This window comes from Rhineura floridana, chromosome 3, assembly GCF_030035675.1.
Source record: "Rhineura floridana isolate rRhiFlo1 chromosome 3, rRhiFlo1.hap2, whole genome shotgun sequence".
Taxonomy (NCBI): domain Eukaryota; kingdom Metazoa; phylum Chordata; class Lepidosauria; order Squamata; family Rhineuridae; genus Rhineura; species Rhineura floridana.
In genome coordinates this window covers 55,301,909-55,423,804 of record NC_084482.1, presented here as the reverse complement: position 1 = coordinate 55,423,804, position 121,896 = coordinate 55,301,909, and the positions used below count along the sequence as shown (strand labels likewise).

Sequence of the window (121,896 nt, the reverse complement as noted above, 5' to 3'; positions counted from 1 at the left end):
AATCAGCTTTCCTGAAGTCCAGCATGCGCGTATGGCTACTCTCAGCTTTTGCTTCTGTTAAAATCAAGAATTCAAGTACGGTGTGGTCACTTTCCCCCAGAGTTCCCGTAACTGCCACTTCATCCACTAAATCATCTCTATTGGTTAGAATCAAGTCAAGGATAGCTGATCCTCTGGTTGCTTCCTCCACTTTCTGTAGGAGAAAGTTATCTCCAACACAAGTCAGAAATTTCTTGGAAGGGCCGTGTTTGGCAGAATTTGTCTCCCAACAGATATCAGGGTAATTGAAGCCCCCTATTACTACTACATCATGCCTCCTCGAAACATTGGAAATTTGCTTTTCAAAAGTTACATTCTCATCTTCTCCTTGATTGGGTGGTCGGTAATAGACTCCAAGCACCACATTCCTTTTATTACTTGCCTCATTAATTTTAATCCAGATACTCTTGGTGGAGGTACCAAGCTCATCTTCCTGTATTTCTGTGCAGGGATATATATTTTTAACATATAGCGTGACTCCACCTCCCTTTTTATTCCTTCTGTTCTTTTTGAACAAATTATATCCTTCAATTGCTGTATTCCAGTCATGGGAGTCATCCCACCAAGTTTCAGTTATACCTATCAAGTCGTAATTGCCCTCCTGTATTAAGAGTTCAAGTTCGTCCTGCTTGTTTTCCATGCTCTGTGCATTAGTATACAGACATAGAAGACCATGTGATTTATGGCTTGGCTTCCTTACTACATTTTTCTGAGGACTGTTACTGGGCCCTATTAGAGCCGGTCTCTCTGGTCCCGTTACTGTGCACCAGCCTTCACCAGTCGTTGCCACCAAGTTTACATCTCCCTCCCCCTTAGGATTCAGTTTAAAGCCCTTCTGATTAACTTCTCCATGCTGTGGCCAAACACATTCTTCCAGTCCTTGTAAGATGCAACCCATCACTTGCCAGCAGTCCATCTTCCAGGAAGCATAGCCCGTGGTCCCAGAATCCAAATCTCTCACGTTGGCACCACCTTCATAGCTATTCATCCACACGGAGTATTTTTCTTTCCCTTTCTACTCCTCTTCTAAGTACTGGAAGGATGGATGAAAAAACTATCTGGGCCCCAAAGTCCTTGAGTTTCCTTCTTGGAGCTTCAAAGTCTGATGTGATTTCTTCATAGCTCTGTTGGGCAGTATCATTTGTTCCCACATGGATGAAGAGAAAGGGATACATGTCAGTGGGCTTGTTGAGTGATGGCAACCCTTCCGTCACATCTCTAATCCGTCCTCCTGGTAGACGGCATACCTGGTGAGTCTATGGATCTTCTTGGCATAATTGGGTTTTGATCCCATGCAGTAGGGAGTCTCCCACTACTAGTACTCTTCTCTTCTTGTTGTTGGGTGTAGTTTCATTGTCCCTGCTTGAATGAGCTTCAGCTTCTTGCTCGTCGCATGGGCTCTCCTGTAATTCTTCCACCACAGGCTGTCCTCCAGTCTCATCCTCGAGTGGTTGAAAGTGGTTCCATAGTTCCACTGGTAAAGGGTGTCTTCTAGCTCTTCTGCTCCTAACTGTCACCCTTTCCCATGGAGTTTCCTCCACTTAATTGTTCCTCTCCAAAGCAGTCTCCTCTTCTGCTACCACATGCTGTTGCTCTTCCACCTCCACTTTTCTTTGCTGCTGTTGTTCCAGCGTTCTGTCTAAGAACTCTTCATCTTCTCTTATAGTCCTCAGTGTGGCCACCTGCCATTCCAGGCCTCCCACTTTTTCTTCCAACAGTGCCATGAGCCACTTGTTGCACGTGTACACCATGTTGTTCTCAGGCAAGAAAACAAACATGGCACACACCTTGCAGGTCACAACCACTGGAGTATCCTTCCCATTCATACCCTCTTCTACCTTTTGTTTCTTTCTGACTACTTGTTTTGAAATGGCCTGTGCTTTGTCCTGTCCTACTTCAGGGTAAACTTGAGAGTCCCACTGGTATGCGGTGCGCTGTACAAGGAGAATTGGTAATTAGGGACCTCCCCCTTAACCTCCACTGTAGAACTCCTGCTCTCCCTGTTCACTCGCTCTGTTCGCTCGCTCTCTGAAAGCTGGCTTGCTTATATGTCCTCACCTGTAGACCAACTGAGACAGATGCCTCTGCTCTGCTCTGTTAGGAGTCAGGAAGCAGAATGATCAGATAGCAGAGGTGGCCAGGGGGGCTTTAGCTCAGTTTTGGCTCTTGCGCCCACTGTGGCTCTATCATGGATGCTCAGATCTGACCACCCTCACTCATGCCCTAGTCACCTCATGTTTGGGTTACTGTAAGACACTCTATGCGGGGCTGCCTTTGAAGACTGCTCGAATGCTTCAGCTGGTTCAAATGCAGCTGCCAGGATGTTAACTAGAAAGAGCTGCTTTGAGCACATTACACCTGCATGAATACTTGCAACAGAGCCTCTGTTGTGGCTCCTAGACTATGGAATGCCCTCCCGTGTGAAATAAGACCATCCCCCTCTTTTCCCATTTTTAGATGGCTGTTGAAGATCCATCTTTTTATGCAAGCATTTGGTTAAATGTATACCCTTTATGCCATTATACTGATGTTTTTAAGGATTTGAAGGATTTGTTTATGTATGTATTTTATGTATGTTTTTGTATTTTTGAATGTCTGTATGGTTTTATTTATGCTGAGTATTTTAATGCTGTGTATTTTTAAATCTATGTCATCTGCCTTGGGACCTGCATTCTGGGTGAGAGGCGGATAACAAAAACAAATGTATTATTATTAATTAGGGCAGCTGAGCCCAGTTCTGGTGGACATTTTAGCAGGGAGTGTCTCTGGGATTACCTTTTTGTGGCTTGCTGATCTTCCTGTGCCAAAGTAAGGATGGTAATGAAAGGGCCTGATACATTTCAGAACTGATATGACAAGGGGGGTGGTGTTTTTGGGAGTCCTGAGTAGGTACAGAAGGTCAGAAAGCAGTAAAAAGTACGGGAGATTGTCTATTGAAATCTCCTTTCTCACTAGGATATTTTCATTGATTAGCTTCAGTAAAAGCTACTCAAATGACAGTCCTTCTGACACTTTACCAGCTCTTCCCTGGATTATTGTTTTCTTAGGCACATGAAGGCACTACAGAAATGTTTGCGGGTCTATTTTTGTTGGTTGGAGTCTGAGACACCCCCCCCATAGTTCAATTAAAAAATTAAAAATGTAGAAGTGAGAATATGCCAAAGCAAATGCAAACTATCACATGTATGGCACATGTAGAGAGGCAGTGAGGCTTGATTTATATGTGATGTGGGCCACTTTCCCGTATAAACATCCTGTGTTGCCTCCATCACATTTTAATGCACTTACCATGCACATCAGCCCATATGCATGTAATGTTAGCATCACAGCGGTATGCTTCTCCCCAAGTCAGTGACAGCTGGCATGCCAATACTGCATTTGTTTGGGCCAATGGTAAAGGCATTGGGAAGTGTGATGGGAGGCACACAGATGGTGCATGCAGTAAGTGCATTGAATATCTGTGATAGATGCTGCATGGTATGCTCTTTAACTGTGGTACATATCATATATAAATTTTGTAAGTAGCACTGTCCTCTCTGTCTTCTCTATGTACGAAAGAAGAGAGAGTGGATTTCACATTCAAAGATTTTGCCCTTGCACTGGTCTGTAATTCAGCTAACTGCCACTCCTATGCTGATTACTCATTCCTTCAGCGCTGCAAAAAACTATCTGCTCCAGGCCCATTTAGTGCAAACATTTGTTAGGAACTGGTCTCAAGGAATGGAAGGGTTCTCGGGTATCATATATGCATTTACAATATTTGATAGAAAGAAATGCAGCTGCTACGCTGGGCTCCTCTGGGAGAATGTCAGGATATAAATTCAGTAAATAATAATAAACTGGTGCAGGTAATTTGGAGTATGGCACTCTTTTGTATCAAATTCACTAGCTGCTGGTTCATTTCCAGGCACAATTTTCTGGTTATCTCTTTAAAAGCCCTAAAAGTCACTTCGCTCAGCATCTAAGGCCCTCCTCCGGATACCAACCCATCGAGAAGCCAGGAGGACAGTTACTCAATCTAGGGCCTTTTCTGTAGTGGCCCCCGAACTGTGGAACAGCCTCCCCGAAGAAGTACGCCTGGCGCCTACGCTTCTATCTTTTCGGCGCCAGGTTAAAACCTGGCTGTGCTCCCAGGCATTTTAAGCATTTATGTTATAATTTTATATATTTTTTTCTTTTCTTTTGTTGCTGCTTGTGTTCATTGTTTGTTGGCTGATTTTATTGTGATATCTTGTATTTTAACCGTTTTGTACACCGCCCAGAGAGCCACTTGCTATGGGCGGTCTATAAATGAAACAAATAAAATAATAAATAAATAAATAAAAATAACAGGTTTGAGATCGGGATATTTTAAGGACCTCTTTTTTATGATTCTCCCCATCCACTGCAGTCAGCAGGGAAGGCCCTTCTGTATGTCCCACCATCACCATTTGAGGCATAGGGGAAAGGGCCTTCTCTATGGCAGTCATAATGTGAGGCTCCCTGCCCCCAAACCTTTGTCTCACCCCTTCCTTGAAAGGCATTTGAAAGATCTTTTTGTTTAGGTAGGCTTCTACTTAGTTTTCTTTATCTCCCTCTGGCATTTTCAGGTGGGACAGAAACCTTGGAATTAACAAACAAACAAATGGGTCATGGCTCTGCAGACAAGTCATCAGTGCTGAGAGTTGATCAGCATTTTCATCCCTTCTTCAGGGCAAGAAGAAAAAGTGTGACTATTGCTGTCTCCATTGTTGCTTTTGGACAAAGTTGTGAGAAATGGGATTTTCTGGGTGTTTCCCCTTAATTGCACCAAAGCTCATCCCATTCACACCCCTTCTTTCTTTCTGCCAAGGAATTCATGTTGACTTCTCAGTTCTCCATCAGACTTCTATTGTTTCGGCTCAGGGATTCTAAATTTCTGATTTTTCATGTTCATCGTCCATCTTATTTAAAAAATAAATATGCATCATCCTTTGCAGAGCAATGCTCACTGCTGGATTTTTACATGCATCTATTCCAGTTTTAGTTTTGTTTATGGTGCAAAAAGGTACTGCCTAATCATAATAAAGCCTTCCTGTGCTCTGGGAGTATTTTTTGTGAGACTTTATAGCATGGCCCCAACACTCTGCAATAGGGATCCTACTACCCCACTTAAAGGTGCAAACTTGGAGTCTTCCCACCATCTAAACTAAGCAGTGATATATCAGAGAAGTTCAAAACAATTTAAAAGTTTTATTAAGTTACTACAACAAACAGACAAAAGAAAAAGCAACACATACAAAGCTATTGGCCTCTTAGCTTGCAAGCATGGGAGATCTCTAATTGCCTCAAGTCTAGGGCTGAGGGTCTGGTTTCTCCTGCTGCTTCTCTTCTGTGCTTACTCTCTAGATATTAGACTATAGCTTTTAAAAATATATTTTTGTTAAATTTCCAAAAAAGGACTACTGCAGGTTATATTAACTTGTACATGCTTTTCTCAAGTAAACAACTGAACATAAAATATAAATGTATGCAGTGTGGTTCTTTGAAAATGTAAAGTTATAAAATATATTCATTGGAGAACATTATTCATATTGTAAGCCTCTTGCTGACATAAACATCCTTCTCATATGTACATAACCTCTCCACATAGTCTCATGCATACATGGAGGACGAATGGTCCCTTCTTTCTTGTTAACAAAATTGATGAAAGGAGACCATATTTTCTCAAACTTATCATTTTGTGTTAGACCACAACCCACCTTTCTATACTGAGTCAAGTGTTCTGATAAGGCGATCTCCCACACTCTTTCTAACCAGCCCGAGTGTGAGGGACCCGTAGGATCCCTCCAATGCCTCCCTATTGCGGGCTGCAGTAAACAGTAATCAGTGATTTACCTTAGGATTCAGATTGCTTCCCAGTGATATCAGCGCCAAGGACAGGTCTTTAACCACATTCTGAAGTGTCATTTGGGATACTTCAGTGAAGATACATGTCCAAAACTTGGACACCACCCCACAATTCCACCATAAATGCATTAATGTTCCTTTTTCACTGCAACCCTTCCAACGTAATGGTGACACTTGACCTGTAATGTGAGAGACTCTGGGGTCCCGTGCCATCTTAATAAGGTTTTGATTACTGCCTCTTGTATATGAGCAGATGTAGTTTTCAAGAGGGGAGATGGCCACAGATTATTCCATTTGGTTTCTTCTATTCAGATATTTAAGTCATCTTCCCAAGCCTGATGAAAGGTATCAGCGTTTCCCATTTTATCATCATCTAGTATCTTATATATAAAAGAGGCTGATCCTTTCAATACAATGTTTGAGGGTGCAGTGGTGCTTGAATAAAGTGAGGGAGCGAGGAAATGCCCCACCCCTTAATAGCTTTTTTGTAAAGTCATGACCTATAGAATGCTAAACTTGGGGTGTTTCTCTAAATTTCTTTCCTCTCATTGGTGGTGACTTCTCAACCATTTTCTTGCCCTAGTGTCCCAGATGAGAACATATTACTTAATCTCACTGTCCCAACACAGTACATGTGCATTTCCATTTTGCTCCGCAGTTCTGTCTTTAATCTAGACATTTGTCAGGCTGTGCTTATATCTTAAAGTAAGCATATTACTGATGAAATCTGTAACTTAAGCTACTTAAACCCTTGGTTCAATTTTAGCTCAAGTGTTCCCCAAAGATTCTCTGTGTGCTAAACGTGACACTTCCACTTAATTCTGTATGCTTTCTGTACACTTTCGTTGTTGGAACTATGTAACACGAGCTACATAGTCTCATAATTCTATGTCCCCATAATTCTGACTCCCCTTGATTTTCTCTATAATTAATCATAAAACGATTTATTAGCTAGATATGTAAATATGTGCCTATTATTCTAGTGCTACACTCTGACCACTCTTTCCATTCTATGGACTCATCTCTGAGTCACGGCTTCAATTCATTCTGAATTCTGATGTTGAAGAACCAAGTGCCTAATTTCTTAGATTGCTGGCATGGAACAAGATTTATTGGAAGCAATATATATAAGGCTGAAGTTGATTCCCAGTTCCTTATTCTCAGTTCTTGAGAATAAGTAACTGGAAATAATTTGCACAAAGCTGCATGAGGGGTATGAATTAAGAATTCAGGTTTTTGTGCCTTTGTACCCCAAAATAAAATCTGGCCTTCTTCAAATCTTCTCTGTGACCAAGAGATTCTCCCCTTCAAGATACACAAGAATCCTCTGTGGTTAAAAGGGTTGTCTGTTGTGCAAAGGGGCTTTAACATTATTGGAGGGGGGATAGCTAATAGCAGAAGATGCTGTAAAGATGAGAGTATGGTAGTTCAGGAAGGGACTGGAAGAAGCAGTGGATTTGGGAGAGTGTTTAAGTGCCAGCAGCAGTTTGAGAGAATGAGATAGGGATGCTGTTCCAAGAAAAAGCAGAAAGGGGGTAAAATAAACCAGTTCAGGCTAGGGAAAATTAGATGGGGAATATGGGGAAAGAATTAAAGAGCTTTGGAAAGCAAGAAGAAATTAGCACAAAAACTTAAGATGATTAAAGGACAGGAGCTAGCAGAACAAGATGGGTAAGGGACTGTTATGATGCATTGTTACTGGAATTTAAAATCTCAGACAGGAAATCACAACACCTGGAGATAGCACATGATGCTATTGGCTCTCAGCATGGAATAGAAACTGACCATAGAGCACATGCTAACAGAGGAACATAGGAAGCTACCTATTAAGTCAGACTAAGGGGTCCAACTAGCTCAGTATTGTCTACTACTGACTGGCAGCAGCAGCTCTCCAGCATTTCATGCAGGGGACATTCCCAGCCCTGGCTGATGATGGGGACTGAACCTGCATGCAAAGATACGCTCAGCTACACAGCTCTTCTCCATTAAGGAAGGCACCATGGCTAAACCACAGAGCCATATGAGAAGATGTGTTCAATGGTTTCAGTTCTGCAAAATTATCATAACTGAGGTCTAAAGCATGGTGCATCAGTTAAACCAGTTAAAACTTATTGAACCTAAGTTCATCAACAGGATATTATTATTGGATTGTATTCAACTAACTTGTTGCACTAGTGGAAGGCAGTGCAAAGATTTCCACTAGAGCAAAGGGACCTCTCCCCCTCTTCTCCTCCTGCACCTTCCCCAAATCTGCTCCAGAGCATCGGTAGAACAGCACATGGTGGGGGAAGGAGAAGGGAGATTGTTCTATCGGGCAAGCAGAAATGCTTATGCTGATGGAACTATCTCCTGTCTTTAGTGCTATGCTGAATACAACCCATTATGATGAAATGTATTACCCACCCTTAACCAGCAGGTCCCAGGGCAGGTTACAACTGTTTAAAAATCGGTATTAAAAACAGTGTAAACAAATTAGTCATAGGAATAGGGTGGGTCCTGAAAACACATTTCAGGTGTTAAAGGCCAAGGTAAAGAGGTCTTCAGTGTCTTCAGCCTTCGCCAAAATATAATTCGCCATATAGTGAAGGTAACAGACACACCTCCGTGGGGAGGGAATTCCACAACTTAGGGGCTGCCACAGAAAATGCCTTTTCCAGGGCCACCACCCCCCCCAACTCCTGAGGGCAGTGGAACTTACCAAGAGGTAGATCTTAAAACCAGAGAGGGTCTGTAAGGAAGGGGGGCAGTCGCTCAGACAATTGGGGCCAGGCAGAGCAATCCTACTGCTGCGGAGCTGGCAGAAGGGGTCCTGGCAGCCACGTGCAGGAGCTGGCTAGGAAGCGCTGGCTCCGGCAAGCAGGCCTCCCGGGGAATAAGTGCTCCTTGTAGGTCACAATGGGGCGTTTTAAAAATGATTTTACTCTGCTAGCCTTTTGATTGGTGGAGTTTGAAGGGGGATCGAGACCCAGGGGAGGGGTCTGGATGCAAGGAGGATCTCGTGCAAGTCCCCCTCCCGTAGCTCTGCCCCCACACCTCCGGAATGCCCTGTTTTCAGACCTTCCGCCAGGCCTCTGTCCACTGGGCTGGCCATCCCCGGCAGACCCCTGGCAGCGCTGGAAGACTCTTGGCAGAGCCCCATTGCCACTGCAGTGGAGTGCTTCTGCCGGCAGAGCCCGGTGGTGCCTGGAGCCTCCCGGCATCACTGGCGATCTGTGGCATCCAACTCACTCCACTTGGCGGAAAGATTAGTTGGATTGCACCATAAGCCAACCTTTCCCAACCAGTGTGCCTCGAGATGTTGTTGGACCACAATTCCCATCTTTCTTGACCATTGGCAATGCTGGCTGAGGCTGATAGGAGTTGTGGTCCAACAACATCTCGAGGCACACTGGTTGGGAAAGGCTGCCCTAAGTAATTTAGGGCTTTACGCACTAGTGTGAGCACCTTTCAAATTCTAGGGAATGCAGTTTATTTCTACTTAGAAATGTGCCATCAGAGAGGCAGGGAAATGTGCCTAACTGAGTTTAGCATCCTGTCATTGCTTATGCCACACTGAACACACTTTTGCCCAGGGGCCCCTTTTATTTTGAAGGAATAGCAGTTGCATGGGGCATGGTCCAATTCTTGATCATGGCAACATGCAGGTTTCCTCCAAACAAGTTCCAGATCAGAGCTCCTGCAGCTGTTTTTCCTTCAAAATTTATTCATTTATTTATTTTAAAATATTTCTATCCCGCCCTTCTACCCTTTAATAGGGCACTCAGGGCGGCTTACAAAAATAAAATCAAACACGTACATAATAAAATTGTAAACAGTAAAATCACAAAGACATTAAAATAAATTAAAATACAATTAAAATACATAAAGTACAATATATATATACAGTAGGGCCCCGCTTTACGGCGCTTCGCTTTACGGCGCTTCACTAATGCGGCAGTCTCAATTAGATGCAATTAGACTAAAGCCCCACTCATATGGCGCTTGTTCCGCTTTTACGGCATCGCGCGCCATTCTATTCAATGAGTTCTGCTTTTCAGCGGTTTTTGCTTTTCAGAGGGGGTCCGGAACATAACCCGCCGTATGAGTGGGGCCCTACTGTACACACACACACACACACACACACACACACACACACACACACACACACACACACACAGAGGGAGTGGTACTAAACGGACTACAAAGGTAAAATTTAACATAGAAGGCATAAAATAAGTGTCAGGCTCTATCTTCAGTCCCTCCCAAAGGCTCTCCCGAACAAGATCATTTTCAGAAGTCTCTGGAAAACCAACAGGGAGGGAACAGAGTGGACTTCTTGGAGTAAGATATTCCAAAGCTTGGGGGTCACTAAGAACCCCTCCACCCTCAGATCATCTTCTTCCTGCCCTGAACAGAACACAACATCAAGTATGTGTCCTGCCACATGTGTTGGTCCACATGATATTAGAGACAGCCCCATGGTTGTCATGGCAGCCATGAAGTCCTGAGCTGGACCTGTGAGTCTAACTCGGCATGTATGTTGAAGTCACTCAGAACCATCAACCTGGGGAACTGCAACACCAACACCGAGACTACCAGCTCAGGGAGGGAGACTGTTGGGCAGCAGGGTGGACAGTACACCAACAGAATCCCCACTCTGTCTCCCTGAACCAACGCCAGGCACACACACTCAAAGCTGGAGGTGTTAGGGACAGGGTACCTGACAGGGGAGATAAGATTCCCTGCAGACAATTGCAACCCCACCTCCTCACCCCCTGGATCTAGGCTGCTGGAGTGCCACAAAACCTGGTGGGCAGAGCTGGGAAAGTTCTACTCCACTCTGATCATTTAGCCAGGTTTCGGTAATGCAAGCAAGGTCAGTGCATTCGTCCAGGATTAAGTCCTGAATTAAAGTGGTTTTATTAGTCACTGACCTTGCATTCAGCAGCAGGACAGTAAGATCCAGGGAGTTCCCAGCATAGCTACCAGTGTCCCAAGGGTTGGAAGGGGGGCTAGAAGGGATGCAACCACGAAGATGTCTTACATCCCCTGTAACGGCCAGTCTGCCTCCCACCACTATTATGTCCCCTGCCCAGTATTACCCCAATGGCATGCCCCCCGACTACTCCTACCCTGGCACATGTTAAAAGAAGCCTGACACTGGGGGGAGGGAAGCCTTGGCTAGAGGTGGCTCTTATGAAGGGGAGCTCTCTTCCCCATCCTCTGGCAGTTGTCTTCTCCCTTGTTAGCCCCAACTGGCTTCAGCTGGCACCCAGGCCTTGCAGGGGGTAGCAGTTGACACCTGAGGAAGCCTGCAGATGGGGTTTTGCAGGAGGCCACAGCAAATAAGTGGCCAGCTTAAGCACACTTTTAAAAAAGAGTGTTTAATACAAAATAAATGGGGTGTTGTGTTTTCACTAATGATCTGGCAATAAAGGATCATTTCCCCCCAGAAACTAAGATCTATCAGATAATCAAGATCTATAAACTCATGTGCAGAGTATCTGCAAACCTCCTGAAGCGCCTTGTGATTCTGATTTGCACAGAATGCCTGTACTGGCCACCACAGCAGAGATTATATTATATTGACCTAGATAGAATGCAGGAGAAATATTCATTATCTGAAATCAAGGAATCCAGCAAGATGCTCATCACTTCCTAGGGTTTTCCAGCTGTTGACTATGATAGGATTAAGGCAGAGGTCAGGAACCTTTTTCAGCCCAAGTGATATTCCCTTCTGGGGGCCATATGTCAGTGATGGACAGGTCCTGAGGCAAAAGTGGCCAGAGCAATGAAGATAAATTTTACCTGTGCTGAGTAGGCTAATTTCTACACACACATCTCTCTGTGCCCCCATCCAGGCAAGCAGGTGGCATTATCAGAGTTGAAGGGCCCATTCCAGCCACTCAAGGAGGTTGCAATGAAGGATGTAGCCTGGGCAATGGGACGGCGACTGGGAAGAGACCAGAGGCCAGAGAGGTCTGGCGGGCAGCTTTTGGCCTCTGGGCCTGACAGTCTCCAGTTTTGCATTAAAGGTCGCATCTTAGTTTCAAGTGAATGTAAAACTGAAACAGTGCATTACAGTCAGCGCAGAAGAAATAGAATATGAAGCTGCTTCAAAGTCCACATTCACATCATACATTTATTCCAATACTATTCCACTTTAAATGATCATCATTTCTCCCAAAGAATCATGGTAAGTAGTTTGTGAAGGGGGGCTAAGAAATGTTAGGAAGCTCCTACAGTATTCTCTTCAGAGAGCTACAATTCCCTGAGCAGTTTAAGGATCAATCCCTCTTCCCAGGGAACTCTGAAAAGTTTAGTTCTATGAGAGAAACAGGGTTCTCCTAACAACTCTCAGCACCCATCACAAACTACACTTACCAGGATTCTTTGGGAGAAGCCATGATTATTTAAAGTGGAATAGTAGTGGAATAAATGTACAGCGTGAATGCGGCCAGAGACCCCGCATAAGACAAGAAGCCCCGTCTGTCCGTGCACAACAAAGGCAACCCCCCGGACGTCTCTTGTCTGGAGTCTGATCTGGTCCGATCTCCTCCCTGGGGGCGGAGTGGAGGGGCGGGGCTTGTGGACCTGCAAACACAAGTTTGGGCGAGGCGGGCACTGCAAGTTCCGGATCGGGAGAGTGGCAGAAAACGGTGTCAGCGCCATGGAAAGCGGTGGAGGTGCCTACGGAGCGGCCAAGGCAGGTGGCACGTTTGACCCGTGGCGCTTCTTGCAACAGCCGCAGGTCATTGTGCGCATTCTGAGTGCGGTGAGTGGCGGGGCGCGACTGGGACAGAGTGAAGAAGCATGAAAAGTAGGCTTTAACTTCCCGGAGTCCGTCCCTCTCCTTTTCTCCCCCCGCCCCCGTCGTGAAATAAGTGTGCCCACGCACCCTGCGCTTGCTTCTGAAGAGGATGGACTGGCTCGGGTGCTGCTAGTTAGTTCAGGTGTGGCTGGAGTAGCTGAGGTGGGACCATTTGATTGGAGGGGTGTCTGGTTACGCTTAGGCTCCTGGGCCGTGTCTATCACCACCTAGGAGGGGAAGTAGTTGAGGCGGAGCGGAGCAATGCAATGTCATGCCACGCCGTTGGAAATGGAGACACCTGCTGGAGGCAATTCAAACCACCACCGCCCCGCGTCCCTCCCTGCCTGGGTGGCGATGACTTGATCAGGGCCCAGCCTGGGCGGCTGCTTGGGAAAAGTCTCTGCTTGTTGTTCCACTTCTGAAAAATACACGCGGCGAAGTCCTCTGGAAAGCATCCTGATGAGGCTGACCTCTCTACTCTCGCCCCCTGAGGCTGCAGACTCGGGGTTCCGGCACGCGTCTCCTGTGCTGCGTCTCGCCTTTCTCACTTCGCCCAAACTTGCCCTGGCCCGGGTGAGCCAAGCATGTGAAAGCCGGAGCCACTTCTGATTCTCCCTGATTCGATTTCTGTGACGGAGGGATTTGCTCCCTTGCACTTGCTCAGGATTGGGCAATTCTGCTGCATAAAGTCCACCGCTTTGCATTAAGGGTTGTTTGAGGAGAAAGCAGCCTGGTCATATGGTTGTCAGCTGATGGGCCTTAAGCGAAGAGGGGATAGAGGCGGCTGGTTTCCTTGCCTTTTTACCAGCTTGATGATCTGCATGTGAGGATGATCAAGGCTTCACGCTTAGGTTTGTTGTGCCATCTGGGAGCTCTCTTCTGTATAGGGGCCATTTGTAGCTCTAGCCTAGGGAAACTTCTCAAATCTATGGGAACTTTGCGTGATAGTGAAGAAAATGGAAACTGCTTAGGAAGCAGGCAGTAACCCAGTTTTCCGGTTGCACAGCTGGTTCATCCAGGATGCAGACTGAGGGAAAGCTACTCTTCAAGGCCTGTGGTTTTCAGCTGGTATTCCAGGGGCATCTTCCAGAGGTGCTGTGAAAATCTGTAAATAATGACACTCATTATTTATCAAGGACAATCTATAAAGTATTACCAGCCTTTTTTTTTTTACTGGGAGGGAGCAGGGACGGAGGGCGAGCTGGAGATATTTGGGAAATCATGAGATGTTAATAGGTATTCCTCAAGCAAAAATGGTTGGAGGGCACTGCTCTAGTCACAGTAGGTTACACATCTATTCATTTCTCTCGCACACACACATGTGTGCCATGTTCTGCTTGCTGCATTTGAAAGCCATGCACTTGAGGGATGAACTTCAAGTGTGTTTGGTTATTGATCTGTGGCAAGGGCTGTCATTTTGTGTTCCAGCAGTTTTAAAATTAAATCTGGCGAGAAACTGTTAAAAAAAATAAAAATTCTTGGGCGTATGGAGGAGAAATTTGTATAGGGAATGGCCAGTTAGGCAGAGGAGGAATTAGACTGAAGTAGCGGGTGGCTGAGAGCAGCTTGTTTCCAGCGAGAAGAAAAGTACAGCTTTAAAATTAAATGGGGAGGTGAAGAGATCTGTCTGAACCTTGAAGTGGCTTTGTCTGAGAGGCCCTGCTTGAAAAGTCAAGGAGGAAGGCTCTGCAGCCATTTGGGTCGTTCTCTTTTTGGGATGGGCATATTTACAGTGCCATGTTCAACTAACATGTCAAGTCAGTACAAGAATTTCCTCTTGTGCCATGGGGCTTCTCCCCTGTGTGTGCCCCACATCCTCTCCTAATATAATCTGGAGGGTTGAGGGAGCCCTTAGAACAGATTTAGGGGCCAGGAGGGGGGAAGTTCCATTGCACAAGCAGAAAACCTTGCACTGACAGGACTGTGAGTTAGTGCCACATTAGATACAGCCCATGGAGTCTCAAATAGAACTCCCCATCCTACTCGGCCCAGTATCTAGCAACCAGCTATAATTACTGCTTCTCTCTTCCATTGTGTGAGGCCAAATCTATTCAGGCCTCTGTTGATTGTTCTGAATGAGTGCCATGCAGCTATCAGCTGTGCACAAAGAAGCAAGGTTGAGATCTTGCAGGAGTAATGTTTTATGCAGATATTGGGTTGTAGGATTTGGTGTTCCCAGAGCATGGTAAGAAAGCACATGATGCCACTACCTTGCACAAGGTAAGCAGGTCTGAGTCTGATAAGTAGATGGATAAGTGAACATCTGGAAACCACATGTACACTGCCTTAGGTTCCATGATGGAAGAAAAGTAGTATGTAAATGTAAATAAATAAATTCATGGTTGATTTGTGCCTTAACTGAATCCTCTAATTACTCTGGAAGGTGCTAGCCTTGTATGTCTTCTCATTTGTTTGGCAGATATTTGCACTCATAGTATTCTCCTGTATCATTGGTGAGGGCTACACCAACAAGCATACGTCAGACGACCTCTACTGCATCTTTAACCACAGTGAGGGTGCCTGTCATTATGGCATCAGCATTGGTGTGATTGCCTTTCTAGCCTGTGTATTCTTCTTGACAGCTGATATCTACTTCCCACAGATCAGCAATGCCACTGACCGCAAGTACCTCGTTATGGCTGATCTGGGCTTCTCAGGTATTTGTTACTGGGTGGCATGACCTGAAGCAAATTCCTGGGGAGAAGGGCAAGGCTCCATTCATGTTATTTGGCTCTTCTCCCCACCCCCTTTCAAGAGTTGGACAATGCCGTCTCTTGTTTTGCTCTCAGTGTGATGTGAGTTTGGAACAGCTCAGCTCTCCTGGCATGTTGCCTGCTAAGGCTTGCTTTGTGTCAGTGAAAGTGCCTTCCAGGGGAGATGGCCTGTATTCCCCAAAACACTGGGACACTACATTCCTGGTAAAGAGTGGTGCTGGGCAAGGAGGAGAGGCAACAGTACTGGGGTCTTTTGTTCCCTGACATAAACATAGTGTGCCTTAATACCTTGAACAAAATGTCAGCAGTTGCTTTAAGGAGGCTGCTAGATCATGATAAGTTGATTTTGAGAAATAGGGAAGAATGGCCTCCCATTTCAAGCCTGGGCCCAGATTAACTACTAGGCAAAACTTGATCCACATATAACCCTGTGACTGTTGCAGTGTGCTTATTCTGCTCAGTCTTCAGGCTGTCGGTATTTTTTGAGAAAGGTTCAAGTGTATAGCTAGCACCAACCCCACTTTTTTTTTAAAAAAATGACTTTTGCAGTTTGGAAAGTGATGGGGGAGCGCATGTGGGATGAACAAATGACTAAGACGAAGATGTGAAAACACCCCACAAGCAAATCAGGATAATGCTCATTATATTACTGCCCCCCAACACATCGTAAATGAATGCTCAATAAAGATTGGACATAGTCTAACCACCTTTTAAGCTTTTGTGGAAGCAAATCAGGATGGATGCTCAATAAACAAGGTGTCTGGAGGAGCCCTAAGAAGTTTCTAACTGCTGCTTGTGCTCTGGCAAATACTTTCCCTCACTACATGATAAAATAACAGTCATCGTCTCAACTAGTAGAAGGAGCAGGAGGGGACTCTCTACTGCAGCCTCCCCAGCCCGCTGTCCTCCAGATATTTTGGACTATTTCTGGCCATGGGCCATGCTAGATGGGGTTAGTGAGAGATGCTCCAACGTATCTGGAGGGCATTAGGTTGGGAAAAACTGCTCTGCTGTAGCATCAGCTGAGGGGTGCCTGTGCTGAATGCCTCCCTGTGCTTCTGTTCAATTTGGAAAGATTGGCAGACTAGCACTTGGGCCAAAAGAATAGAAACCCAATGTCATATCCAATACTGCACAAGCAGATTTCCACTGTTTCCTCTCCTTCCTCGGCATGCCCCCAAAATCTGTTCCCAAAGGTCTCCCAACTCTGGAGCTGATTTTTGAGGGTGCACAGGGAGCTGGGGGAGGAGAGACGTTCTACTGCATGCACATAAATCTGTTGTGCTAGTGGAGCTGCAGCATTGGATACAGCCCCTAGGATAGGGTTTAACATAGGCCTTCATATCCTATTAAGCCATCCAGTCTCTTCCTGTTGCTAAATATCCCTTTTCTCTGTGCAGCTCTCTGGACCTTTCTGTGGTTTATCGGGTTCTGTGTGTTGACAAACCAATGGGCATCAATGGTGTCTGAAGATGTAACTACTGGAGCCGATTCTGCTCGTGCTTCAATTGCCTTCAGCTTCTTTTCCATTTTCTCATGGGTGAGTGTGGGTTTCTCTCTCTCTCTCTGAAGTAAACCCAAGGCTGACCAGTCAGCTTAGAGGCTGGGTAGTCTACAGACTGTGAGACCTGAATTGAGGACTGGGTATGGAACTGATGGCTAGTATTACCAAGTCTGTTAGTGAGCTCAAAACAGGAAGTCAACAATTCAGATCTCACCTCTGGCATTGCAGTATCTCACAAGGTAGCCATAGCACTTCCTTGGCCCTTCATCTGAAATACAGGATTAATAATAACCTTCCTTACAGAGTTGTAAAAAATGATTGTTGTATTTGACCCCTTAGGAAGCAGTGACACTGTACATCCATAAGGGACAATAGCGTGATTTGCTAGGTACTTCACCAAGGTGGTACCTCTGCAGGAACTTGCTGCCTCTGCAAAGCAACTCTTTGTGGAGGGACCCTGTTCCTTGTTGGCTGGAGCTAATAACTTGTTTCTCTTCACAGGGGCTCCTGATCACCTTTGCACTTCAGCGCTACCGCATGGGTGTGCAAGATTTTGACCACAGTTATGTTGACCCAGCTCCGGGTCCTGCATCCCCGTACTCCAGTTACCCCAATGTCAGTCATGAGAGCTACCAGCAGCCACCTTTCACTCGCACTGTAGATGACTCTGAGGGCTACCAACCTCCACCTGTGTACTGACTGTTACTAGCACTGTTTAAAGTAGCTCACAGAGATAGCCACATAAGTGCAATTGATTCACTGCTTGGTAGGGGAAAGGCATTTACTGTGAAGAGTAAGAATGCCACAGCTTACTGCATGTGTGTGCACGCGTGTTGGGTTCTGGGGTATTCTTGCTGTTCTGTACCTTTTCTGAAAGCTGCTTCTTGCAGAAAATGCTTTGTTCCATTCAAGGGTGTGAGAGGCTTTCTTTCTGGCCTGTGTGAATTGTAAGGCATAATAGTTGCTGAATCCATGCAGAGGAATTCTTTGTTAGGAGGTGAATAATGTTTCAGCTATCACTGGCTCTAACAGGAGCCAGAGTTTTGCCCAGCAGTGAGGCAAATGTTACTTTGCTTTCTACTATGGGACCCTTGCTGCTGGAGGTCAAGTACTTTTTGCCAGGTGCCATGGTATCCTTTACTCATTTTTGCTGTGCTCCAGGCCCTGAATGGGGCTTAGTTCCCATGGCTCCTATGGTGCTGCCTTTCTAGATTGGGTAACGCAGGTGCAGTGCCTTCTTTATTGCTTTTCAGCTGCTGCTGGATGGACCTGATGCCAAAGCCTAGGCCTAAAGACCATCTCCTTTCTTTGAAAATGTGTATATAATGTGTTAAACTTGCTTATTGTGTTACTGAGAGAAGATGGGTTTTCCTGTGTGCCTTTTCTGTTTCTCTCCCCCAATTCAATCCTGGTTCTAAATGGGAGGAACTTCGATCCTATTCACATAAGATATACCAATAGTGGTCTGCAAGTACTGATGCTGGCAAAAAAAAAGTATTGCCAAGGGCATGGTACCACTCCCTAATCCTCTGTTGGGTGGGAAACCCACTTGCACAAAGCTTACATTGCCAACCTTTCTTGGGCAGGTAACAAGCCTTTCAGGGAAAGCTGTATCTTCATAGGTTGCTGTTTTTCACCTATACCTGTTGTGAGGAAAAAACAGGATACAAGACCACATGGGGAAGCTGTGTGAGGATCTCAAAGTGTTTTAAATCTATATCATGGCAGAAATAAACCTCATCACTCCCACCACTTAGAATGTGTGATAGTTATTATACGCTGTCCCCATGACTTCAGGTGGAGATGTCTCTGTATGAGCCAAGTTCTTTGATAAGGAAGTATCCGGGGCAGAACATGATGTCTGGCTCTAGGGAAGCAGTGGCATAAACTCTTGGCAGCTATAGAAATATCGCAATATAAACCTTTTTATCTCAGCTACTATTTTTAGGCTAGACTTCCTACCTCCTGCTGTTTTGGGTTTTGGCCAGCCAAGCACTCAAGTCAGCTAATTCTGTATCTCCTATTGCAACTCTTAACATGAAGAGTATCTGTGCTATTGGAAAAAGAGGTATTGGCAGTTTCAGTAGCTACTCTACAACAACTTAAGAGCTTCCAAGCAAAAGCAAGTAATCAACACTTCTGATTGAGTGGATTGAGAGCTAGATGTGGCTCCTGCAGTCTGAAAATGTGTAGCCTTTAAAGAAAAATAGTTCTGAACCCTCCCAAAATGATGTAAAAAACTCAGGATAAGGCTAACCAAGACATTCACTATTTTCCAGAATAAATTAGGAAAGTAAAGGCTTGACATAAATGCAAAATTTTACAGCCAAAGCAGCATAGTACTTAAGAAGTGCTTATGGTCTACATCTAGACACATATTAAATCAGTCAAACCCTTCTACAGAAAAGCAGAGGCCCCATAATTTCTTCAGTCCTAGTAATAGTTTTACTAGAAAGCCTCACAGAACAGGCAAAACTATACTATATACCCAAGATGTTACTGGATATTGAATCAGTGCAATACACATAGAATCAAGTGAAATATTATCTTGTTCAGGCGGTCTAGTCTACCTTGTTAGAGTTGAACATCATGTTCCATTGTCAAGTAACATTCTATGCTGAGGAAGGGGGGAAAGATTAAGAAAAAGACTATAAACTGGGTTCAACAAGGACACCAGTGTTTGCTGAAACACTAGGAAAACACTTTATGGTACATATGTTTTAGTTCCACTAGGAAACAGGTTCTACTAATGAATTTAGTGGGCCCCAGAAGAAACTGATTCTACATGATGTTAGGAACTCTTCCTCATAGAGAGGAAGTTAGATAAGAGGTTAGCTGGCAGCTTTTTAGCACAGAACACCTAAAGCTATAGCCTTTTGCAACATGCCCCAGCCGCCTTCTCCCCTTTAAAAGCAGTTCATTCTAGTGCCTTCACTAGTATTGTCCTCTGAGTTGCACAACTTATAACAGTATAACAGCTGGAATAAAGGACAGGACCATTATTTCCAACCAAGAAAAGGGTTCTTCCTTTTCAGTGTGATGGGCTCCAATGCATGATTTGACGAGCAGCCAAAGCCTTTCGGGAAGCAGTAATATCCAGCTGTTTATTTCCTCCTGGTAGGTTCTCCTTGTTGTCAGTTGCTGGCTGCTGTTGTCGTTTTTTGAAGTAGCAGACGCGGCAGACCGAATGGTACTTGTCTGCTCCTCCTATCACTTCCACCTGGACAAGAGGGAAGAAGCTTTCATTACTTTGCAGGTTTTAAAACTAACACTTTCCTGCTGTCCTCCTAGGGCATGTAACACCTCTACTTCACAGGAACCCTTCTAAGGAGAACAAGTACACACTGTAGCCTTACCTCTTTCTCTGCTCCGAGCCTTTTTGTATAGGAGGCTTCACGATAACATTCCATGCAGACAGCATTTAGCTTCACCACACTCTCTGCCAGAGGGACCAGCTGCAAGATGTTCCCAAAGGCCTACAATGAAACAGCCAGATGCAGCACAGGGTTGAAACACACACACACCAACCCACCAGAAGAGGCAATGAAGAATTTAGAGAGACTTACCTTTCTCTGGAAGGTCCCATCAAGAGCTGCCACTATGACAGTCTTCCCTGCATTGGCCATTGCCTCACAGAACTCTACAGTATCTGGAAACTAGATGGAAAGAGGGGGGGAAAACCTTGATGTTCCTCCACAGTACACAAGTCAGTCCTTTTATTGGGAGGAGGCGATGATGCTCTTAGAAGCATTTGCATGGTACTTTTACAGTGAAAGCCTATACCAGGGTAACCAATTCGGTACCCTCCTGATATTGTCTGGTTAGGGATGATAGGAGCTGTAGTCCAAGAACATCTGGAGGGCACTAGATTGGCTGACTCTGGCCTACACATATCTACTCAGAAGTAAGCCTAATTGCATTCAATGGGTCTAACTCCCAGGTAAGTTGTATAGGATTGCACCTTAACCCACTTATGCTTATGGCCAAGGGGTCCAACAGGTCTCATGTTCTCATACTGAAGAATCTAGTGTCTTCCTTGCTGGAAACCTGCAAGCTGCTTCCCCACCTGTTACTGCTAGAAAGGTCTCACCTATGGGGGAAAGGACAATAGGTCAGTGACAGAGCACATGCTTTGCCTGCAGAAGGCTCCAATATCTCTAATTTTTAAAAAAGTGATGAGAAAGTTCTCTCAGCCAGAGATTGGCTGCCAAACAGAGTAGACAATACTATGCTAAATAGACACATAGCTGATGCAGCTCCCTATATTTCTAACCAAGGACAACAGTTGCACAATACATTCAGGACCCTCAACCTACATGCAACCTGTCATTACTCTGGAAGAAACCTCATTATTTGTTACTGGTCTGTAAGGGAACCGACTGATAAAGGCCACTTTCTAGACACAAGTCTCAAGGGGTATCTTTTCATATATTGTAGTCCGAAATGCTCCTCCTCAGATGAATGGTTGTAAAACTGGATGGTCTAAAACAGCCAGTACTCAGGTGAGGTGGGTTAGGGTATTGAGCAGATTAGACTTGGATCAGTCACTCTCTGCAGAAGATCCAAACCTTCCTCAGTTGCTATTTCTGGCAGCAGATAAGGGTGACAGAAGAGCATCGTTTTGTAGGAAATGTATAACACAAATGTTCACACATTTGCTAGTCCATGACCAAAATAAAATTACTAATGTTTACAAGAATTCCTTCAACTGCAGCGTTACCAGCTTGGAAGTTCAAAGTCTATTCAGTTACCAGAGGATCAGAAGCCATGGGGAAGGATCAACAATTTTTGGCTGGGCTTTGTAGGCAAGACAAAAATAGTAACTACCTGCCCCTGCTGGTTTGGCTAAAATGCCTTTCTTGTAGAACACCGAGGTGCAGAGTTTGTCCAGCTGACTGCCACTTGGCTGAGAGTCGCTAGGCTCAATAGCTAAGTCGTGGCCAAGGAAGCCACTGTCTCCCTTCACATCTGGCCAATGCTCAGCTGGAAAGTGTCAGGTGACAAGACTGAACAGTGGAGACAAGGAAATCACCTGCAACTTTTTTCTGCTCTGGAGTACGACATGGGGGTAGTCTGGAAGCCACCTTTGTCCTAATGCCGGATCTGGAGAAAGGACTGCAAAAGTGCCATGTAGCTGTCAGATAGATCCCCACCCATCTCTGCAGTTCCAAGGCTGGAGCTCATCACACTTGCCAGATGGTAGTCAGCAGGTGGAGTGGTGGCTGTATTTAGTCTCTAGGTACATGGTAAGCCTGCCATTACCATCACCTGAATTTCCAAGTAGAAGACAGAGGAGTGGGTTGACCATAGGACAGGGCTTCTCTTGTGCTCTAAGACTACAGACAGTTAACACACAGTAAGCTTTGAAATGGAAATGTTTCTTGCTGATCCATTTCCACCTACTCTCTCTAGATCTGAGATGCATGTGTTTTTTTGTTAGAATCCCCAAGCTCTAATAATGGGATTTACATATACAAAGCAAAAGTGCATCCTCAGGATCTCTATATAGCTAAAGCACAGCTAATTTGTATAATACCTTCCAAAATATGCACTTGTTCTTAGGATGACATGCAATGCCACATCAGGCCAAGCTCCTCTTACACCAGCATTCTTGGCACAACTACCAGCAACCACAGTGTGGTCCACACTAGTAACTGGCCAGTGGATTGTTTACTTTCTCCTCACCCCTGCTCTATACCCCATTATTAAGGTTAAGACTTGCCTCTTTGCTATGGCGTTTTAATATGTAACTCGTTTTAGTTTTAAATTTTGTTGTAATTGTTTTTGATTTCTTGTTTTATATATGTTTATGCTGTATTTATTATGAGATCTGAGATGTTTTGTATTTTTATATTCTGTTGTTCACCGCCCAGAGAGCTAATGCTACTCGGGCGGTATATAAATCTAATAAAATAAATAATAAATAAATTATGTTAATGCCTCTTTTAACCTTTTAACTGTCCAACTGAATGCTTTAACTAATATCCCTAGCACTGTCAAGAAAATAACTTCCAGGGAACCCATTTGCAGCCGCCTGTGTGTTACAGATATGCAGGCTAAGAATAGTTTATAGCAGGAATATTCTAAGAATGAGACCAGGTAACTATGTCATGTTTAACAATTATCTCCCCATGGTGAACACCAAGGGTAGATTAGGGAAAATACAGGAACTTACAAACTGGCCTTCATCAATGCCAATCACAGCAGAGCCGAGGGCCTCTTGATGCACATCCTTGAGACAACAAGCTGACAATGCCTCCATGGTGTTCCTATGTAGAAAGAGAAATGTTTATGATAGCAGGCTTGCTTTGGTTATAAACCTACTCTATGTGGCAGAGAGTTCTGTTTCCAGTTTCAGTGGCACTTGGAGAGCATTCTCAAATCTAGATTACAGCAATGTGAGAGTACCCTTTAAGAAAGGGAAAGTAGTTGCTTGAATCACAAAAGGCCATGCATTAGCAGAGCATTACAGTACCAACAGCTTCAAACAAAAGTTTGAGAAAAATGGTTTGCCTTCTTGGAATTTTCCAAGTGTATACACTGTATAGATCAGCCATGGCATTTTAGTAATTCACCTGTCATGTGTGGAGACTCCATTGACGCAGTAGCGTGTGTCCTTGGCATAGTTGATCAGCAGACATTTGTACTGTGCAATTTGGAACCGACGGACCCGGCGCATAAGTTCAGTACTGCAAAACAAAAATGGAGATATTGAGTGGCAAGCAACATCCAGGAAAGTCTAAATTACTTCTAGCCAGAAATAAACAATTTCTTGTAGTAGAATGGCACATGTGGCTCTACTGTGAATCAAAGCTGCGGCTGCTACATGAAAGATACTGCACAAACACAAGGTTGATTGCTTTGGTCACAAAGCCTCAACATTAATGACAACACTTACAATGTAGAAAACACCCCCCCCAAGCAAAGCTCTGGCAGAGACTTGTGTTTTAAGACACTGACTTTTATTCTAATAACAGAAGTCGGCACTAAAATTTTGGAGGTAAAACAGAACTAAAGAAATAGCAATTATCTCCGTTTCATTCACAAAATCCATTCCCTGCCCTACAGAGCCTTAATTGGCTAGGGCACAACAAGGATTCTTTTGATTATCTGCCCAGTGGCATAACCTGTTCTGATCAGACAACCATTTGCTCTGGTAAGATAACCAACCTTTTTGGGAAAGCAGGCCACAAATCCAAATCATGAAACACCACTACTTTTGAGCTCATTGCAGGGTATGCAGTTCATTACCTCATGCCTTGATACATTTTCACCTCTAGCCTACTGACTAAGGAAGAAGGCAGTACTACAATGGTGGTGAAGAAGGTATAACTTCAGCCCACTGTGCCACTAGTAGGATCTGTTACAGATCAGCTGCCCTGGAGAAAAGAATTTTGGTGTGCCAGGCCCAATATCCAAATTACTAGTGCAAATTATAACATTATTTTCAGATCTTCAGTGTAGATACCTTTTCCCAGAGAACATGGGTCCAAAGATGACCTATAAATGGGGAAGGAAAAAAGAGTTAAGTAGCACCCCTATCAGATATACATGTCGCAAGCTTACTGGCCACAGTTGAAAACGGGATGCTGAACTATACATAGCCAGGATTTATACCAGGAGTAAGGAACTTGTGCTTTAGATGCTATCAGTCTACAATTCCCACCATCTTCAATTTATACATTTCATCTCATCTGTGTGGGGTACACAAACCCTCCCACACTTCTCCTCACTAACGTTCAGAGTTACCACCAATATTGGAGGCAGTATGAGTGTAAGTAAAGAAATGAATCACAAAAAGGGAGAGTGCTATTGTACTCACGTCCTGGTTTGGGCTTCCCATCTACAGCTGCTTGGCCACTGTGAGAAGGAACGCTAGGCTAGATGGGCCTCGGGGTCTGATTCAATAGCGCTCTTCTTAAGTCTCAAACAATCTTTCCTACCCCTAGTTCCCCAGTCCAGGTTGTCACACCATCCAGTTCTCTTATTCTTCCTTCCCAGCACCTCACACAGCCAAAGGCCCTGGAAAGATCACCGAAATGGCCAGACAATCCCTGCTTCCCGCCCCAGCCTCAGAATGATCAGCGAGCCTATTATAATACCTTTCACTCAAAATCATTGAAAGGCTGTCACATAACCCCCCCCCCTTTACATGCCTGTATCTGGCCGCGGGCCTTGATGGGCGACCCTGGTTGCACTCCCGGCATCATCAGACAGTTCATGGCTCCGATTCTTATCACTTGCTGAAGTACTCTTACCTAGACTAGTCTTTTCACTCTTCGCGCCCCGCTCTTGAATTTTATATACCCAGAGCAAACCATTGTCCAATAGGAACGGATCGCGCCGGTCAACACACAATCAAAAGAAACCTCCCTGCTCCTTAGCCAATCAAAGACAAGGCGGGAAATTTTTCTTGAAAGAATTTGGCAACTCCCGTAGAGGCTTTTAACCTGTCTCCCGGCATGCTCTGCGATGCGAGTTTTTTCTCCCTTCAATCGGAGGGGCGGATACACGTACACTGATTCGGTCTTTGTCTCCCGTTTTCTTTCCCCTCCACTTTAATCTTTACTGCTAGCGAACTGGAAAGCACCACCCAAAATTAATATCCAACTTTGCTAATACAAAGACTGTCATGTTTCTCTTTACCTAATAGGGGGACCCGTATGTTTTTGCTAAAGGCTGGAAACAGATCTGGGTAACTTCCGCACTTTGTCTCCGAAAATGGGGTCAGCCCTTGCTTCTTTGTACCAGAATCCTAGCTGTAATTTGTAACCTGTAACACCTATGAGACACTAATCCAATCAATTGCCAGAAGGCGTTTCAGTCTGGGTTGCAGCAAAAACAAGTCTTGTTACACCTTAAAAGACTAACAATCTGGTATGATATAAACCTTTAGCTTTAAGGTACCACAAGACTTTTTGTTCTTTTTGACCCAATGTAGTCTGCAATCTCTATTTTGAAACTGAATCTAAATGCAGATATCACGCCTACAGCATCAATCTAATTTTTGTTCTTTTTATCCTCACTCTATCCCTTGCGTTGGATAATATTCAGCCTGTCGAAGAGTTCTGGGGAGCTCGAAAGCTTGCTCATTATTTTGTAACGTTGGTTGGTCCCGATAAAGGAAGGTCCTACCCAAATCACGGTTTTTGGAATTGTATGTTAGCAGTTATATTTGCAGCTTAAATAATCAGGAACTGTACATAGTACGCACCTACATTTTGTACATATTATGTACACTGTGACTGGCCTACTGCCGGCCCAGTCTGGAACTTCGCCGCACGAGCAGCACAGCTTGGACACCGCAACGGGCGATTGCTGACCTCCCCCGTGGCGGCTGCACGATTCCTCAATTTGGCAAAACGAGTAGGTGGGGTCGGACAGGTGGGCTTGCCAAACCCTTCGGATAAAATGTGCTTCCCTTCCTGGCAAGCGGGAGGAGCAAGAAGCCCAGTCTCGTCTTTTCCTGGCGATCAGCTAGCAGGAGAGAGTGCTTCGTTGTAGAGGGTACAGCCGTGTGAGGCAGAGTGTTTTTATTTCCCCAAATACGTTTTGCAGAGCTGTGTTGGGTCGCTCCCATCTCTGCGAAGTGGGGACCCGAAATTCTGGGCCTAGTAAATGTTCCCAGTTCTCTGCCTGGCTGTACCTGCTGGTAGAACGTTAGAGTGAAAAGAGTTCCTAAGCTATTCTGGTGCTATCTGTTAGAAGCAATAAAGTGTATCGACTAGATTCCTTGGTCCTATTATGGAAAATTTTCCTGGGAGGTCTTTGGACTGGTATTTGAAACATCTTTTGGCTGATACCAACAAGTTGACCACAGAGCTAACAGCTAAGTTCCTTTTTTCAGTTCAAAGAATACTTAAGATGGTCCTCTCTTTCAAACTGTAATGTTCCATTTTAAAGTTATATTTATATTTTATTGTATATTTTAAATGTTTTATAGACAGTTTTCTTTTATCTGATTATTTGTCTTATTGGGTCTGTGACTGTACAATAAACTGAATTGAAATAAAGTGTATCGGGGTGTGATGTGGTTACTAGACATGCTACTGCCCCCATGTAGCATTGCAGTCAGCTGCCTGTCTTTGGGTTAGGATGGGTAAAATGAATGTACATACTGAAAAGATTGGCTATAGACATATATAGGCGAGAGCGGGAAATTGCACGATCTTTGAATTTTGGGTTTCAATTTAGTACCTTCTATCTCTTTACTGAAGAGGATTTTGACACAGGATATAGTGCTAGGAGGAGCAGAGGCACAGAAGAGTTGGCTGCTATAACCTATTCCTATAAGCTTACTGAGTATTATCTATTTATTTTTGTGATTCTGTTAGAATTCCACAAGTCATACAATTCTATGAATAATCAATCGGGTACAGAGGATGGTTATTAGGGGGAAGGGCTTTTGGCTGGCCTCCCCAACCCCCCAGTGGTGAAATGTTCTCCCTAGAGCTGCTTGCCTGATATGCCACCCTGGGTTCCTACTGGGAGAAAGGGCAGGATATAAATCTAATAAATACACAAATATCCACACCACTGTCTTTTTGGCATCAGCCAATTTTAAAAAAAATTCTCCCTGGCCTTTCTCATCATTTTAATATATATTTTAACATCAGTGGAATTTTTAAGCTGCTTATATAGTTAAGCTTTACAAATATTAAATTCCTATTAAATTCTATGTGACTGATGGTTGTTGGGTGGCTTTTAGCTTTGTGGTTTTTAGCTCCTTCTCTGTATGAAATGATTTACCTATGCTTATTATTAAATTTATATCCCACCCTTCCTTCCAGAATGGGAAATATATGGATCAGCACATTCCTTATTAAAATAAAGGAGTATATTAGTCTAGAATCTGTCCCCAATCCCCATCTCTTTCTGCTTGTTACTCATACTTTTCCAGTCGCCCACCAAGGAACCTCAGACTTTATCTTCATAGGTAATACTGTGTGCTATGTCTACTGTTATTGTTCAGTCTATAAAATCACATTCACATATCCTTCGTTAAATAAATAGAATATTGACTTTTAAGGATTTTTCTTAAAATAGAGGGGAATATATTTCATTTTCAGTATCTAAAAATTATCTGTATCAACTTAAAACGGTTACTGTGTACACTTCAGGAAAGTAGCAAAAGTGATCATTGTGTTCTTGATCTTTGCCAGATCTTGTATAGACTGTACCTGTACTGTACTTAAAAGGGTTAGGATGGAAAATTTTTTTTTCTGAATTCAGTACATACTTCCTAGTTGTTGATTATTCAGCAGCTGCCACAGCTCAATTGTCAGTATGTAGTACTAATTTTCTTTCCCACTTTTTTCTTTTCAGATGTGATTAAACAGCTGTCTTGGATCATAAAATGAGAAAACAGCACATAACAGAGATTTATAATTTGAAAGCTATTACAATTACTGATGTGTTTGTTTATAGGGGAGAAAACTGGAGAGTTTCACAGTGAGACGGCATATTTCATGGTAAATTTGCATCTTAAGTACAACAGCACAACATTCTTAATGTTATCAAATATAGCCTTCTAGCCTGTTTGGAATCCAGCTATCAACAGACCCTTTTGCTCAGTAGCAAGAATAATTGCTTCCTCCCATTCAGTTTTTTTTGGGGGGGGGGGGCTCCTTCCTACATGGATTCATTCTCAACTGAGATTTTTTCATGGTGATCTAGCACATTTCACAGCTTAAAAATCTTGAAAACATTGCAGAAAAAGGGACATCTTTAGCTATAATGAGCTGATTTAAACTGTGACTGGAACACATCAGCTGAGTTGGAAAGTGTCAAATGAGGGACATTAGCTGAATTTTGGAGACAGGAGGAAGATGGGCTGCAAAGCAGTGGAGAAGTGGATAACCCAGGATAGGAGTTTTATGTCTTAATGCAGACTTCAGATTCATAGAATTAATGCCATATCAAACTGCCTTACCTCAGCTACATGTGGGGAAATTAATCAGGAGCTTTATCCCTCTAAATATCTGGATTTAGTAGGTCAGGGAAAGTGGAATCTGTGGTCCTCCAGATGTTGCGAGCCTACAACTCCCATAACCTTCATCATTGCCATGGTACTCGGGCTGATGGGAGTTGTAATTCAACAACATCACCACTGTAATAGGTAGATAAACACTAACACTTAATTCATTCATGAGTGCCTGTCCTTTAAGAACATAAGAAGAGCCTGCTGGATCAGGCCAGTGGCCCATCTAGTCCTGCATCCTGTTCTCACAGTGGCCAACCAGGTGCCTCGGGGAAGCCCACAAGCAGGACCCAAGTGCAAGAACACTCTCCCCTCCTGAGGCTTCCAGCAACTGGTTTTCAGAAGCATACTGCCTCTGACTAGGGTGGCAGAGCACAGCCAACACAGCTAGTAGCCATTGATAGCCCTGTCCTCCATGAATTTGTCTAATCTTCTTTTAAAGCCATCCGAGCTGGTGGCCATTACTGCGTCTTGTGGGAGCAAATTCCATAGTTTAACTATGCGATGAGTAAAGAAGTACTTCCTTTTGTCTGTCCTGAATCTTCCAACATTCAGCTTCTTTGAATGTCCACGAGTTCTAGTATTGTGAGAGAGGGAGAAGAACTTTTCTCTATCCACTTTCTCAATGCCATGCATAATTTTATACACTTCTATCATGTCTCCTCTGACCCATCTTTTCTCTAAACTAAAAAGCCCCAAATGCTGCAACCTTTCCTCGTAAGGGAGTCGCTCCATCCCCTTGATCATTCTGGTTGCCCTCTTCTGAACCTTTTCCAACTCTAGAATATCCTTTTTGAGATGAGGCGACCAGAACTGTACACAGTATTCCAAATGCGGCCGCACCATAGATTTATACAACGGCATTATGATATCGGCTGTTTTATTTTCAATACCTTTCCTAATTATTGCTAGCATGGAATTTGCCTTTTTCACAGCTGCCGCACACTGGGTCGACATTTTCATTGTGCTGTCCACTACAACCCCAAGGTCTCTCTCCTGGTCGGTCACTGCCAGTTCAGACCCCATGAGCGTATATGTGAAATTAAGATTTTTTGCTCCAGTATGCATAATTTTACACTTGTTTATATTGAATTGAATACTGCAACATCCATAATACAAGAGAAAGGTATCAGTAAGCTTGGTGGAAAACCCAAAGTCTGCAGAAGTATATATATATAAAAAATAGGGGGTGGGAAAATAAAAGGGGAGCGGGACCCAAAACTAATCCAAAGAGGCCTGAACATGCTTGGTGGGTATGGAATGCTGACTGTTGGGAGAGGGAACACAGGAAGCGGTGGGGGGGGTAGGGGCAGGATGGAATGGATTATCTTGGAGGAGAGAATTACTGGCTGACTAGCTGGTACCCTGAAGGAGGGACACTCCACATCACAACATTTTGTTGCAGGTTGCCCTTGCTGTACCTAATGTTCAGTAGATGCCAGCATGATGCAACAGTGCAATGGAGGTGCCCTCCTGACACTGGTGTTGCTGCAGCTTACCTGGGCAGCACTGGAGTGGGATGGAGCAAGGTGGCAGAGAGGTTTGGGCTGCCTGTACACACCAGTGGAACCATTCTGGAAGTCCCAGTCATGTGTCTGCACAGCCCTGACCTCACCACCACCCTGTCCCAGCCCCATGCAGCCAAGATGCGGTGATGCTGGTGTTGAGAGGGCAGTGTCACTGCTCTGTCCATCACACTGCAGCTACTGCTAATGTCCATCTACTATATTAGAAGGAACAAAGCTCACTAAAGTCAAGAGAGGCCACGTTATACAAATATTAGAATAGGTAATGTTTGTGGGAGCCCATTCCTACATTTGCTACTTCAGAAGGAAGTCCCACAGAATTCAGGATGTAAGAAGGCCTCACTTTCCATTTTGACCCATGTTTGTCACATGCAGTGCTATTTCTGTTCTCCTGCAGCTCGGCTTCCAACAAAGCCTATGTTGCTCATCTCGCTGACTGCGGTGGTGGAGTTTTACATAATTAATTACATAATTCCACACCATTCATTTCAATTCAAAGGCCATTCACTTCAGTGCCTAAGAAATGTAATGCAAATAGGGAAAAAGTCACTAATTACATATCATTTGTGGACTGAAATGACAGCAGCAGTGAATTCCAATCATATTTGCTGGAACGATTTCCATTCTGAACATGGGATAAATAGCAAATATCAGAAATTTTCACTCACATTTTTGTTGGAATTCACTGACATCCCTATATGGAATTCAACAGGAAATTCCAAGTAAATAAACACAGGATCATAATGTTAGGCAAGGAAACTCGCTGTGAGAAAGCCACTTCCTCAAACACTCACACTGAACTTTTTTAATTTGAATGTGTGGAGAAGGGAGAAATGGCCTAGTTGTTTCACATCTCCCTGCCATCAGATCTAAAAAGAGGTAATGAGGAAGCACAGAAACCTATTTTGGAGCCATTCATGAGATCTGTCCCTCTTAAGTGGGTTATGTTTGTTTACACATCATAACAGAGAATTCTTTGATCTTATATACATAGGCAGTCCTTATACAGATGTGAATATAGTATCTTTGAACTGAGAGTTTCCATCAACGATTAAAAAAAAAAGCACCTGGTAATTGCTATGATAGGTAAATCTTTTTCTGAGGGAAAGCAAAATAAAAAAATAATTTATTTCAAAAAGGATTTTTTGAGGTGGGAGCAGGGAATTACCTGGCTGCAAAAATAGCTTCCCCTAAATTTGTGCACAGATTTCAGCTTGTGTCCTGTAACTGGCCCATATCAGTTACCTTAGGAAGTCTGTTCTGAAGTCAATAAGGCTGCCATCCGGTGCAGATCTGTTTATTTGCAGAGAGCACAGGTCTCTTTCTCAAAGATTGCTGTCTTTTCCCTCCCCCCCCCCCCCCCCCCGGTCATAGAGCAGCCACTGGCCAAAGAGGAACATCTGATCTGTTGCATACTTTGTTCCCAGAAGCTGAGTTTAGTCACATGGGTGGGTCAGCTAACTCAAATTGCTTTGCAGCAGGGCAGACTTAGATGTAAGAAGATATAACACAGGCTACATCTGAGCCACTGACATGGGCAAGTGGCAGGAAATGACAAAGGAGGTAAAGGAGAATTTGTCAGGGGGAAATTGTGTGCAAGAGAGATTTTTAAAGGTCTTGTTTTGTGTGTGTGTGGTGGTTACAGATGGAAATATGATTTGAGTCTTTGTCTAGGAAAACAACAGAGCTTTTTCCAGAAGATTAACCGTGTTACTCTGATTCTTCAAAAATATGGTGTCTTTTTTAAAGCAGGGATAACAAACCTGTGGCCCTCCAGATGTGGGTGGACTACAACTACAACTCTCATCATCCTGGCTGGGGCTGATAGGAGTTGGAGAGCTGCTTGTTAGTCACCCCTGTCTAAAAGACTAACAATATACTTCTTGCATAGACAAGAGCCTGGTATATCAGATATATGAAACTGATAATGGGAGGTATATACACACAGGAAAGGGGTGTGTGTGTGTGTGTATAAAACTATTGGGCAATGTTTAAAAGATAAACATGGATATCTTGAAAACAGAGATATGCTTAAACCAAACAGATGAAGTTGTCAGAATAATGGGCTCAGGTTACAGGAAGCCAGATTTTGGCTTAGCATCAGGAAAAACCTCCTAACTCTTAGAGCAGTACGACGATGGAACCAATGACCTAGGGAGGTGGTGTGCTCTTCAACACTGGAGGCATTCAAGAGGTAGCTAGACAGCCACCTGTTGAGTATGGTTTAAGTTGGATTCCTGCATTGAGCAGGGGGTTGGACTGGATGGTCTTTCAGGCTCTTCCAACTTTACTATTCTATGATTCTAAGATGTAGTGTAAAGTCTATATATTTGAATAGTTTCAAGCATGCCCAATCTTTGCAGGTTAGTGTCCTAATGCACAACAGCACTGAGGACCCCACCCCAGGGTCCTAGTCATGCAAGGTGGAATGTATTCATTCAGTAAGCCTCCTCCCCCAATATGCTGCCTTCCTGACAAGGATCCCCATGCCAGGCTGTGCCTGTAATTAAGTTAGAAAAAAACTAGATAAATAATTGCATGCTACTTATCTAGAAAATATCTAATTTGGCCCTGAATCTGCCAGTGTTTCCACTCTGATCTCAGTCTTGACCCTGCTCTCCTTATTCTGGGCAAAATGGTGCCACTGTGGCTGTGCTAACTGCTTTGTTTCCTCTCTCTGCAGGACCTGGAGACTCAGTACTCCCCTAGCAGGTGGTCTCTGCGGCTGGATGAGGATGCTGTGATTGAGGCTCATGTAAAGGCATTGAGTGAAGGTAAAGGGCCCATGGGCACTCCATGACCTGGCAATAAGTGGGATAGGAGCGGGCAGAAGGTAGATCACCGGCAGGCCACTGGCCAACTTCCACTAGACCTCTAGTGTATGCTGATTGCTGGCATTCTTGCACAGAGCACTTGTCAGTGGGTCAATCCATCAAGACAGTAGTTATATTATTGTATTCTTATGCAAGACTGCACACCAAGGGTCACTTAACATGGATCAGTTATGATTTTAAATGTTAAGCAACCCTGAGGATGTGCTCTTGCCATGGAGGTTCTAACAGAGCACACAAGACCCAGTAAACAATACAGTGATTACTAGAAGCCAACATTTGTCAAGAACAAATCCTGCCAGACTAATCTTATTTATTTATTAAATTTATTCCTCGCCCTTTCTCCAAGAAGAAGCCCATTTTATTCTCATGTTTTGATCAGGTAACCTCCCTGATAGACTGTAGGGATGCTGTGAACATAATATATCTTGTTTGGTTTAAATGAATTAGGAACAGTTTGTAGTCCTATTTCTTAGCAAAGTATATACGCAACAGCGGAATTGAGAATAAGCAGTCCCACTTTCCTCTCTCATACACACTAGTTAAACTGAAATAAACAACAAGAGACAGTCTTCTTATGTAAAAAGTATAAAGAATGTTTACTCACGATCTTTCATATGTTCAGGAAACATAGGCTCTAGCTTGGATAGAAAAATAGAAGTCTTAATCCATGGTAATCGCCATCTTGGAAGAGAAGCATGTGTATGCTTCTCACCCCCTCAAGCTTAATGGAGAATATACAAAAAGGATCAATATCCCTTTAACAAAGAAAGAGGAAGAGAAGGTAAATAACCCCACCCTTTAGGAAGTTACATCATGGTATACAAGCATAGAGATGTCCTCCAATTCTAGTTAGAGGGGACATCTCCCTATCAAAGGGGGCAGCATGCAAGCTTGCTTTAAACCCAACCTATCTCAACTTCAGCAAAGCTTTTGACAAAGTGTCCCATGATATTCTGATTAGCAAGCTAGCTAAATGTGGGCTGGATGGAACAATTATCAGGTGGATCCACAGTTGGCTACAGAATCGTACTCAAAGAGTGCTTATCAATGGTTCCTTCCGAAAGTGGGAGGAGGTAACAAAGCAGGGTACTGCAGGACTCAGTCCTGGGCCCAGTGTTCTTCAACATTTTTATTAATGATTTAGATGAGGAGGTGCAGGGAATGCTTACAGATTTCCAAATAGGGTTGCCAGACTTGGGGCCTGAGATTGATCCTGTATCTTTAGGAGAAGAGAAAGTCAGCAAAGTACAGCTGTTCTTGCAACTCTGTAACAGGAAAAACCACAAAATGAAATTCTCCCTTCCCCCTGCACAACTTTTAAAGATACAGAAGACCTTTTGGAGGCTGGGCCTGGCAACCAAGAGGTCTTCTGTATCTTTAAAAGTTTTGCAGGGGGAAGGGAGAATTCCACCTTGTGGCTTTTCCCATTACAGTGTTGCAAGAACACCTGAACTTGGCTGACTTTCTCTTCTCCTAAAGATACAGGATCAGTCTCAGGCCCTGAATCTGGCAACCCTATTTCCAAATCATACGAAATTGGGAGGGATAGCTAATACCCTAGAGGACAGAAACAACATTCAAAGTGATCTTGATAGGCTGGAGCATTGGGCTGAAAAGCAACAGAATGAAATTTCACAGGGATAAGTGCAAAGTTCTCCACCTAGGAAGAAGAAACCAAATGCACAGTTATAAAATGGGAGATACTTAGCTCAGCAATACTACATGCGAGAAGGATCTTGGAACTGTTGTCGATCGCATGCTGAATATGAGCCAACAGGGTGATGTGACTGCAAAAAAGGCAAATGCTATTTTAGGTTACATTAAGAGAAGTATAGTTTCCAAATCATGTAGTACTAGTTCCCCTGTATTTGTTACTGGTTAGACCTCATCTTAAGTACTGCATTCAGTTCTGGACACAGCACTTTAAGAAGGATACAGACAATAGGTTCAGAAGGGAACAACAAGAATGATCAGGGGACTAGAAACAAAGCCCTATGAGGAGAGACTGAATGAACTGGGCATGTTTAGCCTTAAGAAGAGAAGACTGAGAGCAGATATGAAAGGCTGTCACACAGAGGAGGGCCAGGATCTCTTCTCAATCATCCCAGAGTGCAGGACATGGAAGAATAGGCTCAAGTTACAGGAAGCCAGATTTCGATTGAACATCAGGAAAAATATCCTAACTATTAGAGCAGTATGACAATGGAACGTATTACTGGGTTTGCTTTAACTTGTTTATAGGCCCCTTCCAACTCTATTATTCTATGATTCTAGAACTGAAGTCAGTCCAGCGTAGGAGCTGAAGAGACAATGTAAAAAACAATCTCCTTCAAAACTTGTGAGGAGCCTTTCTCTCCTTGGAACTGTATAGCAAGGACGAAGCCTCCCTCAATTTTCCAACAGGTTAGCAAGACGACATTCAGTTGTGAATGTGGAGAGGCACTGGTATCTGAAACCCCCTTAGGAGTGTTGGAGGGCAGCTCAGCTATGACCAGGTAAGCTGCTGACTCCCATCTCGCCATGCCTTCCTTTGCTCTGCAGGTACCCGCCATGCCCAGGCTGCCACCCAGACACTTCTGAATGTGCCCTATGGGATGGGTGAGGGAGAGAAACTTGATGTGTATCTTCCTAAAGAGCACTTTGAAAGTAAGAGTACACGGGAAGGAGTGGGGTGGGGAGATGGGAAACAATGAGGTGCATAAGTGCTGGTTGTGGCTAAGAGCCAACATGAGGAAGAGAAGTAAGAAAAGGAGGGGTGGTGTGTACTGTTAATGTGAGTTTGTGATAAGTGATGGTCTTTGCTGCCTGGTTATGCACTGTGTCCCTTTTCAGCCTTTCCCCTGGTCCTCTATATTCATGGTGGCTACTGGCAATTCATGAGGTGAGTTGTGCTGGAGGTTACTGAGTCCTTTAACCAGTGCTTTACTATAAGGCCCAAATGGGATGGCGTCCCAGCTAGCAGAACCACCTGGGACTCCTGTTCTCCCTGGCTTAGGGGCTGGGATAGTAGTAGTGATGGAAGGCGCTCTGTGATTGGCTGTAATCACCTCTCTTTTTCTTTCTCTTTTCTCCTCTAGCAAAGATGTTTCAGGCTTTGCTGCATGGCCCCTAACGACCCGTGGCATTGCCTTGGCTGCTGTTGGCTACGATGTGGCTCCCAAAGGTATGCGTTGGTGTTGAAAGCAGCTGTCGCCATTTGTTCTGCTCTCCCTAACATCTCATGCCTAACTTAGGTACTGTGTTTTTTGCCCAGGCCAGCTGGAGGTGATGGTCAGACAGGTGCGACATAGCGTGGCCTTTGCAGTTCAGCAGTACACAGGGATCAGGTAGGAAGTGCATATATGCTGAGAGATGCTGTAGGGTGCATGCACAGAGCAGCTTTGAGACAGAGAGTCCCAGGGACTGATCGTACCCTGCTCAAGTCCTACTGGTAGATATCTTTTGAGTTTTGACTCCTCTGGCAAATCCTTCTCTCTCCACCACAGTCAGAGCCTCTCACATGCTCATTTCAGCTACATCTCATTTGCCTTTAGTGGTATTTATCTACTTGGACACTCAGCAGGGGCCCACCTGGCAGCCATGGTGCTCTCTACAGATTGGACAGAATTTGGCATTGTGCCAAACATCAAAGGTACTGTCTGGAAGGCACTTATCCCATTTGTGAAACTCTTTGTATTCCGGTATTGCCTGCTTCCCTTGTCTGACCTCATGACTCACTGGAATGTTACACCAAACTGGAGCCTCAGTAAGATTTTGAATCTTTTTCCTTCCCAGGAGCCTTTTTGGTGAGTGGCATCTATGACTTGGAACCCATCACACACATCTATGTCAATGATGTATTGCGCATGACCCGGTGAGAGACACGTCTTAGAAATGGAATGTCCAACTTCATAGAGGGCAGAAAAACTGCAGCAGGTCTATTGGAAGCCCCTTGCCCACCAACATGCTTACTTCCATGGCGTACTATTGTTAACAGCCTGTAGCAGATTAGTGGGCAGATCTGCAGCATTTGTATCACTCTGCACAATGGCCTGTCAGCAGCCAGCTTGGATCGGTTCATGAATGGTCATCTGGAGTGCCAAACAGTTTAAGGAGCCTTTTGTTTGAATATCTTTAGCTTATAACTTGATGGCATACAAGTTGAACAAAGATATGGATGACAGGACAGAAGACCTGTGGCTTTCCTAGAGATGCACACAACCTCATACATAGATACTATTGTAGTCTGATCATAAATGCATAAAAGCGCCGAGCTTTGTATAGTTTGTTGTATTTCTGCAGCTTTGTTGAGATAAACATCAAACTGTTTATCACCAGTTCATACAACCCTTCAGTGCTTATCTCTTTCCACCATACCATGTGGTCCGTCTGTCTGTCCGTCCGTCCATCCATCCGCACTAGGGATAAGGGAGCCTGTGACCCTCTAGATGTTGTTGGACTACAACTCCTATCATCCTTGACCATGGCCATGCTGGCTGGTTGATGGGAGCTTGACTGCAACAATATTTGGAGGGCCAGAGATTCCCTCTCTCCCCCCCATGCATGCACGTGCACACACACACACACACACACACACACACGTTGCCTCCTCTGCACTGTACATTAAATAGACTACACAAATACTGTACCCTACCTGCCCTTCATATATACCCACATAACACCTTGCGTTTCTCCACACACCACACACACCTCCACACAAATCCACACACCTTGCTTTTTTCACGTACCTGAGGGGCAAATGCTTTCAAAATTGGACTATGCATAGAATGGCTATCTTCTTACCTTATCAGCAGGCTTGCCACACTCTGCCTCTTTTTCATGCTGCATTGTCTCAGCCATGTGTCTTTCCTCAGGGAGGTGGCCTTACAGAATAGCCCTTTGCAGTGTGTGCCGAAGTTGGAGGGCAAGAGAACTTGCCAAGTACTTGTCGCTGTGGCACAACATGATTCACCTGAGTTCCACAGACAGTCCCAGGAATATTTTGAGGTGTGTTGGTTATTATTAGCCACCTTGTGTTTCTCTTGAATATTAGGCAAGATAAAAGTTTTTAACCGTGGAATCAAACAATGTGCATTTATGCTCGTGCCCGTGTATCTAAAGAGCCACATATCTGCATGTATGGTTGGAAGGTGAAAACTCTGCCCAAGACATTTACTTCCTTGTTTCATACTTTCATCTTCCATTGATCTTAGAGAATCAACGAGGCTGCTACCACCCTTCCTCTAAAACGTAGGCCCTGCCACCTTTAAGAGAGATGTATCTTTTAAGGCAAAGGAACCTGCAACTTCTATGGTGAGGATTGTTTTGTCAAAATTCCTGTTACTTGCCCACAGGCTCTACGTGCAGCTGGCTGGAGTGCCTCTTTGCTGGACATTGGAGACACAGATCACTTTGATGTAATTGAGAAGCTCTCCCAGGAGGACTATCTCCTCACACAGGTATAAGGGTAAATGAGCTACCATATAATGATGGTATGTGTTTGTGCATTAGCATGTGCTAGTAGCAATACATTAGGGAGGGCATGAAACCCTGCATCTCCAGACTGCCACGGCTCAGTGAGCAATTTGTGTGTCACTGCCGATTGTAGTGGATGCAAGCATGACTTCTGCATATATCTTTGTAACAAAGTTATTAAATGTACAGTATAAGCTCTATTGTTACTGTGAAATGCCCAAGCCTAGCGTCAAGTCAGAAATGGAATGGGCAATAAGGCCTCCTCCACACAAAACACCCAGTGACATAGGAGCCACTTCCTGGTAGTGAGACCTCACATCATTATGGAGCTTGATGTGAAAATATCCAACAGTGGGAGAGAGTGACCATGTGGGTCTTTCCCATCCAAATGTTACCTTTCCTCCTAGAGGGGTGCTGATCAGATGAGGAAAATCCATGTATTTAGACATACCTATGTGGATGGAATATTCACACACTTGCCTCAACAGTGTAGAATATACATGTGTCTCTGAAGTGCAAAGGAGTAATTTGGAATTTGAGAATTGCGTGGGATGTAATATACAATTAATAAGCCGATGCTCAGGCCCACTTTACAGACTCTCAGTGGCAGGAGGTAGCAGCTTTGCTGTGGAAGTAATCTGTTCTGCAAGGGAAATATATTTAAAAGATGTGCTTGCTTCTTGATTTTCCAGGTGATTTTGCAAATGATTTCAAGAGGTTGATATGTTGGAAAGGGATGAAGCCCTGCGCCTGAAGTCCCCATCTACAGCCATGAGCATGGCCAGCGCTGATCATGCATGCCCCCTCTTGCACTGTCCCTCTGCTGTGCTCTTTTATTTCACTCTGGGATTGGACTTCCTGCCACTCCCCTTTGCAACTGCAGTTTTATCCAGTGAAGAGCTATGTTTAGAAGAGGCAAGCCTGTCCAAGTGGAACTCTGAAACATATTCTTGCTGATTGCTTTGGAGGGAATTGCTTCTTGATGAGAACCCAGTTCCTTTCCCATGAACTGTCTGACATAGAGAAAGAGCCTGTCCGCTCTTGCAATAAACTGCTTCCCTCACAACTTGCTGAGGACATTAAAATAACATCAGTGCATACATTACATCTGCATTATGGTTGTAAATCACCTTTCTCTAGGAGGTGGTTTAGAAATGAACCTGTGAACACAGGCAAGACAATTGCTGCATAAATCACCACTTTTTCTTTATTCCACTTAAGTGTCTGAGCTGAAGGTGGGCTTCCTTCGCTAAGAGCAGTAGTTAAACATATATTCAGTGTTCTGAGTACATATGAGCTGCCTTATACAGTTAGGCTACTAGTCTATGTAGGCTAGTAGTGCTCTATGTATGTGCTATGGAGGCACACCTCTGTGCCACCGTAGCTTCTTGAATGAGGGACCTTGAACATGGGAAACTGCAAATTTAGAGCAGAACCAGACTAGAGCAGGTAAGATTAGATATGTAAATGGGACAAGACCATGACCTCAACTAAATCTCCTTTATATTGATAAATGTATGGCAACCAAGGGGTTCTATAACACATGTCACTGGCCCTAGGCAGGGCCCCCAGACTCTGAGCTTTCATTTTTTTAAAAGGTTAGCTCTCCTAGAAAGTTATGAAGCAAAATGTGCAGGTACCCTTCTAAGCAATTTCTGTGAAATGAACTAGCCTGGTTGCTTCTGTCTGTCAGTGTTTTTCATCAAAGAGTGAAGTCAGAGCTGTGATTAATAAGTGAATTGTTTGGACACTAGGCAATAGGAATCCCTGTGGTCCTAAAGAGCTGCTGTTTTACCCTCCTTTAGTGTACTTTTCTTGCTTCTGTCTTATTTTCTAGCAGTCCTTTGAATCTCTGTATCTTGCCCTTTTTACCTAGCAACTAGGATGCATCTTTCCTGTGGTGGAATTGTCTGAGACCAAGTACTCCCTAGAAGTTATTTTCTGCAAATATTACTGCACAATAAATGTGGGTGGATGTTAATCCTCAAACCCCAGATGGCAAATACAACATGTGAAAACTGCAAAAAGGCTTAGGCGTGGCTCCTACTGTGCAGGAGATGTCCAGGCACTCATGAATTCACTGAATAGTTAACTAACAGCACAGTGGTGTACATGTCCCCTTCAGAAATATGTATTTGTGTTGAATGGGGCTTACTTCCACGTAAGTGTATACTAAATGGCATTCTAGGCTTTGGTTTAGGATTGGCAAAGGAGAAAATAGGATTCTTGTGCTTTTGACAGGTGTATCTCCACAATCAGGACATAGCTAACTTCCCATGGCAAGCATGGGGTTGGTGGGGGGTGGGAGACAGAAGCAGCAATGACACTACCCACTGATTTTTTGCAATGCCTCCCATGGCAGCCATTTTGTGACTGGCCCCCCCCATAACTCCCAAAATTTGAAATGTGCACCGTGGTCCTTGTCCTAAGTCTGGGAATCATAGCAACAATTGCTACAGTAACAATGCTGGAACAGTCAGTTATTATGCTCTTCCTTTGTAGTGGGCCAAGGTCTGAGTACATCTCATGCCTTTGAATAAGTCGGGTCAGTTGTCAGGGTTGTTATGCCAGGAATTGGGGAATGTTATGGTCACATGTATATTTTATTATTTCCTTTGCTCCTTTTTTATTCAGGTGTTGAGGGCTACACAGAAACATAGCATGATAACTAAATTAAAATGACTTTATTTCTGCCAGAGCATGGTACTGGATTCCAGGCACTAAACCAAGTCTGAGCTAATTAAGTATTTATTCCAGATTCTTAGGGTTGTATCCAATGGTGGCTTTGCATTAACAAAAGTGCATATACAAGGCAAGGCACCCTGTTTTCACCAGTCCTCCTTACTAATTGCAGCTGTCTATGCCTTATCCCATACTATTCCAGAGGAGCCACGGGGCTGCACTGGATAGGACAGACTGGCAAATATACGTTGCCCTTCTTGTAAAAGCATTTCCCATAGTGCAAAGGCACCATTGGATACAACTCTTAGCTTTTTTTTTTTTAACATATACCTATATTGGTTATTCTTCAGATTGCCCCTATTTAGCAATGCATAATAGTAGAGCTGGCTGTTTTATTTAACTGAAAGTGGGCAGGCTTTTTCCACTCACCGTGTAGGGTTCACATACGTCAATATGCCTTATTTCAAAACACTTCTGCAAACAAAGTTTTGTGTGAGAAGATAGATGCAAGTTAAGGCTGATTTTCACAATTCTGATACATTTCTGAAGCTCCAGTCCTATACACACTTGCCTAGCAATAAGTCTCATTAAACTTAATGGGGCATTCTTATGAGTGCATGTGCATAGGTTTGCACTGTTAGGCTGCACAATTCTATGCATACTTATTTGAGAGCGCTTCACATCACTTTATTAAAAACCCTAGTTGTCTGGAATGCCTTAAAATGTACATACCTGTTTTAAAAGGCTGATCTTTATTCCAATACATTAAAATATGCAATTAGGCATGTATTTAAAATATTTATATCCACCAGCCAGTGTGGTGTAGTGGTTAAGGTGATGGACTATGACCTAGGACACCAGGGTTCGAATCCCCACACAGCCATGAAGCTCCCTGGGTGACCTTGGGCCAGTCACTGCCCCTCAGCCTCAGAGTGAGGCAATGGTAAACCACCTCTGAATACTGCTTACCATGAAAACCCTACTCATAGGGTTGTCGTAAGTCGGGATCGACTTGAAGGCAGTCCATTTTCCATTTTTTTTCTTATAACAGTTAAAGGTGGTTCATAAGGAAAAATTATAAAATAAAAAAAACACAATTACCAAACAGAGCAGCGAACCAAGAACTAATAACAGTTAAGAGATCAGCTAAGCCCAGTGTCAGTACCCAAATATTTATTTATTTAAAATACTTCTATCCCGCCCTTCTACCCTATAATAGGGCACTCAGGGCGGCTTACAAAAATAAAATCAAATACGTACATAATAAAATTGTAAACAGTAAAATCACAAAAACATTACAATAATTTAAAATACATAAAATACAATTAAAATACATAAAATACAATATATATATATATACACACACACACATGCACATATATACATATGTAATCCATGGGGCTTTTATGTAATCAATGCAATACCTATGTATGTACTTCTGTTATGCATAAGTGCCTCTAAGCAGTTAGGATTTGCAAGTAAATGCTTAATAGGTTGTTGTGCTCATGAAGAAAGCACCTGCAAGGGGCTACGCTCATTAGAGATTGGGTCAAGTAACGGTCATTAGGAAGACACAACCTACACTTAGCTGTGTTATCTAGGAGGTTGATGGGGAGTTAAGAAGACCGTTTGATGCATCTTCAAGGACAGTAGCATTAGCCCTGGTCCAGCTAGCTGTAATGAGCAGGATGCGCCAAGGATGGGCTGCACATGCTGATTAACAGTAGGGCACGTGCCGGGGAGAGAGTGGCATAGAGAGGTCAAGATGGCCTGTTTACATCAGAACAGTGTACCTGCACGTAGGCAGGGCAATCCATCAATTGCCCGGACACCTAGCACAGTGCCTTCACACAGATCAAGAATAATCCATCAGATGCCTTGACACTCCACATCAAGGGGTTCTGATACTACAAAGAGAGTAAGATGATAGCATGAACTCCAGTAATCATAGATAGCTTTGATGCCTAGTGGTGATATAGTCTGATTAATGATGTACCCTGTCAAGATGCAATGATTTGATGTAAGATAGTGGCTAATGATGTATTCCGTCACCGCTTTGCCTTGCCAAGATTTTCTCTATAAAAGGTGCCTGTGCCGTGAGCTCAGGGTTCAGACCTCAACGCCTCTCTGTGAGGGACCTTGAGTCTGTTCCACTGGGTAGGCATGCCTGATATGTACCCAATAAAGCTTTCTCCTTTGTGAGTAAACAGTGAGTCTGCCTCATTGTTCTCCTTGATACCGACCCTAAAATATTTGGAAGCCCACGGCCGGGGCAATACAACATATATATAGGGATTGGTACTAAAGGGACTACAAAGATAAAACTTAACGTAGAAGACATAAAATCAGTGTCAGGCTCTACCTTCAGTCCCAAAGGCCCTCCAGAACAAGATTGTTTTCAGAAGTCTCCAGAAAACCAACAGGGAGGGAGCACAGCAAACTTTTTGGGGTAGGGTATTCCAAGAGCTTGTGGGCCACAGCCGAAAATGCTGTCTCCCACGTGCCTGTCAATCTAACATCTTTCACTCCAGGCACACAGAGGAGACCAGAGGTAGATGATCTTAAATCCTGGACAGGTACATATGGGCGTAAGCGGTCCCTGTGGCATTTATACTGTGGTGTTTGTTGGGGCATACATACCCCAGCAGTTTCCATTGGGTGGTTGCTTTGTCTGCCCTCCCCCACTTTCAATGTCCACTGTCATTTAGACTTCCTAGCAGTGATGCTTCTGCAGCTGCCAGTCTCCCCTGTAGAGCATATTCTCTTATGGCTTTTCTTACAATAAAAATACCTTTTTAAAAATTTTAATAATGCAAAAATATAAAGTGCAAGAACATCCGATATGGCATACCCTTATGGATTTACTTCATGTTGGCAGTGGCCCATTACAATGCTATCTCTAGGTAAGCCTGCAAGCCCAGTGTAAAGCAAGCAAGTAGAGAGGCTAGCAGCCACAGCACTGCTGCTGCTGCTGGGGGCCCAACCAGCAGTAGGTACTGAGGAGGCCTGGTCACCGGTGTGGCAGCCCACTGAAGACAGTCTCTCTATGGCCTCCCAAAAACTGAATCCAGTCTTCACAGGAGCAGTAAAAACATAAAAACCTCATAACCACCTCTCCTGGCAGGAGTAACTTAAACCAGATTGTAAAATCAGGCTTTCTAAACAAAAGATTTTAACACAGTTGTGAAAAGGCCCATGGGGGAGGGGGGGCAGAGTAAAGGGAGTTCTAAAGTCTGGGAGTAGCAATATGAAAGGCCCTTATCTCCTGTGTTTCCATCAAATGGTAATTAAGAATTGAGAGGAGGGTCTCTGTGGATGATCTTGATGAGTGGGCAGGCTCATATGGGAAGAAGTGGTTCTTCATATATCCTGGCCCTGAAACATATAATACTATTGAATGCACCCCAATCTCTGAGTCGTGAGAAATTCTAGAAGTCTCAGAACTTGCCCCCGGGGTTCAGTTTCCTTGGAATGAAGGTCATCAGACACTGTGGTGTCTTTGGAATATATGCTTTTATTTACAGAAGTATACAGCCTGAACTTAGGACGAAAGGGTTCACAGCATTTTCTAACAGATCTTGCTTCCCCATTAGGTTTCTAAGGGAGTCTCCAAAGCTTTGGACTTAGCACAGAGGGCGGCGAGACCTCTCCATCTCTTCCCAGCTCCATATCAGACTAAAACACAAAAGCTCCATTTTGGCCCCAGCATGAAGTGGCCTCCAGACAGATGAGGGCAAAAGGCGAGGCCTACCCTCTCCTGGAAGAGCATCACCAGCCAGTTGTTCTCATGGCAACACATCTGTTCTTGACCAAGCTTTTAGATATCTAAACAGGGTACAGGCCCAACTAGGGCTTTTGTAAACTAGATAGAAAAATGGCACCCACAGGATGAGTCAGACAACCTGAAGCCATAGGCAAATCCATTCAGGAAGGCTATGCCTCCAGGTAAATCTTTAAAGTAAGTCATCCTGGATTGATTACTTATCCAGTCTTCAATTTACCAGAACCTTCCAGGTTTTTTACAATCCCCTTCCATTCCCTCATTTTTAAAAATCCAATCCCCTTTCATTTTTATTTTTTTTGCCGAATCCCCTTACATTCTCTCGTTTTGACCCCTTCTCATTGGTCATTTTTCAATTTCCCTCCCTCCCCGACACATTTTTGGATTCCCTACAAATCAAGCCTCTCTCTCTCTCTCCCCGTATCCCCTGTTCTTCTTCACATTGCTTTCAAGGAACGTCGCTGGACTTTACACCCTAGGCTTAGCAAAGGGTCTCTGCCTGACATCTTGCTCTTTTAATGAAGATCTGAAATCACTGCAGATATAGAACTCCTGAGCTCGATGCCTGGGTGTCTCCAGTGCCTTCATTCCCTCCACACACACACAGCTTCAGGAGTGCTTTAGCCAATGTTAAGGTGTTGGACTACGACCTGGGAGACCAGGGTTCAAATCACCACACAGCCATGAAGCTCCCTGGGTGACCTTGGGCCAGTCACTGCCTCTCAGCCTCAGAGGAAGGCAATGGTAAACCCCCTCTAAATACCGCTTACCATGAAAACCCTATTCGTAGGGTCGCCCATAAGTCGGAATCGACTTTAAGGCAATCCAACCAACCAAGGAGAGATAACTTTACACCTATCTCTAGTTTCTCATTGCTATTTCCTCTTTTAGTGTAGGAACTCTTGTTCCTTTAAGTCTGGAAGTGTGATTGTATTAAAATATTTGTGTGTGCCCAAGACTGTAAATGTAGGATGCTGTGCTTTATTGTTAACCTTATCTTTATCTTTTTATAATCTCCTTTTTCGGTACTTTTGTGTGGGTACACCTTTTCTGAGAGCCAGTGTTGCGTAATGGTTAGAGTGTTAGACTATGACCTGGGAGACCAGGGTTCAAATCCCCACACAGCCATGAAGCTCACTGGGTGACCTTGGGCCAGTCACTGGGTTTCTATGATGAAAAGAAAGGTGGGGTATAAATGTAATAAATAAATAAATAATAATAATAAAAATACTGTTGGTGCAGTCTGTTTTAGGGATCACAAGGGTGGTGGGTCCACACAAGTGTCCCCAATACACATCTATCAGACCCCATGTGTTAACAGCTTCAGTTCTGACAATGAGCAGTTATCAATCATGAACTTTACAGCCTGATTCCATGCTTGTATTTTTACAGATTGCAGCCATATATTGCAATTCAGAGCACATTTACCAGACAGCAAGTCCCACTGAACACAGATTTTGAGTAAACATGCACAGAAGAACAGTCTGTACATCTCTTAAAACCCGTGTCCCAATCCCTTAAATGTTCTAGCGAAGTACACCTTTGTCTCTTCTCTTTCTCTGGAAAAACATGTAATCTGAATGGAAAATGAACTATGGTTTTGCAATCTGCCAGCTGAATAGTATTTCCTATTGTTTACAAAATGCCTTTCTTTGCAACTTCTATTTATGAACAAAACAAATTGACGTTACTTACACAGTAAATGCCTGATTCTCTGAGGTCGTCTTAGACCTACCAGCAACCCAGCCACCTTTTTCTTTTAATCCTCACCCCCTGGTTCTGTTCAAACAGCCACTGAGCAAATTGTCACGGGGTGGTGGTGGAATGTAAAACATTATTATTATTATTATTATTATTATTAAACAGATGCTCTTGGAGGTCACTGATTCATAGGGTCGCCATAAGTCGTAAACAACTTGAAGGCACATAACTACTACTACTACCACCCACTCTTCACCAGCAGGTCATAGAATCATAGAATAGAATCATAGAGTTGGAAGGGGCCCTGCAGGCCATCAAGTCCAACCCCCTGCTCACAGCAGGTCCCAGGACGACTCACAACTATATAAAATACATTTTTAAAACCAGTTAAAAACAAATCACATTCACAACCAGAGAGTCCTAAAATATATCTCTCAAATGTCAAAAGCCAGGTGAAGAGGTGCATCTTCAGCATACCACAAAAACTACAGTGAATGTGCCAGACGCATCTCTGCAGGGAGAGAATTCCACAGCTAAGGGGTTGCCACAGACAGCGCTCTCCAATTATTTCAAAGCACTACAAAGAAAAACAGACCATAATAGGGTTGCCAGGTTCATGGCCTGAGACTGATCTTTAGGAGAAGAGAAAGTCAGCCAGGTGCAGGTGTTCTTGCAACTCTGTGATGTGAAAAACCACAAAGTGGAATTCTCCCTCCCCCCTGCACAACTTTTAAGGCAGCACTGGCTGACTTTCTCTTCTCCTAAAGATACAGGATCAGTCTCAGGCTATGAAACTGGCAAAACCATAAACCTTTCTGTGCCAGTTTACTCAAAAGTAAGCCCCACAGTATTCAGTGGGGTCCACTGTCTAATATTAAATTAAGAATGTAGTCTGTTTTACTAAAACGTTTTTCCCACACTATCTACTTCCGCCACTCTCCCCTCGCACATAGGAAGTGGGGTTTCTAATCAGAGCTGAAAGAGGAATTCTTGTTTTTGTTACTGCCTCTAACTTTCCGAAGTACAGCCGTGTTAGTCCGTTGCAGCAAAACAACAAGGACTTTAAAGGGACATTTTAAAAAACGTACTGTGACATAAGCTTTTATATATATATAACACATTGGCACCACATGGCCTGAACCCGGAGGACAGTACCACCACTACTTAGCTTCTGCAAATTAAGCCCCTCTGGGCATTCCATCCTAAACACTCGACGTAACTGCCTTCAAAGGCAAAAACTACAACTCCCAGTATGCTCAGCGCATAGCTGCAGATTTCCCATCATACATTGCTCGGTAGAAGTTTGGCTTTTTTAATTTCCCCGCGGTGGTTTGAATACTGCACGCCATTATATCTGAGAAAACTAAGACTACAGACACAGAGATGGCTGTTACTTCTGTGAATCCGCAGATGCTAGAGGGATTTGAGCAGTTTCTGAAAGAGTACCGCCTCTCCACTTTCTCCCAGTGGCCCTTCGTCTCCGATTGCTTATGTACTCCAGATCGGGTAAGGGATCTTTTCCTCCCAGCCAGTCTTTAGTATTCTTCCTCCTCCTCCTAGGTGTGGGGGAGCCTTCGCCCTATACGGCCATAAAGCGCAGTCCTAGGTATGTTTATTTAAAAGTAAATCCCATTTTGTTCTTTGTGGCATACTCCTAAGTAAGGGGGGTTATTTTAGGAGCTAATTCTGCCAATAAACATGCTGTGGGAGCCATGATCCCTCCCCATCCTTTTTTTTTTTTGGTCAAGGATCCGTTCAGTGACGTGCATGACTTCATATTGTGGAGTATTTGTACGGAGTGAATCTCATGGGCTCCTTTGGGAGGAAGGGCAGGATATAAATTTAGTAAATAATAATAATTGTCACAGGCCACATCTGTAGACTCCACTGATTATCTTTTATCCTTTTGGAGCATATCAGCCATATACATGTGTCCTTTATATAGGATTTTGTTGTAAATAATTTGAGGGATGCAGCTACATATGTGGATAAAAGTCATAAAAGCAGTGCCACAACCCAGGGTCAAAATGATGTCAGAAACTTGGAGTAGGAGATCTGCATGTTTTGGTGTGGCATATTCCAAGCTATTGGGACTTGAAGCTGGTTGACTGGCTTCATAGGGTCACATTAGTTTCTGAACATGTTGTTTTGTTTGTGTATGCCTTACATTGTGTATGCATTGTCCTTTATGAATAAAATCTCAGGGTGATAGCCATGCAATAAGACCATAAAACAAATAATTTGAATATTGCTCAAATCACATGAAACCAATACAAAAATTAGCAGCAGTATCAAAAATGGTTGTATTCACTTGCAGCCCTCCCCCAAATGCTTGTGTGAACAGTGTGGTTTAAACTGTCTCTGATAACCATCGGGGGTGGTGGTGGTGGTGGTGGCTATATCCCTGCCCTATAGGGGTAAGGGAGGGAGTTCTATAAATGGGGCCACCACAAAGATAGCCCTATCATAAGTTACCACATCACGAGCCATACTTGCCAAAGGGACCACAAGATTGACCTCCAGATTGCAGGAGTTGGCCTGGAAGATATGAGGACAAGCACTTTATCAAGTACTTGGGCTGTGAGTCATTTTGGGCTTTATATGTTAAAGCCAACACCATGAGTTGGGTCTGTTAGCAAATAGATGGAGCAGGTTTTTTTTCCATATTGGTGTTGTGTGATCTTTTCTTGCTGCACAACTCTCAGTCCATGAGTTTGTATTCTGCACACCATGTGCAGCTTCTGCACCTTCCTCAAGGGTAGACTCATGCAGAGCATATTGCAGTACTCTTATCAGGAGGGTATTAGAACATTACTCAAACGGTAAACAACCAAAACTCCATCAGGTTTGATTGGAATGCTAGGTTTCACAACATATTGAAAAAGAATCTTATATCAGATTACAAAAAGAAAACAAATTCACCGCAATATGGAAACAATGTCTCTGTTTCTACATAGACTAAAGTAAAAATGAACGTGGTTTCTCTAAATGTATTCTGCAGGAATCTGCACTGATCATATATGTTAAGTAGAAAAGTTAGAGAGGAGGGAGTCTCTTCTTTTTTCTGTCTCTACTTACCTTTTCCTTTTTCTTCTTTCTTCCTTCTGGTTCTGCCCTGGTTGTTTCCTCTGGTTAGCTTTTTGGTTGGAAGCTTATGTATGTAGCATTAAAGGGATAGGGCAAGGCAAAGGGTGGATCAGAAGTGGTGTGTGTTTGGGGATGAGGTGGGCATGGTAACACTGAAGCTGTTGTTTACTGCATTTTTGTACAATAGGAACATCGGGAGCTGCCTTATACTACATCAGATTGTTGGTCCATCCAGCTCAGTATTGTCTACACTGATGGGCAGCAGCTCTCCAGGGCTTTCGGGCAGGAGACACTCCCAGCCCTACCTGGAAATGGCGGGGATTGAACTTGGGACCTTCTGTGTGCAAGGCAAATGCTCTACTGCTGAGCAGCAATCCTTCCCTGAAAGCTGGAAGGTTCCAAAATGTACGAGGATGGGTGGGATGGGGAATGCTAATAACAACAGCAAAAAAACTGTGTCACCCTGAAATAACCAGGGAAACAGCTTTTGTGGATTTTTGTGAGAAGATAAATCTAGGCATCCTTTTGTCCTGCCCAGAGGCAAAGGTGATGACTTTTCCCCTTTTTATTAAAGTTATAGTTGCATCCAAAGCAGTGCACTTCATATACCTATTTACTCTGAGTCATTACTTTCCCTAACTATCTAGCTAAGCAGTCTCTACAGCGTTTGGGAAGAGTTGACTCAGCACTTGTGCCTTGAGAGACACCTGCTTAAGTAGGGAAGGTTTTTATGCATAAGTGGTGGCTCCACCTGAGTTCTACCCTTTGAAAGTCTCTCTTCTCGTGCCTCCTCGCACAGGGTGAAGGGTGAGTCTCAGACGGCCCATCTGACAGCAGGGCTTCACTAGGAGACAGTGCGGTCTCTGGAAGCGGGATGCTGATTGGCTGGGAAGCGTTTGAAGTGTCTACCAGGGATTCCTGCACAGGAGGAGATGGCACGATTGGAGAGTCGCTTCCCAACTGCCCGGGCTTTGGACTCGCAGGTGGGGCAGGAGCTGCCTCGGTGGAAGTGCCAGGCATGGGAGTCTGAGGGCTTAGAGAACCCTCCCTGCTTGTCTGCCTTCCTCCATCTCCCCAAGGAGCCTCGTCCTTATCTGACTTTCCTCCCTGATCTAACCCTCTCTTTGTTTGGGGCATAACTCCTTTCTTCAGAATCTAACAAATAATCATGTGTAGGACTAGCACAGTGGTGGGAAACCTTTGGCCCTTCACATATTTTTGGACTCTCAGCTCCCATTTTGTCCCAGCTAGCATGGCCCATGGTCATGAATGACGATTTTAGTTCAACAACATCTGGAGGGCCACTGGCTCTGCATCACTGGGTTAGCTTGCTGATGAGAAGGCTAGACTAATCCCCTTCCTGACACTTGGTTTTCCAGGGTTGTTGTAAGGCTATTCCGATTATGTATATGGAACACATTGAAGACATATGCTGTATAACATATCTGGCTTTTGTCATTGACAGGTTTGACCTAATAGATTGTGACTTAATATTCTGTTTGTAACCTAGTAGCTAGACGGTTCCCTTATTTTTGGGTACTTCTCTACAATCTTTGCAACTTGATCGTCCCTTGACAAACAATCAAAATTTGCTACATTAAGAACATAAGAATGGCCCCACTGGATCAGGCTAAAGACCCATCTAGTCCAGCTCTCCTCTCACAGTGGCTGTCCACATGCCCATGGAAAGCCTGCAAGCAGAACCTGAGCGCAACAGCATTTTCTTACCGGTGATTCCCAGCAGCTAGTATTCAGAGGCATACTGTCTCCAACAATGGAGGTAGAACATAGCCATTGATCACCTTATCCTCTATTAATTTGTCTATTCCTCTTTTAAAGCCATCCAAATTAGTGGTCAAGATCACTAGCGTGGCATTTGCCTTTTTCACAGCCGCCGCACATTGAGTCAGCATCTTTAATGAGCTATCCATTATGACCCAAGGTTCTTTTCCCTGGTTAGTTATTGCCAGTGAGCTTATATGTAAAATTTGGATTCTCCCAACAGTGCTTATATTGAATTGCATTTCCTCTTTTACTGCCCATTTATCCAGTTTAGAGAGGTCCTTTTGGAGCTCTTCACAAGCCCTTTTTGTTTTAACCACCCTGAACAATTTAGTATTTCCAACAAGCTTGGCCACCTCATTGCTTATTTCTAATTCTAGATCACTTATAAACAAGTTAAAGAGCAAGGGTCCCATTACCAGTCGTTGGGGGACTCCACTTTCTGTATCTCTCCATGGGGAGAACTGACCAGTTATTCCTTCTGTCCTGTTTCTTAACCAATTCCTGATTCACAAGAGAACCCTCTCTTCTTGTTCCATAACTGCTAAACTTACTCAGGAATCTTTGGTGAGGTACTTTATCAAAAGCTTTTTGAAAGTCTGAGTATGCAGTGCCAACTGGCTCACCTGTATATGCTTGTTGACACTCTCAAAGAAGTCTAATAGGTTAGTGAGACAGGACTTTCCCTTATAAAAGCCATGCTGGTTCTGCTTCAGCAAGACATGTTCTATATACTTTGTAATTCTATCTTTAGCAATACTTTCCACCAGTTTTCCTGGAACCAGAGTTAGGCTAACCAGCCTGTAATGACTAGGATGCACTTTGGATCCTTTTTTAAAAATTGGTGTTACATTGGTCACTTTCCAATCCTTAGGTACGGAGGATGACCTTAGGAACAACAAATGTTTTTTTGTTAGAAGATCAACAATTTCACATTTAAGAACTCCCCAGTGGATGTCATCCAGACCCAGTGATTTGACAGTTTTTATTTGTCAATAAAACCTAGAATTTAGTCTCTTGTCACTACTATTTGCCTCAGTTTCTCAGATTCCCTTCCTGTGAAAGTTAGAGTAGGCACAGGGATCTGCCCAAAATCTTCCACTGTGAAGAAATAATTCAGCTTCTCTGCAGTCTCCTTATCCTCCTTTAGTACACTTCTGACTCCCTTGTCATCCAAAGGTCCAACTGACTCCTTAGCAGGTCTCTTACTACTAATATATTTAAATAATGTTTTGTTGTTGGTCTTTGTTTTTAGTAATGTAGTCGTCCAATTCTTCTTTAGCATCATTTATGGTCTGCTTGCATTTCTTTTGCCAAAGTTTGTGTTCCTTTTTGTTCTCATTTAGATTTTTCTAAAGGAAGCTTTCTTGCCTCTAACAGCTTTGACTGTGCTGGTTAACCAAGCAAGCATCCTCTTGGCTCTGGTGGTATCTTTCTTGATCTGGGATATAAATGCTAGCTGAGCTCCTAATATTGTGGTTTTAAACAACTCACAGACATTCTGGAGAGTTTCTACTCTCCATTTCCTCCTTTCAACCAATCCCACATTTTTGGGAAGTTGATGCTTTTGAAGTCAAATGTGACTGTGTTGGATTTTTTGGGCAATTTTTCGTTTACGTATATATTGTGTTTGATAGGACTATAGTCGCTATTCCCAGTCAGATCAGCACTTACATCTTGCATTTCAGATTGAGTCCCAGGATGTCACTCCTCTGTTCAGTTCCATGATCAACTGTTCTAGCAGTCATTCAGCAATCATGTCATCTAAATTGAGTAGGCAATAAGTGCAATTTACTATTAATGCAGATTCTGTGAGGAAGGATTGAGAATCTGCACTCTTAGCCTCCATGCAATTGTTTAAATGTCTGCAGAAGTGTAATTGTACAGGTAGACTTATGCAGACATATAGCGAGCCCTACGATAGGCTCTAGGTAGATTGTCAGATCAGTGCCTGGAGATCAAGAGCTGCAATGATGCACACAATGCCTTTCTTGTTCCATACTCACTTTCTTCGTGTTCATTGAAAGGGTAGGCTGCTTGGAAACTTAGAAACCTGCAACCTAACTATCTTTCCTCCTATTACAGTACAGGGAGTTTTGATGTGTGACAGTGGAACAGCACTCTTGTTGAACAACTTTCCTCCCCATCCCTGTCTCTTCCCACCCCAATCCAGATGGCAGAAGCTGGATTCCTTCACTGTCCTAGTGAAAATTCACCTGACGTGACCCAGTGCTTCATATGCTTTAAGGAGTTGGAGGGATGGGAGCCTGATGATGATCCTCTGTAAGTATCTTGGAATTGGATCCTATGACTTGCAGGTTCTTTGAATGAATGCTCAGGACAGGTATATCTTTTGCTTTCCCAAGGCAAATCATGTTTCACTAATGTTACAAGTATGATGGAGGCTTCGTATAAGGTATAAGTAACTTAGATAGTTTGCCCACATGTTCTCCTTTTTTTCTTTTGCCAAAAGCTGTCACAATGTGGCCACTTGAGAGCAAGTGAGGCCGCTTGTCAAAGGCAGATTACACTTACCCAGTTTATTCAATCTTTGAATATCTGGCTACATATCCCACAGGAGCAGGTGTTTAGATTCTGCAGTGTGGTGTGAACTGAATCTGCCAAAAGTAGAAGATGAAATCTGTGCCAGCCCCCTGACCTACAATGTCTGTGGTACTAATTGGGCTGAATTCCTCTGGCTGCTGTGCAAGCCACCAATGCTAATAAGGGCTCTTTATCACGTATTCTCAAAAGGAAATGATGTATCTGTAACCAGAGAACAGCCTGCTATGTCTGGTGTTCTTTATGAGGGATGAGGGATGTTCAGTGCCCTTGTTCGTGACAAATGGTTTGCTTTAAAGCAGGCCCAACCCTAGAGGCTTATAGCAAACATCAAACACTGTAAGCTAGGTGGAAAATTTTCTAGTGCTTTTTCCCCCAAAGGAAAATATACCATTTCCTAAGTTTATTAGTAACAATGAAATGATGTCAACTGCAGATATTAGGCAAGCTGCAAAAAATAAGGTATCCAAAATGTATAAAATATTAAGTAAAGAACTGACAGGCACAACAGAAAGGGTAAAGTCAACATGGAAAAAAGACATAAGGAAACTGATTGGAATGAAACAAAAACCCTTTCAATCCATCAGTAAAAAACCCAAGAAGGAACAAAATAATTATTGTATACACATGGTATTTAACACAACTCTCCTTATTTTATATACCGTATATCAAAAGAGTAAATCCATGTTGCTGGAGAGGATGTTGGAAAGTTCTATCATGTGTTAGAAGTGTGAGTGCACAGCATTGTTAGTCAAAAAAGGTTTTTTAGAATGCAGTAAAATAACTGGGACAACAAATTCAATGTGGCCCTAAATTAACTTTGCTTTCCATATTTGAAGAACAAGGTAAGAAAATCCTGTATCACGAAATGATTTTATTTTTAATGATAGCAGTCAGATGAAAAGTTGGCAAACTGAAACACATTTCTTTAGAAGCTTGGTTGTAAATATGTTTGGGCTTGGGCAGTAGCAGAGAAGCCACCAAAACCCAAGAGTGCCATGAGGAGCTCCAGCAAAAGATGACCTCATTGAACAGTGTACTGCTTCCTCAGACACATTAACAAATAAACTGGACAGTTAAAGCCACCAGCCACACATGGCCATCTTGAATGGATGTCTTAGGAGACAGAAGACCATAAACAGTAGAGATACTACTTTTTATAAGGTGTACCCAGAAATAAAACATACTGTACAGTCCCCTGTATCTAATTATGCAATTTGTTTTTTGTGAAAAGAATAAAACATATTTAAAAAATTGTAAGCCATTTTGGGGCTGCTCTTAACTGAAAAGCAGGCTGTAACTAGAAATCAAGAGCTCTGGAAACTACTGTGAAGAAAAGTCTAAGTGGCCTCCATAGTTGTAGCAACTGGGTTGTATTCAACTAATCCTGCTCAGAGCTGACTCTTTGAAATGAATGAACCCAAGTTCCTCATGTCCATTAAGTTCAATGGGTCTCCTCTGAGTAGGACTAGTACTGAATACCACCAATTGTCTCTATGTGTGGATGTCTGCTGTGCGAAGTAATTGGTAGGGAGGAATGTAAATACTAGCTTGGCTTTGATCATGGATAATGGTGAGCAATGTCAGTATTTTCTGTCCCTGAACAACAAGGAAGAATGATGGCTGAAACTGCAGCCTTCCAACTGTTTCCAGTTGCTTCCAACTGTAGCTGGCACTAGTTGGGTGCTCTCAAACTTGATTGTGCGGAACTTAAGCTGAGCAGCATAAGTGTTGAATTTCTCCAAGAGAATTTACGCAACTGCAGTCCCTATTTTGCCTGAACAGCAAAGGGAGAGGCACATGAAGAAAAATATTCAGATCTTCTCTGCAGTGGCTCAGAAGCTTTAGCTAGTATAGAATATTCTGGCCTGCCTTGTAGTGGTTTGACCGTGAGCACTCCACTACAGTGTTTCAGTACTTTCACTGGCTTCCTTTTGTGTTCCAGGCTCAATTCAAGGTGCTAGTTTTAGCCCATATACTGTAAATCCATAAACATCTTGGGCTCACGTAATCTGAGAGGCTGCTTCCAGCCCTACATGTGGCTTCTAAGATCAGCTGAGAGTACCCTCTTAAATTTATTATCAATAAACTTTTTAAAATTATGGACTCTTCCTCATCTAAGTCTAAAAAACAACAGAAGAAGAAAAAGACAAAGACAAAGAAGAAGAAAAATAAGCAACCAAAGGAATTAAGTTTAGAATCTCGGCTATCAGCTCAAGGTCCTGCTTTAGAATCTTTGCCTTTGGACAATATTGACAAGGCTATTATAAGTTCACCTTCACTTATGGAGACTGAAAAAACCAAATCCCATGAGCTTCAACCCCTGCAGACATTTGAACTTATACCAACTCACAAACTGAACGAATGGAAATTAGTACGCCAAGGAAATATGTTAGTCATTGCAAATTATCCTAAACCTAGGGGAATGCTAAAACATCAAGCTCAAAAGTTACATTTATGTGACACTTTGGGAAAAATATCTCCTGGAATCCTTGATACTCATCAGATCGTCTCTGTAAACTATCTTTCTTATAATTATGTATCCCTTAGGGCAATGATAACACTCTGTGATGACAATTTGACTAAATGGCTTTATAGTAGAAGACAGATTTTTCTAAATCACAATCTAATAATTTCCAGAGTGTTTGTGAATTGTGCTTCTCCCCAATGTCTGGTACCGACTATCCCAACTAAATCCAGCCCTGTGCTGTCGACCAGATCGGCCACTGTGAAGTGCCATTGGGCACATCCCACTAGCGGCCCTGGAAGATCTATGGAGAGATCACATGTGTCCCTATTAACCTTCCATGACCCACATGGTTCAGGCAACTCAGATAATGAGAATTTTACACCAGAAGAGCTAGTATTACTTGACTCATTCTCTACCCTTTCGGTAGACGCAAAAAAAGAGATAATTATAAAAATGGACCTTTTATTAACGACGTTAAAAACCCAAACATCAAGCATGCTGGATAGAGATATAAAATATGGGGATATGGTTTTGGATATACCCTCACTAACTAATGATGGTCAAAATATCCCAAAGACCTTTAATACTCAGCTTCTAAATGACCTCTTAGCCGATACATTTCAATCAAGACCTCCTATTATTTGTAACCGACATCTTCCTGCTGCCAATTGACCAAAAACATCTGTCCCAAATTGGAATATGAAATTGATTTCTTGGAATATTGCCGGCTGGCACTCCAAAATTCAACTACCAACTGTTAATGAGTTTTTATCTAAATATGACATTATTTTAATCCAAGAAACTTGGTCAATAGGTGAAATTTATCTTGATGGCTTTTTGGCATTTACATTGGACGCGATGCCAAGCACTAGCGGAGGAAGAGCCAAAGGTGGAATATGTACCTTTGTTACTACTAGGTTACATGCCGAAGCTCTTGTGTTGAACCCTCTTTCAGGCCTAGCAGTTGCTATAGTATTAAAATCCCTACATCTTACATATTTGATTGTCAACGTCTATATGCCACCTACCAAAAATAAAAATCTGACTAAAAAACAATTAAATAACCTTGAGACTTATATTCTAAAACTGACAACTCTTTTCCCAGAGGCTATTTTAATTTTAGCTGGTGATTTTAATGCCAGAATGGGCTCCTCAGATGTTGAACTTTACACTAAATTTCATTTAGAACCTCCTGAGTTGGACGGCCCTCCAAATATTCCCACAAGAAAATCTAAAGACAAGGGCATAAACTTTGTGGGGCTTTATTTAATGCTTTTGTCTGTGAAGATGAACCTTTTATTGCTGAATGGTCGCACTATTGGAGATATAGAAGGGGAGCTAACCTATTTAATGTCTAGAGGTGCATCCACTATAGATTTGATATAATAATAATAATAATACTTTAATTTATAGGCCGCCTATCTACCCAATGGCCACTCTAGGCGGCTTACAATAAAACATGATAAAATACAATAAACAATATAGCCAGTACAGTATAATACAAAAATTACAGTATTTAGTAGATTGTTTTTACAGTTCTAGGACTAGTTCACCTTGGAAGTCTCAAAGGTCGTAAAGGCCTGATGGAATAGCCAAGTTTTCAGACCCCGGCGAAATATATCTAGGGAAGGGGCATGACGAAGATCCATTGGGAGGGAGTTTCAGATCGTGGGGGCCGCCACAGAAAAAGCCCTCTCTCGAGTCCTCACCAACCTAGCCACTTTAGTCGGCGGAACCGAGAGAAGGCCCTGCGTGGCCGATCTTGTAGGGCGGCACACTTTATGACGGTGGAGGCGCTCCTTCAGGTATACTGGGCCGAAACCGTGTAGGGATTTAAAGGTTAATACCAACACCTTGAATTGAGCCTGGAAAATAACTGGAAGCCAGTGAAGATTGTATAACACTGGGGTAATATGATCATAACGGCGGCTATTCGTAAGTAAACGAGCCGCCGTGTTTTGTACCAGTTGTAATTTCCGGACTGTTTTCAAGGGTAACCCCACGTAGAGCGCATTGCAGTAGTCTAAACGAGAGGTGACCAGAGCATGCAGTACGAGTGGGAGCTGATGGACAGGAAGATAGGGTTGCAGCCTTCGGATGAGACGCAATTGACCCCAAGCTGCCCGGCACACCGATGAAACCTGGATATTTGTCTCTCAGGAAATTTATCCCTTAGTTGACTCTTGTAGAGTTTTACCCCGCCCCGAGAGTGATCACTTCCCGGTGATCTTCTCAATATATGGTTCCAATGATTCTCCGTTTCTAAATCAACGTGCTTTTGATGTAATGGAAATAGAAATACATCCACCTCGGATAAAATGGATCCCTAAAGTACAGAAGGAGATTTCTGAGAAATTAAATTCCCTAGAATTAGAAACTATTAAAAATTTACTTATATTAGCCACGGACGACTGTGAGCCATACTATTATCTCAATCAGTTGATAATCAACATCCAAGGGTTGCTCAGGAGAGCCCCAGTCTCAGCTTCAAGTAGATCTAACTATAGGACGAATCCCTGGTTTGACCGAGAATGTTTCGAAATCAAGAAACAAGTAAAATCTACACATCAAGCCTTTAAATCATACGGAACCCGAGACTCTTTAGAAAAATTTAGAGAGACTAGGAAAAATTTCAAACAGCTAATAAAAGCAAAAAAGAAATATGCCCAGAGGCAAACGTGGCAAAGCCTTATCCAGGCGGCTAAATTAAAGAACTCTACAATTTTTTGGAATATAATATCCCAACAGTGGCCCAAATCCAGTTTTAGACTGGACTGTGCCATTGCTCCTGCTGTTTGGGAAAGCTACTATGCCTCTCTGTATCAATCTAATACTCCTAATGAGAAGCCCTCCTTAGATGCCTCCACCGACATCCCCCCCTGGCCACCTGTCACTGCAGCCGAAACCCTGGATCTTATACTCTCTCTGAAACTTAATAAGGCTCCTGGGCCCAACAATATACCCCCAGAGATTTATAAACTAAATGCTCAATGGTGGGCCCCTCTTTTGGCTGCTTTGTTTACTAAGATCAACTCCTCAATGGTCATTCCTGTAGGTTGGGGTGCAGCAATAATAATTCCCATCTTTAAAAAAGGCTCCCATCTAGATCCAGCAAACTATAGGCCAATAAGTTTGCTTAATATTATAAGTAAGCTTTATGCCACCTTTCTATATAGGAAATTATTAGATTGGGTCAACCAAAGGGATCTCCTAGCTCCAGAGCAAGCAGGCTTTCGAGCCGGACGCTCTCCCTACGACCATGCTCTGGTTTTGCAGCACTTGATTTCTAAGTATAGTATTAATAAGGGCCATCCTTTATTTGCTGCTTTTGTGGATTTAAAAGCGGCTTTTGATACAATTTCTAGACCTAGACTTTGGCTGAAATTGCAAAAATTGGGCATTGATAGACGTCTATTAGCTCTGATCCAAGGTCTATATCAAAATACTTCGTTACAAATACGATGTAATAATAAAGGCCATTTAACGAAACAAATCTCCACCTCAAAGGGAGTTAAACAGGGGTGCATTCTTGCACCCCTGCTATTTAACATCTACATCAATGCCATAGTGGACACTCTTACACCTATCTCATCGCACCCTCCAACGTTATTCCGCATTCCGAGATTTTGTTTATTGTACGCCAATGATATAGTTTTGCTATCGCTTACCACTATAGGTCTTAAAAGAATGCTGGCGGCTCTCACGTCATTCTGTCTAGAGGAAGAATTAATAATAAACCACCAGAAAACCAAAGTACTAGTTTTCACCAAAAAAAAGATAAATCATGTGTGGAGGATTGACAAACTACCCATTGAACAGGTTAAAACCATTAGGTACCTTGGAATTATATTTCAAGCCTCAGGTTCACAGCAGCAACATATTACTTCTACTCTGTTAAATGCCAAGCGTACAACAAAGACTTTATTATCTTTTTTTTATACTAAAGGAGGTCAATCTATTTTCCTGGCCATAAAAGTATTCGTGGCTAAAATTGTACCGCAAATTCTCTATGGTGCTCAAACTAGTACATATACGAACTTTACAAAGTTTGAAGCTTTTCAAAACTCCTTTTTAAGATCCATTCTAGGAGTCCCCACCTGTGTCCCTAACCACATTCTGAGACTAGAATGTGGTCTCCAATCTATCGAGTCATGTATATCGAAATTGAGAATACTATTTTGGCTGAAATTGATTTTTAACCCTTTAGGCTTGGCTCCCCATGTTCTTGCTGACAACTATTACTCCCCCTGGGAAAAAATGATTCAAGATAAGCTGTTGGGTTTAGGTTTATCTCCATCTTATATTCTCCAACTGGGTTATCAATCTGCTCGAGAGTTAGTCAAACAACGACTCAAAGATATTGACTTTCAGCACCACCTACTCCTTGTTAGAAATCAACGCCACAACCCCAAATTCTTTACTTTAATGTCTTACCTCTCGACTTTGGAGCTCCCTAAATTTCATAGAGCCTTTATGCTTATGAGATTAAATATTTTGCCCTCTGCTGTCCTTGAAGGCAGATATAATAAAATTCCTTACTCAGAGAGACTATGCCCTTGTAATGAAGGACAAATTGAATCCAACGAACATGTCCTGCTATGCTGTTTATACTATGATGACTTGAGAAAGCAATTAATTTTACCTATTTTATCATCCCTTCCAGGTAGATCTTATGCATTTTATTCAGACTATTTACTAGGTGATTATTCCCCCGAGGTGACTTGCAGTCACTAAATTTAGTGCGGCAGCCATCCAACTTAGGAAAAGTAGGAAGAATTTCCCAATTGTAAAATAATATGTATAGTCATTTTAATTGTTTTAATCGTGCTGGGGTTGGACCTAACACTGGATTTTTGGTATTTGTTTGTATAACTATGTATGTTGTCTGGATTGGTCTATTGACTGTATCAATAAATTCATTCATTCATTCAATTTATTATCAATGTGTCGTACTAGGACCTTAAAAGCAAACATGAAGGTGTGTTTGGTGGTTGCCCCTTGCACTGCAGAATAACCTTTCCGTGGCAACGTACCAAAGTCTGTGCCAAAAGTAGTGCAAAAGTTTGGGAAGTGATGGTGTGCAAATCTATTTATTTCAGCTATTTCTAAGACTCTAGCCTTCCGAAGGTGACTTACACTAAAAGCAAATATACAACTTTTTTTAACCAACATTGAAATACACAGTTAAATCACAAACATTGTTTTAAATCTGCCCAATACAATAAAATTCAAGAAGCACCAACAACCCAGCAACAGCGTATATAAGAAACCTTTTTAATTAACAGGGAAAACAGATGGGTTTTTTAAAACCTGGAATGGAGGAGCCAGCTATATAACTCTTGGGAGAGAACTCCCAGTAGTAGAAGTAAGCCCTGAAAAAGCCCTACCTCCAGCCTAATTGATCTCAAACCACAGAAATGAAGACTAAAATATAACACTGACGGGGTAGAGGGCTAAGATGTGGGAGTTCTGTCTATTGATCCAGCTGGCACATTTAGTGAGTGAGGCGGCAAGATTCTGAGAAAAGCTTTTTATCTCTTCTTAGTTCTCCACTCTGATTCCTAGGGAGGGCTGCCATACCCTTTGAGGACCATTGTGCTAATATAGTTTGTCTTCCTTATTTCTAGAAAAGAACACCGGAAACACTCTCCTAGCTGTGCATTTCTCGCTCTCCAGAAAGACGTGTCTGACTTGACGATGCAACAGTTTCTGAGACTTGCCCAAGAGAGAATGAGGAACTTGATTGTAAGTATGGCTTGTAGGGAGCCAGAAATCTAGTCTAGCTCTTCTTGTTCCCCTGTTTACCGTACAAATTTCAAAATGGCCATTTAGTACCCTAACTCTCCCCTGCTCCCAAGTCCTATGCAGAAACTCATGCCCACAGAACCACCTTGATTTGAAGATAGTGTTCTTCATTGGTCTGGCCACAACTCTGAGATCAATCTGGTCTTCCCTGCTGTTGTACAGCGTTCCTGCTTGCTACGCAAAGTGAATAACCCCTGCCCATCCCTACTAGCAGCAAAGCACTCCTCTTGCAGCCCCTCTTGCAGCTGAAACACTTTCCTCTCCTATTTACTAACAGGAGTTCCTTTCTGTTTTTCTCCTAGAAAAAGAATGTTAACCAGAAAATTAGCGACTTGGAAAAGTATGCTGTTAACATACGTAAAGAAATCAACTTGTTGCGTTCGTAACATTCCTTGTGTGCTGTGTGATGCTGTGGGCTTACCCCTCTTTTTCTTAATAAATATTACTGGTTTTCAAATATCGTGCTGTGGTGGCTCCCTAGGCAAGGCTGTTTGGAGCTGGTGGCTACCTACGAGGCTTGAAGGCCTTGACAGCTTTAGCGGCTCTAGTCGAGCCCTCAAGGGTTGAATGAAGACATCTGCAATGCTCTTTGCTGTCCCCATCCATTGTCTTTTGATTTCATTGGGTCTGTGTGATGTTCCTATATTAATGTATATATGGTAAGTGTTGGTTGTTTAGAAGATACATGGTAAGTGGAGTGAAAGAGGGGGAGTGAATGGGCAGTAGAATGCGAGATGATTGGCTGAGTGTTTAAAATGGCTGAATGTATAAAAGGAAGAGTGAGAGTGGAATCTGGGGGGGAGAAGAGAACTGAGTGGGTTGCTTGGTGGGGTTTAGAGAGTTGTTTACCAGGAGGGAGGTGGAGTTCGGATTAGTATTGAGTAAAACCATATGCTTATGTGCCTTAAGAAGAAATCTTGTTAATCTTGTTAGCTTTGTTATCTGTAATAAATACTTAATTTGGTTTACCAAAGGCCTGATCCTTGGCTGGGGTTTCACAGACCAGAAGGGAGGGTAAGGTAATGACCAAGGCTGAAGGGGAACTGTAACAAATGGTGGCAGCGGTGAAGAGAATAACAATACCAGTATTCAGAGTCTCTGGGAATACTAGTATTGGGACGTTACTGGTGGTTGCCTAGCAGGGGGATCTGTTGAGATCTGTGCTAGAGCGGGGAGAGAAACCATAAGAGAGAGCGGTCCGGACTGGTGGAGTCCCTGGTGGTGCCTAGTGACAGGCAGTAGCCACAAGCAGGTAGGAACCTGACAGGGAGAGCCAGGGAAGGACGCATCACATGTGGTGGCAGTAGCGGTGGGATACGAACAACAGAGAATCCAGATACGAACCAAAGAGAGTCCCAAAGACACGTGGTGACAAAGGAGACTACGTCACAGGTGTTGGCTGTAGCAGTGAGATACGAATACTAGACAATCCCTAATAGTTGTGTGGCAAACAGAAATAACAAAACAAGATTACTTGTGAGAGTGACTGGCAAAGAGTGTGTGGCAAAGAGTGAGTGAACTCAAACACCATGGCTGAATACATAAAAATGAAAAGAGAGGAGCTGGTGGAGAAGTGCATAACATTCAATTTACCTCACGAGGGTAAAGGGGTAGATGAATTGAGGGTAGCACTTATAGGATTTGCTACTGCCCAGCAAAAACAACCTGTCAGAGAAGAGACCCCAGAAGGATATTTCAGCTATCCCGCTTATATAGAGTACTTGAGAGAGAAGTTAAGATGGGAGGCTGAGGAAAAAGACAAGCAGAGGGAGTTGGAAGCTGAGAGATTGAGGGTGGAAGCTGAGAAGTTGAAGATGGAAACTGAGAGAATGAGAATGGGGTTTGAGGAGAGGGAGAAGCAACGAGCAGTGGATGCCAAATTACAAGTAGAAAAGTTAAAATTTGAAAGAGAAGTTTCATTCTGATGAAACAAGAAAGGACAGAGATGGAGCAAAAATAAAAATTACTCCAAAGGACTTTGCTGTCTATGAGCCTGGTCAAGATCCTCAAATTTACCTCAGCACCTTTGAAAAAGCAGCTCAGTTGTGGGGGCTACCTGAAGATAAATACATGCAGTATTTATCAAACCTGATTAAAGGGGAATTGGCTGAGGTATACCAATATTTCCCCTCAGACAGGCCCGTCACCTATGCTGAATTCAAAGAAGCAGTGTTTAAAAGATTCAGATTGGGGCCTGATTATTTTAGAAAGCTTTTCAGAAACTGCCAGATACAGACAGGGAGGTCTTTCGTGGAGCTGGGGGCAAAACTGATGGACATATTTGGGAAATGGCTGACAAGTGCAGAAGCTCAGTCTGTGGAGGAGGTGAAAAACCTCATGATATTGGATCAATTATACCATCAGTTACCACCAGAAATAAGGCTCCTGGTCAAAGACCGTTCCCCTACATCGGTGCAGGAGGCCGCAGAGATGGCGGATCACTTCGCCTCCAACAGAACTGGCTGGGTGGGGAAAACATCAAGAGATTTTAAACCCAGACCATATAACGCTGGCAGAAGGGATGTGCTACCACAGCGAGTGAGTCCTCCAGTAAAATCTGAAGGGCACAGGACACCCCAGAGTGGATCTGTGTACCCTAAAAGTGAGGAGAAATTATGCTACAAATGTGGTAGACCGGGGCATCTACGTTTTCAATGTGAGGTTGCCAACCCCATTAGTAATCCTGCTCAGACAAGGGCAGTGAAAACAGAGCCCAAGGCTTTAGAAACAGCGAAAAAGGTTCAGTTCTGCCAGATAAACTGGACAGAAGTAACAGACCTTGATTCAAGTCTGAGAGAGGAAGTGAGTGTACAAGGGGCAAATTATTGGGCATTGCTTGATACTGGTGCCGCTCAGACATTACTGAGGCCAGATTTAATAAAATCTGAGGTAATATTACCTCAGGAAACTGTGACTATCCAAGGAGTGAGGGGTCAACCAGAAAGTTTGCCTGTGGCCCTGGTGGATATGACTTGGAGAGGCCGAGAGGGCCGATATAAAGTAGGCATTAATGCCCAGCAACAAGAACCAGTAATACTGGGAAGGGATGTAATGGGCGCCCAAGGAAAGATCTATGTAGTGACCAGACAGCAAATTGGCAGAGAAAAAGAAGCCATATTAAGGGGGGCTGAAACAAACAGGGTGGAATCTGTTAGCCAGCCTCAGGTCACCATAGCAACCACTAGCAGGCCTGCTGAAGGAGACAAACTGTATCAAGTGGTCTCTGGGAAAGAAGCAGAGCAATTCATGGAAGAGCTGCATAAAGATATAAGTTTGAAGCAGATAAAGGAACAAGCTCTGACCCAACAGATTCCTTTCACTGACAAACTGAGGAATCAAGTTGTGTGTGAGAATGGGATTTTATATAGACTGTGGATGCCTGCTGAGAGAAAGGATGAATGTGAACCAGTGAAACAAATGATGGAAGTGGTGAAAGAGAATCTCAGTCAAGCTCAGCAGAAGCAAAGTTACTGGTATGACAGAACAGTCAGGGAACATGTGTATGATGTGGGAGATATGGTTATGGCGTTTATACCCAGGAAACATGACAAATTACAGGCTAACTGGGAAGGACCATATACCAACAGAGAAAGGCTTGACACAGTGACGTATGTAATCACCACAGACCAATTAAACAAAAGCAAAGTGGTTCATGTAAATATGTTGAAGCCTTACCATACCAGGGATGTACAGGTGTTGCAAGTTACCTTATTCCCTGAGGGAAGTGGGCCTGAACTTCCAGATTTGGTACAGGAAAGCAAAGACAAAGGAGGGGTAGATCAAGTGGAATGGTCAGAGGAGGTGAAGGAGGAAGTAAAAGAAGAGATTCTGAGAGTTTTGAAAACCTATAGGAATCTCTTTAGCAACAAACCTGGCCGAACCAGTATAGTTATACATTCCATTGATACTGGAGATCATGCCCCAATCAGATCTGTTCCGTACCGTGTGAATGGGAAAGTTTTGAATGAGATCAAAAAGGAGGTGGAAGATATGCTGGAATGATCAGGGAATCCATCAGTCCCTGGGCCTCAAGTATTGTCCTGGTTCCGAAAAAAGATGGAACGACAAGGTTTTGCATTGATTATCGGCTAATCAATAAAATTACTGTCCCAGATGCGTATCCTATGCCTAGGGTAGACGCAATGTTAGAGTTATTGGGGGCAGCAACCATTATCTCTACACTAGATCTCTGTAAAGGATTTTGGCAAATGGAACTAGACGAGCAATCCAGAGCCAAAACTGCCTTCAGTACACCAGATGGGTTATATGAGTTTGTGACCTTACCCATGGGACTAAGGAACTCACCATGTTCATTTCAGAGGCTAATCAATACTGTGTTGCGAGGCATGTCAGATTTTGCAGTGGCCTATATCGATGACGTGGCCATTTTTAGCAAGTCGGTGCCTGAGCATGTCCAACACCTGACAACAGTATTGGAGGCCTTAAGAAAAGCAGGCCTCACAACAAAAGCTAAGAAATGCCAGTTTGGACTAAAGGAAGTAATCTATTTAGGACATAAGGTGGGGAGTGGGAAAATCACCCCCTTATGGAGCAAGGTGGAGGCAATACAAGCGTGGCCGATCCCCTTAACCAAAAAACAAGTAAGGGCATTTCTGGGTGTGGCTGGATTTTATAGGAAGTTTGTGAGAAATTTTGGGGAAATAGCAACCCCCTTGCATGAATTAACAAAGAAGAAGTGTTCTGAGCGTGTGGTATGGATGGATGAATGTCAGAAGGCTTTTGATCTACTGAAGCAAGTCTTGTGCCAAGGACCCATATTAATAGCACCAGACTATGAGAAACCATTCATCGTGGCTACAGATGCGTCGGACCTGGCGCTGGGAGTCGTCTTGCTACAGGAGAGAGAAGGCACCAGACATCCAGTGGCGTACCTGAGTCGCAAGCTGACGCCGAGGGAGAAAAACTATTCGTCAGTCCAGAAGAAGTGCCTAGCGGTCATGTGGGGACTGAACAAGTTGCGCCCATACGTGTGGGGACGAAGATTCACGGTAACTACGGATCATCGGGCCTTGTTATGGTTGCAGACTATGAAAAACCATAACACTATGCTGCAGAGGTGGTCCTGGGCCCTACAGGACTATCAAGTGGACTTCCAGTTCATAAAAGGCAAGGACAATGTACTGGCCGATGGACTTTCCAGGCAAGTGGCTGGGAGTGCAGTGATGTGACCAGTCAGAGGAACAAAGAAAGACATTTTCCCCATAGAGACTTTTATTTGTTAACGCGACGTATAAATCCTGGAACAGGAATAATACTCTGCTGTTGTTTAAGGGGGGGGGAAATGTGATGTTCCTATATTAATGTATATATGGTAAGTGTTGGTTGTTTAGAAGATACATGGTAAGTGGAGTGAAAGAGGGGGAGTGAATGGGCAGTAGAATGCGAGATGATTGGCTGAGTGTTTAAAATGGCTGAATGTATAAAAGGAAGAGTGAGAGTGGAATCTGGGGGGGAGAAGAGAACTGAGTGGGTTGCTTGGTGGGGTTTAGAGAGTTGTTTACCAGGAGGGAGGTGGAGTTCGGATTAGTATTGAGTAAAACCATATGCTTATGTGCCTTAAGAAGAAATCTTGTTAATCTTGTTAGCTTTGTTATCTGTAATAAATACTTAATTTGGTTTACCAAAGGCCTGATCCTTGGCTGGGGTTTCACAGACCAGAAGGGAGGGTAAGGTAATGACCAAGGCTGAAGGGGAACTGTAACAAATGGTGGCAGCGGTGAAGAGAATAACAATACCAGTATTCAGAGTCTCTGGGAATACTAGTATTGGGACGTTACTGGTGGTTGCCTAGCAGGGGGATCTGTTGAGATCTGTGCTAGAGCGGGGAGAGAAACCATAAGAGAGAGCGGTCCGGACTGGTGGAGTCCCTGGTGGTGCCTAGTGACAGGCAGTAGCCACGAGCAGGTAGGAACCTGACAGGGAGAGCCAGGGAAGGACGCATCACAGTCTGCTCTTACAGCCTACTGCCATACTACCCTGAACATGCCCGATCTCGTCTGATCTCGGAAGCTAAGCAGGGCCAGGCCTGGTTAGTACTTGTATGGGAGACCATCTGGGAATACGAGGTGCCGTAGGCTTAGAGGAAGGCAATGGTAAACCACCTCAAAACCCTATGAATATATATGTAGGTATGTTGGCAGCTGATGAAGGCGGAAGCTGAAACGTTTTGTTAATATAATAAAAACCTCTGTTTGGTTAATCACAATTATGTCCACATATATATTTTAGGTGATTAACGGAATCCTTATAGGGATCCAGAGCAAGCTTGAGTGAAGTTCTGTTTGTTGCTTTCAAAACTGTCTTTTGTGTGTGTGTGTGTGTGTGTGTATGTGTATATGTGTGTGTGTGTGTGTGTGTATATATATATATATATATATATATATATGTATGTATGTATGTATGTATCTGGATATAATCATGCATATTAGGACAATCATTCCAGTTGTACTGAGGAAGTCTAATTTGGCTGGAATGAGTCATAGCAGAAAGCTCATTGAATGCATAAATTCATGCCTAGGAGTTACTGGGAAGAGGCTGAAAGCAAAACAGCAGATATTATATAAATCCATGGTTGTTTCATCTGGTTGAATTATGTCAAAAAGGACATTACAGAAAAGGTACAGAAAATGGCTTTGCATTACAATCCTACTGGTGTTTTCTAATTTCAGTTGAACTTGTTCCCCCATAAATGGGCACAGGATTGAACTGCACAATGATTTCTGAGATGATAATCCTATATATATATATATATACACACACATATCTTATTACAGAAAATGTCAGTGTTTTCCACAATCAAGAAACACAATTATTTAAATTTCTCCTTTGCTATACACATCTTGTTTTTTTTATTTCTTATAACAAAATGTTTATTCACAAATACAGGGGGAAAAGAACAATTTGCACATAAATTGAAATGTTCAGTCTAATGGATCTGATAAATTTTCAGATGTTTCCAAATAGGCTAACTTATCACGACTAATGATTTTCTTTTTAAACTTTATAATGCTATCATTACATGTACAAATATTACATATACCTAGATATGAATTGGTCCAGCAATCAATAGCTATAGTTATTCAGAAATCTGCTAAAACCAAATAATAAATGTGGATATTTACAAATGACTGAAAAGCCAACAATCAAAATTAATAATCCTTCAGCAAACTTATGAAATTATGAACTTATAAAGTAAGTGAACAGACAGGAACTATTCTCTCAAAATAGTAAACCTCGCAGTCATCCAATGAAATTGAGTGGCAGTATGTTCAGGGGAAATAAGCAGTACTTCATGCAATGCATAACTAACTTCTGAAATTCATCACCACAAAATGTGATGGATACTACCTTAGGTGGCTTTTTAAAAGGATTGATGGTATGTTCAGGATAAACAAGGCAGTGCTTCAAGAAGTGCATAACTATCTTGTGGAATTCATTATCCCTAATGGGAGGAAGAGCAGGATATAAATCTAATAAATAATAATAAATAAATGAAATGATACCTGAGCTGGCATTTTTTAAAGTTTTTAAAAAATTAATGGAGAATATGTCAATCTTTTAGCTATGATAGTTAAAATTAGAACTTTGGGAAGAAATAGTATGTTCTTGAGCACCAGATGGTGGGTACAAGGTAGGCTTAAATAGTAGAACCCCAAAATGCTAGAGTAGATGGATCCTTTGGTTGGATCCAGCAAGGCTCTTGAGTTCTTCATGAACACCCCTTTCCTGCCCTTTCCCTACCACCAAGACCTAGATCGGTAGAGGGGGACCAATGGCCCTCCAGATGTTGCTGGACTATGCTTATCATCCCTTACCTTTTGGACTGAAGGGAACCGGTGTCCAAGAGCATCTGGAGGCCTGTAGGTTCCCCACTAGTGGCCTAGATTGTTGAGGCCTAAGTTGCAGTACCGTTCTGTTCTAGTTCATTGAAGCAATTATTTTTGCTTCAAGCTGAAATAATGAGGCACCGCGAAAACAAGGACGAATGCTGGAGTATAGCGCCTTGCTGCCACTCTTCCTTTTATGTAGGCTACAGGAATGCCTGACGAGAAGCAGAGCTGGCAGCTGCAGGAAGTCTGCATGAATGGGGAGGGTTAAAACAGCCAACTTTGAGCTACTCCAGAATGACAGACTGCAATGTATTGACATCAATGGGATTCTTGGAAATAAATGGTCTTGAGGATTGCTGTTTGTATGCACATGCATTGGAGGGAAGGGATATATCATGGCTGTCTGGCAAAGAATGGACTATTCTGTAATTAGCTGGTGATTTCTACTATTCCTTTTGAAGAGTCTTCTGCTATGCACTGATGAAGAAAAGGCCTTGTTAGAACATTCATTGCTTGGCCACGTCTGGCAAGTGCTGATTTCCTAGTATATTCTCCTGCTGGGAAGTGGTGCTTTTACATAGCAGCACTCCCGTTGCAGGAGATTAATCACATTGTGAGGCTCCTTGCTGTTCACCAAGTATGTCTCAAAGCCGACAGGATAAACTAGTAATTTCTGTCGACAAGCTGTGTTAGCTTTACTTTCCTCTCTGGTGTATAGAACCTCTCCTGGTGAGCACTGACAATGAGTGGGCATTATTGCTGCATTTTCCAGAAGTGTTTTAACCCTGTTGTCTTCATTCTGCAGTGAAGCCATAATGAAACCCCCAGAGCAATTGTAGATGGAAGAGTGGAAATGATGGGATCCTCATGTACTTTCTGAAAACTACACTGTAATTGGTCTGATCTCATGTGAGGGGGTGACTGCTGCTGTTTTCCTGACCAGAGCCAGCCCTATTGTAAGGCAATTCACCTCAGGTGTCAGATTTTGAGGTATTATATTTTTACCACTGGGACAGGAGGGGGGGATTTGGATTTTCTACCTGAGGCATCAAAATGTCTTGGGCTGTGTTTGTTCCTGGCCAATCCTTGACTATTACTGTTTGCATGGTTTCACAATTAAACTTTCCTTTGCTTGGGTTCCCAAAAAACAAGAGTAGCTAAGTTGGTCCATGTTGTTGTTGTTATGTGCCTCCACATCAACTATGACTTATGGTGACCCTATGAATCAGCGACCTCCAAGAGCATCTGTCATGAACCACCAGATCTTGTAAATTCAGGTCTATGGCTTCCTTTATGGAATCAATCCATCTCTTGTTTGGCCTTCCTCTTTTTCTACTCCCTTCTGTTTTTCTCCAGCATTATTGTCTTTTCTAGTTAATCAGGTCTTCTCATTATGTGTCCAAAGTATGATAACCTCAGTTTCATCATTTTAGCTTCTACTGATAGTTCTGGTTTAATTTGTTCTAACACCCAATTATTTGTCTTTTTCGCAGTCCATGGTATGTGCAAAGCGCTCCTCCAACACCTCATTTCAAATGAGTTGATTTTTCTCTTATCCACTTTTTTCACTGTCCAACTTTCACATCTATACATAGAGATTGGAAATACCATGATCTGAATGATCCTGACTTTAGTGTTCAGTGATACATCTTTGCATTTGAAGACTTTTTCTAGTTCTCTCACAGCTGCCCTCCCCAGCCCTAGCCTTCTTCTAATTTCTTGACTATTGTCTCCATTTTGGTTAATGACTGTGCCAAGGTATTGATAATCCTTGACAAGTTCAATATCCTCATTGTCAACTTTAAAGTTACATAACTCTTCTGTTGTCATTACTTTAGTCTTTTTGACGTTCAGCTGTAGTCCTGCTTTTGTGCTTTCCTCTTGAATTTTCATCAGCATTTGTTTCAAATCATTACTGGTTTCTGCTAGTAGTCTGGTATCATCTGCATATCTTAAATTATTGATATTTCTCCCTCCAATTTTCACACCTCCTTCATCTTGGTCCAATCCTGCTTACCGTGTGATACGTTCTGTGTATAGATTTAATAAATTTAATTGCAAGCCAGTTTTGGTTACAAGCCAGGCGTAAGGATGCAACAGCCAATGCTTCTTTATCCCAGAAGTGTAACCTGGTATCTCGGCACTTGGAAGGGACTTAAGGTTGAATCCAAGAAGTCATTGTGTGAGCAGAAGGAAAATGGAATTTCCCCTCCCTCTCTCCTCCCCTGTATTCCCCAAATCTGTTCTAGAGGTTTGGGAGAACACCCCAGAGTGCATTTGGAGGGGGCAGCCTGGAGGGGGCATTCTGTTGCAGAAAACGTCGTTCTGCTTATGCAATGGATCCAGCCCAACTAGCGTGCAGTCTCAGTCTTGAAACTATAAGGAGACCTCATGACTATGACATGCAGTCTACTCCCCCCCCCTTGTCCAATCATCCCCTACTTTGTGTACCATCTTACCTGATAAAGAGTTGTGGAGAACTCAAAAGCTTGCCACATTTTTGTGACGTTTTGTTTGGTCCTAATAAGGGGTGTTACCCAACAGTTAACTTTGAAGGCCTATATATACTATCAGACTTCAGATGAGAAAGGGAATGCCATTCTCTGTGGGTGCAGGCCAACAGATGAGCTAGAGAGCTTTCTGCTGTTCTGTTAGTAAAGGAAACCCAATGGCCCGATCAATGAATACTCTGTCAGTCAAGGCCTTTTCTTACTCCAACACTACCTTGTAAACTTTTAGAAACTTTTAGCAAGTTTCTAAACAAAAAAGGGATTGTATGCAGAGAAGGTAGAATGGGCAAATTGCTGGATACCCTTACTCAATTTATAATATGCTGGAAATGCCAGACATCCAAACTGGATTTAGAAAGGGAAGAGGCACCAGAGATCATATCGCAAACACGTTGGATAATGGAATGGACCAAGGAATTGCAGAAGAAAATCACCATGTGCTTTATAGATTACAGCAAAGCCTTTGACTGTGTAGATCATGAAAAACTATGGAATGCTTTAAAAGAAATGGGGGGGCCACAGCATCTGATTGTCCTGATGCGTAACTTATCTGCACAAGATGCTACTGTAAGGACAGAACAGGAGAAACCCATTGGTTCCCCATTGGAAAGGGTGTGAGACAGGGGTGTATTTTATCACCCTATCATTTGTTTAATGTATATGCAGAACATATACGGAAAGCAGGATTGGACCAAGATGAAGGAGGTGTGGAAATTGGAGGGAGAAATATCAATTTAAGATATGCAGACGATACCATACCACTAGCAGAAACCAGTAATGATTTGAAACGAATGCTGATAAAAGTTAAAGAGGAAAGCACAAAAGCAGGACTACTGTTGAATGTCAAAAAGACTAAAGTAATGACAACAGAAGATTTATGTAACTTTAAAGTTGACAATGAGGACATTGAACTTGTCAAGGATGATCAATACCTTGGCACAGTCATTAACCAAAATGGAGACAATAGTCAAGAAATGGTCTTAACTGGGTGGTTCATGACAGATGCTTTTGGAGGTCACTGATTCCTAGGGTTGCCACAGGTCATGATCGACTTGAAGGCATATAACAACAACAGCACTTTCCACAAACATATTTGTGCTCAAACTGGTTCACAGAAAATAAGCATAAATACAAAAATAGTGCAATAATGATAATGCATATTTTATAAAGTCATTACAACATAACTGACAATTCAACAATTAACCATTTAATATTTATTTATTTATTATTTGATTTATATCCCACCCTTCCTCCCAGCAGGAGCCCAGAAAATAAAATAAAAAAAATGTAAGTAAACATAAAGCTTATCACTAGGGCCAATTAATAGTATCCAATACCAGCACACACGCTGATGCCATTACTTTCTAGTAACTCCCCCCCCCAACCTTTTATACTGTCACAAAGCCCCTCAGGAGTTCTTTGGATAGAGTGTGGGGCAAGGCAGGCAGAAACAGCCGTGCAAACACGGAATCTCTCTTTCCCCTACTGGATCTCTTTTTATCAATTTACTTTACTTTCAGAGCTGTCCAGAACCTGTTGGTTTTGAATGCCAGTGTTTAAGCATAGCTCTTAAATAAGAGCCAGTGTGGTGCAGGAATGTTGGATGCAGATTCACATTCCTATTTGAGCAAACAGTCTCCTTGGTGTCCTTGTGCCAATCACTTTCAGCCTAACTTAACCTACCTCACAAGGTTGTTGTGAGCATCAAGTGGGGAGTGGGAGGGCCATTCATGCTGCCCTTTCAGAAGGGCATACCATTGGTCCATCTAGCCCAGTATTGTCTACACTGACTGGCAGAGGTTCTACAGTGCTACACACAGGAGTCTCTCCCACCCTACCTGGAGATGCCAGGAACTGAGGCAAAGCAGGCACTCTGTCACAGCCCACGATTCTAGATCTGCTCGTTTTCTAGAAGCAAGGCAAACGCAAACACAGTCTTTTTCTTGAAGGCATATGTTAAAGAAGAACCAACTGTTCTCTAAAAGTGACTCTGAAATGGGTACCTCGAGGCATGGCAGGGGAAGGGAAGGCACAGCGAGAGTGTGGGATCCCACCTGCGCAGTAGTGGGGGCGGGGGGAAGCAAAGTTTGGGAAGGTCTCCTGGGAATCTTCCCTTTCCTCAAAATTGCAGGAAGAGAATCCCTCCAACGGGCAGGGGAGAGAGACGGGAAAGCAATCCCCACCGCAACCCTCTGCGGGTGGGAATTGATCCCCACAGAACTGAGCCACAGGACTTCCTTAGGAGCAACTCTCCGGAGAGTTCGGGCCCCAGGCGTTTTGTTTCCTCGCGTAAGCCCTTGGCCTGTGAGTTGACCAGCCGGGTGGCTTTTTGTGGGGCACAAGCCCCCTTCTTCCCCTGTGAGTGAAGCGCCAGCCTGCCTACTAGTATAGGGAGCCCTAGATCCGGGCGTGGGGCATTTCCACCTGACTGGCGCAGTCTGCCCTCTCCTCTAACTCGCCCGGGAGTTCTGCGGTTAGAAAAGGGGGGCGCCTCCTCCCGCTGGGCGGCTGTTTGTCTCCACGTGTCCGCCTGCGGCTGCACAAGCTGAGTAAGTGAGCCTGGGTCCTGCGGCGGCGGCGGCGGCGGGATGGTGTGGAGATGCTGTGGCGGTGCGGTGGTGCCTCCCGGCGCGCTTTGCCTGGGCGCAGCGCTCAGCGGGGTCTTCAGCTTCGGCCTCTTGGCTGCAGCCATCGCCACCGACTACTGGTATTTGGTCCGCGTGGATTTGGCGAGTGCCAACCGCAGCGCTTGGGACGCCGAACAGCTGAATTCTCACTCCGGACTCTGGCGCCTCTGCGAAGGTAGGGCGGGTGGTTGGTGTGGGCGGGGGGCTCCGTCCTCCGGCATCTGTCCCGCTTCGCCTCGGAGCCAGCCCTGGAATGCGCAGCTCAGGTGGCTCGTCCGGTGTGACCAGAGGGGAGCCCGCCCAAGGTCGAGCGCTCCCCCAAAAGACAGACCAACTCGGGCAGACTTTCAGTGGCTTGGCTTGACTCGATTCTGGACCTGCCCTTTCTTAGCTGCAAGGGGAAACTTGCTCCTCCTCCTCGCAGTTGGAAGAACTCGTAGCCGCCCAAGATGTGGGTAGTTCTGGCAGCCCTCTGCCTACGGCTCCGTGCCCTTGGGGCATTTTGATTCTGCTTCACCAGTTTCGTTAGGAATAGGAAAGGTTGTATTACTGATCCATCGGGCTCAGTACAGCCGGCACTGACTGGCAGCGGCTCTGCCGGAGATCAATCCTGAGACCGTCTGCATGCAAAGCATGCACTCTATAACCACTGAACTACGGCCCTTCCCCGAATACTGTCCCACAAAAAGCCCCTGTTCTCCTGCCTGCCCCGGCTGTTCCAACGCCAATCTCCACTTAAGGCTAGCTGCATTCCTTGGCTTGTGTATTTGGGGGGGGGCGCTCGGGGGTATTCCCAATGCCTTATCATCGGTGCCGACCCTGGTATAGGATTCTTGAGAAGTGGCATCCTTCCATCCTCCTTCACCGGCTGTCGATTAATTCCATTAATCCCAGAGGTGCTTCAACCTCCCGAGATTTTCTGTGATGGAGAACAGAAGGAGGAGCCTGAGAAAGAACTGGATTGCATCCCCAAACCCACCCTGTTCTCTGGCATAGGAGAGAAAGGCAGGCTGGAGTGGCAGAGGGGAGCTGGCAGTGACTGCTCCTGGTACAAGGATCAGCTCCAAAGAGTGAACCAAGGAAGCTGTTTGTAGAGTCAGGGTGGCGAAGGATGCATGGAAGAGGCGTTCCCACTCTGCAGCCCAGCATGAGTATGGTGTACACCTGGGCTCCTGTGGAGATGGCCCATGCTCAGATGCAACTGGGGTGGGGAGGCAGAGCCTTGTGCTGTCCTCTGCAGTGTGTGGTCCCCTAGGCCACTTCCAGAGGACATGTGTATGGAGCATTCATTCTGATTTGTTTGTGCAGTTTGTGGGGACAATAGGTGACGGTGGCTATTTATTGAGCATTCATTCTGTTTGTGGTTGGGGAAGTTATACGATGCTGAGTCCAGCTACTGTTATCTCATCACTTTCCAGTGCATTTCCCCCATCACTTTCTTTATGGCAAAAAGTCTTGGTTAAGGAGGAAACAAGAGCACCAAATCAACTTTTATTTGGGCAACCTGAATTTGTTGTGATGTGATTAAATCCCACCCGCAAATAGGGACAGTCTGAGTACAGCTGAGGCTGGAACTTGTCCCTCTGCTGAGTGTAACTTTTGACATTTCTGTGGATGCCACATCCCTATTCTGGGATTTTGGAACCCTTTTAGGACAGCCAAATTCTCTATTATGCACAGATATCCCTTGCCACTGTTGGGAGGAAAGGATGGATCCAAATCCCTCCAGCCTGCGAGAGGTTAGCAACTTGCAGTCATCCTGGCCAGACCCCCACTCCACCCCACTTCAAGTATGATACACCCCTTGGCCCTGCTACTTCCTAACCCAAGTTCTTCCTCCTCCTTCGTGCCAGAAACAGGCACTTCAGGCACCTTGCATGGGTACAAAAATGAAAGTGGAACAAAAGTGCTGCTGTAGCATCGTCCCAGGCAGAAGTGAGGCAGGCCAGCTAGCTGCTTTGATTGGCTCCTCCAGTGGAAGCTGGTCCCTTAAGCTGAATGGGGCATTGCCCCACCAACCTCAGTTTACCCTCAGCCAGCCCCCACCTGCCTGCCTTCTTACAACCAGTCCATGGGATGACATTGCCTGTCAGCGTCTTCCTCCGTCTCAGTGTTGCGCTGGCAGAACTCATCAGGGAGGAGGATGGAGGAGAACAACTGGAATAAGTCATCTCTGCCTGTCATTGGCTCTGGCTCCAACTGCACCAGCCACCACTGTGCTCCTCCAATGTAATGGTCAAGAAAGGCTCTAGGCCTAATAAAAGAAGCCCTTGGTGCCATAGGGAGATCAGCATCAAGGCTAGCTTGGCCTGCCTCAATCCATTCAGCTCCTCCTCTCAGGTCCCAGACAGGTTTTCTATTGGAGGTGCAGAATACCCTGTCCAAGTTAGGACTGATGAAGGTAGGGGCACCGTTTTACTATATCAAATTCTGTGGCTGGATGAGTTGCATCTTTCCTCCTTTCTTTGTCACTTCCCCCAGGGCGGAATGCCTGTATGCCTCTGATTGACCCATTTGGCACAGAGAGTCGGCAAGTTCCTGCATCACTCCAACACCTTATCTGTGAGTAGAGAACCTAATGTGGGCTCAACCTCTTGGAAGGTGGTGGAAATCTTCTCTGTGTAGCAAGAGTGAGTTGGGAAGTGTGTCCTCTTTGGTGGGCAGTGGTGCAGTTGGGTAACTTTGGACCCTGGACTTAGTGGACATATGGAGGCCCTTTAGGTGGCCCTGTGTATTAGTTCAGTGTATTACATTCATTGCTGCAGTGATGGCCACCATCTTGGACAGCTTTAAAGAGGATTAGACAAGTCCATAGAGGATAAGGGTATTCATGGCTACCAGCCAGAGACAGTATGCCTCTGAATACCGTTGCTGGGAATCAGAAGTGGAAAGAGTCCTGCTTGCAAGCTTCCCATAAGCATCTGGTTGGTCCTTGTGAGAACAGGATGCTGGACTAGATGGGCTTTTAGCCTAATCCAGCAGGCCTGTCCTTAGGTTCAGTCATGAAGCACACAATTAACATGTTTCTTCTCCATTCCCATCACTATTCCATGCTTCACAACTGCTTCAACATTCTTGATGTGTTAGAGCATTCAAACAGACAAAAGCCAAAACAGTTTTCCAACTCTCATTTAAAAAACAAAATAAATACTCTGGGTATGTGCAGTTTCACATGTCAAGAGCTTGCTTGGGATAATGGACTGAATGAGGGGCAATAAACTGAAGCTTAATCCAGATAAGACTGAGTTGCTGTTGGGGAGTGGTTCCTCTGTTCCTCAGAGGTGGTTCCTCTGGCTGAGTGTTGTGTTTGGCCTGCTCTAGATGGGGTCACACTCCCCTTGAAGGACAGGTTTGTAGTTTGGGGGTTCTTCTGGATCCATTGTTGTCGCTTGAGGCACAGGTGGCCTCAGTGGCACAGAGTGCCTTTCATCAATATAAGGTGGTGGCCCAAATGTGGCTTTATCTGGACAGGGGTACCTGGCTACAGTAATCTATGCTTTGGTAACTTCAAGGTTGGATTATTGCAATGTGCTTTACATGGGGCTGTCTTTGAAAATGGTTCAGAAGCTTCAATAAGTGCAGAATGTGGCTGCTCAATTGCTGATAGGTTCAAGGAACACAGATCATTTGACACCAGCTCTGTTCCAATTACACTGGCTGCCTGTATGCTTCTGAGCCCAATTCAAAGTGCTGTTTTTGACGTATAAAGCTCTTTATGGCTCACGAACCCAATATCTTTTGGAATGCATCTCCCAATATGAACCTACTTGGACCCTTAGATCTTCTCCTGAGGTCCTTTTCCAGGTCTCCCCTTTGAAGGAGGCTTGGAAGGTAGTGACAAGGGGTAGGGCTTTGTCAGTTGTGGCACTCCATCTGTGAAATGCGCTCCCTTGGAGACCTTCAGGTAACAAGCTAAATAATAATAATAATAATAATAATAATAATAATAATAATAATAATAATAATAATAATAATAGCAGCACTTAAATCATAGCACCATAATTGGAAGGATAAAACAGAGTTTGCCTTTACTGTCCTGATGCAAAAAACATTTACTTGGGAATAAAACCCATTTTGTGGTTGAAACGGATTGTATATTTTTTAAAGTAGAAATCATAACATGAAAATCTTTAACCCTCTGCAGACCTGGCCAGCTGTTTATAAAATATTTTTTTGTGTTAAGAAATAAGAAAGAAAGGGTAGTGTGGTGGCCAGTGTCAGCCCCAGCATGCCTGAGCTGGCCCCAGGTGCTCACACTGGGCCTGTTTGCTGCTGCCTCCATAATCTACCACTCTCTGGGTGGTCATTTGGGGCCTCCTGGGCTGTTGGGCCCTGGTCTTTGGCCCAGGGATCCAGCCCTAGCTGCACCACTGGTGTGGAATCTAACTTGCTGGAGGTTGGTTGGGGACCTCTGTGAACTGGATTATGGTTGAAGATGAGCATTGTTTTGTGGAGGGAAGCAGTGGGATTGTTTGTACTTTAAAAGAAAATGTCACAGGGTATTAACAGACGGGTGGAGGACTTGCCTTCATTTGAGTTTTTAAGCAGATGATGGATGTCCACCTGTCAGGGATGCTATAGTAGTGGGTTTCCTGCATCATAAGGGGGCTGCACTAGATGACCTCTGAGGTCCCTTCTGATTCTGTGATTGTAAGAGCTGGAAGGCTGAAATCACCTAGCCTAGCCTCCCAAACAGAGCCCTGCTTCCTCCTTTTGATGTCCCACTCTTTTGTCTCTCTGCCAGCCATGCATCGCGCCTTTGTGGTCCTGCTGCCCCTCAGCCTCATCTTGATGGTTTGTGGCTGGACCTGCGGGGTCATCGGTTCCTTGGTCCAGAGTTCCCGGCTTTTGCTCTTCATAGGCTGCTATTTTCTGCTGGGCGGTGAGTGAAGCTATGCCCTTGGAGGTGGGGGGAGCCAGGTTTCCTTTCTTCAGTTCTGCCCCCACCCCATGGCAAAAGGCCACTGAACATTTGCTCTTGGGGAGTACCGGGCAGGTTCTGTGTCAGCGTCATGCCACAGGCTGCCAACTGGCCAGAGCAAAGCAACTGTGAAGGTGCCCGTTAGTGGCAATTTGTGCTGTGGCCAGCCTGGTCCTTGTTGCCATGGGAACCACATTTCCTCTCATTATCAACTCCTGACCTGTCCTCTTTGTCCTCCCTTCCCCTCCCCCGCCCAGCCAGAGCAGGCTGCTTGACTGCTCAGAGCAGCAAGGGGGCCATCTTTTCGGCACCTACTGAAGACCTTCTTCTTTCAATAAGCCTGTCAATTAAAGGCCTTGTCTCAGTCTGCGTCTGTGCTGGAATTGCTTTTTAAGATCTTTTTAAAGTTGTTTTGTTTTAAGATATTTTAAAGTCTTTTGTTTTTAAGATGTTTTAAAGTGCTTTTAGTGTTTTTGTTTGCTGCCCTGGGCTCCTTCTGGAAGGACGGGTGGGATATAAATCTAATAAATAAATAATCAAATAAGATGGGAAGTGAAGTCCAATAACATCTGGAGGGCCACAGGTTCCCCATTCCTGCTTTGGGAGCTCAGGAATGATCACTTGATCTCATCTGGCCTATATTGGGACAAGGAGAGGTCTTTGGCTGCTGTAGCTGTTCTCCTTGCAGCCCCCTTTTGCCTTTGGGGGAGAGGGGCGCATACAATAGCTAATATCTGCTTGCTGTCTTCCATGTCACTAGTTCAACAACTGACTGCAAGCCTGATTCCTGGCAGTCTTTTATTGTTAATTCTGGCTTACTAAAATGACCTACTGAGATGAACTGAAAAATGGGAGGGAAAAAAAGAGTTAAAATACATACATCCTTAAAAGATAAAAATATCTTCCTGGGACAATTGCTATATGGTTTCCTATTATCATAACAATGTATGTGAGCACTAGAATATTGCAGTAATAGATGTTTGTAACTGTGGAAAATATTACAAATAATTTTAAAAACACTGGCTTACAGTACTAAGACTTATTGGGGAGGGGGATCAATAGCTCAGTGGTAGAGCAGATGCTTTGCACGTGGAGTGCCCCAGATTCAGTCACTAGCATCTCCCATGAAAACGGCCAGGTCGCTGAGTGATGTGAAGGCCCTCTGCAGAGCCGTAGACAGGATTTGACTATATGTATTACAGCTTAATGCCAAAATAGGATTCTAAGTGGTTTACAAAATATAAAAAACAATGATACAACATTGTTGAAATACACAATAATTTAAAATGGACAATATTTTATTTATTTAAGATACTTAGATACCCCTTAAATTACCAAAGATCCTAAGCAGTGACAGACAAATAATCTGACCTGGAGTAATTATGTGCCCCACATTTTTATTTAGTTTATTATTTACCCTCATAGTACACCTGACAAGAGTAGTCTATCTATGTATCATGCTGTCTAGTTGTCATGTTTATTTTGCTTTTTGATGTTAAATTGAATTTGATTTGTAAAGCATTGTTGTACATTTGCTTGGATTTTTATTGTTTAAGCTCCCCATGTTCCTAAGGACACAATTCCCATGTCACAGGACACTGCAATGGGACCTGGCAGCAGGCTTGTTTGCTGATGGGATATGGCACCTAGGCCCTTCTCACACACTCCCTTGGCAAAGTGGCTGTCCAGCCAAACTAGTGGCTGGCCATGGTCCTAGATGAAGAACAGGGCCCTCAATAGGCAGGTATTTATGATCAGATTCTGGAGTACCCTATGGTAGGCCAAGCAATACTAACCCTTACAACAGCAACAGCTTTGCAGAATGCTATGAACATTTTTACTGTGCAATCAAGTTGTTTCAGTTGTCAAAGCACCCCTATATTAAGATTAGTGTGTCTTTGCTTGTCCTGCAGTCAGATTTTTGTGCTATGCTTTGTTTATGGCCAAGCGTTTAGCTACATTATCTGAGCCAAGCAACAATCCTATTGAGATTAACAAGGACCAGTTGTGACATTAGCAAGTAATTCAGGCACACAAGAGGCTTGAACACAGGCTAGCTATCCACCCTGGGTGACACTGAAGAGTAATTGTATCAAGTCCTTTGTAGCTCTCAGCAATGAGGCAATTCTCTTCCTAAATTGTTGACAAACTGAGGTTGATTGTCCTACGTCAGTTACATCCTGTACCTTCTTTGCACTCTGCTTATATGAACGGAAGCCACTATTACATATTTGAACCCCACCTCATAGCCCTGAGCTCTGCTATGATCTGGATTAAGCAGAATCCCAAGGCATTTCCCCTTGTGGTGGCCAGACCAAGCTCTTACCCTGCTGGCTTTGTTTCTTTGTCACATGGGGAGGGGACAGAGGACTGGCGGGTTGCTCTCAAAGGGACCTGCCCAAAACTGAAAGATGGGAAGGATTCTTCACGTAACTGGAACAGTCCAAGAAAGTTCTGCTGCCTTGAACTGCTGGATGCAGCCAAACAGCCATCTAGTCAAGGGTTCTGTTGCCTAGAGCAACTGGGCCAGATGCCTATGGAAACTCACAAGCAGGTCACAAAGACAACAGCTCTGCTTTGTGGCTTGTCCCCCGTCATCTGTTAATCATGAGCAGAGTCCTGCTGGATCAGACCAAAGGCCCGTGTAGTCCAGCATCTTATTTCCCACAGCAGCCAACCAGATGCCTGCTTGTAGTATATAGCCACCATGGCTAGTAGCCATTGATAGCCTTATCCTCCATACACCATAGACTAGTAGCCATCACATCTGGGGACATTGAATTCCATATATGCCATGTGAAGAAGTTCTTCCTTTTTGTCTGTCCTGAATCTTCCACCATTCAGCTTCAGTGGATGACCCCGCAGGTCCTAGAGTTATGGGAATAACTTATCTCTACCCACTTTCTTCATACTGTGCATCATGTTTATTGACTGATTGGCTTTATATCCCGCCCCTTCTCCCAAAGGAGCCCAAGGCAGCAATAAATTAAGAAACAGAAATGTATTTCTTTATTATTATCATCATCATCATTTTTCTTCCCATCCAGCACTGCTAACACTGTCGGGAACCAGCATCTACATCTGCTACTCCAGAGCAGCCTTCACCGAGACAGTGCGCATGTTTGATCAGCAGCGCTTTGAGCATGTCCGCATTACCTTTGGCTGGTCCCTGGCACTCGCCTAGCTGTCTTTTGGCACTGAGGGGTTGGCTGGCATCCTGCTTCTCCTGGCTGCTCGGCAGCTCAGCCTGAAGCCAGAGACATGTTCGGTGATCATCTGATAAATGGCGGAAGGAAGGAAGGAAGGGAGGGAGGGAGGGAGGGAGGGAGGGAAGGAGGGAGGGAGGGAGGGAGGAAGGGTGGTGGTGGTACAGTACGATCAGGGCAGTGACCTAACCCTACCCTGCTTGATCCTTCTTGTGAGGAGATCTTGACACTGCTCAGCTCCTTCCTGTTGTGCAGCCACAATCCATAACCTACATGAACCATGGGGGCTACAGGCCATGACTGCAACTACAAAGTGAATGTACTAGGCCGAGGGGCATGCAGGAAAGAGGCGATGAACCACAATGATTAAGGTGTAGTCATTGCCACCTGTACATACTTGATCCATGGTGCACTGGGCAGGGCAGAGCTCAGAGCAACACAACGCAGCTCTTGGTGTACAAGCAGAGCCAAGAAAGGAAGGCAACAAATGCCTTGCTCAGAACCCAACGGGAGGAGGGAACCTGCGTGGCCCTTCAGATGTTGTTGGGCTCCAGTTCCCCTCAGTCCCAGCCAGCGTGTCCAATGGGGTGAAGGGAGCTGGAGTCCAGCAACATCTGGAGGGACACAAGTTCCCCATCCCTGCCCCAACCCAACAACTGTGGCAGCCATGGCCCTTTCACCCCATTCCTTGCTATACACCTCTTCAAACCATGATCTGTCAGTCCTCCTTGATGCATATTGGACCTCTAGAAATAAAAGGGCTCCAGGAAGCACACAGGTGCTATTTATCTGTTTATTTCATAACTATGACCCCTCTCTTACTGCCCAGCACAACTTACTAAAATCAGAAGGCATTCCCTGCACTCAGGCTTACAATCTAAAAGACATGACATACAAGGAAAATCTAATGGGGAGGGAGGAGGAAAAATAAAAGCAACCTCAGGCATCTGTTCTTAAAAGTTACAGTTCTTATAAAGATCAGCTGGTATGGCAACACTTGTGGTAACCTGATGCAATGCCTGCAGCTAGGTGACAGTGGGAGAGAGCCAAAGGCAGCTGGTCTCTCAGTAGAGGCAATAGAATAATAGCCTTACCTCTCTCTTCTCCCTCCTTTGCAACTTGATGGAATGGGTTTTTAATTATTTTTAATGCCGGATCCCTTCCATTAGGATGGAGTGTGGCTCTTGAATCTGTTGGTAAATGGCACAGTAAGAGTTTGTGCCTGGCTGGCGGGGCTCAGTTGTTCAGATACTGAACGCAGCGGCCTGCTCTGGAGTACTTTGCAGTAATCCATACAGGAGCTACAGCCAGGTGGCAGCAAAGGTCCTGCTAGGCCTTTTGCTCCCTCCAGAAACACACAGCCCAGAGGCTCAGGCAGTGACAGCACCATCTGTGCTGTGGAAATTGGATTTCTCCAGCCACAATGTGACCACAGCAGTGACTCACCAAGGGCCTCAGCTGGCAGATGTCCTGTAACCTGAACAAGACTGCAGCATCCTTGAGAAACAAAGCCCCCTCTTACCTGCAGAAAGCAAGGCTGGAAAAAGGGAGCCACATTGGCGGTGCCTGTTTCCTGTCAGGTCATGAAGCGACTGCCGCTCCTTTGGTCACAGAAAGCTACCTGGAGATGATTTGGGGTCTGGAAAGAGAGAGGCTGCCAGAGCTGCTCCTGGAAAACAGCTGGCTCTCCCACAGCTGTACCCCACAGCAGCTGCCTTGGCCAGCTGAAGTCTGCTCCTTTCCTGTGCTGTACCTGGAGGAATACAGGTGTGCCCAAGTAGCTACCATCTGTTGAGGACAGCAGATATGGGAGTGTGATGGGTCTAGATTGGGCTTATTTCCATTTGGAAAGCCCTTGCAGATTTTGGCCCAGGAGGAAAGGATGGCAAATGGAGTTTCCCTAAGTACACCAAGGCTTCAAGCATGGGCTGATTCAGCTGCATGACTGCGAGGCTATCAAGAGCTGTTTTTGTAGGAACGGGAGAATTGCTGGCTTCTTTCACACTGACCTGCTGAGTGCCAGCTTAACTTCTGGCCTGCAAGGCTGGCTTCAGGGCATGCCAGCACATTGCCGCTCACATTGGCCCAGTACAAAGCGTAACTTGTCCCCAGCCAGTTGTGTGTCACGAGGGGAGACATCACAGTGCCAGACGGCACGCAGGCGACGCTCACCCCATGGGAAGAGCCGCACGCTCACGGCTTGGCCCGTTGCAGCAACCTCCTCCGCACTCACAGCCTCCATCAGTTGACACAACTTGGCAGGGGTCAGCCAGGGTGCCAAGACTGTCACCATAACGATATTTGTCTCCACGGTGGCTGGATTTATGGAGCAGAGAGGTGAACCAAGGGCACAGGCACCTGTCATGGAAAATGCCTGAGGTTGGAAAGCTGGAAAATTGCGAGCAGGGTCCCCTCCAGACAATTCCAACATTTCTACCGCAGGAGGTGGGGAACAGGGAGGGATCCTCACTAGCTAACGGAGGACCTAACTTGCCAAAATATGAATCGAAAGGGGATCCCAATGCAGGACAAGCCAGAGAAAACTACCCTCCAGGCCTTGGCTCAGGACAGCACGCTGTATCTGGGGAGGAGGAGTGAACCTCAGTTACTCAGAGGAGGTCAAGTGTGCTCCCATCTCCCTCCCTCTCCTTCCAGAATAGGCACCTTGGACAAATAATCTGGCATTGTGATGGTCCCTCTGCAGTGTCTCCTCTGCACCGCTTAATCCAAGAAGCCCAGCTGCTGCCAGAACCCCTGCCTGGCGCATCCCACCTCCAAGGAGCTTCCGCACACGCCAGGCTTCAGCGATGAGGTCTCTGCTTCCACCTAGAAGTGCTCCAACTGGTGCACCCACACCCTGTAAAGCAAAAAGAGAAATGGGAGTCCTGTGTGAAGGCGCCAGAGAATCCTGAACCTCAGCCCCATGGTTCCGCCTCGGGACTCTGCCCAGAGTGTGGAGAAACTCTTTTGCAAACACTTCCACTGACCTCTAGCCCCACTTAGGGGAAGCTGGCAAAGCACCCAGTTCTGCTACCTATCACAGTTTTGAAACACATTATAGCTGGGGAAGGGCAGTAGCTCTGTGGTAGAGCATCTGCTTTGCATGCAGAAGGTCCCAGCTTCAATCTCTGGCATCTCCAGGTAGGGCTGAGAGAGACCTGTCTGAAACCCTGGAGAGCCACTGCCAGTCAGTGCAGACAATATTGAGCTACATGGGCCAATGGTCTGACTCAGTACAAGACAACTCTCTGTGTTCTTATAGATAGGCAGTCTCATGGGTACTGTGCTTGTATGCTTCCCTCCAAGTCCACAATTTTCAGAGTTCCAGTAGAAACTCCCCACCTTAGAGAGGCAGAGGGAGATGGAATCGCAGTGCTGGGAGATCTGAGTTGGCAGCACTCTCAGTGCCACAGCAGCATTAAGCACCCTGGCACCATCCATGTGTATCCGCAACCCATATCGCTGTGCTAGTTGATGCACCTGTGTAGAGAATGGACCTCAGTCAGCACCTCAGATAAGCAGAGGAAGATGTCCTGGAGCTCCTGGCCTTTCTTAAGGGTATTCTAGGTTTTGCTGTGGCACTCAGACTCTCGGCGGCTCATGAAATCAAGAACGCTGAAAGTCAATCTTGGGTTGCATCTGGGAGGCAGGCTCTTACGATCAGCAGGAGATTGCTTACAAACATTGAGCTTGACCAAGGGAACCTGCATCAGGGATCTTTGTTTCTTCTCATCTTTCCCTCTAATAGCAAACTTGGGTGGTTGAGTGCCTTCCAGCTGACATGGGGTTTGGAAGCAAAATGGAGCCACCCTCTACATATACAGGTATGTGTGACCTTCCAGGGCTTACCATATGCAGATGTGTCCATTGAATGGGGGGAAATAAACTGGAAGTAAGGGAGGAGAACCCTACAGTAAGCATCCTGGAGGTGGGGATTGAGGCTAAAGGTGTGTGTGTGTGTGTGTGAGAGGTATGTGTCAGCCATCCATTCGCTATATGTGCATGCATCTTGGGGGTGCGGTGGAGATACAATGCAACATTTAATTGTTTTATTTTCTAAACCAATGCAAATGTTTAATATATTTATTTAAAATATAAACACTGAGGGTATTTAAATAAATAACACATGATGCTATTATTGCTACTACAACCGCTATTGCTCAGAATACCCTCCACACAACAAAAGGTCATGGACTTTTTTATAAGAGGCGCTTGGGTCGAGTCTGGATGGAGGGCTCAAGATACTTGCCTCCTGCAGGTATTTAAGGGGTAGCACCCGTCCCCCGGCTGAGCAGTGAGTGTTCTCAAGGCAAATGAGCTCAGGGCGGGGGTGGTATTGGCTTTTGTGAGCCTGCTGGATCTTCTGCTCCAGTTCATCCAGGCTGATGGTGCCATCAGGCAGGTCCTGCAGGATCTCTGAATGGACTCCAGCCACCTGTTCAAGGACAAAATGGATGAGGTATCAGAGACGGCAAGGTCAGGACATAATCAATTCCTTGTGCTAATATAAGCTTTACATGAACTTTGATGCTCTTTATATTAAATGCAAGGTATGTTGCAGAGAGTTATTGCAGATTTATTGAAAATGAAGTTTATTTATTTATTAGATTTATATCCTGCCCTTCCTTCCAGTTCTTTATGCACAGGCATGAGCACATATGTAGCCACTCTGAATGTCATGATCCCTGACTGTAGTGCTAATGATGTGATCCAGTCTTGTGGCAAATCAAGATTTACGAGTACAGCAGCACCTTTGAGAAGACAAAATGATTGGTCAAGAAAACTCTCCCTTCAGAGACTCTGATGCTGCAGGCGTTGCTTTCAGATCTGCTAAGGAACAAACAGGATGAAAAGTGCAATCCTATCCCCACTGAGCAAAGTGAGACTTACTTCAGAGTAAACCAGCACAGCCTTGCACTAGAAGGCAGAGAGTTATTTGGGCTACATGTGGAATGGGTGGGTGAATTATGGTAGGAGCTGACAAGAGGCAGAGCTGGGTGCTGCCAAGAAGTCTTTTGGAGAGTTAGGACTAGAGCTTGGGGATTGATTATTTTGTTGTTGTTGAAGATTTATACGCTGCCTTTCATTCAAATGATTCTCAAAGCAGCTTACAAGCACAAGCACGTAAAAGATAATATAATTTTCCCGATCTGCAAAAAAAACCTCGCACGTACACCCAGCAGCCCTTGGTCTCCTGACAGAAGCTTAGGTTATACCCTGCTTTATGATCCTCCAAAGGGCCCAGAGGTCATCATTTTTGCCACTCCCATCTTGCTTTCAATCCTCTCCACACCTACACCTAGTCCTGCATTTGGCTGAATGCAGACATGATTGTCCTCCGCTTATTTGCATACAGAGTAATATAGTGTAAGGAAAATAAGATTCTCCCTCCCCTAATGGAAGGATACAGAAAAGAGGAATAGCAAGAAGGTATTAGCAAGCAACCTCAATCCCAAAAATGATTTGCAGTTTCAGTAATAGCACGCTAATTTGGTGCCCAGATTCTAAAATGCATAAACAGATGCAAGTCTTGCTGCAGTTGCTGGGGCATACATCAAAGTCATTCATTTAGGATTAGGGTGCCATCTACATGCAGCAATCATGCGAAACATAGGGGAGAACAAAAGTGTGACCATCTGTAGATAATGCAGAATGTGTTAGAATCCACAAAGCAGTTTCCTGTAAATACTCTGATTCATTCAAGGACTGCAAATAACATTGTTTTCTGGCAGGGAGAAATCCCTTGGCTGGATCAATTGAACACATGCATTGGCAGGACAGTGCTATAAGCGTTGCAAGGTATAACACAGGGACAAATCATGAAGGCATCTGTCAGAGTGTCAGGAGGAGACAATAAGTACCCCATACCTAGAAGTGATCAACATCACCCAGCTGGAGCCTTGATCCCCCGTATCCAGGGATCCAGCTGTTCCTAAACTACTCACAGAGGAAATCCAGGACTCTAAAAATGAAACATGGAGTCATTATTTTCTCCAAACTCTGACAGTAGATCAGTGAGTTTATTCCAGAGGCTGAATGGAAAAGAGGGTTTTGAGGATGGATTTGAAGGAAGTAAGCGGGTGTATCGTGCAGGCGTTCCAGGGTGTCACTTAAAAACTATGTCATAGAATATAACAAGGCAAATCTTTAGGAAGAAGGGAGAACACAATTTCCTACTTGGTTCTATGTTGTAGCGAACTGGAACAATCTTCCCAGACATCTCAATGTTATTTTGAGTTGAGCAAAGAAGGCACTCAGGGATTGTTACTCTCCAAGGGGAAGAGAATGCAGCTTGTACTAATGGCCACTAGAGGGAAGCACATCACCAGGCTTCTCTCTCTCTCTCTCTCTCTTTCTCTCTCTCTCCTTTCCATCTATCACAGTTTGGATAAAAATGTAAATGTACTGCCTTTAAGTCGATTCCGACTTATGGCGACCCTATGAATAGGGTTTTCATGAGGCTGAGAGGCAGTGACTGGCCCAAGGTCATCCAGCGAGCTTCATGGCTATGTGGGGATTCAAACCCTGGTCTCCCAGGTTGTAGTGGGTAAAGCCTTGAAAAACTAGTCTCTCCTAGGGCCCTCCCCAAGACTGTGGCCTCATTTGCCTTGGCTGGCTTAAGTACGTGACTTCTGCCATGTATGTTTGGTTCCTCGTTCAGCAGTTTTTTGAGATACAATTTGGGCAAATGTTTTCAGCCCCTCAAACAACTGCAGCACTGTGATCATCAGATGAGCTTTTGGGTTCTCCTCAGTCATTCCAATGGGCCACTAAACCCAGTTGTTTCTCTGTCTTAGGGGCTTACAGACCTAAGCCCAGGAAACAGAGACACAAGGGGTGCTGAATCTCTTGCGCAGATCCCATTTGCCAACGAAAGAAGTGAAGTAGTTTTTCCCCCTGTGATGTTTAATTAAGTTCCTAATGTGAATATAAAGCCTTTCTTGACTAGGTTATACATTATTTTGATCTCCTGAATTCCCTTTTGCATTAGCAGCATTACTATATGTGAAGCAAAAAGCAAATTCAAATGTGCTTCTTAAGGTTGTGTATGAAAATGTCCACCCACCCAAGCTGGTCTTAGACCTGATTATACCAGTGATTTAACCCTCCCGAATTTCAACAAGGCCATGTGCTTAGGGAAGGCGGAATCATGTAAAGGAGATGTCAAGCACTGCAGGGCTTCTTCCAGCATCACTCACCTGTGCAGTTGCTCCATGCTCAAACACATGGATGTGGGCCTCCCTCCCAAGCAGGACCTGGGCCCCTCGTCTGCGACAGTGGCACATGACTAGGGTAAGAGGGGACAAGTGTGAGAATCAGAAATTCTGTGGTGCGGACAGGGGAGACACAGGGCTAAGGGTCAGAGAACAAGAGAGTATGAAGGAGCATAAATCTGTCATAGTAATCTCCACAGATGCATGGCTTTGCTGCTGCTTTCAACACTACTAGAAGATGCCTGAGCTGGAGTACTTAGCCATGCTCTCCAATGCCTTTTTAAAGGAGCAGTTAGGCGCTCTCATCCCACAGTCAAAATGGTTTTGCCTGGTGATTCTGAGCTAGAGTAAGCTCCTTAGGCAGGGAGTCAGGGCATATCTTTTTCTTGTTCTATATGATACCATGTACACTGATGGCACTGTATACATGATGGGTGGGGAACCTGTGGCCCTCCAGAAGTTGCTGGACTACAATTCCCATCATCCCTGACCACTAGTCATGTTGGCTGGGGCTGATTGGAGTTGGGGAGTCCTGCAACATCTATAGTGCCACAGGTCCCCCCCCCCACGTATTAATGTGTATTAATAATAAATAGCACAATTTCCACCCAAAAATGCTGTTCTCTCCTTGTGCAGTCCACCACCTCCAATTGCTTCCTTTGGGGGCAGAGGGCATTCAATTTATTTATAGCAGACGTGGGGAACCTTTGGCTCTCCAGATGTTGCTGAGGTGCAACTCTCATCAACCCCAGCAAGCATGACCAACAGGAGTGTAGCAAGACAATTTTAATTGGGGAGGCAGAAACAAAAATGGGGGGGCAGAAGGGTTGAGACATCAGTCACTATAAAAGAGGTTTCTGGAGGAAAAAGCTTTCTTAGGTAATAACAAAATAAACCCCAATTTATGCATATGATTTGTGAAGTTTACAAAAAAGCAAATCAAAATACAATTTTTCCACATGCAAAATAGTTATGTAAACTAAACAACAGTGACTAGGAAGTAAATGTATATTGTGCAAGTCACCCTACCATAATGATCTGAATTGTTAAAGTCTAATGTGCCATGATTTCTCTGCAAACTTGCAGAGGAACTGTTCGCTTGAAATTCCTTCAAATATGTTACTTTCAAAAGCCAAGATTACTACATTTGTTACCTGAAGACAGCAGAAGAAGCCAATGTGGCTTCACAAAAAGCTTAGAGATGACCTGAAATCAAAAAAGTAGAAGGAAGGCCAGGCCACAAAGGAAGAGTACAGACAGGTAGCACGGAATTGCAGAGATGGCATCAGGAAGGCTAAAGCTGAGAACGAGCTGAGGTTAGCGAGAGATGCTAAAAGCAACAAAAAAGCTTTCTTCAAGTACCTCAATAGTAAAAGACAGAGAAAATAAACGGTGGAACAGCTACTCAATGAGGACGGCAACATGACAAAGAAAGGCAGAACTACTCAATTCCTACTTTGGCTCAGACTTCTCTCAAAAGAGGGTCTATGACCCTCCTGGGAAATGTGAAGTAGAAGGGGCAGGATTGCTGCTTGAAATTGATAGACAAATGGTCAAGGAATACCTAATCACTTTGAATGAGTTCAACTCTGCAGGGCCAAATGAACTCCATCCTAGAGCAGTGGTTCCCAACCTTTATGAGTACAGGACCCCCTTTGTAACCTAATTTTTTCTGCTACTCCCACATGCTAATCAGGGCTGTGGAGTCGGAGTCAGAGTCGGAAGCAATTTTGGGTGGAATCGGAGTCGGTAGAAATGTACCGACTCCGACTTCAAAATAAATTTTGATTGACAAATTTTTTAAAATATAAATTCAAAATGTCAAAGAATGTCAGCTTCCCATGAAGTCAGCTGTAGTTGAGCATTTCACCATAACTCAAGATGGAAAACATTTTGTGTGTCACAGGACCAAGATGAAGACAAATGCTGTGATGCCAAGATCAGCGCATATTCAGGCAGTGATAAAAATGCTCCTACAAGAACTTCCCATTTAAAAAGATATTTACAGCACTTTCCAGGGCTGTGGAGTTGGAAGCAATTTTGGGTGGAGTCGGAGTCGGACAGTAGAAAAATAGAGGAGTCGGAGTCAAAGGTCTGGCATACCGACTCCACAGCCCTGATGCTAATTGTTGTAATGTTAGTCTTTGTTAATTGAAAAATATATAACAAAGGATTAAAAATATTTTTTTTATTCATCACAAAAACAAATATGATTATGATATTTATTACCTGCCCTTCACCAGAAGGTCCCAGGGCAGGTTACAGCAATATAAACAACTTTTAACGAATTTTGAAGGAAATGAAAAGAAGGAGATAAAAGTAAACCACCCAGAGTGGTGAACAGCGCCTGGTCGACTCCAGGGCATTTGGACTTTGGTTTTAAGTGTTCCATCTGTATACAACAATGCCTCATCTTCAGCACTCAGCTTAGGAAACTACATGTGACAATAAGACATCTAACAGACAGCATGTCGACAGGTGAAGCTTTCTCCATAATTGTATTTCCATATTAGAAAAGGCTTAATTTAAGTTATATTTAATTGCTGCTTTCCACACAGCTGTTAAAGGCACAAGAGTCTTGCTCTCCCCCAATGCCAACCCTAAACTATGCAAAGAGTAAAAATAACAAAATTTGAGCAACTTAACATATTTTTAAATAAAAAAAAATGAAAATGAATATACACGACAGCATAAAAACAAACTCAAAGCCTTGATAAACGGCAACAAAACTACACTGAGCATGTGCAATTCCACTTTGTAAAACTTACTTTACCCATCTTTTTTTTTTTTTGCTCACTTATTGCCTTGGGCCATCCACTAATTCTCGGCCTAACCTACCTCATCTGGCTGTTGTGAAAACCTGGAAGGCAGAATTAAAATGGCCTCTAAAGGAGACTGGTTTCAGTCCTAACCCCACTTACTTGGGAGTAAGCTCCGCTGAATTCTATAGGACGTCCTTCTGAGTAGACCTGGTTATGATTTCAGCCTAAATCTTTGTATTATAGATGTAAACTTTTGCTTCCTTTAACCAGAATGATGCACCTTTGTACCATGAAGCCCCATGCCCCCCAAAGAAGTACAACTTCAAAGCTTGATCAGAATCTTAATCCGGTCTGATTACTGCAGTTTGATTTACCTGGGAGTAGGCTCCATTAAATATGAAGAGGCTTCTGAGTAGAAATGTATACATTGTACTGTATGCATTGTACTGCAAGTTAACTATACAGTGAGTTTTTAATGAATGCCCATTAATGACTGTTATTCATGGTGGTATGCTCCGGGACTCTGACCCGTTACTTTTTGGCAGGTGGCCTGATCCTGGGGTCCCTCTATGTCTACAGCCAGAATTAATCAGTTAAATCAATCCTCTTTCACTGCCGCTGACAAAAATGGGGGGGGGGAGAGGTGCTGGAGGTTAAATAAGCCCAGCCGTCCTCTTGAAGCATTCACGCCATACATACCTCGCTCGCTTGTATGCAGTGCTGCTCAGCTCTCTGTATGGCGGGAACTGACTGTGCCGGAGGGAAGGGGGGGGCAGAAGTGGCTGTGTGGACACACAGTGCAGGCTCGCAAGGTGGTGGACTACAGACCAGCCATTAATTATTTTTTTAAATTAATAAATAATTCCTCTCTTTGCGACCCCCTCTTTCCTGACCCCCAGATTGGGAACCACCGCCTAAAGTATTGAAGGAACTGGCTGAAGAACTCTTGGAACCACTCTCTATTATATCTGCAAAATCTTTGAGGATGGGTGAAGTGCCAGATGACTGGAGGAGGCCTAATGTTGTCCCTATCTTCAAAAAGGGCAAAGAGGAGGAATCTGGGAACTACAGACCAGTCAGCCTGACAGTGATCCCTGGGAAAATTCTTGGAGCAGATTATAAAGCGGTCGATCTCTAAGCACCTTGAAAACAGTTATTACTAAAAGCCAACATGGATTTATCACAAACAAACCCCACCAGACTAATTTTATCTCATTTTTGGATCAGGTAACCTCCATCGTAGGCTGTGGGAAGACTGTGGACATAATACCTCGACTTCAGCAAAGCTTCTGACAAAGTGCCCCATGATATTCTAATTAGCAAGCTAGCTAAATGTGGGCTGGATGGAACAACTATCAGATGGATCCACAGTTGGCTGCAGAATCGTACTCCAAGAGTGCTTATCAATGGTTCTTTCTCAAACTGGGGGGAGGTAACAAGCAAGGTACTAGAGGGCTCGGTCCTGGGCCCAGTGCTCTTCAGCATTGTTATTAATGACTTGGATGAGGAGGTGCAGGGAATGCTTATCAAATTTGCAGATGATACAAAATTGGGAGGGATGGCTAATACCTTGGAACAGAGAAACAATATTCAAAGGGATCTTGATAGGCTGGAGCATTCGGCTGAGAATGACAGAATGAAATTTCATAGGGATAAGTGCAAAGTTCTACACCTAGGAAAAAGAAACCAAATGCACAGTTATAAGATGTGGGATACTTGGCTCAGCAATACTACATGCGAGAAGGGTCTTCCAATTGTTGATAACAAGCTGAATATGAGCCAACAGTGTGATGTGGCTGCAAAAAAGGCAAATGCTTTCTTAGGCTGCATTAACAGAAGTATAGTTTCCAAATCACACTAGTTAGACCTCATCTAGAGTAAAGCATCCAGTTCTGGATACTGACTTTAAGAAGGATGCAAACAAACTGGAAAAGGTTCAGAGGATGGCAATGAGGATGATCAGGGGACTGGAAACAAAGCCCTGAGGGAAGATAGCAAACTTCAAGTACTTGAAAGGTTGTCACACAGAGGAAGACCAGGATCTCTTCTAGATCATCCCAGAGTTTAGGACACGGAAATCTTGCAGGAAGCCAGATTTCGACTGCACATCAGAAACAACTTCCTAACTGTTAGAGTAGTGCAACAATGGAACCAATTACTTAAGGAGATGGTGGGCTCTCCAACACTGGAGGCATTCAAGAGGCAGCTAGATAGATCGGAAGTCATCTGTTTTGTTTTTTTTAAAATTTATTTTTAATTTTTTTTTGGTATGTTATTTGTATGTTATTTTCTTTAAAATAATATATATATATATATATAAAAGAGGCAGCTAGACAGCCACCTGTCATGTACACTTTAATTTAGATTCCTTTATTGAGCAGGGGGTTGGACTCGATGGCCTTATGCACCCCTTCAACTTTACTATTCTAATTCTATGAAGTTTGTTTTTCTCTGATGAACAATTTAACACCTGTATGGTGTCAACACATGTGTCAAAGTTGAGAATGAATTTTCACACACGGCTGTAGATGCACCAAAGGTGACTCCTGGAGCATACAAAGTGTTCATGCATGGAAAGGCTTCCTTGTACAGGTGGAACGTTTTAATAAGCTTGTTAACTGTGAGTTCTGTTCTTCTGAGGCAGCTGCTTCCTGGAACTAACTACCCTGGTCTCCTTTGCCATGCCAGGAAAGCAACTAAGAGAAGTTTCATTTTAAAAATTAAATTAATACCTATAAACATCACTTTTCATAAGGAAATGCTTGACAGCATGTCACCTGCGAACTATATGTCTCTCGGAACTACAGGTGGAAGAATGAATTGTACAAGCACACAATCTCTGTTCTACAGAAAGGCCCTGGCCAGCCAGCTAACACTGCTTCTGATGGCTCTACCAGCAAATCTCACAAACCCTATTTTGGTAGTACATGCACACACACAATATTCCAGATCCCCATTGCCTGGGCTAAGTTACTAAGGTCTCATTAGGGTTCCTGGGCCTTGGAGAGCAAGCTCACTCACCTCCCTGCTTCTTCTTAATCCTGCCCTGGACTAGGCTAGGCTAGGCTGCTGCATAGTCCAGGCTCAAAAGCCTAGGCACACCCACCAGATGCACTAACAACACCCACCACCTACAGAGGCTGGTTGAGCATTACAGGGGAGGGGGAGATGCTCTGCAGTGCATAACAATACTGTCCTTCCCACCTTTTCCTCCTCCAATTGCAAGCCCTTAGGTTTGCCAACTCCCTCCTCCATCCATCAAGATCTGTGTTCACTTCATTCACACTTTTAACTTTTATATTTGCTGTGTTCTCATTCCCTTAGTACCTTTGCCCTGCCCCTCTCTTTGGATGCCTAAAGTGTATTTCTAAAAGCTCCACTGAAGTTTTAAGTTACTGCAATGCTAGAAATTTGGGGACTGAAGGAACATTTCATTTGGGGGGCAGAATTATCATTTGGAGGGGCAATGCCCACATCCCCATCCCCACCCCTGATGGACAATGTCCAGAAGTGATGAGGATATAGTTCACCAACATCACCCCACACTGGATTTATAGGCTGCATTTTAGGGCAGAGCCGTTACAAGGCGGCTTACATATTCATAAAGCATAAAATATTTTAAATTACAGGTAGAATTATACAGCCAGCATGGATTTTTCACATTCCGCCATCCCCCCATGCTGTTCTGCTGCCTCCCATAATTTCATTTCAAAGCAAAGTGGCTAGAGTAGTTTAACAGTCAGCCCCTCTTCCCAGAGAATTCTGATAACTGTAGCTCTATGACGGGAACAGGGCATCTCCTAGCAATTCTCAGCACCCTTCACACACTATGCTTCCCATGATTCTTTGGGGGAAGCTATGACTTTTAAAGTGGAAAAAATTTCTGGTGTGGATATGGCCAGGGATAGCTTTGGCTTAAATTTGGGTGGCAGACTACATGTGTCTGTTGTAGAATAAAAGGTGGAGGAAACCCTGAAAAATAGTTGTAAGATCAACAATGTTTTCATTTTGGAAAAGGGCTTTCCCTCTGCCCAGTGCACACCCACCCAGTCTCCTCCCTCCACCCTCTCCCCTTCCCTCCCTGCCCTTCCCCCAGATCAATTTCACCTATCCTAAGCATGATTGCACAGGAGTAAATCACATTGAACTAAACAAGCATGATCAAACTTCTCCTGCTCCTTCCTTCCCCATCACCTCTTTCTTCCTCCAGTTTGAAACACAAAAGACTATCTTCACCATTATATGACACTGACCAATAAAAACGCTTTGAAATTAATAAAAAATAAATTTGGCACAGATTTCTAGGATGAATAATGGGAGAAATATAATTTTCTAGGTTATATTCTCTGTAGAAATGGTAGTAACACAGGAGAGAAGCAAAGTAAGAAGAACACCAACAAACATACAAAAAATGTAATTCTCCATCTTTGGAGATGCAGTCCTGATTGCAGGTGTTGCCACCACCACTCACCATATGCTCAGAGGCACATTACCAAATTCTTCCAAGCTGCACAGGAAGTGGATTGGACTGTGAAAGACCAACCCAAACTGTTACTGCATTTTTACAAATGTGTAGGGCAGTACGATATCTCAGAGAGGAGGTCAGGTCTCCTGCTCCCCTGGTGCATTCACTATAGCTGCCCAATTTTCCCACTTTTTAAAGTTTGATAGAAATATTTATTGCCTATAGGTGCGTTCTTAAACTGCAAGGGTTTTTTGCCCATTAGTTAATATATATCTGGTGCATATATATTTGTAATGCATATATAAATTATGGATGGAATTCAGTTGTTGCGGTTGTGCTCACAAAAGGGCTCCAATCCAACACAGATGTGTGCCAACAGGAGGGGAGGTGACCCCCACAGACACCCCCTGCCCATCCGCTCCAGAGAGTTAGGGAATCCTCCAGAACAGAATGGAAGGTAATGTGAGGGGCTGCAAGGGGGAATCAGCTCTCACTGTTTCCTATAAGACTTACCAGCAATGAGGTTAGCCATGGTGGCTGTGGCGACAAATAAAGCCCCTTCCATTCCAAGGAGATCAGCCACTACTCTCTGCAGCTCTGAAAGGGGAAAGGAAAAACAAGCACAAGAGAAGGATTTCCTTGGGTGGTAGTGGGAAGAATATCACAGCTGTGGGCCTGCTCAGAAAATCAGCAGGTTTGGGTTTGCTGAAGACCCTGTTGGCTCTTTTTAAAACGTCCAGCCTCACCTCTTGGCAATGGGCTTATTTTCAATACCCCCCTTACTGCAAAGCAGTAAAAGATTGAATTTTATTCCCTGGGGCAGGTTGCAGGTCTATGCCTTTCACACAAGTCTGGGCAATTTCCAGACAGGTAGCTGTGTCAGTCTCTTGCAGCAAAAACAACCGAGTCTTGTGACGCTTTAAAGGCTAACAAACTTATTATGGCACAAACCTTTGTGGACTAACTATCTCATGTTAACATCTCCATTGGAGAGACACCAACGCTGGCCCTTTATAACCACCGGAAACTAAATATTTCATCATCATCATCATCATCATCAAAATATATCCAGCCTTTCTATAGAATGTACAGGATGGCTCTTTTCACCTGCTTCCCTCCAACTGCAATCTGTTCCCCGGACAGGTGCCACCATACAACAGGTCTCTGAAGTTCACAGTGCCACTGCTTTTGGCAGGTTGATCTTGGAGACTGAGCATGCTTGCTCCACAGTGACAGGCACAGCTGTACTTCAGTCTAGAGAACAGGGCAGTCTGGAGCTCTTACACACCTAGGGATACCCCTTTCCCCCAGACTCACCATTGACTGTGGGGTCCTCTCCGTAATCATCATCCCCCACCTCTGCCTGAGCCATAGCTTGCCTCATCTCAGGGCTTGGCCGAGTCACGGTATCACTGCGCAGATCTACCACGTGGCATTCAGTCCCTGCTGGGGGACTTGCATTGTAACTATGCATGCTGACACTTCTAGCAGGGACAAAGGAAGCCAGCTGCTTGGGCCAACAGGATAGAATGGCACAATGTTGGGCAGGAACAGATTGGCTGTATCTCCTTGACTGGATCCTCATGAACCAAGGTTGCCTGAGGCGGGTACCAAGGCAGTAGCACTTAGAGCTTGGGTGGGCTATGCTGCCGCTTAAGATCTGACACCGATTCGTATGCCTGGGATGGTTCAAAAGGGTGCCAACACCCTGGTGCCAATGGCGTGATAGGGCCAGACAAGGACAAAATCCCTGGCATGGATCCCCAGGCTTGAGTTGGATCAAACTGGCTTTAAACACCTGGCAGTAGTAATCATGCCCAGAGGGCTGCAGGATAGTGCCCACGCCCTGCCACCAGTGTGAAGACTGAGAAAGAATAGTTCCTAACTGTCTGCACCAGTGAATGGGCTGACTGGAGTCATTACTGAATCCAGAGCAATCAGTCTTGCGGCTGATCGGAATGCAAACTTCGTCGCCGTGGCTGGCGACAGGCACAGCAGCGGGAGACCAAGAGCAGTAGATTAGGGCATGGAGATCCTTGCAGAGGGCACGACCTCCGCGTCCAACTTCTTTGCCGCCACTCTGGAGCGCCAGCAACCACGACATAGCCACTTGTCCCAGATAGTTCCAGCCGGACGGAATCCAAAGATCGCGTTCTTTCTCTAGGAGGTCAGACTACAGTTCCCAGCATGCTTCAGGACACCATAGTTATTTCATCCTGTTTCACAGCTTTTTGGGAGTTGTAGTCCTGATGTATTTCGGGTATCTGTGTGTGTGTGCGCGTGTGCTGCATTTAAGAGAAGCCAATAGAAGGGACAGTTCCACTTTAGAGGGAAGGCGGCTTTATGCTTAATGCAATCTTCCCCAGGACGGCATGGGCGGGGAGGGGGTCAGATCAAGTGGGAAAATGAATTACGCGCTCGCTAGTGTTAGGATCAAAATTGAACCTCAGCCGTCTGCAATACTATAGTTCACTTGCCTTACCCAAACAAATTCAGGCATTATGGGAAATAGAACCAAAATGGTCTTTAGTTGACTTTTGATATAAAATGTCAGTTTATTCCCTGGCGACCTGACCCTTACCTACATTCCAGTGGCTCGCATAATAAAAGCCGGTTTAAGCTGGAAACTTCCCTACTATGTATCTCTTGTATCACATCCATGCCTATGATCTTGTTTATTGCTACAAAGGTGCCTTGCATAGAAATGTTATAAGCTGTTCCGCTGCCCCAGAGATCTTGACTTGTGAAACCCTTTGATATGCAAGCGTAGTAATTTTCATGTCTGTCTCCTACCCATGGGACGCCCGGTTGCAGCCGGCCACCCCTTTACTCTTCTCTTCTTCTGTAGTTACATAGTGCTTATCTCAAGGACATGCGAAGTATGCAGACATGGAATCTAAGAGATAATCTTAGTGTTTCCACTTTCGTCCTTCCCCCTACACCCCTTTACCTCCTCTTATCTGCCCCAAAGCTATAGTGTCTAGCAACTGCTTCTTTTGTATTTTGTGACGTATGCCCGATACTGTAAACTTCGGGGTGAGCCTATATAAACCCTATGACACCAATAAACGAGGTTCCCATGCTGGCCGACTTCGGCTTGTAAGTATTGGGTCCCCTTTGCAAAGGTTCTTTGTCTCATGTTACTTGATCTCTGATAGTGGGTTCATTTGCACTCAACTCTGCACTCTTCCCAGGTGTAATAAGCGAGTTGGGGTTGACAGGGTGACTTGCGTGTTGGGTTTGGACCTAACACTAGCTTGCTCGCTCTCTGGTCGGTAGGGTCGCGAGGATTAGGCCTCATGGGGCCGCCTTAAGAGAGAAAAAGTGAGGTGCGTCCTCTACTCGCTCGCTTTCCCCCTCTCTCTGAGCCACACAGCACCAGGGAGGATTGGGCCCAGTAGCCGGGCCGTCCAAGCGAGAGGAAGCCTTCCCCCGCCCTAGAGATAAAGCAGGGAGATTTGGAGCCACCCAGTGGCCCCAGTTTTCATCACTCCGAAGGGGGAACCTAGGTGTACAAGTGGGCATGGACTTTTTTGGGGGGGAGGGATATCCTCTTGCTCACCCCACCTGTGGAGTGGTGCGCCTGCACTCTGCGGACTGAACGCTCTTACCCCCCCTTAAGTGGTAATGCGTGTTCATTAACTTACAGCTGTGGGAAGCTAGGTCTGTTGCACCTTTTGGGTGTCCCCCTGTGCATTGTGCTGATCGGGCCGTCAACCGCTGCTCCAAAGTGCAGTCTTGACAGCAGCACTGCACCCGTGCTCTTCCTCTAGGCAGTAGGAATTGGGCCGCCCAATCCTCCCTATTGTGTTTCCTAGCGAAAGAGAGGGAGAGTAAGGAATCACAACCCTAGGCTTCCTGCTTGTGGCCCTACTGGGCCTAATTCTCCTAATAAAAAACTGATCCTCTTGAATCCTCTTGAACTTGCATGATTTTTACAGGGCGTGCTCCTCAAACCACCATCAAATTATAGATCACATCTGTCTCCATGGACTGAACTATAAAAGCACAGGTCTGGTGCTTTTTGGCAATGTCATGATGTAAAAACATGGCTCCAGAGGTGTGGATCCTCCTGGGATCCTCCCGAAACCACCATCAAAATGATCATATTTGCCATTAGGGCATGGATAAAAAACATTGGTTCTCATACAGTACCACTACTGTGTCATAAAACATAGATTATGCCCAAAAAGCCTAATGGATCCTGTGGATTTTTGCAAGGGATCTCAGTGAAATCACTGAAAAAACATAAATCATATCCTTGCCCACAATTAAAATCACAGACATGATTCCACAATGGTGTGAAGAATCTTCTCAATTTTTACAGCAGATCGCCATCCACTCATATCATCATCACTATTTTATGGTTTTAGGGAATCCCAAGTAAAAATCCAGAGGATCCCATGAGGATCTATGCTTTGGATCCAAGTTTTTGCTGAAAGGTGGATGGTGGTTCTGCAGAAGCACTGGATCTGTGATTTTTATGGTGCCATCTGTGGGTATAATTTGTGATTTGAATGAGTTTGGTGGCATCCACAGAAAAAACCCAGAGGGTCCATGGGGATCCATAGCTCAGGTTCATGTCTTTGGTTTGTTGCAAAGACCTGGGTGGCACAGCTAGCTAGTTATATCCTCTATTTTATTTTATTAATTTTTATTAATTTAATTTATATACCGCCCTAAGCCCAAGGGTTTTATGTTGATTTTGCATTGTGCTGTTTTTATTCTATTGTAGATTTTAGGTAATGTATTGTTCTGTGGTTTTAGCTTTTATTGTAAACTGTCCAGAGAACTTCAGCTTTTGAGTTGTATTATTAATTATTATTATTATTATTGTGCAATCTATGGACATGGATGTGACTTGACAGTGGTTTTCTTGACATCTCTTGTTAAAATCTAGAGGAGACATGCCTCGGGTCTGTTTTTGCATTGTGGTGACACTGTCCATTATTTTTATGGTCCAGTCCATGGGCACAGATTCGTTATGTGCTTTGATGGAGGTTTTTGAGAGATCTCACGGAAAAGTCAGAAGATCCATGTTTTGCACCATAGCAGAACTGAGCACTTCAGGATCCCTTATTTCTATAGTTCAGTTAATGGACAGGGATGTGTTCTGCGATATGACTGATTTGAGGCAATCCACTGTAACACTCTTGAGGATCTTTGCCCCAGAACTACGGTTTTGTGCAATGGCTTTGTCGGGAAGCAGGGCAGCTGCTATTTTTATAGCCCAGTCGTTGATACCGATGCGATCTCTCATTTTATGGTAGTTTGGGCCACTTGGCATAAACTGTGATACAGAGCAGCCAGCAGCCCTCTCTGTCTTTAAGGTTGACAGGGAACAGCTCAGGAGCCCACGTTTGGTGGTGGGTGGGGAAAGTGGGTCTCGCCGAATAGCCCATCCACGTTACAGGGAAGCGGGGAGCGCGGAAGCCTGTACGCAGCATCTCTCCCTTCAGAAGTCCGCCGTTTATTTAAGGGAGAAGGCGCGAGCGGGACCGTGCCACCGACCCTCGCCGTGGCGTCCACCTGTGCGGGCGCTGCAAACGTCTAGGGAGGGCACCTCCTGTCCCTGCCTGGTGTGCCGCCTGCGTTGCTCACCGGGCAGCTTCTCTCTAGGGTCCAACTCACGCAGGGCCTGCCCCGCCATCAGCTCAGGGGAAGGGGCAGCTGCCCTCATTTTCAGACCTTCTCCTATTAGGTCTTAAGAGGAAGAGAAGGCGCCGGCGGGACTCCACAGGCCCCTCTCAGGCACCAGATATTAAAAGTTTCCCTTGCGCAGGAGGGACTACATTTCCCACTATGCTTTGGAGTGCCCATAGGCATTTTTGCTTCCCCACTAAGCTGGGCATGCTGAGTAACGTGATCTACGTAATGATATCCCTTAACGAAAGCCCGGGACAGGCTAGCGGAAGTAGCTTCCTGAGGTACTCTGAGTAGTGTAGTCCGTCTATACCACTTGCATCTGTAGATACAGCGAGCGGATGTTTCCTTCCCACCAACTTTTAGCGTCTTCTGCTGCTGCCGAGGTAATTGATGATGGGCCTCCAGAATGGCATGTCGGGGATAAAAAAAAAAAGTTACCAAAAGGACACCCACCTACCACCCACACCAGCTCCCTACTTCTCCACCAGGCATGCCACGAAGTGTAGTCCGCTTCTTCTTAGGCTCCTGTCAGGCTGCAGTTACCTGAGAGTAACTCTGAACTGAACCCAATAGGACGTACTTCCAAGTAGACATGCATAGGGTTGCGCTGGAAATCAGATCTTCTTGAATTCGCATGATTTTTACAGAAGATAGCCCACCCCAAATTACCATCAAATCAGAGAGCACATTACCATGGCAAAAAAGCATTAATCTGAGATACAGATTAATAATACAGCCTTCTCAAACTACCATAAAATCCACAGTCACAGATGTATTTTATGATTTAATGGTGGGTTTTTGGGTGGTGGGGAATCCAGAAGTTCCAAAGGGATCCATGTTTTGCCATGTCAGCAACATGAAGTTTGGGATCTCTGATTTTTATGGATCAGTCTATGGAAAGGGATGTGTTCTGTGATTGACTCTGGTTTTAGGGTGATCCCCTGTACAAATATCAATGATCCATGAGGATCATTTCCTGGAGTCACGATTTTGCACAATGGTGGTGCCAGGGAGCATCACCTGTGGTTTTTATAATCCAATCTGAAAATACTGATATGAGCTCCTGGTTTTATGGTGATTGGGGTTAACGTGTGAGTATAATGATAATTCATAGGAAACTTGTGTCTAGGCTTCATTTTTGTACCGTGGTGGTGTAGAAAAATCACCATATCTGGCTTTTTTCCTGTGGTACTCAGCAGATACACATGTGGCCTGTGATTTGATGGTCTTGGGGATCCCCTTCAAAAATCCTGAGGATACATGTTTTTACACACCATGGTGTGGCTGCACAGTATGAGATTTGTAATTTGTATTGTTGAGTTAATGCACATATAAGTTATGTGTGTTTTAACAGAGGTTTCAGGAAGATCTCATGTTAAAATCATGAGGATCCACAAGGCCCCATGCTTTGAACCTATGTTTTTGTGTCATGGAATATGGAAATGGACTGCCTTCAAGTTGATTCCGACTTATGGCAACCCCATGAATAGGATTTTCATAGTAAGCGGTATTCAGAGGGGGTTTACCATTGCCTTCCTCTGAGGTTGAGAGGCAGTGACTGGCCCAAGGTCACCCAGTGAGTTTCATGGCTGTGTGGGGATTCGAACCCTGGTCTCCCAGGTCATAGTCCAACACCTTAAGCACTACACCACATGCCAAAAAGTGCCAGATACATGATTTTTACAGCTCAGTCTAAAGAGACAGATGTTATTTGTCATTTGATGGTGTTTTTGGAGTTATTGTCTGTAAAAATCATGTGAATTCAAACAGATCTATGTTTTATTTCCTGGATCCAACATTTACCCTTTGCCATTGGGGAGCAGTGGGAGATACTCTTTGCAAGCCTCACTTGCCTATTTCTGTCTTCTGTGGTGCTTAGAGAAAGAGGGAGAGAGAGAAAGAAGGCAAACAAGCAAGTGGTGGCATATCCCTCTCTGTCAGTGTCTGCAACACAGGAGGGCGGATTGTGCGAGTGGTGGATACAAGAAGTAGCTGCTGCTATCCAATTGCTCTCCTGCTTTTTCCACCCCCTTGCTTGCTCTCTTTCTTTTGGTGGCACAGAGGATTCCCCAGCTTGAGCAGGCAGGAGGAAGTCTGGCACCACCTCTGCTTGCTCACTCTCCCTCTCTCTCTGGGCAGCACAGTGGGGCAGAATGAGCTTGCTGGGCCCAATCCTCATTGCTCTGCTGCCCCAGAAGGATAGTTCTGGGAGCAAGCAAGAGAACAAAGTGGCTTCTCTTTGCACAAGCAGCCATCTCTGCCCGCTTGCATGCTTGTGTGCTGTCTGGCCACTATAGTGGTAAGGATTGAGTACTGGCCTATGATGCTTTGGGGGGGGCAAGCAAGCAGGTAGTGGTGGCAGCTCTTTCTTTTTAATGAACAGTCCCATAGGGCCCAATCCTCCCTGCCATACCACCCAGACAGAGAGTGAGCAAATGAGAGAAGCCAGTGGCTGCCCCAGCTGCTGCTTTCTCTGGTGCACAAGCTCACTTTGGTCAACCCCATTGACTCCAATTCTCCCTCCTGGGCTGCACAGAGAGAGTGGGCAGAGGCAGAAGCAGCCGTTCCTTCTCTTGCTCATTCATTCACCTGTACTGCCCCTCTGAGTGGTGTGGTGGGCCCAGTTCTTTCCACTGTAACTCCCAGGGTGAAAGGACAGGTGAACAACTGGAGGCATCTGAGTCTGTTCCTTGCAACCACCACCCACCTATCTTGGTGGGCCAAAAAGCAGCCGCCAACCTGTGCCACCTGCCCTCTGAGGCAAAATAGATGGTGCTGCTGTACATGGCACAGAGCAAACCTCCCAAGAGGTGTTGCACCTCAGCAGCAGTTGGTCAGCAGTCAGTGCTGGTGAGCCTTCCTCCTGAGGCCCTCCTGAGGTGCTGGATCCTCAGCAACAGCCTGATGATGCCAACCTCTGGTCTGGTCTGTGAGATGTTGGAGGTGCAATGAAACATTCAGAAACACAATTTCATTTGCAGGCTGGTTTAAAACTGTTTATGTGGTCCTTCTTATGGACTCATTGGGATCCCCAGATGTCCTTTTTATTGTGCGTTCATGATGTATTGTGCCTACAATGTTATTGGGGTGGTTATATGTAATTCCTTTTTCAATACTGCTTGCGCCTGCAGAAGTTTCAGGGTGGACATAAGTCTGCATTTTCAATTAGTATATGTTCTGTAACTTCCTGCTGAAACCCTGTAACTTTTTATACCACAAATGTTCCAGTTTATTTTTAGTCCCACCCTGCTACACGATAGTGCAGGAGTCCCCCTCCAGACGACAATAATGAAATAATATTTGGGGAAGTATCGCAGAACAACCAATAAAAGCTGAATGATGCGTGGATGGTCCAGTATACCGTAAACCCACAACAAATGCACAATGACGTGTTACAGAATCCACCCGTAGAAAACATCAGTCTGGAGGGGCCCCAAGTCCCATATTTTGAAAGGAACAAGACTCATAATATTCTTGCATTGTTCTATCTTTTCAGTTCATTTCTGCCCAGGTATCCCAGAAGCATTAGCATTATATACAGCAGAGCTTCAAATCTTTAATAAAAACTCACAGATTTCATAAGTCCTTTTGAGCCCATTGAAGTCAGTGGGAGGAAAATGTCTTGTGCCAGGTCTAGAATGGATGTAAAGTTGTGCTGTTGATGGGGTGTGTGGCCATCGATGAATGGGATATAGAGGGTAGAGAATAAAGTGTGCTGCCTCTCTGCACTGCCCACAACTCCAACTCGTTCATCCATTCTGTTGTGGGTGGAGTGTTTTGACAGCATGCCTGTCATGGCAGCAGAGTGTATCTGGTGTTCCATTGGCTTAGAAGGACTTCTGCTGAATCTCATGGTCCTCAGCTAGCGGATCTCTAGTGTAGGGCAGCACTCTAAAACACCCAAACCCTAACATCCATCTTGAAATCAAGCAAATCTGTGGTATAATAAAATGGTCAATTATATGCAGATTATTCCCATTATATAAACTAGTTCGTTATACTAGTTGTATATCTCCCACACAGGAAAGTCCCCTGGAGGTGGCTCTTCAAAAAGATGCATGGCTTATCTCTTCCCCTGAGGATACTCCACCGTACATTGCCACACCTACCACTGATGGGAGCGTCATCTGACTATCGATGCCTGATGCATGGAACAACTCCTTAGAGTTTTGCAGGGCATGCTTGCAGCCTAGCAAACTTCAGAAGGAAGTTTTGCACAATATTCTTGACCAAATGAAGCCATCTTTATTTCCACCAGCTCTTTAGATCCTGGGATGTAATATTGCTTCAGCTTCTCCTGCATCCTCTCACTATTGGGAAATAGGTCTTTGCTCAGAAAGAAGATTCTTCATGATACTAGTAGTATTGTGATGATGATCATGTCACTACATCAATGAGCCAGTGGTGGCTGGTGTCCATTGGGATTTGTAGGACGGACGGCAAGGATTCCAACAGTTGGTGGAGGCAAATCCACCCTGTTTGGTTGTATGTAAGAAGGCAGGCTGGTGGGGGCTGGCTGAGGGCAGACTGAGGCTGGTGGGGCAGTGCCCCATTCACCCCAATGGACCAGCCTCTAGTGCCATGAACATAGGTACCACTTTGTTGTTGTTGTTATGTGCCTCCAAGTCGACTACGACTTATGGCGACCCTATGAATCAGTGACCTCCAAGAGCATCTGTCATGAACCACCCTGTTCAGATCGTGCAAGTTCAGGTCTGTGGCTTCCTTTACGGAATCAATCCATCTCTTGTTTGGTCTTCCTCTTTTTCTACTCCCTTCTGTTTTTCCCAGCATTATCGTCTTTTCTAGTGAATCATGTCTTCTCATTATGTGTCCAAAGTACGATAACCTCAATTTCATCATTTTAGCTTTGTTTCAAATGAAGATAAGATTAGGCCGAAGACTTTACTGAAGTTCAGTTACGCTGCTTTTGGTGGGACTAGTGTATTCCAGTCTCCTTCAGTCAATCCTAATATCCCTGGTGTTGTCCTTCTCCTGGTACCATGGTCGAGACACTGCCAGTGGGTAGGTTGCCAAACGGTTATTGGAAAAGTATCCACAAGCTTGCCTCATCTCTGGGTGAGAGGCAAGTTTGGCCCATTTTGCAAAAAAAGGGGGAAAAAGATGTGTGTATGTGCATGTTTAAAATGCTTCCCTAGCTGCTACCAGGAAGGAAGTCAGAGATATGAACTCTGCTGCTGGGAAGATTGGTCCAATCTCGCTTGTAGTGACAAGCCTTCATGGCAGAGCTGACCCCAGCTCCCAGCGTAACTGCATAAAATGTGTTTTATGAGCTCTCCATAAACCTCCTCCTCTTTGTGTTTGATGCATAGTGCCTTGTTCTTGAGATCTATAGGGCGTTTGGAACTGGGACAAGATCAACACAATGCAAATGAGTGTAAATCAGCTCTCTGAATTGCTCAGAAGTGTCCAGCCTGCCTCTCATTTACCTGTTCTGCATGGGCTTGGCTATATGTACGATAAGAGTTCCTGAAACTTGTTGAGTGTGTGCGTGTCAACCTTATGAATGTACGATATGTATATAAGGGGGACGTTTGTGTGTGTGCCTGCATCCTGGAAATGCACATGCTTTGGCATGGAGCATCATCCTCTACTGCTCCTGTTGTCCTTCTCCTTGTGCTATATGAGCCCTATAAAGTCAGTGAATGAACCATAAACAACCCACATGCTGAGCTACATCTCACTCCATGGCAAGGGCCAGATGTTAACGGTCATGCTTTATTTATTGCTTTTATTTCCTCCCAGTTCCAGTAAGTTGTCCTCCTGCCCAAGTGGCTTATGATTAGGCAGCAAGAGGCCTCTAATTTTGCCGATCTGATTTACTGTGCTTGAGAATAGCCACTTCCTGTTACTGGGCTTGGGAACACAGTCACCGCTGAACCACGGGCCTATCCCATCGGACACATACTTTCTGGTAACTTCGCCAGCCAGTAAGTGTTGGCCAGGCAGGGCAAAGAAAAGGGCCTGGGAGAAAGGGCATGCCAGCAACTGGATGAGTGGCAATGAAAGGGGAGTGTGAGGGAGGCTTTAAAAGGCAGAGGCAGGAGCTGCACAAGATTGCAAGCCCAATACAAGGCAGGGTATGGAGGGGAGGGCAAGGGACAGAACAAAGATTTGCACAGGGTATGCTGGGAGCAGGCTGGAAGCAGCACACAACCCTCCCTCCCTTCCCCTCCTTTCCGGCTGTTCCGAACTGCCAAGTGCCTCCCATACACTATGAGCCCTTTGCAACAGGAAAGATGGGTGCCCACCAGGAAGACAGCCCGGACCCCTTTGTCCCTCAGCAAAGGGAATGAGAGCAGAGCCACATTAGGCCCCTACGATGGTGGTACAGAGGTTGTCTAGAGCATGCTGTCACCCTCATTAAGGGTGCTTCCAGGTAACCTGCTTATTGAGCATCCATCCTGATTTGTTTCCAGGAAGATTAGATGAGGTTGGCTATTTAAGGAGCATTCGTTCTGATTTGTTTGTGGGGAAGTTAGATGGCATTGCACCAAAGCAAGCGTTATCCGTCCCTTTCCTTATTGTGAAAAGTCCAATCTTTAGGGTGAAAGTGGCTTTATTGCACAAGACCTCCCATCCATTTATAATTGTGCAACCTGAATCTTCTGATATGTGATTGAATCCCACCCCAAAATAGTGACAGTCTGGAAGAGCCCTAAGTTAGCATAGGGAGGGATGTGGGGGCGCTTGCCATGCTGAAAGCAGTAAGAGACGACTTGACAGCAGGCCACTTTTAGTCTAGAAAGTGCCTTTCACTGCCGCTCAGAGTAAAAGCCTTCCCTTAGAAGCCCCTACAAATGGCCTCTGGATGGTGCATATTTAAAGTACAGGTGGTGGAGACTGGTGGCTCTGATATTTCTGCTGATCCACTCTGGATTTTAGTCCCAGCTTTCAAGAAGCTGTCCAATATGCTAAGCATCTTGGATAGCTCCTTGAAAATTTAGATAAAACCTGGGGCAGATTCACTGCCCCACTGACCTCAGAGTCACAGTCTCCACTGAACACGGTTCCCTCCTTCACTACATTTGCCAATGGCCACTCTGGGTCTTCTCAGTGGTCTGGAATAAGGCTAATACCAGGAAAACAAGAAGCACTTAGCACCTGCTTCTGGCTTTCTTGGTAGACGTCCCTTTGAACTGACTGGTAGGACAACGTTTTTTGTCTTGTTTTGGACTCCTGGAGAGAGTCCATCCCCTCACAAATACACCCACTGTAGTGTAGTGGCTAGAGTATCAGATTAGCATTAGGGAGGTTCAAATCGCCATTCAGACATGAAGTTCACAGAGTGACCTTGGGCTAGTCATCATCTCTTACTCTGACCTTCACAGGGTTGTTGTGAGGATAACATGCAGAGGGGAGGGAAGAGGACTGTGTGCACCATCTTGAACTCCTTGAAGGTAGGGTGGGATTAAAAACATGTAATAAAAATCTGAGTTTGCTTTTATGGCATAGGATAAAGCTACGCTAAATAAAGTGAATCATTGAATTAATTGCCGTAAGTCCCAGTTTATAGCTCTGAGGCTTTTTCCTGGTGCTTAAGATGCCACCTTGCAACAAAAGACCACAACTCAGGATTTTGCTATGTAATATGAGTGCATGCATTAGATTAAATTTGTGTGTTTCCCATTTGTATTGTAGTGCATAGTCCACCCATGTTTGCCCATACTGTGCATTTGTGATGAGGAAGTTGCAAAGTACGTTAGTTTATGCCGGGAAACATGCAGCACAAGCGTTCCTATCTTCTGTAGGTAGGAGGGTGTGGATTGTGGTTGCACAAGTGACAAACAGGCACCTATTATGTATTGGTGACATAATTTCTGGCAGAGCAACACAGTTTCTCCCCTCTGCTCATTTCCAGCCCATTAGTTGCTCAATCACATCATGTTGTGAATTTTTTTTTTTTTAATATTTGGGGGGACAGAAGGAAGCACTCTGCTCCTTAGGTTTCCTGAGGCACTTTCAGTTAGATAATCTGGTGATACATTCATGAAGGACAGATCTAGGGATAGCTATTAGCTACAATAGCTAAATGAAACCTCCATGATTAGAGGCAGTACACCTGTGAATATCAGATGCTGGGGGTGGAGCAAACAACAAGGGACAGCTGCTAGCTTTCAGGCCTTGCTTGGGGACTTCCTAGAAGCACCTGACTGAAATGTGCTGCTGACAGAAGGGCTGGGAGGAAGAGTACATTAGCCAGGTTCCCTGCACCTTTAAAGCACATGTCTCCCCTCCAAAGAATCCCGGGGGCTGTAGTTTGTAAAGGGTGCTGGGAATTGCAGCTCTGTGAGTTATCAACTACAGTTTCCAGGATTCATTGGGGGAAACCATGTATGTAAAATATGCTTTAAATGTATGGTGTGGATGTGACTGCTCTAGCAAGGCCTTTTCTCTGTTCTTAAGGGTGCTCACCCAAATGCCCTAGTACTGAAATGCAGAGGCAGTGTATAAATGCTTCCTTGGTGCAATCATTATGGGAACATTTTTATATATAGCCACAGTGGGCACACCTATTCATATGTACATCAATATATATTTTCAAAGAGAATCAGTGAACACCTGCAAAGCTATATCCTCCCAAAGGAAAATATTTGTATTGTACTTCAATCACAATAGTGTGGATGAATGCTTGACAGAAAGAATAGATATGTATTGTAGAATGGCTGAAATGGAGTTGAAGCGCATTTCCAGTGATTGTGTAGAAATGCCCTCAGACAAATTTCCTCATATAAATGGGCAAGGCTCAAAATATTTTCAAATTCCTTGGTGCCAGATTCAAAGTTTAGGAGCCAGCATAATATTTTAAGCAATAACTCTGTACCTGAATGGAAACATGCATCTTGTCTGTGGGGAAGTGTATTGCTGGATAACGGGGTGAGGAACCTGTGGTCCTACAGCTGTTGCTGGACCACAGCTCCCATCATCCCTGACCATTGGCCATATAGGCTGGGTCTGATGGGAATTGGAGTCCAACAGCATCTGGAGCGTATGTATGTTTCTTATTGACTTGCAGTGGTGATGTTTCTTGCAATACCACAGAATTTTATCAAACGATTCTTATGTTGAAGAACCTGCTAAAATACCCCCTTGGGAACAGGGCTGTGGAGTCGGAGTCGTGGAGTCAGAGTCGGGAGCAATTTTGGGTGGAGTTGGAGTTGTAGTCAGTAGAAATGTACCAACTCCGACTTCCAAATACATTTTGATTGACAAGAAGCAATTTTGGGTGGAGTCAGAGTAGGACAGTAGAAAAATAGAGGAGTCGGAGTCAAAGGTTTGGTGTACCGACTCCACAGCCCTGCTTGGGAATAACCTTGATGTAGAAGAACAGCCAGTCTCCCTAAAGGGCCTCCTCTGCATCCCATCATTCTGGCTGGTAGCATTAGGGTATTTCTAGACAAAGGTCTATTGTGAAATTGGTGCTGCTCATGCATTATTATTTTTTAAACCAACTGGTGATGGATGTAGCTCTCCACCTTCCCATAATTTCCATTTTGTCCACAGTGAAATATAATAACCAGAGGCTGGTAATGTTTGCTCTTGTGCATTTTCTGTGGGGGATCTTTTTTAAGTCTAAGGTACAGAGACACCTGTGGACACACCTGGGATGGGAAAAGATAGCGGAGGGCAGGGGATGAGTGACCAAGGGGAGGGCTAGAAAACAGTGCATGGAAACATTTAATCAAGGACTGTCCACTGGTATAGGTGGGAAACACTGGAATAACTTCAGACCAAAGACTGGAGTGTGTGCAGAGCTTGGAAGATTACTTTAAAAACTAATAAATTACAGTTACAATTATGTGGCCCCAAAAAGTAGTAATTACTGTTACAATCAAAATTGCTCTGAAAGTAACTGATTACTTTACTTTGTCTCAAAAGTAATCACTACAATTACATTTTAGTTACTTTTTTAAAAAAACACAAGGTGCTGGCCTTGTCTGCTGCACATCTAAGCCTAAAACAATATTAAAAATAAACACACACACACAGAGGTAGTAGAATAATTATTTTTATCCATAAGATAGCAATGGTGGTCTCTCCGCTAGTAAGGGAGGCGGGGAGGGAGGCAGAGGCCACTACTCAGATCTTTGCACATCAAACCATGTACAACCCCCCCACTCAGCCAGCAAGCATAATCTCTCTCACTTAACCACCTTCTGGACCCTGCCCTGCCACCAACTAAGGGACACTCACCCAAGCAAAAAATTTCCCCTGAGATGCAAAAAAGTTAAAATACAGCAAATGCAGCACAGTAGCCACACACACACACACACACACACACACACACACACACACACACAGCAGCACACACACATACACACACACACACACACACACACACAGAGAGAGTCCTCTTTCACCTCCACAGTTCTTTATCTCCATTCTGCTGCTGCCTCCTTCTCGTCCTTTATCCATGTTCTTGCCCTCCGGCTCCTTTTTCCCTCCACTCCATTCTTCACCACCACCATCGATTTTTTTAAACAATTGTTTTCTCCACTCCACCCCGTCTCACTCTCCACCTCCTCCCTCGTCACCTCCTACCCACCCTCAGAGCATGAGGGAAGAGTGACGCTGTGCAGAAGCCCAGTTTGAGGCACATGATTTTCATCCACAAGTCAGAGGAGCAGAAGACTTCCCCTGCTTTCCCTCCCCCCCCCAATAATGCCCAAAGGTAATGCTGGGAACATTACAATTACTCCACAAAGTAATAAAATTACTCCTAGTTCTTTTACAATCAAAATGTAAAGGAATTACCCATTCATTCCTCAAAAAAGCAATGAATTACAAGTACAGTAGGGTCCCGCTTTTCAGTTTTCCGCTAATATGGCAACTTTCAATTAGAGTAAGGCCCCACTCATATGGCACTTGTTCTGCTTTTACGGCTTTTTTGGGCGTCAGGCACCATTTTATTGACAGAGTTCCGCTTTTCGGCGGAGGTCTGGAATGTAACCCGCAGTATGAGTGGGGCCCTACTGTAATTCATTACTTATAATGAATTGCTTCCAAGCTCTGAGTGTGTGGATGGTCATGTGCCAATCATGCACGCAGAAAAAATGGATCTGAATGACATGTTTGTGGCATAAAGCCCCCATCTGGAAGCACCATTAATCCCTGTTCCAGAGAGCATGCAGTGGCTTCCTGGTCTTTGAGGTGGGCGTTTCCAGAATTAAACTACTTATTGATACTGTGTGTGTGTTGTGTGTTTGTGTACTCTTTACTTCAGCATGCCCCTTTCCCCTCAGTCCACACTGGAAAAGTCTTACAGGAGGAATGATGGATGGGAAACTTTCCCGCTGTGTTTGGCTACAATCAGTTGCAACATCACACACCTCTGCATATGAAGCAAAGACAGTTCCTGGAACTGAGGCTTGGCAACTCCAAAATGAATCTTCCATATAGCTTTAATTATTGATTAGGAGGAAAGCCTTACACACACACACCCATGCAGTGGGGGCGTGTCAGGCACATAGCTTCTCCGGGATGTATTTATCACATAAGGAAATGCTAAATCAATACAGCAGAGTTTGAAAAACAGCTCAGACTCTCCACTGTGTTGCTGAATGTGTCTGGGAGAATCTCCTTCCTGCACGGTGAGAGTCTGAAGCAGGGAAATCCACTGAGTATGGAGGAGTAACTCTGCTCACCCACTCAGCTCTTCTAAAGCAGCGGGACATATCGCAGAGTCCCAGAGCAGAGGAAAGGCAACAGAAATTAATCTTGCAGGTTAGTGCAGTTAAGGATACATAAGCAGCTTTGGTGTAGCTTCTATGCGTCTCGGACCTGAACCTCCAAACTTACACATATAACAGGTATGTTGGTTCAAAGCCAGGCTCTGCTGCCCTCCAACCCTCCCTCCAGCAAAGGTACTGACAAAGAGTTGCCAGTTTCACCAGAAATCAGAGAAAGTGAATGAAATGTCAGAGGGGCAGGCTAGAAGAATACCTGTGGAACTGTATCTCAGCTCAGCTGCAAGACAGAATGACATAGCACAAATATTATGTTCAAAGCAGAAAAAGCCTAAGTTGTTTACAGTGATAAGGTGCATTAATTGAAGCAGGGAAGATTCACTTGTGATTTTTTTTTTAAATGCACATGGCAACCAAGCTAGCCTATCTTAAAACCCATTGAATATAAGACACAGTTTAGACGGGATCTACACATGCAGTTGAATGAAATGATAACACGGACAGTCCGACATCAATCTGTGGTAATGGCAATGAATAATTATCATTATTCATTGCTCTTCCTTGGGTTGACACTTCCTGAAAAGGAGAACACTAGCACATCAGTGAAAAATATTCTTAATATTCCCTCTTCCACTGGGGGGAAAAAGTTTTCTTCTAAAAGGTAGCCACCCACCTGGAGTAATACAGCCCATTCTGTCACTTCAGTCAGGACTCTACCATCTATTCCCACCTCATTTGCTGGAATGTGGAGGAAATCCAACCTCTGAGCCCAGCAGAATCTATTTTCATACTCCCCCCCTTTACTGTCTCCAAGGTGAGCAGAGTGTCACACATATGCCATACCACACCACCACTACTATCATAATGGACTCAAAGCACCATCAACTGGTGTAAGACACGGCTCATCCCTTCTTCACAGAGCACAGCGAGGTTATGTATAACACTCAAGCTCCACCAAGGTTTACATCCTTTCCTGTGGGCTGAGTGTAGCCGACACAGCACTTGTTCTAATAATAAATGGCTGACTCTTTTGAACTACTACCCTCCTTCTGGATCCCTCCAGTTGACCTATTTATTGAGCATTCATCCTGATTGGCTTGCATAATGCATACAGTAGGGCCCTGCTTTATGGTGTTCCGTTTTCCGGCGTTCTGCTGATGCGGCGGCTTTCAATTAGGGGAAATTCCACGTTTTAAAGCCGATTTTGTGCTTTTGCGGCATTTTGTGGCATTTTTGCGGCATTTTCGTGCGACGCAACCCATTATAGTCAATGGGTTCTGCTTTACGGCAATTTCCGCTTACGGCGGGGGCCTGGTCCCTAACCCGCCGTATAAGTGGGGCCCTACTGTATGTGGAGGTTAGATTATATCCCATCTTTATTGAGCATTTGTTCTGATTTGTTGGCAGGGAGGCTATACAACAATGAGCATTCATCCTACATACATCCAGATTTGCTTGTCAAGTGTTTACACGTCTTCCCATTAGTCAGTCATTCATTCCACATTCCAATGAATTTCCCCATCACCTTCCAAACCACAAAAACTCTAGATTTGTACTAGGGCCACAGAGCTTTTTAATCCACTTTAACTGTGCAAACCTACAGTTCTAGGATGTCCTTGAATCCCTCCTGCAAAATATTGACGGTCTTTCCCTGGTAAGGTGCCAAAGACCAAATTACTTTTCTAGCATAACAGTAGATAGTTGCCATGCACTTGTAAAAAGTTGTGCAGTAAAGATTAGAAAAGGTTAAAAAAGAGATAATCTGCACATTGTTTTTATTCCTTGAGGTGGAGCAGGAAGTAGTAGGTCTGTATCAAAATAATACCTGTTCCTGTTATCTTCTAGCAAGGTTTGATGTGCTGTGTGTCACACACACATATTAAGAAGCAGAACTCAGGAGACCACAGAATCTCTCTTCAGAGGCAACTTGAATTTTGATTTTCTAGAGCTTTTTGGAGGGGCAGGACAATAGGCGCCTTACTTCTCAGGGTGGCTTCACAAAGCAGGAAATTAAGGTGAAACTGGTGTTAACATAAGAACATAAGAAGAGCCTGCTGGATCAGGCCAGTGGCCCATCTAGTCCAGCATCCTGTTCTCACAGTGGCCAACCAGGTGCCTGGGGGAAGCCCGCAAGCAGGACCCGAGTGCAAGAACACTCTCCCCTCCTGAGGCTTCCAGCAACTGGTTTTCAGAAGCATGCTGCCTCTGACTAGGGTGGCAGAGCACAGCCATCACAGCTAGTAGCCATTGATAGCCCTGTCCTCCATGAATTTGTCTAATCTTCTTTTAAAGCCATCCAAGCTGGTGGCCATTACTGCATCTTGTGGGAGCAAATTCCATAGTTTAACTATGCGCTGAGTAAAGAAGTACTTCCTTTTGTCTGTCCTGAATCTTCCAACATTCAGCTTCTTTGAATGTCCACGAGTTCTAGTATTATGAGAGAGGGAGAAGAACTTTTCTCTATCCACTTTCTCAATGCCATGCATCATTTTATACACTTCTATCATGTCTCCTCTGACCCGCCTTTTCTCTAAACTAAAAAGCCCCAAATGCTACAACCTTTCCTCGTAAGGGAGTCGCTCCATCCCCTTGATCATTCTGGTTGCCCTCTTCTGAACCTTTTCCAACTCTATAATATCCTTTTTGAGATGAGGCGACCAGAACTGTACTCTTGATAGTGTTGCTATCAAGAGAGCACTTTAGGGCAGAATGTTCAGGAGGGCCCTCAAATGCAGCAGGGCAGATTTATCACATGTTGAAATAAGTGAAAAAGTACACATCACCATAAAAGGAGCCCCCACCATAAGACTATAAAGTCCAGAATCTAAAATTACCTAACTACATCACTAGGTGTTAGAGAGCAATCCTCCCCTTGCTTTTCTCAAAATGATAATGCAGGAGTAAGGGGCATTTTCAAGGGAGATTCGGCTGGTGAGAGATGTTCAACTCTTCCTGCTCCCACTGTTTCTCCCTATATAAGCTCTGCAAATGGAAGGAGCCGCTTTGAGGCAAAGTGGCTGAGGGATGGTTGGCATTTGCAAGGGGGCAATTTGTCAACATGGAACCAGTTAAGCACTCCTCCTGCCTTCCAGTTCACCCGCATTAGTGCCTCCCTATCTTGTACTGATACAAACAATGAGACATTGGGGGGTGCATTCTTGTCACTTATGCGTAGTTCCATTCTAAGTCCCCTTCTTTGTGTTTGGCTGTAGAAGAGTGCATGACTCATTGCTAGCTAATGGCAGGCCTGGTTTTTTTCTTAATGTTATTGGGAACTGAATGATTTACCAGATACAGAGCACACTCTGCAAAAGAAATTGGGGCAAGGTAGACGTCTCCTTGTCCTCCAGTCCAGGAACATTTGACATTGATGCATCTTGGTGCTTCCTACTACCCTCTGTTTGTGACTCACCATAATTTGATTTGATTATAGCTTAAATTCCTCTGTTTTGCAAGCCAAATGATATCTCATTAAAGAAGTACAAACGTTTGTGCAATAGATTTTGATTGGTTATGCATTGACCTTCTTCCTGGTCATTGCCTTCTCCATCACCTGTGTATGTTTGTGTGTGTGTGAGAGAGAACTTGTGCTAATGCACTTTTGCTTAAACATCCTGCTAATCCATACATCTAGCCTATGTGTGTTTACTTAAGATTAAATTTACTTACTCTACAGTAAAAATTCATAGGATTGCAACTTTACTCTTCTATCCCGTCATGGGTTTCTCCCTATCTTCCCCACTCCCCACCCAGCACACTCTATTTAATTTATCAGGATGTATATTACAGACACACAAGAATGTTGTATTTATTAAGAAAATAAAAATAAAATCCAGTCTGCAATTGTGGGAGTAAGAAATCTGTATATATAGGAAATGTGGGAAGATGCATGAAATGAAATGAAAAGGTGTGCTGATGACATCACACCCTTAGACTTCTGCAACTCCTTATTCAGCTTAGTTTCCTCTCCCGCAAAGCTGTTTTGCTGCACACTTTTGAATGGATGCCTTGAGCTCTATCAGACTCTGGGTCTTTTCCCCAAAGGCTGTAGAATCAAGCCACTACCTGGTACCTGGTACTCCTCCCTGACTATTAGGTTATTAAGCTAATGACATAGCATGTGACACAGCCCACTCTTGCAGTTTCTGGATGATACACAGTCCCCTAGAATGGAAGCCATCCTAAGCTGACAAGCAAGTAGCTGCCTCTTCATTTTTTCTCCTGGACTTTATTACCTCTTTATGGTCTCTTACTCCACATTTGTTGAGATAATGGGAAATGTTGGGGTGGGGGATACTTACAGGGGAGGATTTGCAGCCAAGAGGGAGGGTGATTTAACCCTTCTCTGCTGCCCAGTTTTCTACAGTGTCCTCCTGACATTGCCTTGTTTGCCAGGCCAGCCATCCTCCCCCCCTCCCCAGTTCACTTTTGGTTCTCGACCTTGGCTGAGGGCAGAGAAAGGGGCCTTGTTTGCCTAAATCTGAAGCTATACAGACAAATGGCTACAGAGTGCTGTTCCACTCACTCTCAGGTCCTGCTCGTGGGCTTCCCATGGCCATTTGGCCACTGTGACAAAAGGATGCTAGACTAGATGAGCCACTGGCCTGATCCAGCAGGCTCTTCTTATGCTCTCACAAAGTACAATTTTGCTGACCAGAAAAGACTCTCCCCCAACAAAAGCCAACTTTTTGCTAATTTAAAGGTGTATCCAGAGATCTATACTTTCAGGTTATCCAGATATTTATAATCTTAATGAGCCTGCTGTTTAGGCATACTCACCACATTTTGGTCAGATGTACAGTCTAATCCCCAGGGCCGAGTTTGGGGAAAATCTGTTTGCTACAAAAACTGGCTGTGCAGTGTGCACAGCATTAGTTGGCTGAGAGCCAGAGAGGTCACTCACTCACTCACTCACTCACTCACTCATTCACTACCCACTTCCCCACACCTCCCTGAAACAATTTCCCAACATTAAAAAAAAATGATTCTGCTTCTTTTTTTTAAAGTGGGCTGGGATGACAAATGCACAATTAATTGGAAAAAAATAGACACAGAGTACTTTAAGAATTAAACAACAGAAGCCAAACAAGCCACATGAAGACTGGGAAGAAGGGCAGGGAAGAGTAATGAATCAACATTCAATTTGCTGCCTTGAACTTCTGTCAAATGGGTTGTGAAGATGTGTGTGCATGCTCAGAAACTGGACTTAAACCATAGGAGAAAAAACAAAGGGTCCTGATTTTGAGTTATGTCTAATTGTCTGTACACATCCTAAGACACATCAACTAGTAATGAAAGGACATTAGTGTCTTAAGGCCAAACAAAATGAGACATAGGGACAGCCAATACCATAATTAGATCTCCCACTGTTCTCTTTCTTTCCTTCAAAGCAGCAGAAGCAGCACCAGGGGTTGCAACCCCTCCAAATAAGGGGCTTGCTCCCCATTTGCCACCCAAGTAGTGAGGAAGAGAGACAGAGGATGTTGGATTACCGTGGTGGTGGATGGCAAAAGTTTCTTTCTCCCCCAAGTTCCATTTCCTCATTTTAAATAACCCTTGAAGCTCTTTGTCTCATGAAGGAAAAATACAGGTACCTCTATGTTGTCCCCTGAAGGACAAATAACAGCTTTGGATAGGTGAGAAGTGATTTAGAACAGGAAAACTAAGGCTGTATATGCACCATACATTTCCAGCACATATAAAGCACATGGCTTCGCCCCAAAGAATCCTAGGAACTGTAGTTTGCCCCTCACAGAACTATAATTCCCAGCACCCTTAACAAATTACAGTTCCCAGGATTCTTTGGAGGAAGCCATGTGATTTAAATATGTTTTAAATGTATGGTGTGTATGTAAGCTAAAGTTGTGTATATAGGGCAGTTTAAGGAAGATTCAGTGCATCTCATGCATGCATGCTTTCCCCCCCTTTTGTATCACCCACACAGCAGCTTGTAATTTCCCCCATTTAATTTTCCTGATCCAGGTAAGGGGAAAAAATCCAACATAATGTTATGAGTATGGGGGTGGAATGGATGATTCCTGTGGCTCCCCGTCCAGCCTCTGATTTGGAATCCTGTGCCTTGGGGGAGGGGCTGGCTCTGCTGGCTTGATGAGTTTCTTTTGTTAAGCTAACAGAGTGGCCAGGTAGGATAATGGGTCTATTAGTTGCCCAGCAACTGGTGAATGGGCCAGGAAGACCCTTTTGTCATTGAAACTCTTCAGGAGAGCCTTCCCCCCCCCCACACTACTAGGAGAGGCTTGTGTTTTTAGTTGTGTCCAAGAATTGCTTCGGACTGGAGGCAGGGAGAGAGGCTGGGTCTCTGCATCATGGCTATAGGATGCCTCCTGTAACACTGATGGAAAAACTGGATATTGGACTGCTGATGCCTAAGCTCAGGTTGGAATGTGT

General features: G+C 44.3%; 6 protein-coding genes and 1 non-coding gene across 16 annotated transcripts; 5 read left to right on the top strand and 2 right to left on the bottom strand.

Moving 5' to 3' along the window:
- Positions 1-12,461: 12,461 nt before the first annotated feature.
- Positions 12,462-18,667, top strand: SYNGR2 (synaptogyrin 2). The gene is made up of 4 exons (XM_061615875.1): positions 12,462-12,661; positions 15,117-15,354; positions 16,812-16,951; positions 17,417-18,667. Exons 1-4 carry the CDS (start codon positions 12,557-12,559, stop codon positions 17,612-17,614), a joined length of 681 nt encoding a protein of 226 aa, XP_061471859.1. The 5' UTR covers positions 12,462-12,556; the 3' UTR covers positions 17,615-18,667.
- TK1 (thymidine kinase 1) lies at positions 17,836-25,201 on the bottom strand. Of its 3 annotated transcripts, none has more exons than XM_061615876.1 (7): positions 25,072-25,201; positions 24,384-24,415; positions 23,491-23,604; positions 23,091-23,184; positions 20,482-20,571; positions 20,272-20,391; positions 17,836-20,135 (listed from the first exon to the last, which is right to left on the bottom strand). In XM_061615876.1, exons 1-7 carry the CDS (start codon positions 25,135-25,137, stop codon positions 19,947-19,949), a joined length of 705 nt encoding a protein of 234 aa, XP_061471860.1. In that variant the 5' UTR covers positions 25,138-25,201; the 3' UTR covers positions 17,836-19,946. The 3 variants fall into 3 exon arrangements, with proteins under 3 accessions (XP_061471860.1, XP_061471861.1, XP_061471863.1); XM_061615877.1 differs by lacking the exon at positions 25,072-25,201 and adding an exon at positions 24,738-24,906; XM_061615879.1 differs by lacking the exon at positions 20,482-20,571.
- A 959-nt stretch (positions 25,202-26,160) lies between these two features.
- AFMID (arylformamidase) lies at positions 26,161-46,354 on the top strand. 6 transcript variants are annotated; one of them, XM_061615871.1, is made up of 12 exons: positions 26,161-26,281; positions 28,343-28,386; positions 33,105-33,195; positions 35,797-35,901; positions 36,088-36,136; positions 36,333-36,418; positions 36,509-36,581; positions 36,789-36,886; positions 37,030-37,108; positions 38,109-38,241; positions 38,589-38,693; positions 44,985-46,354. In XM_061615871.1, the coding sequence occupies exons 2-12, from the start codon at positions 28,384-28,386 to the stop codon at positions 45,120-45,122; spliced, it is 960 nt and encodes a 319-aa protein (XP_061471855.1). In that variant the 5' UTR covers positions 26,161-26,281; positions 28,343-28,383; the 3' UTR covers positions 45,123-46,354. The 6 variants fall into 6 exon arrangements, with proteins under 6 accessions (XP_061471855.1, XP_061471853.1, XP_061471856.1 ...); XM_061615874.1 differs by lacking the exons at positions 26,161-26,281; positions 28,343-28,386 and adding exons at positions 32,554-32,615; positions 35,530-35,658; XM_061615869.1 differs by lacking the exon at positions 26,161-26,281 and having other exon boundaries at positions 28,247-28,386.
- A 1,778-nt stretch (positions 46,355-48,132) lies between these two features.
- Positions 48,133-63,036, top strand: BIRC5 (baculoviral IAP repeat containing 5). The gene is made up of 4 exons (XM_061621794.1): positions 48,133-48,379; positions 53,916-54,025; positions 62,402-62,519; positions 62,882-63,036. The coding sequence occupies exons 1-4, from the start codon at positions 48,257-48,259 to the stop codon at positions 62,963-62,965; spliced, it is 435 nt and encodes a 144-aa protein (XP_061477778.1). The 5' UTR covers positions 48,133-48,256; the 3' UTR covers positions 62,966-63,036.
- Positions 63,037-68,558: 5,522 nt separating this feature from the next.
- On the top strand, positions 68,559-68,677 carry LOC133382601 (5S ribosomal RNA). The gene has a single exon (XR_009761998.1). It is a non-coding gene; the product is annotated as a 5S ribosomal RNA (ribosomal RNA).
- Positions 68,678-75,527: 6,850 nt separating this feature from the next.
- TMEM235 (transmembrane protein 235) lies at positions 75,528-83,752 on the top strand. The gene is made up of 4 exons (XM_061613365.1): positions 75,528-75,741; positions 78,048-78,128; positions 80,311-80,448; positions 83,535-83,752. The coding sequence occupies exons 1-4, from the start codon at positions 75,528-75,530 to the stop codon at positions 83,669-83,671; spliced, it is 570 nt and encodes a 189-aa protein (XP_061469349.1). The 3' UTR covers positions 83,672-83,752.
- LOC133379837 (uncharacterized) lies at positions 83,514-100,299 on the bottom strand. 3 transcript variants are annotated; one of them, XM_061615865.1, is made up of 7 exons: positions 99,452-100,299; positions 98,648-98,731; positions 90,893-90,981; positions 87,943-88,128; positions 87,036-87,173; positions 86,358-86,550; positions 83,514-86,051 (listed from the first exon to the last, which is right to left on the bottom strand). In XM_061615865.1, the coding sequence occupies exons 1-7, from the start codon at positions 100,236-100,238 to the stop codon at positions 85,744-85,746; spliced, it is 1,785 nt and encodes a 594-aa protein (XP_061471849.1). In that variant the 5' UTR covers positions 100,239-100,299; the 3' UTR covers positions 83,514-85,743. The 3 variants fall into 3 exon arrangements, with proteins under 3 accessions (XP_061471849.1, XP_061471851.1, XP_061471850.1); XM_061615867.1 differs by lacking the exon at positions 87,036-87,173; XM_061615866.1 differs by lacking the exon at positions 98,648-98,731.
- Between the last annotated feature and the right edge of the window lie 21,597 nt (positions 100,300-121,896).

What these genes read in the sequence shown, in the direction of transcription:
- SYNGR2 (XM_061615875.1), top strand. Translation starts at nt 12,557, where the DNA reads ATGGAAAGCGGTGGAGGTGCCTACGGAGCGGCCAAGGCAGGTGGCACG. An exon ending in GGCTGATCTGGGCTTCTCAG is followed by an intron (nt 15,355 to 16,811) that starts GTATTTGTTACT and finishes TTCTCTGTGCAG; the next exon opens with CTCTCTGGACCTTTCTGTGG. An exon ending in TCTTTTCCATTTTCTCATGG is followed by an intron (nt 16,952 to 17,416) that starts GTGAGTGTGGGT and finishes TTCTCTTCACAG; the next exon opens with GGGCTCCTGATCACCTTTGC.
- TK1 (XM_061615876.1), bottom strand. Translation starts at nt 25,137, where the DNA reads ATGAACTGTCTGATGATGCCGGGAGTGCAACCAGGGTCGCCCATCAAG. An exon ending in CCCATGTTCTCTGGGAAAAG is followed by an intron (nt 23,605 to 24,383) that starts GTATCTACACTG and finishes TTTGTTTTGCAG; the next exon opens with TACTGAACTTATGCGCCGGG. An exon ending in GGCTCGGAGCAGAGAAAGAG is followed by an intron (nt 20,136 to 20,271) that starts GTAAGGCTACAG and finishes CCTCTTGTCCAG; the next exon opens with GTGGAAGTGATAGGAGGAGC.
- AFMID (XM_061615869.1), top strand. Translation starts at nt 28,327, where the DNA reads ATGTGTTTGTTTATAGGGGAGAAAACTGGAGAGTTTCACAGTGAGACG. An exon ending in CAGCAGTACACAGGGATCAG is followed by an intron (nt 36,582 to 36,788) that starts GTAGGAAGTGCA and finishes ATTTGCCTTTAG; the next exon opens with TGGTATTTATCTACTTGGAC. An exon ending in GATGTATTGCGCATGACCCG is followed by an intron (nt 37,109 to 38,108) that starts GTGAGAGACACG and finishes GTCTTTCCTCAG; the next exon opens with GGAGGTGGCCTTACAGAATA.
- BIRC5 (XM_061621794.1), top strand. Translation starts at nt 48,257, where the DNA reads ATGGCTGTTACTTCTGTGAATCCGCAGATGCTAGAGGGATTTGAGCAG. An exon ending in GCTTATGTACTCCAGATCGG is followed by an intron (nt 48,380 to 53,915) that starts GTAAGGGATCTT and finishes ACCCCAATCCAG; the next exon opens with ATGGCAGAAGCTGGATTCCT. An exon ending in AGAGAATGAGGAACTTGATT is followed by an intron (nt 62,520 to 62,881) that starts GTAAGTATGGCT and finishes TTTTTCTCCTAG; the next exon opens with AAAAAGAATGTTAACCAGAA.
- TMEM235 (XM_061613365.1), top strand. Translation starts at nt 75,528, where the DNA reads ATGGTGTGGAGATGCTGTGGCGGTGCGGTGGTGCCTCCCGGCGCGCTT. An exon ending in ACTCTGGCGCCTCTGCGAAG is followed by an intron (nt 75,742 to 78,047) that starts GTAGGGCGGGTG and finishes CACTTCCCCCAG; the next exon opens with GGCGGAATGCCTGTATGCCT. An exon ending in ATCACTCCAACACCTTATCT is followed by an intron (nt 78,129 to 80,310) that starts GTGAGTAGAGAA and finishes TCTCTCTGCCAG; the next exon opens with CCATGCATCGCGCCTTTGTG.
- LOC133379837 (XM_061615865.1), bottom strand. Translation starts at nt 100,238, where the DNA reads ATGTCGTGGTTGCTGGCGCTCCAGAGTGGCGGCAAAGAAGTTGGACGC. An exon ending in AGAGGACCCCACAGTCAATG is followed by an intron (nt 98,732 to 99,451) that starts GTGAGTCTGGGG and finishes TTCCCCTTTCAG; the next exon opens with AGCTGCAGAGAGTAGTGGCT. An exon ending in CATGGCTAACCTCATTGCTG is followed by an intron (nt 90,982 to 98,647) that starts GTAAGTCTTATA and finishes CTCTTACCCTAG; the next exon opens with TCATGTGCCACTGTCGCAGA.